This window comes from Castanea sativa, chromosome 11 (genome assembly GCF_040712315.1).
Source record: "Castanea sativa cultivar Marrone di Chiusa Pesio chromosome 11, ASM4071231v1".
Taxonomy (NCBI): Eukaryota; Viridiplantae; Streptophyta; class Magnoliopsida; order Fagales; family Fagaceae; genus Castanea; species Castanea sativa.
In genome coordinates, this window is record NC_134023.1 from 41,943,110 (window position 1) to 42,087,288 (window position 144,179).

Sequence of the window (144,179 nt, forward strand, 5' to 3'; positions counted from 1 at the left end):
TCGATTATGGTTTATGTACGTGCATTTAGTCCAAAGAATGAGAAATTATAAAATCGATTGGGAGGACTACTTTAGTGGTCCTCCCATCTGTGGGCGCAACGGGCTTCGGGGGAGTACACTTTGGCTGAGTGGATTGGGGCGGAGAAGGAAAATAGAGTTGCCACTTAGATTAGACCTAAGAACCATAAATATAGTACCTTTCATGAAAGGAATGATCTATTACCAGAGTACGTGTCCTAAGTTTAGGTATAGGGATGGGAAGGTGTTAGGCACCCAACCCCACCTAAATCGTGTGTTAGCTTCCACTCATTGTGTCTTACGTCTTAATCTCATTGAAGGCACATTCAACATTCATCAATCTAGACTCACACACACACTAATATACATCTAATCATACAACATAGTCAAGGGCAGAGCCAGAAATTTTCGTCTAGGGGGGCCAAGTTGTGGCACTAATATATATATCAAGACAACTTCCACACACATATATACAAACGCACGCTTTTTTATTATATATATATATATATATATACACACACACACACACACTTTTTTATTTGATAAGTTATATATATGCACACACCAAAAAAAACTTAGTTTTTTCAATCAAAATTATGTTTGATGACGATCTTTCATAAAATAAAATTCATTTTTACCATTTTCATAGTGAAATTCTTAAAAAGTTTCATTTTCAATACAAATTATCAAATTGTAAAAAAAAAATCTTTCAATTGAACTAATGAAATTTTCAAAATATCAAATGATCCAAAACTTGGAGGAATAAGTTAACCTCCAAAAAAATTTGAAGCTATCTTGCTTTAATCCATTATGTAACAACTAAAGAGACATTTTATGTGTAATTTTAGTGACAAAAATTTTTTTAATGAGTTAGTAACTTGCTAATCACCACATAACAGGTTAAGAAAGATAGATTTAAACATGTTTGGTGTCAAACTTTATCAAATATTTAACAAATATAAGAGCATATTTTACAATAAAAAATTAGAATTGCAAAAAATAATGTTATATCTCTATAACTATCAGACCAATTATCTTTTCAAGAGCATCATTGAATTAATTCAAATATTTGGAGGGGCCAACTTTAATTTGTGTATACTAGAAATTTCAAAAACATTAAAATAATTATATATATATATATATATTAACAAAAATCAAAATTTTGGGGGGCCATGGCCCCTCCACCCTATAACATAGCTCTGCCCCTAAACATGGTATTTTCACCCCCAAATCCTAACATACATCTATTATGCATCTCATCACATCTTAAACCCTAGCAAACATTTATCACACATCATCATATCATATGCAAGGCAGAAACATAGACATGGCAGCAATCAAACATGTTATAGGCATCTAAACATCAAGAACACATCATTCAACCAAGCATGTTCATACTCATCAACAAAAGGAAATGCATGTTCATATGAATGCATGACTTACCTTACTGCATCATAGCACCTATGCGTCAATGAATGGTCATATCATATGCATGTTCATGGAAAAACAACAAAATTGGAAGATAAAACCCTAATCTAGCATGTGAAGAACAATCAAAGCAAACAACATAGAAGCAAAGACTTAAAAGCATAAAATAAGACAAGGCAAAGGTATACTATATAAGTGAAACAAATAAGCAAAATCAAAAAGGTTCAGATTAGGGTTTCTGTGCATGAGTATGTGTGTGCATATATAGGGTCTGCGTGCACAACCTAATTGTATGCGTACGCATATTCCGAGTATGTGTGCACATGCAAAAAGCATGCATACACATACATGCCCTAAAACCCTAACCCAGAAACATAATGTAGATACCGTATTTTTTACGCCCTCGATTTGCGTGTCGAACCCCAAAAATTTCAAATATATTAACTTTCTTCCATGGGGCCGCAGAAACATCTAAATTAATGTGGTGTAACCCGCTCAAGCATTAGAGCACTCAAAATGCCATTCCAGGTCAAATTGACCAAAATGCCCCTAGTCTAACCGAAAGTCAAAGCCAGTCAAAATCATCTCAAAACAACATTTTTCATGTTTTTACATTCAACCCAAGCTGCTTGGTGATTTTCATCTACTTTGACCAAATTTGACTCGAGATTGACTCTTGAGGTCTTTAGAAACCCTAATTTTGATCTGACCATTAAAACAAGTTGAGACTAGAGTTATTGTAAAAATTATTGAATTCCTTTTCGAACGATTATTCATAGGTTAAAATCGGAGTTAAAACGGTTAAGATATCGTGAAAACCGTACAAATCGCATCAACTCGCTTCCCGTGGCCATAACTTTTGATCCGATTGTCAAAATTTCAATTTCTTTAGTGTTCTGGAAACTAGACATCCAGATCTTTCCAGGGACACCAAGATCAGCTTAATTACAGTTCGAGAAGGCGTCCAAATATGCATCCAAAACCAAACTAGGGAAGGAGCCGAGATTACTAATGTCAGCATTGGACCGAGCGGCCACTAAAGAAATAAATAAGAAAACAAATGAAAACATTCTACATATCCCTTGAATGTAGGGAATTTATATATATAAAGTCAAAGTTTAGAGAAAATTCAATTAAATTCTATAATTGAAGTCTAATTTTGTGTCATGTGTCCTAAATTATTTCTTAATTTTGTTGCCAAATGTGGGACCACATCATTGTCGATACCATATTTTGTTCAGCTTTAATTCACGTGTCAAAACAAAAACCAAAATGATCACAAAAAAAAAGGTGCAAAAATCATGAATTTCAAAGCCAAAAAGGGTAAGATTAAGTACAACATGTTTGAATGGTGAATCAAAAAGTCACGACATCTGAAAAATCCATTTTACAGCAAATATGACCAAAACCCTAATCGAGTATGGTCAAAAAGTTGACTTTTTTATCCGACCGTTGGATCTTGTTGAATTTTGGACCGTCTCATAGGGCATATTTTTCCCTTTAAAATGATAGTTTTATGGGCCAAAATCGGAGTTAAAACGGATGAAATATCACAAAAATACTGAAACCCTAAAAAAACTTTCACTATATTTTTTAGGAAAACTGGTAGTTTTTTACCTTACTTCGTGCAATAAACTATACCGATTGAAAGAAAATTGGAATGAGCGGGCTAGAACATCTTGATGAAGAAGGTCTTAGCTAATTTTCATCAAAAAAGGCTTGAAGATACCTGCTTTAGATTGGAAGTTATGAATTTTTCAAGAAAAAAAGATCCAGAATTTTCAGCTTTGCATCACCTTCCTTCTAAGCGCGATATCTCGACGATCGTAGCTCCAAAATAAACGAGGCCAGGACCATTAGAAACTTGACATCTATAGCTTTCTGTGCATTTAAAATTCAAAGAAAACGGAGCTCTAAAAGGCCCCCAAGTAGTAGTGCAAAGATCGGGATAGAAAACAAAAAAGACAATAAATGTTGATGACGTGGCAAAAAGAGGAGGCTAGCAATATAGCATTGGTATACTTTTTTGTTGCTTCATAGCATGTTTTATTGCTTTCCATAGTATATCTTTGCTTTATGTTGCTTCCTAGCATGTTTTATAGCTTTTTTAGCATGTCTCCTTACTTTTTAACATGTTTTATTACTTTGATGATGTTGGCCTAGACTTCTTGGGATAATATATGTCTAAATATTGTGTTTGTGCTTAAATCCACATGTTTACGTGCTTCCTGCCATGTTTATGCCTAGATCCATGTGTTTATGCACTTCTTGCCATGCTTATGCTTAGACCTATGTCCTTGTGTGCTCTGTGCCATATTCGTGTGTCTAGATCTACATGCCGGTAGCTATGCCATGTGCTTCTCTAGCCTTTTTTTCTCTTGATATATCTCTTTCTTGTGTTTTGGCTCTTTAGGTAGGGTGTAGATCTAGATCTTGTGGTCTAGGCTTACATCCATACACCTAGGCCTACATCAAAGGGTTTGGATCGTTTCTTTTATGCATATGTGCACTTGCTTGCTTCTATACTTTATATCCACGTTTGCCTGTTTAGATCTAGGCTTTGCCATGCTTTGTACCCTCCGTGAGTTTGTGCTTATTGGTCTTTGGGGCCACTTGCTCATGTGGTTGCATCCGTCCCTCTTATGGCTTGTTTGGATGTAACCGCTTGTGAGACACATCTTCTTGATGTTGGTGTGCTTAATACACACATTTTGTTGCTCCGTGCGATGTTATGCTTGCCTTGCTTGCTTTGTGCTACCCGTTTCGCTTTCTTTGCTTCTTTGCATTTTTGCACACTTGCCTAGTAATTAGCTAATCCTTTGACAAAACGTACTTTACTTGTAATTGGGTAGATCTAAGTTGGATTAAATTTATCAAGAAGTATGTTGTTCAAACATACCAAGTGGTACCATTAAAGACATGTAGGTTGATCCAAGAAACAAGTGAAGAAAAATTGTTTCATTAAGTCTCAACACAAGCTCGACAGATGCTGATATAGAAGATTAATGAAGAAGCTTAGCACAAGCTCAGCAAAGTGGGAAACCAAAGGGAATAACAAAGAAAGGACAAAATTGTATGGACAGTCCTCCCCAACGAAGAGACTGACCCACTCGAGACACTCTCCCTCTACAGACTCGAGTAAACAACCTAAGTGAAAAGCTATCAAAGGACAATCAACCCTAGCAGCAGAGTAATCTACCATGGAAGAATAGGAAAAGAAGCAGGAGCACAAAGAACTTACCAGGGAACACAGGATAGAGAAAGGAAGCTTGAAGGAGAGACAAACCCTATGATGGAAATTGAACAAGGAAAGAACGCAGAAGAAAGGAAACAAGAGGGAAAAATGCGAAATAGGTGGCCAAAACATGCGTGGGAAATCGAGAAGCGACCGCACGTCAAATGCATCCTGACCGTAACGTGGCACCTAACTACCCAAACATCAAATCGTCATAAATGCACAGTACATAAAATACGAAGCGTAAGAAGAATTTGTTCTTATCTCATCCAACATATGACAATGCGAAGAAGGGGGCAACTAATGAGTCAGAAATTTATGATCGTCACTAAGCTGAGATCGTCATTGACCCAGAGAAGACATTACGCATTTATTACACTCATTGATGACGAAACGTAATGGATAGAGCAACAGTCACAGAATGAGTTGTGAACTTTAGATAAAGATTTTGTAACGCACTAGCCGTTGAGCATAAATACAATGAATCATTGCCCATTAATGAGGCACACAACTATAAAAGAAAAGGTAACAGAAGTTAAAGGTACACACAAATACTCTAGGAAATCAGTCTCTACTCATTTTCTCTCTAGACTCTTTCTCCCTTACTGACTTAAACATCGAAGGCGATTTGGCTGACGCCACACCGGCGTGTTATTCTTCCACCTAGTTCATTTTGCAGGTTTACCTCCAACAAAAACGACCCCAATCACAGCTTCATCCATCTGCTACGACGAGGAGCTCAACTATTGATTTTTTGCATCATCAGTGTGCATAGTCAGCACGCATGTGGCTAATAAAATGATTTTAAAAAAAATTAATTGTCATTAAAAATGTCATGGCATAAATTTTTTTTTTTTTAAAAAAAGCCATGTCAAAACAATATAATAAAAAATTTGAAAGTTTGAATTTAAAAAAAAAATCCAACTTTTCTTAAACTTTCTTAGCAACCAAACGCAACCTAAAAATACAAAATCACAAACTCACACCTCGTTCACCAAACAACCGAAGAAGAAGAAGAAAATTTGACCCACTACCTCGTTCACCAAATCAGGAACCCACAACCCATTGAAAGTCTTATGCTAGAAACCCATTTTAATCAAGGTGAGAAATTTGATTTCAAGCAAGAGGAAGCCACATCATCCAAAAGAAAATCAATGTGGTTGTATTGTGGGAGGCTGGGGTGCTTAGTGTTTGATAATAATTGTCCTAAGTAAGAAGGTTGCAACGGGTTTACCATGGTTGATGTTTTAGATTTGGAGACTGTGATTGCAAGTTCATCCCTCAAGCACCTCCTTAGGTTGATTTGAGATGGTGGTATTATGGTGGTTGGTGGGGTTTATTTTGATTTGAATTTATTGTGATATGAATTATGATCTAGTAGGATCCTTTTATCTGTGATGGGTGATTGTTTTGTTTGAATTTTGTGTTCTTAGGTTGTGTTTGGTTGTTAAGAGAGTGCAAGAAAACTTGATTAAAAAAATAAAAAGAATTTACAATGTCAACTACTACCAAAATGTTGAGATTATTGACTATAACTTTAAAATATAGAGACTAAAATAGTTTAATCTTCTACCCAAAAACAAAAAGTTTAATCTCTTTTTTTTTTTTTCAATATTATTCTAATGAGTTATGTTGATATTATTTATTTATTTTAAATGAGTGGCATTCTTTAAAAAAAAATTTTGAAGTGGCAATTTTTTTTAATTTTTAATTTTTTTACAAAGAAGTAGCATTTTTTTTTATATTTATTTTTTTGATTGGAGAATTGGCATTTTTTTTAGTTGCGGTAAATTATAAAAGTAAAAAGCGTCACCCGAGTACTTTTTTTTTTTTTTTTGTTGAGAAACCACGTGTGTACTTTGAGATCTGAGAGGAGTTGAAACACAAAACAAGTTAACTTGTTCCGTCAGAAGTAAATTTGACCTTAGCTTTAATGTTAAAAAGTCTAAACCACCCCTATAGATTACAAAGTGAACAACTAAAAAAAGAACATAAATGTAATTTTACAACTTAAAGTGAAACAAACCCTAGGATTTTCCTGCCTATATATAACGTAATCCTCATCATAGCCAGCCGCATCTTCTGCCTCCCCAGTCCCCATCTTCATCAAACTTCTATAACAAAAACAAATAACAAAAAATTCCTTCTTCGGAAATTTCATCATGCTGGATTTTTTTTTTCTTCTTCTGTGGGTGGTCTTGGGAAAGGTATGAATTTTCGATATTTTAGATCAATTTGGGTTGAGTTAATCTAATTTGCTATTAAAGTTCTTTTCTTTTTCATTCTGATGAAATTTCATGAAGTAATACTATATTAATGGTTTTTTTTTCCTATAATTTTAGATCAATTTTCGATATTTAAATTATTCTTAAAAAAAAAATTTAATTATAAGAAGAATTTATGCAAAGACTCAAACCAAGATGAGAATGTTTTTACTCAAAACTGTTTTGATAATTCTGAAAAAAAATTCTATTTTACATTTGGATCTGTACTTTTCTCCATCTGTAAAGCTTTTATTTTTTATTTTATTGTTTTTATTTTATGTGTTCAGTTTATAGTCTTTTAATTTCTTTGAATTGAACAATTTTTTTTGATAACAAGTTCTTTTCTTTTTTTAATTCTGAATGAAATTTCATGAAATAATACTATATATTAGAAGAATTTATACAAAGATTGAAATCAAGATGAGAATGTTTTTACTCAAAACTGTTTTGATAATTCTGATAAAATTTTCTATTTTACATTTGGATCTGTATTTTTCTCCATCTCTAAAGCTTTTATTTTTTATTTTAGTGTTTTTATTTTATGTTTTGTGTTTATAGTCTTTTAATTTCTTTGAATTGAACTATTTTTTTGATAACTAGTTCTTTTCTTTTTTAATTCTGAATGAAATTTCATGAAATAATACTATATATTAGAAGAATTTATACAAAGACTCAAATCAAGATGAGAATGTTTTTACTCAAAACTGTTTTGGTAATTCTGATAAAATTTTCTAATTTACATTTGGATCTGTATTTTTCTCCATCTCTAAAGTTTTTTTTTAATTATAAAATTTATGTGTTCTGTTTATAGTCTTTTAATTTGTTTGAATTGAAATATATGCTTTTGATAATGTTCAATACAACATCTATCATTTCCTTCACCATCTGTAATCACTGGGTCTCAAGGAAAAGTCAAAGTCCTCTAAAGTTAAAATCTTTGCTATTGGCCGCTCTATCTCAACTTTTCTGATGGTTTTTAAATGATGAATCTATAGGTCTACTTGCTTCTTTTGTAACTTAGATCAGCCAAAGTTTCAGTCGGAAATCCCAAAGGTATTGACACAAAATCCAATCTTTATCTTCTTTTTACAAGAAATTTTTTTTTAAATAAAAAATTTATTTATATTTTGTAAATCAATAGAAACATTTTCATTGTTGATTTAGATGTTAAATTATCTTGATATTGCATACCACTTTATTAGCATACACTTTCACAACCCAAAAATTTGTGCAAAGAAAAACTATACTGGTTTTATATAGAGAGAAAGTGATAAGAATAATTGCATGCACCGATGCATTTTTTTTTCGCGTGTTTGAAAGTTACAGCAATCTGTATAATTACCGGAAAGAATAAGATAAAAATTATGATCATAGAATAACTTAGAAATAATATGCAAAACTCTCGAAATTTTTGTGAGTTCCACTTATTAAAATAAGAAATAAAAACATTTTCAATAGATAATGAGAAACGCAATTTGCATATTATAGCAAACAAATCATTATAGATAACCAATTAACGGACCATATGTATCAAATTTTTTTTTTTTTTTGTGTGTGTGTATATTTTGATTACACTCTTTTAATGTGATCAAAATATAATTAAAGAAAATGAAAAGAGACAGTGAGTTTCAGCCAATATTTAATTAAAGAATTTTTTAATTTTTTTTATTAGATATTAAATGACTTTGATCTATAACTTAAACATGTATTATGCAATTAAGAAAATAAAACACACAACATGTTAAATATTATGTCACAATATATAGGAAAAAAAATTAAAACTAAACCAAACCGATATTATTAATATGAAAAAAAAAAATTAAATAAAACTCACAAGAAAAAAAATATCAAATAAAACAAACACGACAAGATTGAAAAAATAAAATATGAAAAGCAAATAAACACAAATAATTAACATAAACAGAGTTAAACATAATCAAATAATATGTGGAAAAAATTAATAAATTTTTTTTTTGTCCAAATTTGGGTTTGGGGGTGCATATGCATATTTAATCATGTGTATGCATGTTCGAAAACATGCACACGAATACTTGAGTATGCATACACCTCCTCAACACAGAAATTGTAAAAATACATTTTATTGAATCATATGCATACTTGAATTTAAATTAAAGAGATTAACAAGATAAACACTAGGATGAATAAATAATTACATCATGGTTAAATTAACATGCATCAAATAAAACACACGTGAATAATCAAACTAACATCAAAACAAAGAATATGTTAATATAACATAAAAACTATATAAAGTCACAAATTATAAAGTCAGATTAACACAAACCAAAATATTTAAAAACAAATATGACAATTAGGATAACTATATCAAGAACTCGTGTGAATCATAGTAAGCAAATGAGGAATTCATGGGAAAAACATGCAAATTGCTTAAGATCATGAGTTTGAGGTTAATTTCTAACCAACCACTCAGTGCCTACAACACAGAGATTAGATTGAGAGAACAAAGGAGTTAATGAACACATTAGTTTAGGATAATCACAGCTCAAGAACAAAATGTTTTAAAAAAGGTTCCGATAACAATGTTAAAAACTAGTTTCTGCACTAGAAAACTACTAGAGAGGTTTTGAATACTTAGATCCCCTCCTCAATTGTTTTCCTCCCTGCGTGCCGCGGCCCTGCGCTCTGCCTCCCTGCGTGCCGCCTCCGCCTATGTCAGTTTAGTACATAAACTTAAGCATCAGTTTTTAAACAAACATTTTTTTACTCATGTATTTTCAAAAAATACAAACAATGTTATTAGAACAACATTACCAAATGAGCATTTAATTTTGCCAATCATAACTTTTAATTAACTGATTGGTTCATACCTGAAGCTTGTAAGCATTAGTATGCGCAGTGAACTCACTGAGTCCACTTGCCTCGATTTGCTTCTTGCAGGTAGTACAAGAGTAGGGGCATGTTGGCGCAGAACGGCGGCCCTTCTTGTTTGTCCTCAGCAGGACACCAGCTGCTCCTCTGTTGGCCATCCTGAACTTCAAACAAATATTTGAATTTTAGTAAACAATGTACAGAAATGCACTTGCAAACAAACTGGACCTGCTGTTCACATCTCCAATTGCAAACAAACTGGATCGGGTTTGACTCAATGGCAGAACATTTTTACCATGTGTGGTGATGTGTAATGGATTCGTAGAGTCCCCAACAATCATAAGGTTTATAGGCATGAATTACCAAACTAAGGCAGGGAGGGTGTCAAATCTCCTAATCTAAGGTGAGAAATATATGTCTGCAAGCCATAGGATATAGGTTTGGGTCCATGGAAGGTGTTTGGAACACCATGACATCCGTTTTGCAACATTCCCCTATTGATTTCACTTCTACTTCATTATACTACATTCGGTATCTAAGGTATGATGGGATCAACAGCCAAGAGGATCGTTCTCCTGCCATGTTTCATTTTTTTTGGATATTTGGGCGACCTTGGCAGAACCAAGGCACAAGGTCTTTGTAGATCTGATGGGGAATCTATTAATTCATTTGCTGCTGCATTGTCCTCATGTCTATGATCTATGGGCATTCCTATTTTGTCTAGTTGGGATTGATTGGGTTATGCCACACTCTGCTGACACCATACTGAAATCTTGGGAAGGTGCAAGGGTAGTTCAAAGATATGTGAGAGTTTGGAGGGCAGTTCCAGCATGTCTTATGTGGTGTATTTAGAAGGAGTAATCAACACACATTTGAGGAAAAGGAGATTTTTCTGCCTAATCTCAAGTTTCTCTTCTTGAAGACTCTTTGAACGGCAATCACATTCTCTTACCCTCTCTATGTACTCCTTAACGGAGTTTCTTGAGTCTTTATGCTACAGCCATTGATACAAAGGCTTTGATACTTTCTTTTTATGATTTTTTTTTTTATAAAAATATACTCTAATTTACACTTCATTAAATTAATCATTAAAGTCCGATCTACACAGAGTTAACACTCGAACCAAACAATAGTAAATTAATCACAAAATCATTAAATCACTAGATAATTAACAACCATCCATTTCATCTAATTACCGTATATATCACAAAATCCCCAAAATATTCTATTTTGCTTTTTCAAAATTAAAAATAGAAAGAAAAAATTTAATCATTTTGGGGATTACCTCTCACAGTAGGCGTTGAAGCGGTCGGCGAAAGATGAGCAGTAGGTTAGATGAACAGTGAGATTAATATAAGCTAGCGGTCGGCGAAAGATGAACAGTAGGTTAGATGAACAGTGAGATTAATATAAGCTAGGGTACGGGGGAGAGTTATTTACTAATATACCCCTAGCTTTCCAAAAAAAAAAAGAAATGTTGAGAACCTCAAAACACATTAAGCCGGTTTATTGAACCTAAAGTATAAATGTCTTTTTTGTTGTTAATAGTTTTAATTATGAGTTGTATTTTTATGCATGAATAGTTATTAACATTGTCAGAACAATGACCTATTTGATCAACCTTTCCTGATGGACTCCTCACTGTCATTGTTCATACTGAATCATAAGAATGAATTAGTGTTTTCAAAGACTACTGCTAGGGATACCATCTCCAATTCCAAGTTTTTAACAAAATGATGTGCTAGTTTATGTGTTAATAACCTCTGGCAATTAAATTTAAGAAAGAAAAAACATATCACATCACAATCAATTAAAAAGCAATATACCATCTACATAATAACATCTGAAACAAATCAAAAGAAGAACACAAATTTGGATGGAAAGTTTAGGTGACTAAAGTCTTGTTAGTGTTAATCCTACTTTGTTTAGTTGATTGGCTTTATTTTTTTTTTAAACACAATAATGAAAATTTTCAATATCATATGACCATATGACAATTAAATTATTAAATAACTAGGTTACCCTCTATGTAGCAGCATGTCACATTAAAAAGGGTTTCTCCAATGTCTTGGACACTATAGGCTTGCGACCTCCCAAGTGGGCAACAAGACCATTCTCATTGAAATACCTAAAGGCCCATTTAGACTTTGATTCGCTTGTAGCAACTGTTGTGGCCCAAAAATTAATGTACATTTTAGTATAAAAATCCACTTTTTTTAACAAAAAAATTCATGTATATTTTAGCATAATTTTTTTTTTTCTATTTTACATATATGCTTTTCAAAATACACAACATCAGCCTTGTGTGTGCAACGTAAGATAAATACTTTGAGGAGACTCCTTGAGTAATTAATATAAAATATTGAGACACACTTTAACCTAAAAGGCTTAAGTCCAATGGGAATGTGTTCAACTATGTTATATTATCCACTCATTCTCTTCATCATTATTTAATGTGGAACTTTACTAACACTTGTACACCCAACATTATCAAGGACATCCGTGCATCCACTAACCTCTCTATAGAAATGATGAAACTTGCTTTATTCACATTCCTATTAGACGCATACACTCATCTATAATAAGTCTAAAAAATGTATAAATGGTCTTCCTTGGTTTAATAATATAAACAATGGTCAAAGAATCAAGTTCGATTTCTAAGCAAGTAGTACCCATCTTTGAGAGCCCTTAGCTCAAGTTTGAAGGTTATTAGAAGTATTGGTTAAATAATTAAATTTACCATATCCCAAAAACTTAATCAATAATTTAACACGGTATCAGTGTATGACAATCGGTAATTTAACAAAGGCTTTGTCACACCATTGCTCATGAAGACACTTTTAATCACATAAAAAAGCCTAACCAAAAAAGAGTTTGAACCTAACCAAAATTTCTTAATTTCATTTTTTTTTATTTTATAATTTAATAATTACAATGGGATGGGGGATTTGAATAATAAGCATCTCTATTGAAAACACCAAAATGTATTAGTTAAGTTACAAGATTTTTAGCTTAATTTCAAAATAACACAATTTTGCTAACAATTTCATTATTTAACAATGTTTCCAAACTATTTAGAAAATTAGCATCTTGAGTTTTTTAGTCTTGAGTTCATTGTAGCAACTCGAGTCATAGAGACTCAAGGTCCATGTGCGCAGAGCTGAACTCAATTATTAAAGACTCGATTTCCCTAATAAACCAAGCAAACCAGAGAAGACAAAAACATAAAACAATGAAGAAATAAAAATAATGAAGCAAGTCAAGCAACAAACCAGAGAAGCAACGACGGCAGTGAAGGGCCAAAGAAATTGGCTTTGACTTAATATGGGTGTGGTTTCTGCCGCAGGTGTTTGTGGGTTTCTTCTTCTTCTTTTTCTTCTATTGTAAGTCTTTGTGGGTTTGTTTCTAGAGTTATTTTTTATTTGGGTCTGGTGGGTGTTTGTAAGTTTGTTCCGTATTCTTATTCTTATTCTTCTTTCCTTTCTCCTTCTTCTCCTTTTGCCGTGCATCTTTGTGCGTTTGTTCTTGGGTTTGTTTTTGATTGATTTGGGTATGATTGGTTTAGAGAATGAAGAACGAAGGAAAAAAAGTTGGGTCAAAGAACAAAAAAGAAACTCGAGTGTCTAAAACTCGAGTTCCACTATCGGCACATAGAACTCGAGTCTCTTAGGCTCAAGTTGCTACAATGAACTCAAATCTAATAGATTCAAGATGCTAGTTTGATAATATGTTTTGAAAACCTGCTAACTAATGAAGTTGCTCCTAAAATGTTGTTAGTTTCAAAAAAAAAATCCTTAATTTCTTATGTTAACCTCCAGCCAAAATCCCATATAACACAGCCTATATATTTCCTTTGTTAGCAAATAAATTCCAATCGAAATGCTCCCTATTTCTTCAACCTTTGTGGATAGCTAGATATGTATCAACCACAAATCAGGTCAAAGAAACTAATCGTATAGAAGAAATCTGCAGGAACCTATTTTGTTTATGTGATTTTGAAATAATATGTATAATGATGACACCCAATAGCTACCATGACCGGATCAAAAGAGAATCACCATTGGTAGCTACTAGCTACAGAGTTATATCTATGTAAAAACGATTTGAATTTATGGTATCATATGAAGCTCTTCATGTCCAATGTAGCCTAATCATTAAAAGCAAAACATATTTATAAAACGGAAACAAAGTTCCAAGGCAATATCTGTTTACATTCATAAAAAAAAAAAAAAAAGAGATGCAACATCTGTTTACATAAGGAGTACTGAACCACCAAGACAAACTTTTTTTTTTACCAAAAAAAAGCCTGCTATGATTCACGAAATTATAGCACCATCCATAATAAAGTTTTTCATGGACAGCTACCTCTCATCAGGCCTAAGAGGAGCATTTGCCAGATCCTGTATCTCCATCTTACTCTTGATCAAACATGACTTTCTAGTGTTAAAATCTACTTTGTCCAAGTCCTCTGCGATACCCATGTAACCATACAGAATATGTTCCTCCACCTTTTCTCCTTGGTTTCCTGCATCCCAGCTTTTGCTGCTTTTACCATTGTTGGATGTCATTCTCTCAAAATCTGCTCTACCGCGCTTATTTTCGTCAAAATACTTATGAAGCTTCTCTGCATCTCCTAGGCCAGTGAAAGTGCCCAAGAACTTTATGACCATAACACTTTTATCTGAGGGCCTCCCCAAGCACACTTTGATTCTTCCCCTTATAAAATCTTTCTCTGCCATAACAAGGCAAACCATTATAATGCAGTATATGGCATTGTATTTAATTGTCTAATTTTTTGCTCAATTTTCACTATTCACAGGCAAGCTGAATATTGTGACTCATTCAAATACTGCATATCATGAGCATAAGCCATTAAAACAAAATAAACTTTGTCCTTATTATGTTGTGGTGATCAAGATTAGAAGAAACTCCTAACAAGTATGGCTTTATGCCTACTCAAATTTAATTTTCAACCAATTGTGTTATACAGAACAGGTCATACGAAGTCACTTACCTCTAAGAAAAGCCTCAACCTCTTCGACTGTAACAACCTTCCATTTTTGCGGATTACTGTCTGACATAGAAATGTTGTGGATGACAATGAGAGGAGGCCAGAGTATCAAATCCTCTTTCTGAGCCAAGGCTTCTGCATTGGGCAAGACCTCAGGAGACCATGTTATTGTGTCTTGTGGGACAACAGTATTCCATCCTAACAAAACACATATTGCTTTGTGAAGACCCAAGTGCTGTGATCTCAGCCCAACCTTGTGAGACATGAAGGCATGTGTTACCAGGCGTTGAGTATCCAAGAACTCCTTTGAATGGCTGAAACAATGTGCATTGTTAATTATAACAGTTTCAAGAGAAACATGATTGAACAAATTAACTTCTGTCAATAAGTGGCATCCAATCTAATAATAGTAAAATAATACTCCAGTGGATCATTCAAACTACCTATTCCACATAGATTTCCAAAAATTATTATGAGCTTAAGAATATAATAGAAAATACACAATGCTACATATTAGACAATGAGGATAGGGCATATATCAAATGAAAACTGAATTCAATTACCATCTAATGAAACTTGAATCTTACACATTCATAACCACTAAAATTTAATCTTAACAATGATATAGATTCAGGCAGCTAGAAATCTTTCCCATACCCAACCAGCCCTTTATTAGCTTTCACTTACAGAAATTGATAGACCAGGGCTGAGGCAGGAGGGTGGCACAAAAAAGTTACTAAACCAATTCTTTAACACACTTGTAGATGACAATTAACAAATAATTCCACTACCAAGGGAGCTTGCACCTTAGCAAATCAATGATGTTAAGCAGAGATTCCCTTTAAAAGAAATAACAATCTACACTATATCATAGTCAATCATGAAACGCGTCTCTCAGACTCTCACAAAGTCAAGGTCTCATGTCTTATAATGGGACAAACAAACTTCAGACAGTTGGCAACTTCAGGTTGGACCATTTGTACCTGCTTACTTTAAGCTTATCCTCTCCAGTCTGCCAACAAGAAATTTGATCATCTTCCGTTTTTCCCATGGCATAATAATTGCTAATGTGAACATAATCTGACATCATATTCTTTTCATGGGTGCTTCAGATGAAAGATCACCAGTTAATATATAAAATCAATTAATTAAAATTCCATGAGCTTGTGTAGGCACCACATACAGAAAGAGCTTGGGTATGCCTTTGTCAACATATTTACTGATCCACAGACATGTAACATATTTAATTGAAATCCCTGCTTGGTAAGACATGTCATTGGATCTTGATGTTCAAAGTAATTTCTTGATAGTCTCCAAAGACTCATAAATTCCACCGATGCTAGAGAGCAGGCCATGATAATTTGAGGAGGTAGTCGGGCTTATATCCTAAAAGTTTAGAATAAAATAATTATTTGCGCAACCAGAAATATTGCACATGAAGCTACATCCATATATAGAGAGGCTTTTGGCCGTTCTTTCTCTACTGATGCATTCATTTTCTCCAGTAATTATCTTAAGAGGGAATTTGTAAAAGACTATGACTATTACATCCAAAACATCTGGTAAGTGATGCCAACCCCACTTAAACATACCCCCTCCCCCCACCCCACAAACCCAAAAAAAGAAAAAAAAAAAGAAAAAGAAAATTAAAAAAAAAGGGAGACAGAAAAATGCCCATTCTTTTTAGTTTAAAACAATATCTGAGACATTCATCATGTAAACCACAGTTTAACATCAAGGATGTAAACAAGGTCCATATTCCTAAAGAGATAGGGAAAAAGAGTCATAGAAGCGTTTATTGAATTGGAATTTCAACTCAATATGTATACAAAACATACATATGCCTATAGTGAAACCCAAACCAATATCCCACTCACTTGCAACCTCGTTGTCTTTACAACTATACCAAAATGGCTTTAGCATTACATACAAGTAGTAGTTACATATATACACATACAATGAGAGCGTACATGCAACCCACCCTCAAGATTGTCTTCACCAAAATGCTGAAATGGCTTTGACAATAAATACCGAATACTGCTACACTACACATATTCAATGAGACTTAAAGACTACAAATATGCCCACATATAATCAGACATAAACACCACAACCAATCCATCCACCCAATGTACTATAAAGGTTAACTCTGATCAGCAACCTATTTCCAAATATTAGACCTATTCCATAGTCCTTTACTCAATGAAACATCAAGGACAAAAAATAGACAGCAGAAATCATCTAATGATTTTCACCGTAATTGAACAACAAAAGGCACTTGAGCTAGACTTGTGAAGTCACTTCTAAGTAATGTTCACCAAAGGTTCATGCCCCAGTAAGTGGAATTGATGCCACTCAGTCATCCATCTCCTAACACTATGCATAAACCAGAATAATAAAACAATTTTTGTTTCTATAATTACAGGTAGCCAAGTTAGCATCCCAAGCAAATCCCAAAACTAGAAAAGTCTTGAAGGTTAGTGCATACTCACTTGACTGCATTGGCAAGAGTACTGGCAAACTCCTGAATCAAATTAAGAAAACAGGTGTTCCAGTTTTAGAAAGATAATAACGGAAAAGAGAACAGACCTTTTGCCACATACGATGCAGAAAAAACTACCAGCTTTTCCTTGCTCCTTGTATCTTCTTCGAACAGCTGGGTTTACATTCAACTTTTTACAGTACTTTAGGAAGGCTTCTTGTACCAGTTGCTTAAACTCCTCAGAGTCCTCAGATGGCTCAGATTCTAAGGGATTTACCCAATCTTCTGAAGGGTCACCATCATCTTCTTGCTCATCCTCATGATAATCATCATTTCTTTTCCAAACATTAGATTGCAGTTTCTGAAGACCACTTCTTCTATCAAAATGGTGCAAGTTATGTGAGCTCAGAAAACCAGTTCTTGGATGAGCCCTATATCGACCACTGCGTTTATACAATCCTACTGAATGCCTTTGTGTCTGTGACAAAGAATCTTGAGATGATACCCAATTATCAGATGCAAAATCTTGACGATATTCTAGCCTATCATATATCCTCTTAGGCTTTCTGTATTCATTACAGTCCAATCCCACACTATTGGATGAATACAAAGCACTCATATCTTCATCAATCCATTCTTCACCACCATCATATTGATCCTGAAGCCCTCTGGATGCATTCCATTTATTTGACATGATTTTCCTAGAATCATGCCCACTTAATTCTTCCTTGAAACTGAATTTTCTTTTAAGCATCCTATCTGATGGTTCGCTTAAGCCATGTTCATCCATTCTCTGCATCCTTACAGAATGTCTATGACCATCTAAATCATATTTAGAAACTGGAGGGCTTTGCAGCCTCTCCTTCAGAAATTTTGGACCTGCATTTTTTCCAAAACCAAAATCTGCTCTCATATGCAATGTTTGACGATCCTGTGATGCACCCAAACGTGAAGTTTCGTATTCTGGTGACAGTCTCCTTTCAAACTCAGCTTGACTACGTCTAGATCCCAAATATTCCCCACCTTGTTTTGATGCAATTGACATTCTGTTGGTATCAAGGTATTCTGAAACTGTCTGCTTGTGTAAAGTAGAATGGTCCAATAAAGTACCCTTTCGGGGATTTCGATAAGAATCCTCAGTGATATTATCAACTCTGTTTACAGCATGGTGCATTATATTAGGTCTTGGCAAATCTCTATGATCATAATCGCTTCGTGCATGATCATAGTCTAGTGGAACTTGTGGAGGCATCATTCTATACAAGTCATCAGATGGATATCCACGGTCATCATTTGCTATTCCATATAGTTTTGGATATGGATAATCTTCACACTCAGCCCTGGTGGGACTACATGCACCTCTCTGGTAATATGCCAGATTCCTTTGTCCAGCTTCAGGTTCTCCAGAAGAATCTATCAGTGGTCTTTCCTCATATGCATTAAAACCTAATGGATCTGCAAGTTTTCCACTGCTCCTTGAAAATTCACCTGAAGGAGGAGGCAGGTGCATGTCATCCCGATAAGAACCCAAAAACTCACTCCTCAGCATCCGTGAAGAGGAGCTTGACAAATCCGCTAGAGGAGATGTGCCTGCAAAACCTTTGGAATGAGATGCTGACACAATGGGATATGGCACATCCCTCGATTGAAACATGGGTTTCTCTCCATCTTTATAGGAGTCCATGATTGGTAATTTATCCATAGTTATAGTGTCCTGATATTGAGGTCTTTCATGCTCAAACCGGCGTATATCAATACTTCGAGATGAAGATGATAGGTGCCCATCAGTTTCTCGATAATCTGAGGTGGGACCAAGATCCTGAGTCAACCGATATGATCCATGTGCTATGCCATCTTCCATTGCCATTGATTTCTGAGCCAACATCCCGTGTCCACCACCAGCTGCCAATCTGCTTTCACTAAAGTCTCTCTCTTTACCGATTCTAGAACTGTTATGCTCATATACTAAAACATGTTTAGACTTCATGTTATCATCATCTACCTTAAAATCAGCACGATCACAAAACTCATATCCCCGCCTCAACTCCATAGGAGGCACAAAATTCCTATGCATAACAAGAGAATCATCATCAAACTGAGCCCTTTTCCTCACTTGCTCAAAAGGGGGTGACCTTGATCGTATCTGATCACCCCTACCCCCATTACTGCCACTCAAATGCCACTGATTATGATGATACTCCCTCCTTTCAATCGAACGACTCCTTTGACTCCTGCCCGCTACACGTCTAGACCCATCTAACCTATGAGGACTCATACTCCGCCGGGCACGTGGAGACCGATCCAACGCCACCCATCGTGGAGACCGGTCCACCGCATCACGGCGTGCACCATTATAAGGGTAGTCAGAACCCATTTCCAATCTGTGTTGACCACGTAGCTTTGAAGCTGGAGATAGTGTTATATATTCTTCACGCCTTCGTGATTGCATACTTAGCTATTACTAATCAAAATCACACTGCTAAGTAGCATAAAAGCTTTGATTTTTTTTTTTCTTTCTTTCTTTCTCTATGAATTCGAGATTTATACTATATTCAAAGCTTAAGATCAAATTCTATATGGAAAAAACACAAAACACCCAAATCCAGAAACACAGAGTGAAAAGTGTTTCAAGCACAGTAGGATTGTACCTGAAACCCTAACCCTAGAAAACTCTCACAAAAGACTGCAAACAGAGACGAAATTAAAGAAAACCCTTTTCTGGGTTTTGATTATCCATGTCAGAAAGAGTGAAAAATCAGAGAAATTTCAAACCTTGCAGTGAGATTCCATGGTGTCGATATTTTGTGTGCACCACTGAATTTGATGCTTCTGTTTCTTTCTCCAAATTCTTATATATATCAGAGAATTCAGAAAGTACTTTTGTAGTTTTTTTACTATTTTCAGAGGGAGAGAGTGTGTTTTTGTTTTAGGAAATTTGGTAAATTTTTGTGTTGAGATTGGAAGTATATATGAAGTTTCTAGGGAGAGACTAGAGAGGTTAAAGAAACGTGGAGAGAGAAGTTTCTCTCTTCAGTGGTTTAAGTAGTTGCTTACTTCTTTCTTTCATCATCTGCTTTCTTACTTTTTGCGTTGTGCGCACTAACGAATGAGTGAATGAGGCCCCCCCTTTTTTTAGCTATTTACGTGGGAATTTTTTGGGCTAGTGGGCTTGTGTGGGTGCATCTAGTGAGACTGATTCCATGCTGCAATAGGACTCTCAAATAGTTTTTGTTTTTCCTTTGCTTTGCATCTCAACCGTTGGTTACTTCTTTGACAAACTTACTTATCTTAAATGACAAATTACACCCCTAAAATTTTAGAGTGATTGAATTTTACAATCTAAAATTTTAAAATTTGGATTTTAGCTCCCTAACGTTAGGGGGTGTTTGGATTTACACTTTGACATTTTAGAATTTGAATTTTAGCTCCTATATTTTAGAGGTGTTTGGATTTTATCTCTTAAAGTTTGGGAGTATTTGGATATTACACTCTAAAGTTTCATAATTTTGGAGTGTAAAATCTAAACACTCACAAACTTTAAGGGATAAAATCCAAATTCCGAAATATTAGGATGTAAAATTCAAACACACCAAATTTCAGGAGGTAAAATGTAAATTTTGAAACTTGAGGGTGTAAAATCCAATCACCCCAAAACTTTTGGGTGCAATTTGCAATTTACCCTTTTTTTTTTAAAGTTATTCTAGGATTACAATCTTTACCATATCATTTTTCATCACTATTGTATGTGACAAATTATGATTGATTGCGTGTCATTTTTAATGAACTTAGAATTTTTTTTTTCTATCAATCACAATATGTGTACAATATTTTCACAATAAATTTGAGTGGCAGGTTGTTATTAGTTGTAATTAGTTGACAAAAAAGTAATTTCAATGATAAGTTCAAATTAGAACAAATTATCACTTAAGATTTGTTATGAAAACACTGTGAAATCTATATAATAATTGTAGCAAATGGTGTTAAAAATAGTGTGATTATTTTTTAACTAAAACACACTAATCGGTTGTCTTCATTATGACCATTTTCCTGTTATTTACGTTTCATAATTTTTATGTTAGCGCTTTATATTTGATTTTGTGTTCATATTTCTATTAGTAATCTAACTATTAGGTGTCATTCTTTTTTTTATTTTAAAGAAATATTAGGTCTAAATTTTCTGAAATACATGAATTTTATTATTGTTGTAGGCATAAAAGTATATCATGAACAGTCAAATTACTAAAGGAAATTGACCCAATATACAAATGAAATCAAACTTCAAGTGTTAAAATAAAAAAATAAAAAATTTAAAACTTAAAGGGCTATAATGAAAATAACACCCCATATCTTAAGAGTTAGTGTACTTTAGTCTTTTATTTTTTTTTTGGAGTTGAATCCTCCATGTTTAGTTAAATTGTTGATGATGTGGTAAAATTCAACAGGCTCATTCAAAAGGAAATAGATTAGATTTTAAATACTTCATGGTATAGTTATTGAAAAACTATAGAGGATTTAATCACCAAACATTTGGTTCAAGTGATACTTTAATGGTGATTAGTCTTTATTCATACGTTGTAAAAAAAAACCCTAATAAATTGATAATGTTCAACGTGAAAGACTATTATTTTCTAAAATTCTCAATTGAAAGTGATTTCATCCTTGCTTTCTTGGCAAAGAGTAAGGATTAAGCGAAGAATATTCTAAACCGTGTAAAGTTTGAAAATATGAAGAAATCATGACGTATCTAGGGGTTATTCATATAGTATTATTCTAGATTAAAAAATACGATATCTCCATGAAAAGAAGGTTGAAAAATACACCAAGAGTTTTATATAGCTGTTTTATTTTTATTTTTGAGAATAAAGAGTTTTATAATGAAATATTATATATATATATATATATATATATATACAAAAACAGTGTGGTAAAAGCAATTGGTATTTTTACAAAATAAGGGTTCAATAATATATTAAGTGTGCGTTTGCGTAGCGGCAGGTGTGCACGTTTTGCATTTTTTTCTGGGTCCCGTGTATTGTTCACGGACCAGCAAGTACAAAAAAACACAACAATAACTTTAAAACTGGATTCCACAGGCACTATTCATAGTTTAAAAATTATTTTGCTACAATGTTTTTAGCAATAAGTTTTCAGTTTTCAGCAATAAGTGGTATCCAAATAGACCCTAAAATACTTACAAGAGATAGTAGATATAAGGCTTTGAACAGGAATGGAAAAAGGTTACAAGCTTAGAAAGTAGTTGGAAACTATATGGAATTTGAAATTAAGAAAATTGAGTGGTGTCTTAACCTGAAAGGGACATCCCCCTTTATAGGCAAAATAAAATACTATTTAAACAGTAAATAGTAAACTATAAAATTGATTTTTTTACTATTCATTGTAGTTCAGCAAAATTGTCAGCATGTGCTGTCCAAAGGGAATCATCCCTCGTGGGAAACAGCCAAAGCAAAAGCCATATTCCTAACAAGGAATCAAAGTAGCTTCAGTAACTTTAGCATGAAATTAATGCAAATAAGTCGCTTTATATATAGACACACACACACAATATAACATATATATCATGAATAAAAAACAATGAAAAATGTACTTCAAGATATGGAAAAATTCACATAATTCCCTTTCTTTAGTCTTTTCAATTGTGTTATCGTATGGGTTTCAGTTAGCTCAACTGGTAAAATTTTTGATAATTAATAAGAAATTAGAGATTTAATTACCACTTAGATCAAAAACCGATTGATGTCTTAATATGATGATAAAAAACTATTATTAGGAGAGGATGTTGTAAGTTGAAATTAACTTTAAAAAAAAAAGTGTTATGATGGAGGCAGTTGAGGTCAATACATGAGAGTGAAAAATTCCCACTGCTCGTAATAAGAATCTATAATAAATAAATAAATAAAACCCTGCCAAAACTCATCATTATACTTTATAGTGAGAAAAATATCGCATAATTAAAGGCATTTCAATTTTCAATAGATCAAAGACAAAGAGATCAGTTAGGCCTTGTTTGGGAGGAGGGAATGGAACGGAAAGGAGTGGAAAAAATAATTTTAGAATATTCTATCATTCCCTTGTTTAGGAGTTTTAATGGAGAGAATGGAAAGTCCATTCCATTGTTTGGGAGTTTAAGTGAGAGGGAATAAAATGGGTAGGAGGGAACACTCATTCCTCTCTATTCCCTTAAAACCTCAAATTTTCATTCTCCCCGAAATTATGAGGAATGTGAAGGAATGAAATTAGATTTAATGAATTTTTTACTAAAACTCTCAAAATACCCCTATATATTCAACTCTTTATTTTAAAATAGGGGTCTAATAGTAATATTGTCATAAAATGATTCTATTCCATTCCCTCCATGTTACTCCCAAACAAGATTACTTACTTTCCATTCATTTGCATTCATTTCCATTCTTTTATTTTAAAACATTCAATCAAGGTTACTTAATTCCATTCCATTCCATTCTTTTCCAATCATTTCCCTTACTTAAATGCACTTCATTCCATGCCATTCGTTTCCATTCTCTTATGATAATTCTATTCCATTCCCTTATGAACTCCCAAACGAAGCCTTAGAGGGAAAGGACAAAGAATGACGGCAAGCTTTTACCTACTCGGAATGGTTTAGTCATCAATTTATCATTTTGTAAAATTGTTTTCAAAGTTGATTATTATCATTATTTTTTTAACTTATATAAGAAAATTGAGTAGCTTGAGTTTAGAGTTGAGAGAAATTGCAGCAAAAATTATTACTCAATTTGAAATCTATTAAGAAATAATTATTATGTTTTTTTTTAATTTATATTTTGTTAATGATTAGACATACGTTTTATTTATATGTATTCATTAATTTATTTCAAATATTTGTATAAATCATATATATATATATATATATATATATATATAATTCTCATTATTAAATGGTGCATTTTTTTTGTCCATGCTCTACCCCCAAAGTAAAAATTTTGTTTCCGTCTCTAATTTAATTTATTACTAACCTCGTCACACACGTTTTTGTTTTTGTTTTTTTTAATAGGAACATGGGGTAGTCTTGGTTGTGTACATGGGTAGTGGAAAGTTTTATAAAACATGGTAGTTTTTTTTAATCAATTGACGATTTTAGCCTCATTTTTATGTTTTAGGAATAATGATAATTTAACTAAATTATGGGTATTTTTGAAATAAAAAAGATAATAACTAACTTTCAAAATCCTCTTAATATATAGAGATTAAATCAAATTAATTCATGATTTTGATAAAAATTATAAAAAAAAGAATTAGAGTATCTATCTTTCGGGATTATTGTTGGCAGATAAAAAATGGAGTTGTTCTTTATCACAGCATGAAATATTTGGCACTAGAGAAGCTTGCTTAGAGCATCCACATTCATTTATTCTAATTCTATCCTATTTTACCATTCAAAAAGTTACTTTATCAATTATACAATACAATTTTACAATTTCTCAACATTCAATCTTCTATTTTACCATACTACACATTAAAATAATATAAAAATTTTTCCCAACTCTCTCAATTCTCTCTCTGATCTTCCCAATTCTCTCAATTCTCTCTCTGATCTCTGTATCTCTTCCCACCGTCCACCTTCTCTCAGTCACACCACCACACCGTCCACCTTCTCTCAGTCACACCACCACCGTCCACCATCCAACTTCTCTCAGTTACACAAAAATCATTCACAAACCAGAGAGAGAAAATCATTCACAAACTAGTTAAATTCACAAACCAAAAATCATCCAGAAATCACAAACCAAAAAACCCAAATCACAAACACAAACCAGAAATCACAAATCACAAATCCACACAACTCGCCGATCTCCACCGGTAAAAACCCAAATCACTCACCGATCTCCGATCCAAATCAAAACAAGAAACCCATGCTGCCGCTGCACCACCTGACCCATGCCCACATCAGTCACCGATCTCCGATGTCCGATCCAAATCAAAACAAGAAACCCATCACTCACCGATATGTTGATTTTGTCGGTTTGAAGAGAGAGGGTCATCCACACATGCAAGAATGTCGGTTTGAAGAGGGTCATCGGAGCACCGATGCCTCGTCAGTTGAGTGAATCGGTAAAGGGATCGGAGCACCGATGCCTCGTCGGAATCACTATCGGAGGTCATCGGCGAGAGAGAGGGTCATCGGCGAGAGAGGATCATCGGCGAGAGAGAGGGTCATCGGCGAGAGGGTCATCGGCGAGAGAGAGGGTATCGGAGAGAGTTTGGGTCTGGAGAGAGTAGAGAGCAAATGAGAAAGAGAGAAGGAAGAGAGAGAAAAAAAAGAGAAAGAATGAGAGAGGAGAGAGAAATTGCCGGGTAAATAAACGTGAAGGAGCATTAAAAAATTATTTATTTTTATCCCATTTAGCTACAGTACCATCTTACATTTACGATGGTACTGTAGCTATATGGCAAAAAAAATTTGGCTTTTCCAATTTGCCATTTTCATTGCTGAGCAGTATTTAAGTCTAAATGCCAAATACACCTTACATTTGCCATATACCACACTCACTGCTGATGCTCTTAGACAACTAGACAAGGTAATAAGAACAAAAAGGATCCATAAAAGCTGACAGCTAAAACAGCATCAGATCACCTTACTCTACATGCTGGCAGGCCGGCTGCATAATTGGTGAAATTAATGCAATCACTTAAGACCCGTAGATAAATAAAAAAAGACCCCACTTAAAATAAAAAAAATATATATAAAAATATTTATCTATATATTTTAATTAAAAAAATTTAAATACATTTATTAATCAATAAAATGTATTAAAAAGACTACATTGTATCCTAAAATGTAGAATACTGCACAAGAACAATGCACACAACTTAATAGTCTTGTCCACAAAACCCAACACATCACAAAGCCTAAGCTAAGTTGGCCCCACACAACCTCACACTTATTAATAAGTTATCACTTTTTTTTTTAATGCAAACTCTTATTTTATTAATTATTATAAATTATTACGTCAATTAATAATTTGATGTATATTATATTAACTCATTTGTATTATAATGATACTAATTTATTGAACCATGTAATAAATTAATTTTTATTTGAGCAGATTTAGACCTTAAAGTTTAAAAAAGAATCCACTTAAATTTTTTGCCTAAAGCCCCCAAAATTGTTGAGCCGCCCTTGGGCTAGTTTACACAAAAGTATACAAGTAAAGAAGATGTATATACATGAAAAGCAGGGCTGGACATGGCCGCCTAGAGGTTTCAACAAAGTGAATACTGATAATGGAGCTCTGTTTGAAGAAAAGAATATAGGCCTAGAGTAGGAGTAGTGTTCAGGGATGTGAATGATATAATGTTGCCGCGGCATTAAGCCAAAATGGAAGTTAATTTCGTGCAACATTATTGAGAGGCATTCAATTTGGAAGGGACATATCTAATCAATGAAGCAAAGGAAGCACTCAGAACTCAGAAGCCAGAACTTCCAAAAGTGGTATATTTCCTATGTGGGTAGAAACGGTAATAGTGACATAGTGTAGCACATTGTATGTTCAACATGTATAAAATATCAATGCATGGATGGAAGAAGTGCCAGACATTTTTTTTATTTATTTTATGTAAAGCTTGAAAATATAAACAAACAAGCCAAGAAAAGGAAGTACAACAGAACTCACAGATAAGACAAACGCAGGCACTAATTAATGCACTCAGACTGAACAATATCCTACACTACCATAGGAAGAACTCCTATCCACACCTGCGAGTCTTCACTTCGTCTTGCCAGATGAGCTACCTCATGAGCAGCTCTATTGTAATCCCATTTCACATGATTGACCGCATTTTTTTTTTAAATACCTATAAAAGTCAGATAATATTGTTAGTTAACAATATTTTTAAACTATTTAGGAAACTAGCAATTCGAGTCTGTTAGACTTGATTTCACTGTGTGCTAGCAACTTTGACGTGGAATAAAAGATCCACGTGGAACTCAAGTCTCTAAGACTCGAGTTCCTGTAGACCATCTTCCTCCTCCGTTTTTTTTTTCTCCATCTGCTGTCCCAAGACAGTTCTTCCTTCTTCTTCTTCTCTTTCCTCAAACATCCAAACCCTTTTCTCAAAATCTCAAATCCAAGAATCACGATCTTGAAATCGGAGCAAAAACCCAAACCCAAAATTCACGATCTTAGCACCGAAGTGCCATGGGTTTGACAATCTCGGCACCGAAGCGGCTTGGGTTTGTTGATTTTGGCACCAAAGGTCCGTTTTTTGTGTTTTCTGGTTTGGTTTGTCTCTTGGTTCATTTTCTGTTTTTTCTAGGTTGATGTTCTGGGTTATTTTCATTTTTGGTTGGTCTGTTTGTGTTTTCTGGGTTGCTGTTCTGTGCTGTTCTGGGTTTCTGCGTTGGTGATTTTTATTTTCTGGTTTCTGGTTGCTGCATTTTCTGCATTGGTGATTTCTGCGTTTTCTGCGTTGGTGATTTCTGCTGTTCTGGGTTGGTGATTTCTGCTGTTCTGGGTTTTCTGCGTTGGGTGTTCTGGGTTTTTTCTGGAGGGAACTCGAGTCTTAGAGACTCGAGTTCAACGTGGATTTTTTCAATCCACCTCAGCTACACACTCATGGAAATCAAGTCTGTAGGAGTCGATTTGCTATAGTGAAATTAAGTCTAAAAGATTCGAATCGTTAGTTTCCTAAGTAGTTTGAAAACGTTGCTAACTAAAAAAATTATTTGGCTTTTATAATTTTTTTAAAAAAAAAATCCTGATTGACCTTCCAACTAGTAAAAGAGCTCAGCAAGGCAAGGATGCCTTGAAACAGATGGCCAATACTACCTTCCATGAAATTTTCATTAATACTATTAACAATGGATATAGCATCAGATTCTACAATAATATGAGTGAGATTCATATCTCAGGCAAGCGGAATCCCAGATTCCACGGCAAGAGTTTCCACCTCTATAACTAAAAACTGACCTTGCAAGAATTTACCACAAGCTGCAATTATTGCACCACATGAATCACGAATAACAGCCCTAACACTAGAGTTTCGCCCATCCTCAGATGTTGTCCCATCAACGTTGATCTTGACAACCCCAGGTGGCGGAGGAGTCCACCTATTATTCTTCTCAGCTGGATTCATGTTCAAGGCCACCAAATCACCTTTATAATCTTGTAGAAAACTCCTTGCAAACCTCCAAATCCGATCCGGCATTTGGCACTTTGATTCAAAGGCAACTTGATTCCTATTGTACCAAACAGACCAAGCAACCCCAAAGAACACCTCCAAGTCATGATTAGTGCCATTCCTCAAAATATCCAAAGCTACTTCAGAGATGTCCACAAGTCCCTGTCAGATTTCCACACTACTTACTTCCCAATTATCCCAAACTCTTCTAGCCACTTCACAATTAATAATTGAGTGAAAAAGAGTCTTAGACTCAACACCACAACAAGGATACAAATCACAAACCCCAATACCTCTTTTTTGCAAGTTCACCATCGTTGGAAGGGCATCCACACAAGCCCTCCAAGCAAAATTTTTAATCTTTGATGGGATATGTAGGTGCCATAACTTCCTCCACAAAAGTTCCCTTGGGTCATTATAAGAGCGTTCTCCCTCCTCAGATGATTCCACTAAATTGAGTGCAACATAATACGCACTCTTGACAGAGAAAACACCCTTATTATTACCAACCCAAATGATCTTATCCTCCGAAAGATTATAGCTAATTAAGATATTAAGAATAGTCCTTGCTTCAAATGGCAAGAATAGAGACTTCACAAGGTCCACCTTCCATCTTCTAGAATCACAATCAATAAGAGTTGAGACCATGGGAAAATTATAGAAATTTTGAGGAGGAGAAACAACCTTATACGTTGTGGGATTGGGCAACCATTTATCATCCCAAATATGAATCAAACGTTCGTTGCCGACTCTCCATCGCGTTCCTCTCCTCACAACTTCGAGCCCTTGCACTATGCTTTTCCAAGCATAGGATGGGCTAGACCCCAAACTAGCTTTAAGAACATCACGATCGGGATAATACTTAGCTCTATATATTTGAGATACTAATGAGCTTGGGTTCACAAGGAGCCTCCAACCTTGCTTTGCAAGCATGGCTGGATTAAACGCTTGGAGATTTCTGAAACCCATACCACCTTTAAGCTTGGACTTGCATAAATTCCTCCAACTCACCCAAGCAACCTTAGACTCCTGACCCCGCTGACCCCACCAAAACCTCCTCATCATGCTTTCAATCTCATCACACAACCCTTTAGGAAGCTGAAAACAGCTTATAGTGTATGCAGGAATAGCTTATTGGGCCATCGCTTTGATCAAAATCTCTCTACCACTTATAGAAAGAATTTTTTCCTTCCACCCAGACAGTTTCCTTCCCACTCTTTCCTTGATATCCGCAAATACATCAATCTTTGATTTGCCAATGATTGACGGAAAAACCAAGATACTTACTATGTTGAGAATCCTGCATCGGCTCAAGAATATCCAAGGTCTCAACTTTCTTTTCCTCAAGGGTATTGGCACTAAAGAAACCAATGATTTGTCTGTATTGATTTTCTGACCTGAAGCAGCCTCATACAACCGAAGAATATCAATTAGATGCTGGCATTCCTGGCTACCGACCTTACAGAATAGCAAACTGTCATCCGCAAAAATGAGGTGTGATATCATAAGGCAGCCTCTACAAATTGATAGTCCACTCATAGCTTGACTTCTTACAGCCTTATTAATGAGCGAAGAGAAACTATCTGCATATAAAAGAAACAGATAAGATGACAGGGGATCCCCTTGACGGAGTCCCCTTGAAGGCAGAATATTACCATGAGCTACCCTATTTATAAGCACAAAATAGGAGACAGTTATTATGCATCTCATTATCAAGCCATCCACCTTTCGTGGAAGCCTAATTTTTTCATAACTTGCTTAATGAAGCCCCATTCCACCCTATCGTACCTTACTCATGTCCAATTTAATTGTCATATTACAATCCTTACCCACTTTCTTATGTTCTAGTTAATGCATCATCTCAAAAGCAATAAGAACATTATCTGTTATAAGTCTCCCAGTAATAAAAGCACTCTAATTTTCTGATATTATTTGAGGAAGGATCAATTTAAGACGATTAGCTAAGACCTTAGCAATAAGCTTATAAATAACATTGCTTAGGCTAATTGGTCTAAAATCCGTCATTCTAGAAGGATTGTTATTTTTCGGAACAAGAGTAATATAAGTTTTATTTATATCAACCATGGACATATCAGAATTTAAAACATTAAGAACCATATTCACAACATCATTACCCATAATATCCCAGAATTTTTGATAAAAGACAGTAGACATACCATCTGGACTGGGGGATTTGGTCGGGTGCATCTGTTTTAGGGCTGCTTCAACTTCTTCCTTTGTGAATTGCTTAATAAGATTTTGATTAATTTCAACAGACACCTTTGATTCCATAATGTCAATAACCGCCTGAATTCTGTCCGAATGAGATGTTGTATAAAGCTTCTCAAAATAAGACATAGCAACTTTAGCCACACCCAAAGAAGATTCTCTCCAGACTCCCAATTCACTTAAAAGTCTGGTGATTGTGTTTTTCTTTTTCCTCCCAGAAGCTTTAGAATGGAAGTATTTTGTGTTGCGATCTCCAAGACCCATCCATTGAACTTTTAATCTTTGTTTCCACATAGCTTCCTCACAATCCAGACACTCATTAATCTCCTTTTTGATCTTGTTTATCTCCCTGCCATTCCTTCCATTCTGATCCCTTAATACCAAATCATTTAAGACACTCCTCTTCTTTTGAATCTGCCTTGGAACATGGCCAAAAACTATTCTATTCCATTTTGAGAATTCATCCGCACACCTTTTGAGACCAGTCACTATGTCACCTGGGTTATCGGCTCTCACAATTCCAGTCCAAGCCTTCTTGATAATATCTCTACATTCTTCTCTTCTTGTCCACATTGCTTCAAACTGGAATCTCCTCTAGGGCTTTTTCAGGGCAAAGGAATCAGAAATTAATAGTGCTACATGATCGCTGGTTGATTCTACAAAGTGGTGCACTCTCATATCTTTATAGTGATTAATCCATTCTTGCGTAGCCAATGCTCTGTCTAACCGAAGACACCTCCTATGCACACCTTCTTGTATATTACACCAAGTGTATTCCGGACCATAATACCCAAGATCCTTAAAACTGCAACAATTAATTGCTTCCTTGAATTCTTCCATCTGCCTTTGAGATCTTCGAGCTCCCCCTAATTTTCTCTTATTGACGTGATTTCATTAAAGTCACCAAGACACAACCAGGGGAGATTAAAATTTCTACTAAGAGCCTTAAGTAAATCCTATGATTCTTTTCGCGGGTGAGCTTCAGGAATTTCATAAAACCCAGTAATTCGCCATTTGAATCTGAAACCCTCAGTAACAATGGCATCAATATGCCTATCTGAATAACTTTGAATATCCACAGTAATATCCTTCCTCCATAGTAGGGCTAAACCCCCACTTCTTCCCACACTTGGCACAATTAAGCCATTGATGAAGCCAACATTCCTTTTTCTCTTCTTCGTACTACTCTTCTTTAATTTCATTTCTGATAAGAACACAATCGCGCAACTCACGAACTGTCCAAGGGTTCCCAAGCCCTCGGCAGTTCCATCCTAAAGTCTTCAAAGCCCTCGGCAGTGCTGCCACGCAGCTACTGACGTTTTATCAAATCAATTTGGACTGTTGTTGTCAAGCTCCCCACACACATGTTTCTGATCCCTTTCTTCAGTTTCTGTAAGAGCCTCAATGTTTCCCAGTCTTTTTTTTCCACTCCGTGGGCCCTGGCTTATTATATCTTTCTCATGGACCACATTTTTCTCTCTAGCCATTTTCTTTATTCTTCCTTTACTCGTAGCCTTCTTTTCTGTTTTTGGGCTCAGGCCTTTAGCATATCTATTACTATCTACTTCCATTTTAAATTTTATTGGGCTGCTAACCTCAGAAGCTTCTTCACCCGACCCACACATACTAATATTAATTGCTGACATGGCAACTTCCTTCTCCTTGAACAACTCCTTAACCAAACTAGCTCCTATTTCGTTCATTTTGAACTGAGTTTCCAGTTTTTCCTTGTTAGAGAGTTAAAAAAACTGGGTAAGAAGCACCTAGGCTGCAAAAAGTCAACTCTGCGAAAAAGTCAACGGTCAACGGCTGGTCAACGGTCAACAGAAGTCAACGGTCAGCGGTCAACAGTCAACTGTCAGTCAACAATGACGTGGCGGATGGCGTCAGCAGCGCGCTGGAAGGTGACGACAGGGATGACGTGGCATGCTGACGTGACAGGATGACGTGGCAGCTGACGTGGCTAGGGCTGACATGGCAGGAGGGCGCGTGAGGGGGCGTGGAGGCTCTGATGACTATGAGGTTTTCACGAAAAGGTAGATCGGAGCAAGACGATCTTCGTGGTACCTTCGGAAAATTTTTCGGAGCAAAATTCACGGCGGTGCCGAAAAAGGCAGTGGTCTTTGCAGTGTTCGAACTCCCCAACGGCGGCTGCTACAGGTCCAGAACCTAAGGACGATGTCTGGAAGACTCGAAGGTTCAACGGCGAAAGGCTGTGGCAGTTGTTGTGACAACGGAAGCAATATTGAGAATGGAGTTACACCAATAAAGACAAGACTGCTAAGAAAAAGTCAGAGCAGTGGCTCTGATACCATGTTAGAAAGTCAGAGCAGTGGCTTTGATTTTGTTTCTATAAAAAAAAAAAAAAAAAAAAAAAAGTCAACGGTCAACGGCTGGTCAACGGTCAACAGAAGTCAACGGTCAGCGGTCAACAGTCAACTGTCAGTCAACAATGACGTGGCGGATGGCGTCAGCAGCGCGCTGGAAGGTGACGACAGGGATGACGTGGCATGCTGACGTGACAGGATGACGTGGCAGCTGACGTGGCTAGGGCTGACATGGCAGGAGGGCGCGTGAGGGGGCGTGGAGGCTCTGATGACTATGAGGTTTTCACGAAAAGGTAGATCGGAGCAAGACGATCTTCGTGGTACCTTCGGAAAATTTTTCGGAGCAAAATTCACGGCGGTGCCGAAAAAGGCAGTGGTCTTTGCAGTGTTCGAACTCCCCAACGGCGGCTGCTACAGGTCCAGAACCTAAGGACGATGTCTGGAAGACTCGAAGGTTCAACGGCGAAAGGCTGTGGCAGTTGTTGTGACAACGGAAGCAATATTGAGAATGGAGTTACACCAATAAAGACAAGACTGCTAAGAAAAAGTCAGAGCAGTGCCTTTCTCAAACTCAAGATGGAAACTTGATGAAATCTTGAGATTTGATTAGGTTGAAAAGATCCATAAAGTATAGAACACAATAACACAAGAGGATTACGTGGTTCAGCCTAACAGCCTACATCCACGGAGGAAACCCTAAAGGGCTACATCAATAATATATTAGAGTGTAGAACAAATCACGTATTCTGATGAATCATAACATGTGTATATATAGTAGACTAAACCCTAAACTAATAGACTTCTAGTACAAGTAGGAAACTTGGCTTGCACACAAAGTAGAATTAGGCTTGGGCTTATGCTAATGGGCTAATATATCTCTAACACCCCCTCTCAAACTCAAGATGGAAACTTGATGAAATCTTGAGATTTGATTAGGTTGAAAAGATCCCTTGAATGAAGTTTGGCTCTGTGACGGTGGCTTGAGAAAGGCAATGGTCTTGCAGTGTTGATGCGACTTCTAACGGTGACATGACTATACCGAAGAATTTTGACGGCGAGTGGAAAACCAAAGAAGATGAACGCGAGCGAAGAAACAGGGAAGACAAAGATTGCTCTTAATACACCGTAAGGACAGAAAACCATGGCCATAGGAAGGCAGCTCTGATACCATGTTAAATATTAATATTGATACACTATGTTGAATATGCTATTATTGATGCGGAAGCGAAAGCATAAAGTATAGAACACAATAACACAAGAGGATTACGTGGTTCAGCTAACACATTTTTACATCACGGAGGAAACCTAAGGGCTACATCGATAATATATTAGAGTGTAGAACAAATAACGTATTCTGATGAATCGTAACGTGTGTATATATAGTAGAAATGCGCTGGCCTAATAGACTTCTAGTACAAGTAGGAAACTTGGCTTGCACACAAAGTAGAATTAGGCTTGGGCTTATGCTAATGGGCTAATATATCTCTAACATTCCTCAATAGCACGTGAACTGAGTTTCCAGTTTTTCCTCAATAGCATGTGCTGTCACAGCAGACCCGTCCCATCTGTCAATGCTGTCTTGCTCAGAAGAGTTTGAATTTTTTGGACTTTGCTTCTGAACCCGAGGCTGTCATCACTGCCATCTCATGGTTACTGTTCCGGCTATCACATTTGTTCTCTTCCGTTTGAATTGATGCACCAAAAAACCCAGCTGCACCGTTTGACTCGGCACCTTCTCCATCATTCACCATAGAATCCGGTCTTCCATTCACCTTTGTTTTTCCTCTTTCCCCTTCATTTTTTACTAAACTACCAGCCCTAAGCCATTCTCCATATTGCCTTTCCTTCAAACCTTCTTGTTGACTCTTACAACAGTGTTTATCATCATGCCCAATTAAACCACATATATAACAAAAAGTAGGGAGACCTTCATACTTGAATGTGAGCCAGCAACGAACACCATCAGCATTTATGATGTTCCCTCCTCTGCGAAGAGGCTTATCAATGGGGATTTCAACCCTTATTCTCATAAACTTTGCTTGTTCAGCTTGAAGTGATCTTTTGTCCATCTTAATTACTTTGCCAATTTTTCCACCTATATCCTTCCCTGCTTCCTCAGACATGTATTCAAATGGCAAACCCCACACTTGAATCCAAAAAGGAGCATGGATAAAGGTGATGTTTGTTGCAGTTAGTCCCTTCCTCCACCGGCAAAGCAGAAGAAGATTATTTTCAAAATTCCATGGACCCCCTTTTTCAACCCATTCCAATTGACATTGAGAACCAAACTTAAACTGCAATATGTTGTTTCCAACCTCAACAATCCTCATATCAAAACCCATTTTCCACGCTGACTTTAGAGTAGTTTTGAGAGCTCTTTGATTCTGTTGACGGTCGGTGAGAAGCCGTCCAAAGAGACTTAAAGAACATTCTTCCAAGATCTTCGATTTTGTAGCATTCAGCAGTACAATATCCTCTTCTTCCTCTTTTGTGAGTTGTAGTTTTTGGAAACTGTTCACTACTTCTTGCTCCATAAAAACCTTTTTGATGGCTACTACCCAGCTAGAACCAAATGAGTAGGCCAAGAAAACCCTCACTGGAAGTACATAGGGAGAAAACACTCGTATCTGTCAAGAGAGAAAGGCTCCTACAAGGGAGAGAAAAGCAGTGCCAAACTTTCTTGAAAGGCTTACATTAAATGATGTAACACACATTAATAAATATAAAGCTCTGCTATGTCTTATATATATTATAAAAAAAGAGAGACCTTTATTTAAAGAGAGAGAGAGAGAGAGAGACCAACCTGGGCAATCCTGTTTATAATAATGCAGAATATAGATTATTCTCATTTTTGGGTTGTGCTTGCTTTTAATAATTAAACAATAATCGTCAATTTGGTTGAATAGGCTTGCAAATTAGACCCATATCTATTAACCCGCCCAAGAAAAGGATATATGAGTAATAAGAATGCCAATATGTTTTAGTTGAGCTCTTATCTAATTTTTACCAAATTCAACCGGATCATACCTAGACTAGAACCAATCCATTGCAAAGTTTATGTTATAAAATTTTATTTTTATTTTTTAAAGACTCATTTTCAATGCATGTTTATGTATTAAGATAGTTTTAAAAATTGTATATTATAGAAGAATATATTAATAATATTCTTGTCAACTTGACATGGAATTTTCAAATAGAAACATTTTCAGTATTGGATCTATTAATTATATTAAGTATTTTTTAGTAATTTCATCATAAATTTTCTTCATAATCATTTTATATTTATTTATTTTACATAGTATGTTATACACTTCAAAAAGCTCTATACATTTAGTTATTTTTATAAGTTTTTTATTTTTATTTTTTGTTGAGGAAAATAGTTACTCTATTATACACATTTTTTAAGGGGTGTTTGGTTCGTTGTGATGTTACATTACGCCGTAATATTACATTGTTGTAATCTTATCTTAATATAATCTCAAATCTCAGTACAAAAATACAACATCACATTGTTTAAAAAAATGATGAGATTAAAATGATGTGATATATTGTGTAATTTTAAATTGTGGTAATGTTAGAAAAAATAAAATAAACCAAAAACTTTAATGTCACATCATCGTAATGTGCATCACATTAAGGACACATCACAATAAACCAAACACTCTCTTAGCGTATGTGAAATTAAGGACCAGTGGACTTCTAAAATTTATCACCAAAAGATAATCCAAGTTTTAGTTTTGAGTGTTTCCTTAGTTCTTTTATTTGTATTGAAAGAAAAGATGAAAAAAAATATATTTTAAAAATTACGTTTAGGTTTCTTTTTATTCTATTATTTGTTTGCATGTGAAAAAAATCCAGATCATGACTTAACCAACCAATTGATGATTGGGTATGAGTAATAAGGATAACAACTCGTTTAGTTTCACCTGACTTAACCAACCAATTGATGATTGGGTATGAGTAATAAGAATAACAACTCGTTTAGTTTCATCTATTTTCTACTTGTACCCATTTTGATTAGTATCCAACCAGGTCACACCTGAATCTGTCAGATCTGACTCGTTAACCAAGTTTAAGTTGGATTATGGTGGTGCGGTGGAGTTTTAGGCCTTTAGGTTCTCGCATTAAGTCAATTAAGTCTAAAATTCACCTACATTAGACTATGCAAAATTATGTATAAATACATAACCTTATAAATTTACATTAGCACTATTTATTTTGCATTTCGTTTTTTTTAGGTATCCTAATAATGAAAGAAGCAAGTAGACGGTGGTTGTTGTATATAAGAAAGAGAAACAATTAAAAAATAAAAAATTTTGATATTTTAATTAAACATGGTATAAAACAAATAACTTAATGTTAAGTGTTTTGTGGAGAATATGTAAAATAGAAAAAGTAAAATTTTCTATTAAAATAAATTAAAATTTTTACACGAGCTGACGTGAATGCTCTAATTTGTGATGTGTATATAATAAAATATGTGGTTTGGACCGGTAGTTGTGAAATAAATGCGTTAATGCTTGGCCCCATAAGGAAGCCATGAACACAACTATACTGCCATGTCATGTGATTTCACATGGCAAACTTCCTCTTGCTTCAAGCAATCTTGCTTGGCAGCATCCCCATGTAGCTTACTTGTGAACTCAGTCTCTCAATTCAAATTTGACAGTCTAACTACCTAGGGTGAAGAAAAAGAAAAAAGAAGAGGATATATTAACTACAATTAATGGTAAAAGAGTACAAAGTATTAGCAGAAGAATCCTTAAGATTTTTAAGCTGTAACATGAGACTTCAAGAGTTGTAGCTCCAACTCTGAAGTGTCTAAATGTAATATGTAGCTTTGTGTAAAGGCAGCACGAAGATTTTGTTTTACATGTCTTGCTTTCATTGTTGTTAACCGAAAACAAGTCAAAAGTCTTAAAGCTTTCTTGGGAGACAACTGCTTCTTTTGCTTTCTTTGGAATGTTTTCAAAAGAAAGCAAGTCTCAAGCAAGAGAGACTTTGAGGGGGTTACATAAAGAATAGGTAGAGGTGGGTTTTGTGGGAGCAAAGAAGCCTGGTAACTAATGCAAAAAATGAAGAACATTGGGAGCAGTGGAAGACTGTCAACTGAGGAGAGTGAAGATGAGGATATCTCAAGGTTGGCCATATCTACATTCCAAGCTAAAGAGGAAGAGATTGAGAGGAGGAAGATGGCAGTGAAGGAGAAAGTTGAACTTCAGTTGGGACGTGCCGAAGAAGAAAGTAAGCGCTTGGCACAGATTTGGGATGTAAGTTTTTTTTTTTTTTTTTTTTAAAGGAACACTAAACTCTTTAAATTTTCTAACCATTACAGAGTTTTGAAGCTATGAAAAGGGAAAAAGAAACGTTATTTCATTGAACTTAAATTCTAAGTCTTAACTCTTGATCAAAATTGTTATTTATTTGCCTTTTATCACACAATCTACTAGGAGCTGGAAGTACTTTCAGATCCTTTGAGAAAAGAAGTGGCAGCTGTACGTAAGAAGATTGACATGGCTAACAGGGATCTAAAGCCGCTGGGGCAGAGCTGCCAGAAAAAAGTATTTGCTTCTATAATCATTAGTCTTCCTTTAAATCTCATCTTTATCGATTTGAATTGTTTCATGTTGCCTTTCTCTGAATATATCCTAGTTTACACATCGCATGTATCTTTCTTTTTTTTCTCTAGTGTTTTTGGTAAGTTTATATTATATAGTTTAATTATCACTATGAGTTTTGCATATTGATTGGTTGGCTATAGGAGAAAGAATATAAAGAAGCCCTGGAAGCTTTCCAAGAAAAGAACAAAGAAAAAACTCAGCTAATAGCCACATTAATGGAGGTCAGTTACAAACTTGACATTTTACAATGAAAATTACAACATTCTAAACGATGCTCCTCTTTTTATCCACAAAAAAAAAAAAAGATGCTCCTCTTGGATTTCTTCTTTACATTTTCAGAAGTTTTTCCCCCACCCCATTTTTCTAACCCATTTTTGTTTTTTTTTTTTTTTTTTTTTAAATTGTCTTGTTTGTGATCTTATTTCCAGTTGCTGACAGAGAGTGAGAAACTGAGGATGAAGAAACTTGAGGAGCTGAGCAAGAATGTAGAATCCATAAACTAAGATTTACAATACTAATGCGTGGTTTTGCTTGTGAGTCTGTACTAGATTAATTTCCAGAATAGTAGCTGTTGATCTACCTTAAAAAATTCTTGTACTACGAGAATTACATCATGCCATGCCTGAATAGGGTCTGATAAGCACTGAAACAGTCATGCAATAAAATAAAGTCATTATGCAGATTCACATTATTGTCACCTCGAAATGTTGCCCTATGCATGTTATGGTATTTTCAAACTAAGATTTCATATTCATCCAGGAGACGAGCAAACTTCAATGCATGTTATACTATACAAGGTTCTACACTTCATCTATAGCCCAAATGGTTTCTATTCGCACTTAGCATATCCTGTTACAAACTAATTTTTATGGAACAAGATTGAATGTATTCATCAATTTTACACTCTTTTTGAGTACCAAGGACTAAAACGTGTTATTAAAGAAACTTAAGTGGATGACTGACGGGCTAATGAGTGTTAATCCAAACTCAGACAGAATATTTAATACCTCTAATACCCTTTCCGTGTTGACAAATATAAGAAGTTTTACAACCATACGCCTTTCTGCAGCCAAATCTATGAGAAGTTAGGCTGACACAAAGAGTTCTACAATTCTCAAAATTGCCAATCTAAAAATACCAAAGCATCCTACTGATAAATCTGCACCTGAATAACTCTGATATGTCATGATATTGTAGCACTACTGACTACACCATTGTGTGAGTAAAGACAATTTTCATTAAAAAAAAAAAAAAAATTGAGGACAATTTAAGACAGTAGCAAATTACAAAGCATGTTGTACGGCACACTGAGACAGGCAAGATTTATAGGACTTTATAACGAGTAGGTATTACAAATTTGTATTCAAGCAACACACACACACACACAAAAAACCTGTTCATGAAAGGACAAATGATTTGAGGTAGTTCCAAGAAGAAGACTCTCCCAACATATTTCATGAGATAAGGAAATCTAGGACACCATTAGGCAATCTTAATTTATTTTCTTATAAAGGAAGACTCCCCATATATTAATTAATCAGAAAGAATCTGTTTGTACTCCGTGAGCAGCAATGGGAGATCATCCATACGTAACTGGAAATCATCAAAGAAGTTTGATCAATGAAAGAAGAGGAAAATATGGAAGTCAAGAATTTAAATCACACATTGCACTAAAGCATGAGTAAAAAAGGCAAACCATGAAGGATAATTTAGATGAAAGTTATATTCAATCAGTACATTAATTAGTCCAGCATGTAAACCATGTATAAATATTAAAATAAATTTGTTTCGTTAGTGAAACATTAATTCAGAGAGCAAGATCACTATATATAATGCGGATTCGCACTCGCAAAATAATTTGTGTATTAAGGATCATTTAGGTACTAAAATGCATGGTGGACAAATATTAAAAATTTTAAATGTAAAAAATAGAGCATGACTTAATGCCATCTAGATATCAAAATCACCCAAGGCCTATAAAAAATTTGTACAGCTGTCCATAACATCCAAATTGTTTTCTTGCTAGAGAATAGATGGGAGCATGTATATTCAATAAAGGGTGTCATATTTTTCTCCGCAATAACTAGCTTAGGCCTTTAGATTGCATAACAAAGATCCCCATGATGTTGGTATGCATCATAATGAGGGTCAGTTGAGGGAAATGGGTTCGTTAATTAAATACCTTGGGCATAAAATACCCAGACATGAGTACATCAGATCGAAGGTGTTCCTGGATCCCCATTCCAATCGGTCACTGAGTCCTATTGAGGGTGGAGATAAGATGAGGTGGTGTTTGGGGTCGAAGGGGGATATTGATATAAAATCCTTTTATGGTGCATTGAGGGGATCTAGCCCTATTACTTTTCCTTGGAAGGGTGTGAAGGCTCCATGTCGTGTCTTTTTTTGTTTGGACAGCTGCATGGGGGAAGGTTCTCATAACAAACCATTTGAGGAAAAGAGCTTCACTATTATGGATTGGTGTTGCCTTTGTAGATGTAATGGGGAGAGTGTGGATCATCTGCTTCTACATTGTGGTGAAGTATCTTAGTTATGGAGCTTTGCCTTTAGATCTTTTGGTGTTTATTGGATTCTACCTATGAGGGCTATCGACTTACTGGCTAGTTGGAGGAATTGGTTGGGGAAACATTCTTCAAATATTTGGAATTTGGACATTTTGTGATGTGGATTATTTGGAGGGAGAGAAATAATCGCATATTTGAAGATTTGGTGTTTTCTAGGGATAAGCTCTTATCTTTTTTTGTGACCACTTTGTTTGATTGGTCTCGTTAATGGGGATTTACTTCTTCAAAATCCATTACGCTGTTTTTAGATTCACTTTCTTCTTGTATATAAGTTGTTTTGTTTTCCTTTGTTGCTTGTACATATTTCCTTCGTTTACTTCATCTCTTTGATGGAGTAGATTCTTTTTAAAACAAATTTTTCTTACCTATCGAAAAGATATACTGGTTACCCTCTCTCTCTCTCTCTCCGCCAAATCATTTGTTTCTTATTTTGTAGAACTTCTCTCTAATGTCTCTCCTTTGATGGCTCTAAACTTGCTAAGCCAATCTCAAACCACTTGCAATTGGCTAGGGTCATCTGCATTCCTACTAAACACTGAATTGGAAATGATCTAAAAAGTTCCTCCACAAATCCAAATGATGTTAATGGGTCCAGGCATCTTAATACTAGAATGATGATTTAATTTGACAAACCAAACACACCACAGGGAGGGTCCACAACTATATCTGATTAAAAAGTAAAATGGAAAAGTATATTTGAGGCATATTCCTCCATTCCAAAGCAAGAATTATACATATAAATTTAAATTTTTTATGTTTTATTTGTTAGAAAGTCAAATATTGGCCATGAATAACCGAATAAAAATTAATACACTGAGCTCTTAATGACATGAATATCGTATCTTTACTTTCTATATGCATATTGATGGTGGGGAATGTCTGTATGGGCATTTGATGCTTTTTTTATTTCATCCAAAAAAAGTTACTTAAATAAAGCTTCTAATACCTACATGCATGGAAAATAAAGGTGTCAGCCCAAAGTCAGCTCAAAAAGAAAAAGGAAAAAAGAAAGACTTGGGTCGAAAAGCCTTGCATGGTTAATACCTGAGAGGCATTTTTAATATGATAAAACCGATAAGCATCTTTTCCAAGCAAACCAACTTCAGCAGAATGCAGATCAGATCCATCATTAGCCCTGTCACTGTTAACACCCAGAGAACCAAGAAAAGGATAACTTGAACTAAGTTCTGAAGTAGAAAAATCAACCAAATACAGGTGTGAAGCACTCAAATTGCATTGAAAACCCTAAAGGATATATCTGTAGAGATCATACAACAGTGAAGAGAAAAATATTGAAGGACATCTCTATGCAAAGTTAAATTGATATGCACCCAATTCAAAAACAAAAATGCAATTATTGTTGTTAATGTTATGGATAATAGTTGCATGCTGAGATGGCCAAGAAAAGTTTAGGAGTCCTTCATGTTAATGCCTCTAATATTATAATGCTTTTATGGCGATCACCCTGTTCTGAAATTTCTAGAACCATCCTTCATTTAGTCAGTGGGTAGTACAATGACTCAAAACACTAAATCAATCTACACCTTTGAACGTACAAGCTGTTGTCATCTTCCACAAAAAAAGGCACAGACGCTCTATTTCAAGTTATCACTTGCATAGCTAGAACATAATCTAGCATTGAGAGATGTCAGCTGCTATGATTTAAGTGAACATAAACAAGTGATGGCGCAAAACTTTTTTCTTACAATTGATGACGGGCTATCAAACGTTGGTAGTCACGAAGCAAGGGCCCAAACTCCTTAAGTGGTATAGACCTTGGTATAGCCTTCCTCCAGTGATCACGAAGTGCTTCAATTGCCTTTTTTACCACCCAAAAAAAAAAAATCAGTTAAAAAAAGCTAAGAGGTGAATAACAAAGTAAACCAAATTTTCTTCAATTTGTTAAACCTGCAAATTGCTAGATACTCTTTCTCCAGACAAACTTGATGCTAGTTCAAGGAATTCTTTATCTTCCAACTCATCTACAATTGGAAACCCAGGACTAGAGAGTGAAACTGAAATTTCTAATCTTCTTTGTAACTCTGAGACAGCAGATTGTTCCCTTTGGCTTCCCTGTCCAACATATGGAAAGATCATTCGCATGATTAAAATCTTAAGTTTAACTAGGTACAAGGTGGGCTGTAAAAATAATCATAACACATCAAAGGAATATTGAACTTAGAAGGATGAGTACAAAATTGATTTTGGTTCAAACTCGATTTTGGACCAAAAGCTTAAATGTTGTTTATGTAAAGGGAAATTTGTACTTAGAAGGATGAGTATAAACTCAATTTTGGTTCAAAATTTGTTTACATAACGGGAATTTATATTGAAACTTTTAAGAATATCCATACAAATGCTTAAAATTGTAATAATACCATGCTTTAAACTTCAACTACCATTTGGACTTTGGTTGATGCAGAAATTCCATAAATTTATAAAGTTTGTGTATGTTCAGAACCACGCTACCAGAATGCATCAATGACATAAGATGCACCAGACCAAGAATTCTCAAAACAATACATTTACCAAAAGGCCAATTTCCTTATATGTGCTCTCGTCTGTATAAGTTATGGAACAGGTCACTACAGATATTGGCATCTGGTGCATACCTCTACTTTGTTGCAATTTTTTTTTTTGGGGGTTACCAAAAAATTGAAATTTAACAAGTTAAACTATCTTTTTGTTACCATTTATTGCAAATTCATAGTTTAAAAGTTCAATATGAAATTGGAAAAAAGATTCAGTCTACTTGAAACAAATACAAGGTAAGGAGATTGCTTGAGCTCCTTGGTCAACAAGCTCAATTAAAAACGCTAGGTGTCATTAAAAGCAGCAGCAGTTATACCTCGAGTGCAGATTGGACATTATCATTTGCTATTGCAACATCCTTATTTTCAGGAATATCATTGGGTGGAGATGCAGTGAACCGCTTTGCAATAGGGTCCTCTACAAAACAAGCAGAGTTGACAAAAATTTATTCCACATAGAATCTGCAGAAGTAGAAGTTGATCCATTGGCTTAAATATAATCAAAACCTGTTTGACTTGGGGCCTGGTCATCATTAATTGAAAACCTAATTTCAATTTAATAATGTTACATGAAAACACAAAACTTGCCCTCCACACCATTCTTATAGAAAGGGGTGCCATTTGAGGTAGAGATCATTGACAAAAATACTTCTAGTTAAATTGTTACCATGGAAATATGCACCTAACCACATCATAAAGTGTGATATAATAAAATAAAATGGCATTGCATACAACATTATGCAATTCCTTGCAGAGTAGGAAGAAGATTACAGTGCCTGACCATCATAACTGAAAAACCTAACTTCAATTTTATAATCATATGTTGTATAATAAAAGTTGGGTCCTCCAAGCCGTGGTTAGGCAAGTGTCCATCTTCTCTATGCAACAAGTAACCACAATCTCCTTGCGCCAAGTGGCTGCCCTTTATTAAAGACTTGAATAAATTACATAATTCCCCTATAGTTCGTGGTTATTACAAATTATTCCCTAAATTCTAACTAGAATCATTAACTTTTTCTAAATTGTTACAATTCACACCTCTCAATTTGTCTCTATTAACTAAAAGTAACAGCTATTCATATAAGTTGTGACTAATACACCTTAACATAACCATTTCATGTGAAACTATAAGACCTCTAGTAGACTAAACAAAAATACTAAAATTGCGTAATAATTGGTCATTTAGTTATTGGTGCCTCTTTTTTCTTTTTCTTTTTTTGTCAAAGTTTATTTTTTATTTTTGATAATTCGATAGTTAACAAATGTGGGAGGTGGGAGGGGGGGGGGGTGTTGTGCTTAATCCTAGATGTCTTTGTTGAAAATTACAGAATGTGTCAATTAAACTGCAAGGCTCTTGGCCTATGGCCAAAGCTTCAAAACGTTAAAAAAATACTAAAAACATAATATTCAACTACCAATAGTTTATAGAAATCTAATATAAGTTTCAAAATTTATATTATTTTTATAATCTACTTTAATTTTTTGTTTTAATAATAAAAATTTGGGTTGTACACGTCGTGCTTGCATTATGTGACTCATTATAAGTATATTAAAATTATTAATATAGTTTGCTTTATGTGAAACTCTATTATTAATTTTTTTTAAATTAAAAAAAAAAACAAACAAACAAAGAAAAAAACTACTTTGATTAAAAACAAATTATCAAAAAGTTTCAATTTGTCGTGTAATTTAAAACCATTATTATATTATTTGATTTTAACTTTTTTTGATAGGTAAAAATATATGCATTCAAGAACACTACCTTATGCAAAAGACATAAGGCAGAGAGATAAGTATACAGGGAAGAGAAAGAGAAAAAAGAGAAAAGAGGAAAATAAACTAAGTACATAGGAGAGAACTAAGAAACATAGGGAGAGAATCACTAGAGGTGAGTCCCCAAGCCCTAGACCAATCAAACAGAGTGCCACTAAGAGAGGCCAAAAGTTGGTCGTCTGAGCTTTCCATGTCCTCGAACGTCCTCCTATTGCGTTCTCTCCAGAGACACCACATCAAGCATAAATGAGCTAAATTCCATTTGCTAGACGAATGCTTTCCAGGCCAATTCCACCAACTGAATAGAGTATCCGCAATCGATCTAGGCAAGACCCAGGAAAACCCAAAAGATCTAAAAACCAAACTCCACAGTCGAGAAGCCTTTCCACAATGTAATAACAAATGATCCGCCGTCTCCCCATTACTGCGGCACATGATACACCAATCGACAAAATCCAACCCTCTTCCCCTCAAATTATCCCCTGTAAGGATTCTATCCCAAACAACAGTCCACACAAAGAAAGAAACATGCCGAGGAGCCTTAACCTTCCAAACTCCTTTCCAAGGGAAGATAATAGGCGCGGAGCTTCTCAGCTTATTGTAAAACGAACGAATATCAAAGACCCCGTTCTTTGTCAACTTCCATCGCATACGATCTACATTTTCGGTGGGAGGAAGATTAGAACCCAATGTTCGGAGAAAATCATCCACTCCACCCATCTCCCAATCATTAGGTCTCCGAATAAAACGAACATTCCAGCTTCTCCGCTCCTCAATCCCCAACCGTTCAAGAGAAGAGGCCACCGATGCCTCTTTATTGGATGCAATCCCAAACACACTTGGAAAAGACAACTGAAGAGGAGACTCCCCACACCAATGGTCAGTCCAAAGCTTCACTCTATCCCCCACCCCTACCTCAAAGTAAGTATTCTTGCTAAAATCCTCTCATCCCATGCGGATACTTCTCCACAAGCCACACCCATGCGTCCCTCTACCTAGCTTGGACTTCCATCCCCCCCAATCTTCCCCAAACTTGAGGGCTATGACCCTTCTCCAAAGCCTTGTCTCCTCAATCCCAAACCTCCATAACCACTTCCCTAGTAAAGCTTTACTAAAGGTAGTTAATTTCCTTACCCCTAACCCACCATTTTTCAAAGGTGCACACACCTTGTCCCATCCCATTCTTTAGTTTGGATATGATTCTTAATTAAGCAGTGCATCATGAGATTGGTTAGAGATATTTACTTAATTAGACAGCCCTATCCCCTCCCCACCCCAGGAGCACTTGAACTCGGGTCCTAAAACCTCCCCCCCACCCAAGCCTTATGGCTTAGGGAAGTACCAACTCCCCAACATGCCAGTGCATCATACGTGCTAACAGTAGTGTTACATAAACCAAATAACTAGACATAACCAACATAAAAATCAATCACTTGCATAACATATTTTGGTAATTCAACAAAATCCCCTCTAGCTAATCATTATGATAGAAAATGAATGTAATCTAAAGAGGAAATGATATTACATACAACATTCTGTACATGACTCAATAAATAAAGTATTTCAAAGCAAATCGGTACCTTCTGGGACCAACCACCACAGATCACCAAAGGTTGATTTGCCATCAAACCCACCAATTAATAGATGACGTGAACCAATAGACGTCATAGAGTGGTATGCCCGAGCAGCAGGGGGCTCGTTGCCAGTCGGTAAGCGCTTCCATTGTGCAGACACTAATTGCCAAAAAGAAACACAATTTTTTCAATAAACAACTACATATGAAACAGTAATTTCTATTGCTTGTTTCACCCATGCTAGCAAAATTTCACTGATGAAATGCTGAAACTGGTTTTACAGGTGTTGCTGTTATTATTATTATTATCATTTCTTTATAGAAAAAAAGAAGTAAAAATCAACATGTGAAAGTTACAAGCATATCATATATCTGATACTATCCATCATAGTATCCACTTTTCAGTTCTGCTGGTAACAAAAGGACCATAAAAATACAGTCATACACCATGTTTCTTCATCAAAGAAGTCTGTAAGTTACACTTTGTGTGTTGCTTATTTCTAAAACAAGTTATGAGAAATCTTTGTTACAACATTGGGGCATTTCCATGAAACCAAACAATGCATGCATTATTGTCAGATAATCAAAACCATTTTTGGCTACAACACATTTGAACAGCCCCCACTAGGTATCTTGTGAGATGCATGTCCATGGAGAAACCATGTAGAAAAAGAGAAATGTTGCCACTAATGTCCTTTAATCTATAGTTCTGAAAATGACCTCTCTCACACTATTTTTTTTTTTTTTTAAATTTAAAAGGTGCAATGTAATTTCACATGTAAATGTCACACTTCGAAGAAAACTGTTTAAAAAATAAAAACAAACAACTTCATACGGAAAATAGTCAGAATATCTATAGCATAAACAATATAGAAGGTTCATTAACATCATGATAACACATCCAGCACATATCTGCTAGGAATCCAACCAGCAAAGTTGTTAAGCACTCACCCCGATCTAAAACAATGCTGTCATTGTAATAAATGTCATAACGACTCAACCAACCACCAGTCCCATGACCTCCAAATAACAACAGCTGCAAAGAAAAATTTTTAGCAGTAACATTTAAGGAACTATAAGGAAAAAAGTTTCAGTGTTGACAACACATGAACAGAAATCAAGAAGGAGAATATAAAGGCTGCTGAAGATGTCATTACATAGTGCCCTCCGGAGGTCACAGTATGACCACAGCGAGCAGAAGGAGCTTGACCTGGAAGCTTCAACTGGGTCCATCCAGGTGTTTCGTTCTCTTCCTTCCACAACAAAGAAATGACATAAATTCAACTTAGTTTACAAAAGAACTTCTAATAGAACTATTTTTATTATTCTCTAACACTCAAGAACTGACTGAGATATATCAATTCAAAAAAAGTATATGCAGGCAAGGATTTCTTATAAGTACTTATTAGAAGACAGAAATACACCTCATTGTCAAATAAACATGGACTTCTCCACAAATTAAATTCAGAGAACAGTTTTTAATAGTATTTATCAGAAACAAATTACATGATACATCCATTAATCTATAGAAGAGATTCATTCATTTTACGCATCTTTTGGCAGATGGCTTTGTACACTGAGATTCCAACCACTGCTTTCAACATATTTATTCTTCAAGAATATTTCCAAATTAGGGCCACATTGGATTTCTTGTGTGTATATATCACTCATCAGTGCTATCATGTTCCATGTAGCATTGGCAGGTAAAATCCATCACATAGATTGGGATCTATATCTACTACATGAATGGAAGTCTAACACCAGAACTATGTATGACATTACTTTTAGGAATTCATAATCTGCCATATCATTATGTAATTATAACTGCAATCCATTGCAATCATTCTATTCACAATAATGGATTGGTACCTTAGTCACAGTATCTTTTCAAGATAGGTAATCTTCCACATGTTTTGTAAAGGAACTAAGAATATAATGTTGATATACACTTGATCTGGAACTTGTGGAATAATATATTAAGAACAAAGAAATATGTAACCCAAATGAAATTATGAAATCAAGAAAAAGCGATTTGCCAAGCATAATGCAAAGCAAAGCTATATGATATATGCCACAACACCACTCACATCAATTTATTTGATGAAAATTTTAGAACAAGTTCAGATTACTAAAGAGGATTAGAAAAAAAGGGAAGGAAAAAAAAATAAGAAGAAAACAAAAGTAACTATTAACCTTCTTCAATAAGACCCTTCAAGCCCCATAAATCACCCATAATTGGCCCACCACCTCCTATTTAAGTCAAGAAAAAGCAGCCGTGTCAGTTACAAATATCTTAAATGAACACAAGCAAGTAAATAACCTACTATATAAGTATAGTTCTGACAGCAGCACCCAAAAAATTGAAATGTAATTAATTTAAACATTCTTTATAATAATTCACAGCATAGATGCATTTAGTAACAGAGACATGAGAAGTATCTGAAATGACAAAGTAGATAACAATGGTATCAAATGTACATCTCTCTGCACCCTCACAAAAAATGACAACTTTTGAATACAATTTTTTTTTTTTTTGATAGGTAAAGAAAGAAGCAAGAAACAAAGACAATACAAATTTTAATCAAGATGAAAACTTTAAATTCAATAATGACTCATCAATAAACATTGTTTCTAAGCAATTATAAAACCTAATCCCTATGTGAGCAGACAGAATGCAACTTCACCTCTGCCACCATAGACAAGCAACCTTTTCTCCACCATAGTAGCCGTGTGGCCACATCTAGGTGGTGGTAATGATCCAGATACCGACAGCTCCATCCATTCTAGTGATACTGTTTAACAGAGCAAATCACATACAATCTAATTTTAGCTTCCACCATTATAAAACATTCTCTCCTTAAATTTTTCAGGAAGAGAACATAAAATAAATCTGAAAAGACATAGAAAAGAGGTTACTTGTGTCCAAGACATACACATCTGATAACCACCTTTTACCATCCCAGCCACCATACCTGCACTCAATCACATCTTGCTTTATATAAAGTTGTGGAGAAAATCATTCCGCTTTTGTGTTTTTTGATAAGTCAAATACCTAAGATCTACACCAGTTATTTGATGAATAATGCTGCAGAGAGAAATATTGACACTCACATAACAATTTTCCGGTTCCCAATGGCTGAAGCTGCAGCAAAATCTCGTGGCGAAGGTAAGTCACCAAAACTGGTGAGCTCAGACCACTGCCATATATCTGGAATAGACATAACTTCCATAAATCCCCATAAGTCGTAAAACAAGCACTAGTATATGAATTTTGTGACACATCAATGGTTACTATGTTTTCCGGAAGCTGCTATATAAGATTCTTACCTGTATCTAGAACCCAAAAGTCACCCAACCTGAAAATCCATCCTCAGCATTAATAACAAGACTGAATTTAGAGCTACAAAGCACAAAACCCATGGACAGCAAACATAAAGTAGGGCATGTGCACAAACCTTTTGCTACCATAACGCCCACCAAAGATGAACATGTGACAATCAATTGCAACAGCAATGTGAAATGCCCGCGGGCTTGGACCTACCTGGTCCTCAGACCCACTTCCAGTGCACTCTGGCTGAAACCAAAGTTTGTTATCTGAAAATCAAAAACCAAGGATTGAGAATCTGGAATCACATTCAAACCACCCCCCCCCCCCCTTCTCCCAAAAAAAAAAGTCCAGGCAAAAAAGTCAAGCAGCCCTAAATTAATGTATGCTAGTGTATCCTCTGTCTCTTTCTCTGAAACACACATGCACACTCCCCAACTACAGTCACTATATTAACATATTGTAGCTAGGGTGAATAAAAATTCATGAAAGAGACCCACAGGCTCCAGGTTAAGTCTTCAATTTGGAACCATAACTAATTCTCTTCCGGGAACAATAATACCCTAGGGGCCAGGGTGCCCCAAAAGAGCAATACAATCAAGAAGCCCAAAATTTATGCATGTCTATATCCACTTTGTCTGTCTGAAATTCACATTAGGGCTAGTCAAGCCCACCCAAGCACAAGCTGCATGACCAATGCCGCCTGACCCAGACCAATCCACAGGCTTGTGGTTGACTTGGAGGGCCAGGGCAAGCAGGCATTAGGGGGTAGCTTTTAATTTCTTTGGCGTTTCAGGCATGTCTCGTGTGAGGTAATTGAAAACCTACGGACCCCAATCTGAGTGAAAATTTTATATATTTAAGATTGATGAACCCAATCCTTCTCTCTCTCTCTCTCTCTCTCTTTGTACTGACAAACATGTAGATGGTCTTCCTCTACTTTCCCCTTTTTTTTTATTGGTAAGTTTTCGCACACAACAAGTGGGATTTTGAATCCTGGCGCTTACCCTCCACCCTTTTTTATGCTCTACCAATTTGTTCTCAATTCTTACCCAATGTCTCCCTCTCTGATTCCTTACAACCCGAGATTCAACTGATAACCAACCATCCTATTAACACTTGTTCACAGGTGGTTACACTCATCTTGTCAGTCAAACAACAGGTGGAGGCATCCTTCACATGAAAGGATTCACTAGACTGGTGATTTGACAAAGCGCCCCCCCCCCCCCCCACACACTCTGAAATCCAAGCCCTAACAATCTGTGATCTCCCTTAACTCACATACACACCAAATAGAAAAAAGGGCAATCTTTACATTTGTCTGGCTTGGGTAATCCATTTAGGAGCATCATATGAGAGTTTTTTTTTTTATTGGTATGCACCCGGTGGGTCTTGAACCCACAATCTTATCCTCCACCTAGCACTTTAAAGGGGAGGAGGTGCCAATTGAGCTAAAGTTGCCTACTTCCCCCTCGCCGCCCCTTCCCCCCCCCCCCCCCCAACAAAAAAGTTTCCAAATTCTCTCTAGTTATAATGCTATCATTTAAGAGATTAAAAATCTCGTGACTTTTGGCCCCTCCATTTATTTATAAGTAAATTTTGGCTCCAAGAAGAGAGGAAACAAGTGATTCACACTAGTCCCTCTGCTTCATGTGGCATAGTCCCTAACTAATTGTGCTACCCCAGCCCCTCCAATCGAAAATTACAATTTTTTTAACATGTACAAGCATATTTTGGCAAAGCCCAAAGGACAAACCTATCATAACAAGTCTTCAACAAGTCTATTATTAATTTATAACTCGTATAGGCTTGTCATTACTAACATGACAAGTTTGTCACACTAGCTCTATAATAAAAGTGGGAAACAACAACAACCAAATTTCTCTCCTCGTGCTTTGCTTCTCATCATTGTCCATTACTCCACAGTTATACTAGTACTCAAATCCGGAAAATCATATTCAAAGTTGAGTTCCTTTCTTTTTTTAGTTTGGCTTCATTTTGCTGTACTATTTTTTTTTTTTTTTTTTGTTTATCTTCTTAAAAACACAACCTATGATCACCTATAAAATATAATTAAGAAAAGCAACAAAAAAAAAAAAAAAGTGAACAAAACAGTAATATTAGAAATACCCAGAAAGCTAAATCCAAAGAATTTGAAAGAATGATAAGGAAAACACAGATTAAGAACAAAGCCAAGATCAGAAAAAAGAAAAAAATAGTACCAACATCGTAGACCACGATATCGCAGAGAAACTTCTTGTCAACAAGTCCACCGAACACGACCACCTTCGATTTGCCGATGTTGACCGCGGTGTGACCACTGAGAATATCCCAAAAAAGTCAATCAAGAAGCAATCTTGGAAAACAAGACAAAAATGTCAAAAACAGAGAGAGAGAGAGAGAGAGAGAGAGAGAGAGAGAGAGAGAGAGAGAGAGAGAGAGTTTGTGTGAGTGCCTGCGAGGTTGGGGAGGAGTGCCACCGTAATCAGCAGAAGAAGCTCGAACCCAATAGTGCATTTTTTTTTTTGTCTTCACTCTCTCTGAGCGTGTGTCTGTGTGTGTTTCGATGGCTTTTTTGTGTGTCTTCACTGAATGGTCCAAAAGGTTTCAATGAAGAAGCAGTTATCAATCCAATTTTTTCACAAATTTGGGCTGAATGTGATCATCACACTCCTATACTCTATTGCACCAATTAAATTCAACAGTCGAGTTGTGAAAATAAATTATATTTCACAATTCAATTAATTTTATTTCATTTTTGGCTAATTTTTAATTTTTTTAGTTTAGTGTCATAATTTTTTTTATAAATATTTATATTCACTAACAAAAAAAAATTTCAAAATGTTTTTATAATTACTAACGTTTCAATTTTTTATAATTTAAAATAAAATAATAAAATATGATATTGAGGCCATATAAATGTATTGTAAAAAATTAAAAAAATTATAATATTTTGATGTTATCGTAATATTTTTACAATTATCAAGATATAAAATAATAAAAAATGTTAAGTTCATAATATTTTCACAATAAATTTTAGATGGCAAAAGCATAAATGCACTTTTAGTCTCTATATTTTGACTTTTTTTTTTTAAATTTTAGTCCTTACATTTTTATTTTATAACTTTTAGTCCATAAACCAATTAGCACGTGACATTTAAGTCATTATGGTCATCTAATTAATTAAAAATGCTGACATGGCTGACGGCACAGTAAAATAATAATTAAAAAATCTATTTTGGCATTAAAAATTACCACGTCAGCATCTAAATTAATTTTAATTAAATAAAAAATTAATTAAAATAAAAAATTACATATCTAAGAACATAAGAACGTAAGAACTTTTTTTCAATGTTCTTCTTAAATCGAAAAATAAATCCAGCAACAACACAACATCAAACTTAGAATCAAAGAGCAAACCCAGATTGAATATTAAAAACATCAAACCCAGCAACGACTTCAAACCCAAAATCAAAGAGCAAACTCAGCAATGACATTTTCCTTTATTTGAAATCCAAATAAAAAAAAACAAAATTTTTACTTTTTTTTTAATTTTAAAGTGAACACCAGATTTTCACTACAAACACCAAACACAACAAACACACTAGATAGCTCGTTCGATTTGGATTGGGAGATCAAGCCATCAACGGCGATTATCACTGTTATACTCGTTTGCTTCTTCTCTTTCTTGGACTTCTTCTCGATCTACCTCCGCAGGTGCGCTCAAGAGCATATGGCTGCCGCGACAACTACCCAAATCGATTCCTCTTCCTCAAGGGTCTCAAAATTGGCAAAAGCGCCCTCAAGTGCGCTGTTTGCTTAAGCGAGTTCAAGGACCACGAGATGCTCTGTTTGTTGCCCACGTGCAACCACATGTTCCACCCTGTCTGCATCGACACCTGGTTGAGGTCTCGAGTCACGTGCCCTGTTTGCAAAGCCAAACTCGCCTCAGAAACCAATCGACTCGTCGACAATTCGTCACATTCGAGTGAGTCGAGCAATGACCCAACTAAGGAAAACTCGAGTACCCAACTCAACTAACAGCAAAACCTTGTGGTTAATGTTGAGGAACTTGAAAGCAAAGATTTGCAATTGCAAGTGGACGAGACAGTGAATCGAACGAGTGGGAAGCTCCCTAGATCGCACTTGACGGGTCACTCACTAATTCAACCAGGTGATAACACGGAGAGATACACTCTACGATTGCCAGAGGAGGTAAGGATGCAAGTTCTTTTATTCTGGGTTTGGGTTTGGGTTTGCTCTTTGATTCTAGGTTTGATGTGGTTGCTGGGTTTATTTCTTGATTTAAGAAGAAGATTGAAGAACAAGTTCTTATGTTCTTAGATCTGTAATTTTTTGTTTTTAATTTTTTTTATTTAATTAAAATTAATTTAGATGTTGATGTAGCAATTTTTTAATGCCAAAATAGATTTTTTAATTATTATTTTACTGTGACGTTAGCATTTTCTGTTAGTTGGGTGAAGGTAAGGACTTAAACGTCACGCGTTAATTGGTTTATAGACTAAAAGTGGTAAAATGAAAATGTAGGGACTAAAATGGAAAAAAGTCAAAATGTAGGGACTAAAAGTGCATTTACACCAATGGCAAATTATTATTAGTAGATTAAAAGTAGTAGTCCTCTCTCTACTACTTTCTCTTTTATTTATAGCCTTTATTTTTATTTTTTTATTTTTTCTTTTTGGTTTTGATATCATTTTTTTTTGATTTAGGGATTGGATAGCATGTGGATAACTTAGAGGAAGCTCTCTATCCTCCCAATTTTTCCCAAATTTGTTCAATGGAGGTCACGTGAGAGAGGCTTGTTGCTATGAGATGAGAGTATGAGAGAAAAGCTGAAGAAAGAGAAGGAGAGATAGTCAGTGAAAAATTAAAAATAAAAATAAATTTATTAGGTAGTGTCTTAATCAAATTAGCACAATTTCTTACGTTATTTAGAGTCTGTTTGGTAATGTTGTTTGAACAACAGTTATTTTCACAACACTTTTTCACCTACACTTATTTCTACAACACTTAAACAACGTTACTAGAGCAACATCACCAAACTGGCCCTTAATTTACGATACTACCACTCAAAACTATTATTTAAAAACTGAAAACTACTCCTCAAGAGTTCTCTAAATATGTAACTCAAAATTCAGAAAATATGGCCCGTTTGGTAATGTTGTTTTAGTAACGTTATTTGAGTGTTGAGGAAATACGTGTAGGTGAAAAAGTATTGTGAAAATACATGTTATTTAAACACTCTACCAAACACCCTTAATTTGCTGTTTGTTCTAAAAAAATCTGAAAAATCATATTCAAAGCTGAGGTTTTGTTTTTGTTAATCATTGTATTATTTTCAGTGTGATTTTGTTATTGAGTTTGGCTTCATTTTTGCTGCAATAATTTTTGTGTTTTGTTTATCTTCTAATAAATAACCCAGATCACCTATAAGATATAATAAAGAAAAAAAGAGAATAAAACAGTAATATTGGAAATACCCAAAGAACCACTGCACACCTTTGGTGCGGTAGTCACTTCATAAGTAGAAGTGTTTGTGGAGTGTGGGGGGCAAGGGTCGGAGTTTAAGTCTTCAGGAGGGAGCTTCACACACACACACACACACATATATATATTTAGATTAAGCTAGAATAGAGTTTCTATCTTGTATAAAAAGAATTCCCAAAGAACTAAATCAAAAGAATTCGTTAGAATGATAAGGAAAGCACAGACTAGGAACAAAGCCAAGATCAAAAAATGAAAAGGAAAAAAGAAAAAAATAGTACCACTCATAGTTATTAAACTCAGAGCAACCTAGCCCATTGGTCATACCGGAAACTCGGTGACCTGACACCTAGACTGGTTTAGGAGTTTTAATAGACCATTTCTACATAAAACCCAGTCAAACCCAGCAACTTGGGCTTGTGAAATTTTTAATATTATATATATAGATCTACTTTATTGGCTTTTTAAAAAAAAATTATGGGTTATAATATGATAATTTAAAAAAGAGAAAACCTAACGAATAAAAAAAAAAATTGCACTTCTCCGTCTACCTACCTACCACCAAGAATCTCATTCTATCAAAAGATTACTATGTTATTGTGAAACCTTGATTTTGAATTATAATTGTTAGTTTAATTTAGGCATATGCCTATTTTTTTTAATTTACTTTATGTTATGATTTCTTAAACATATAAATATAAATATAAATATATATATATATATATGTTTTTTTTTATAAATTTTATTTGACCTTACAATTTGACCAGTAATCTACTAGTTGAACTGGTGTTTAAGTGACTTGACTCATTGACTAGGTTAATGTCTAGACCAAATTTAATAACCATGGTACCAATATCGTATAGACCATGATATCGCTAAGAAACTTCTTGTTGACAAGTCCATTGAACACAACCACCTTCATTTGTCGATGTTGATTGCGCACTACAAAAAAGGGCCTATAGTGGTGTTACAAAATCGTCATTATAGGTCTCAAAACTGCTGCAATAGGTCCAATTAGGCTATGACAATGCTCTATGTTGGCACTTTCAAGCATCAGCTTAGAAGTGACACAATAGTCACGGGTGGGGTATACTGGCACTTTTCAAACTGCCGGTATAGGACCCTGCGGTTTGGTGTCACTTATTAGTCTAAGGTTTCAATGAAGAAGCAACTATCTTTCACAAATTTATTTTGCAATTTGTTGTGTGATGGGTTAAGATAGTTTGATCTCAGTTAATTAATTCAATTACCTAAGTTGATTAATTAGGTCATATTAAATGCAAATCGTGGAGGCACCAACAAATCACCAAATAAACTAAATGTAGAGGAAATTAACTAGACACGGTAATTTGTTGACATGTGGGGAAAACTTTTCGCAAGGCAAAAACCTCATAAAGTGAATTTAAGGTCATCACTCCCAAGAATCCACTAATCAATAATCAAACGATTACAAGTATGAGGAATCTTACCACTACTCTGGCCTAACCAAAATACTAACCTACAGTTGAACCTTTGCTCCAATACTCAATTGGACTTGATCTTGTTGTAGTCTTCTTTCCTTTGTTGCACAAATCTCCAATCTGTGATTAATTCTTTTGCACGGATCCCAGTACATGACTAACTCTAGTAACTTGAATGATTGTTGTTGGATGCAAAGTTGTTCACTTCATAAATGATGAAGATCAGGAAGCACTTGGTTACAAAACCCTATGGCATACAAACGTAGTAGCTTCTTCTAGAGTCTTTGAGTTCTAAGTCACTGTATCTGTATGTGATGGCTTCTAAAATATGCCTTATATATGACTAGGATTGTGAGAAAAGAAACCCTAATTAAATAATATAGCACTGGTCGAATTTTAGATTTGGAAATTCTGAAATCGTAATTCTCGATAAATTGAGCTTGTCTCATATAACCTCAATAACTGTATCTGTTGAGCTTCTATTGAAACTTAATGAATTAGCTTTTCTTCACTTGTTTCTTGGATCAATCTTCATGAATTTAAAGATACCACTTGATATATTTGAGCAACATACTTCTTGATATATTAAACCCAACTTAGTGTTAGGATTAGTGTCCTTAAATCCAATTGTATAATGCTATGTTTATGTATGACATGATGTATGACTTAATATTATGATCGATAAAGTTGTTTTTATTATTATCGAAAATAATGGTAACATGAATATGAGACATTATCATATAGTCCATGAGATGCATAGTATGTGATTTATGTGAAAAGTTACAGAAGATATAAATTACAAGTTCTTTGTAAATTCAAAATTATAGTTCGTAGTCAGTAATGAAATTGGGTATTTCATCTGCGAAGACTATAATATATCAACAAAGATGATTTGTCTTGATCATGGAAGTGTAGACTTTTAGTTGATATGTTGATATGTTTTAAGAGTTAAGACATATTGAACTGGACTACTGTGAGATTTATTATTTTCCTAACGACTGTTAAATGAATAATAAATCTCACAACTTCTATTTACATGAATTCTTAATCCTGAGAGGATAATGGACCTGATCATGAAATATAGGTTGCTTTGATATATTATGAGTGAGATTTAAAGTAACGGTCAAAACCTCAATATGTTGAGCAGCCACATTCAATGTTGATAGAACATATATTCTCAAGATGGAATTCTTAATTTTTTAACGGAGATATAAAATATTCCCTGGAGATATAAAATATTCCCTTGAGATAAGTTTAATGAGTTTGGTTATTCAGAGTATTAGGCCTAACCACTTTAGTAAGGAGTTACTAAAGTATATATTTATGGAATTAGATTTCATAAATATAGGATGAATAATTTAAAGGATTAAACCAGGTACTCAAGAAATTAAAATGTAGTAATTTACAAAGTGACAGTCTACATTCATGACTTTGTATTACTGCGAATATTTTATGAAGAGGTTGCATGTATAATAAAATCTTGATTTATTAATAAGGCCTAGAGTGCAACTATATTTATATAGTGGTATTAAATATAATTAATGGTAATTTTAGACTTGTCAAGAGTTGACAGAAAAGCCCAAGGCCAATTGGAGTTAGTGTCTTATTGGTCCCTTTTGATCTCACTCCAAGCCACATACTAAAGCCAAATTGGAAAAGCCCAAAAGGCTAGCCCAATTAGATAATCACTTATAAGGAGAGAAACATACAGAATTTTAATGTGTGAAAAAGAGAGACATTATTGTGAAATGGTGTGTATGTGAGAGTGAGACACACTTTCATTCTCCCTTGAAAACTGATTGAGAGACCACATATCTTGAGCGTTAGTGGAATTTGAGTAAAGATTAAAAATGTTCTCAAGAACTTATGATCTTTGGTTTTGAAATTCACCGCACCAAGGTACACTCTCTTGTTTATATATTCTGAAATTTACATAGTGCATGTTATCAATTACGATTGAAGTAGATCCATTTATTTTCCGCTGCGTATGTTTTGTATGCGATACAAATATGTAATTTTCCATCATTTAGATCTACCCAATTATAAGTAAAGTGCGTTTTGTCAAAAAATTAGCCAATTACATAGAAAATATAACCCTAACACTGTGATTGAACTTTAAGGGTGATCATCACCCCTTTATTACACCAATTCAAATTTAACAGTCGAGTTGTGAAAATAAATAAAATGTACTAATATCCATCCTCAATTATGCTTTATGTGTACATGCATTTAGTCAAAAGAATGAGTAATTATTAGATCCAATAAAAGGACTACTTTAGTGGTCCTCCTAACCAATGAAACAATGCTACTTATGCAAATGTGTGACTTGACTTCCTAATCAGCATAAGAAAAAAAAAATCATTAGGTGATGTTACCCTTGCATAATTGGTAGTGTTTCATTGGTTAGAAGGACTAGGGAAGATCATTTTAGCAGTCCACCAATGCACCTAATAATTTCTCTCAAAAAACTTGTATTTGTATATGAACTTAATGGAAAAGAACAAGTGGATTTGAGGATTTCCATAACTTGAACAAAAATTAATAAATAAATAAAAAATAACTAGCCTCTGAGCATGTGCTCACACATGTGCTCAAAGGCTCTTCTATTTTTTTTTTAGTAAAGGTTAATAATTTAAATCCTTTATAATTTGAGATTACTACTGATGGGGATCAATTAAGTATAACCCATCCTTGATTGTTGTTCATGACTTGACCACGTCCAAAGAAAGCCATCCAAGAATGAGAATATGTATGAACAATGCCCGTCCATTAATAACAATGTGATCCAGTTTGAAAGTTCTCCACAGACGACTATATTCATAGACAACTAGATTCATGGAGAACCAAGTTAAACTTTGTAAATTCTACAAAAAATCCTTCAAAGGTTCCACATAAACAAAACATGACATGTTGCTCTTAATACATGGAGGGAATTTCTCATGCTTCGCTCCACATACCCATTTTCCCCATTAACCACCAACATCACCCACGATGGTGGTGGATCCAAACAAGTAGACCCACGTCTAGCTCTCTATAAAAGGAGCAAATCCCATTCACCCAAGATAAGTTCTAACCTTTCACTATTTTCTTTTCTTGTGTTCTAGAGAGAAAACTGACTTAACCGTCGGAGGATCCTTGGCTGGGTCACACTGGTTACATTTGACAGTTCTTTTTTTCTTTTCAAGATTTACAACCATTACCATAACCCGAAGTATTTTCAGCCTATTGATTTTCGTACATCATCAACTACATTTTCCAATCACAAAAAATCCTAGGGGTGTGATGAGTTTTAAGCATTTGTAGGAGAAATAAATTTTTCATCACACCCCTAGGTATTTTTGTTATTGAAAAATGTAATAATCTCAAATTATAATGGATTCAAATTCTTAACCTTTACTAAAAAAATAGAACAACCTCTTCACGAGCGTGTTCAGAGGTTAGTCTATTTTACTTTTTCTTTTTATAGAAAAAAAAAAACAATGTGGGGTTGTTTAATTTTTTTTTTAATAAAAAAAAATAAACGTAGAGTTACTTTGAAGAAGTGGGTTAGTGGAAGAGTGATCCTATTTTATAGGAAATATTTTAGATGAGAATTAGGGATACATTTTTACTATGTTAACTTATGGTATAGGGATATTTTTTAAACACAAAAAAAGATGTAGATTGTCAGGTTAAATTTATGGTGTTCGGTTAAATTTTTATTTTTTATTTTTCACTTCTCTCCTTATTTCTTCGTGTGTGCCATAAATGATTAGTTTGAAATAGGATAATTGTTATCGGACTCTTTACATGGGTAAATGATAATAGAGAATTTATTGCCTTCTACTTATCAAAAAAAAAAAAAAAAAGGAACAAAGGCCAAAAAATTTTGAGCATGGAGCAAAGCTTGTGTCAAAATCTAACCAACCAATTACATCTAATGAGCTATCTTGAAATAAAAATGACATAATTCATAAAGGGTGTACAATGATATAATTGACAAAAGGAACCAACTGAAGAAAGCTTTTTATTTTTCCCCCTTTAGAATCACCTATATCCTCTATTGAAACTGGGCTTCTTGAAAAAGTGAAGTTTCAAAAACTGCAGTATGAAAAAGCATTTTTTCAAAAAGTTGAGTGTTTGGTAAAATCTGTTAAAAAGTGTTTTTGTGCGCGTTTTGCAATTGGAGTTCTGAGCTTCTTTTTGCAAATGTGCGTTTTCTTCACAAATCCAAAACGCAACTTTTAACAAAAAGTTGCTTTTTGAACCTAACCAAACCGGCTTTTTGGGCTGGGCATTTCAAAACGCGCTTTTTGGGCTAGGAAAGTTGAAACAAACAGTCACATAATTGACAAAAGGAACCAACCGAAGAAAGCTTATTTATTTATTTCCTTTAGAATCACCTATATCCTCTGTTCTTCTCATAGACCTCAAATACTTCCAAGTCATTTGTTTCACTTTCACCCATATGAAGCGTGGCATCAAAACTCCAAATAAAAAACTAAGGTAATCACCTTAAATTCATTTAATTTAACAATAAAACCCCAAAAACTAATCATCCACCAAATACAATAATTCCCAATTATTTGAGCCAAAATTCCAAACTAAGAATAGTCCAAGAAGAAGCAGAATAAGATGAAGACATCAAATATAAGTCCTCTTGCGTCTTTATAGTGTACTTTGCTACAGTGGAGAATCCAACCTGAGCAGTCGTTTTGCACAACAAAAACTCTTCAACAACTATAGAGAGAGGTGGTGATGGGATTAAGGATCTGCGTAAGGTTCAATATATGAAAACTATTTGGCAACTGAACAGTTGCTATTCAAGTTGAAAATCAAAAAATTGAAAACGAAGCAAAAGGAGAGAGAACGAATAACTCATAACTGGATAATAAGAAGTGGGGGAGTTTGAATTTCCAGGACAGTTTTTAATTCAAAATTTTTGGTAGTTGTGGTTTGGGAGGAAAACATGGAGTTTGCAGATGCGTGTTATTGGGATGAAAGTGAAATAGAGGAATCAGTATTAGTGGGAGGTTTAAAACTTTGGGTTTTGTTTTCACGAATTTTTCCTTGTTAGTTGAAAATTTGTATAAGAGAGCAAGATGAGGATATTTTGGACATCCAAAAGTAGGAATCCAAAAAGAGTAAGGCCCTTAAATAGTAGTACAAATAAGAACACTCACAGGTAAACTAAGACAGGTCCCAAGTAGCATGCACCTCCATTACTTCATAGTTTAGATAGAAACTATGAAGACTCTAGTAGTGTATGTTTTCTTTTTTATTTCTTTTAAAAAACTGTTGTGTGGATCCAATGTGTTTTGGAAAAATAATTACACTTCTGATGTTTGGTTTATTGACTGACAACATTATTCTCTAGCTTTGCTATTTCTAACCTCGTACTATGCTTTTATATTTAATTTACCCCATGCTTAGATGAAAGAGTTGAGAGATAACTTTGAGTTCATTGGACTTTTTGATCTACGCTCATATTATAGGAAATTGAATAGGGAAAAAAAGAGAGGGTAAACTACATATTTAGTCCCTAGCCTTTACACCATATTTCAATTTGGTCCTTAATCTTTCAATTGTGTCAATTTGGTCCTTAACCTTTTAATGTCATGTCAATTTAGTCTTTGCCATTATATATTAGATGAAAATTGTTTACATAGCAAATAGCCAAAATAAAATTTTAGTTTATTATCACATCAACAGAAGCTAATTTTTTATTTTGACCATTAGACATGTCATTAATTTTCATCCAAAAGATAACTGTAAGGATTAAATTGACACGGTAAAGAAAGGTTAGGGACCAAATTGACACAATTAAAATGTTAGGGATCAGATTGAAATATGGTGTATAGGATAGGGACCAAATATGTAGTTTACCAAAAAAAAAACAATAGTCGAGAGACAACCTACATAAGAAATTACAGATTTTAAGTTGTTCCTATTAATTGAAACATAGAGGTGAATTAGTAGAGATCTATTAAGGGGCTCAAATAGATTTGAATGCTTATTTCTATGTAAAACACAAAAATCGCAAATTTTCATATCCTCATAATACTAAATAGTTTGTTTTCCTTTTTGTTCTTTTATACATATACACACACATGTATATTTATGTGTATATTTATGTTTTTATTCAAAATAAACGTACGCTACTTCAAACAGAAACTATGAAAAATCATATATTCACAAATTTGTTTAATTTTAATCACTAAATTATGTACCTATAATTGCAGTTAACATATCTAAATTAAATGGAACAACAAAACATACAATAAATAAGTCAAAATATTCGAAGAGGCATATAATCAAAATAACATTGAAAGTTAAGAATATGATATCAAATCTTTACCTTTTTGCTCCTTAGCTCTCAATGGAGACCACTTGATTGGTCCCCTAGTTAAATCTCTATAATAGCTTTGTGTATCAAACTCTAAAAGTGATATTGGGCAATTCAAAGAGACAAAGGTGATGAGGGATGGTGATGGGAATGGTATTTGGGATCTTGTGAGTGATAAGGTTTTTTATTTTATTTTATTTTTTATTTTATTATATATATATATATATATATAATTGATAGGCATGATCTTGTTATTCAAAAATGGCTCTCCATTCTTTCATGAATATATGTGTGAGGTTACGAGGACCCAAGAACCCGAAGACCCGAGGAAAGGATGGCCGACACGCGTTAAGCAAGATAAAGTAAGGGAGTAAGGGAAATTACCTGGGGATGCCCGAAGATGATGTGGCATGGGCACCGCTGACATAAGGGTTGCAAATATCCGAAGGTGGCAGGCTAATTTAGAGGATTGCATTAAATGCCCGGCAACAACCATGCTGGCCGCATTAATTGGAGGATACCAACTCAATCCGTTGCATTAATGAGGATATGACCTGAACAGTGCTGAACGCGAAGTTAGAGCTTTGCACCATTGCCGACAGACAGGTGTCAGAGGGACAAGCAAAGTATATTGTGAGGTGTAGGGCCACGATGAAAGGAACAAATGATATAAATAAGAGTCAGAACACTACGGATAAGGGGGTTTTTTTTTTTTTGTTGAACCCTCTCTACCAAATGTATTGTATGAGGACCTTTAGTGAATAAAGAAACAGCACAGTCTTTAAGTTGATTTTATGCGTTTTTGGTCCTTACAATTGGCGCCGTCTGTGGGAACAACAACAACGTATCAAGTTCCATCAAGAAGTGTATGGCGGAGGTGTATCTAGAAGGGGAAGAATCAGTAAGTTCACGAAGCAGGGACGTAGCTGTAAGTCTCCAGCGTGACAAAAGGATGGGACATACCTCAGGGGTGGTGAAGGCACATGATGGCGGTCAGGGGGCTGAGCAACGATCACTAACTGAGGGGCATATGTCTCGCGACGATGTATTGCAACAGATGCAATCTGAGATAGATTACTTACGCAAGTGCGTGGATAGTAGGAAGCGGAGACGTAAGAGTCATGCTAGTTCTTCTAGTGACAGTTCGGAAGCAAACCTTGGAGGAATTCATCCCCCAGTATTTGAGCCTACTCAAAGTGTGACCCGTGCCAGCGTGTCTTCGGGCGTTAGGGCAAAACAGCAGAAGGAGGCGAGGATGCCTAATACTGATGGGATATATCACGATGACGGGAGTGATGCAATGGGTAAAGCCTTGAAGCAGATTGCCAAATCCCCTTTTGTGGCTAGGATAAATAGGGCAAAGTTACCTCGTAGGTTTTCTCAGCCCATCTTTACTATGTATAACGGGAGGACTGACCCTGTAGAGCATGTTAGTCATTTTTGTCAGAAGATGGCCGTTTATTCGAATAATGAGGCATTGATGTGCAGAGTTTTTCCCTCCAGTTTGGGGCCCGTGGCTATGAGGTGGTTTGATGCTTTGGCAGAGGGTTCTCTGAGATCTTTTGAGGAATTGACTAGGGCATTTGGAGCAAGGTTCATAACTTGTACTAGGATTCCAAAACCTTTGGACTCTCTACTGTCTATGTCTATGAGGGAAGGCGAAACACTCAAAACCTATTCTGACCGATACTGGGAAACGTATAATGAAATTGATGGGGATGTGGAAAGTGTAGCCGTGAGAACTTTCAAGGTGGGTCTTCCCGCGGAGCATGGGTTAAGGAAGTCTTTGACAATGAAAGCCGCGATAGACATGCGACAGCTCATGGACCGGATAGATAAGTATAAACGGGTAGAAGAAGATCAGATGCAAAGCAAAGGAAAAATGAAAGGGTATCTGGAGAGGAAGGATCTTCGGGGAGGGGGGTTTCAGGGTATTCGGCCCAAACGAGACTTTACAAGCCATCCGAGGACCGCTGAGTCTCCTCTAGTTAACTCATTATTTAAGGAACCCGTGCATCACATACTGGAGAAAATTCGACATGAGCCATATTTTAGGCCACCAAACAAAATGAGTGGAGATGCATCCACGAGAAACCAAAACCTCCACTGCCATTACCACCAGGATAAGGGACACACCACGGAGAAGTGCCGGACACTTCGCGACCATTTGAATCAATTGATTAGGGCCGGGAAGATCAATCACTTATTGGCACAGCCGAATGGGAATCAGGAACAACTAGATACTCGAAAATATTGGGGCCAGGCCCCTCAACCATCTCTAGGCACTATTAACGTCATCTTGACCCAGCCGAGAGGGGACTTTGGGAAACCTTCTCGGGTCATGACCGTTCAAAACAAGTGTGGGAATGAGGACGGGGAAGAGAATCATCAAACAAACAAAAGAATGAGATCCTCGGTGACGCCTATTTTGGGCTTTTCTGATAAGGATAAAGAGGGAACGTTTCAACCCCACGATGATGCCTTGGTCGGGGGATATGATGTGAAACGAGTCTTGGTGGATGATGGAAGTGGTGCCGAGATTATGTACCCGGACCTATTCAATGGATTAAAGTTGAAAGAGGAGAACTTGGAAAAATACGACCATCCGTTGGTCGGTTTTGATGGAAACCAGGTGATCCCACGAGGAATGATTAGGCTGCCCGTGCAAGTGGAGGGTTCCGAAGTACAGGTAAACTTCATAGTTGTTATGGCATATTCTCCACACACGACCATTTTGGCTAGACCGTGGTTGCATGCAATGGAGGCAGTTTCATCTACCTTACATGTGATGGTGAAGTACCCTATACGAGGAAGCGTGGGAGTGTTACATGGCAGTCAAACGGTGGCCAGGCAATGTTTAATGTCTGCCACTATTCGTACAGGCCGAGGTTCATTGGAAGGAGAAGTTCCTGAGACATCATAGCAATTAAAGGAGGCTGCTCGGGAAGTCAGCCTAGTTGAGGATGAAGGATCTGCCGAGAAGCTAACCAAGGTAATGATTGGGGAAGATAAAGAGAAATATTTTCAAGTTGGATCCAAGCTGCCGATACAGGAAAGAGAAGAGTTGATTCAATTCTTGCGAGATAATATTGATGTTTTTGCATGGACGACTTATGATGTACCAGGAATCAATCCAGAAGTTATTTGCCACCATTTGAATGTTAACCCCCGTGCGACGCCTAGACAGCAGCCTCTTCGGCGAGCATCTCAAGAACACGCAGAGGCAGTTAAAGAGGAGGTTGGTAAGCTAAAGCAAGCTGGTGCGATCAAGGAGATCTTCTATCCCGAGTGGTTGGCCAATACTGTCGTGGTAAGAAAGAAGAATGGGAAATGGAGAGTCTGTATTGACTTTACAGATTTGAATAAGGCGTGTCCCAAGGATCCTTTCCCTATACCCAGAATTGATCAATTGGTGGATGCAACTGTGGGGCACCCCCGAATGAGCTTCTTGGATGCATTCCAAGGGTATCATCAAATCCCTTTGTCACTGAATGATCAGGAGAAGACGGCTTTTCGTGCCCCTAATGGTAACTACCATTACCGAGTGATGCCCTTTGGTCTAAAGAATGCAGGGTCCACTTATCAACGAATGGTGACTAGAATGTTTGATGCGCAATTGGGGCGTAATATGGAAGCTTACATCGATGACATGGTAATCAAAAGTAAGAAGACAGAAGACCATTTGACAGATTTACAAGAGACCTTCTCGGTGTTAAGAAAGTATAAATTACGCTTGAATGCATCAAAATGTTCCTTCGGGGTAGGCTCGGGAAAGTTTTTAGGATATATGATTACTCATCGGGGAATTGAAGTTAATCCTGATCAAATTAAGGCTGTCTTAGGTTTGCATCCCCCTCAGAACCCGAAAGAAGTGCAGAAGTTAGCTGGTATGATTGCAGCCTTGAACAGGTTCATTTCACGGTCTGCAGACAGGTGCCGCCCATTTTATCGCCTTTTGCACAGGTGGAAAGATTTCCAGTGGTCTAATGAATGCAACTTGGCTTTTGAGGATTTAAAGCAATACCTATCTAGACCACCGGTATTATCGACGCCCGAGAAGGAAGAAGTGTTATATGCTTATTTAGCCGTCACAAATCACTCCGTAAGTCTTGTCTTGATACGGAATGATGATGGGGTTCAGAAACCAATATATTATATCAGCAAGTCTTTGCAAGAAGTAGAACAGCGATATCTACTGCTGGAAAAAGCGCTTCTAGCCGTGGTGCATGCAACAAGGAAATTGCCTCATTACTTCCAAGCTCACACCGTGGTGATACTCACTCAATTGCCACTGCAAGCTATCATGAGGAAGTCGGATTATACGGGTCGTGTAGCAAAGTGGGGAACCAAGCTGGGAGCTTATGATATCAAGTATATGCCCCGGACAGCTATTAAAGGGCAAATCCTTGCCGACTTCGTGGCCGAGTTCACGGAAGGTCAGGCTAACCACGAAGTTGCCGTGATGACAATAATGTCCATTAGGATGGAAAGTGTTACTCCTTGGGAAGTCTACACGGATGGGGCGTCAAATCGAAAAGGAGCCAGAGTTGGAGTCGTGTTAATATCTCCCGAGAAACTAGTCATTGAAAAGTCATTAAGGTTGGGATTCCCAGCCACTAATAATGAAGCCGAGTACGAGGCTCTCCTAGTGGGCTCTCAAATGGTTAGACATTTGGGAGGAAAGGTAGTGAGGATATTCTGTGATTCCCGATTGGTGGTGGGGCAAGTTAATGGAGAGTTTGAAGCAAAAGATGAATGGATGAGAGGCTATCTTAAACGAGTCCAAGGGGTGTTGGGTTTGTTTGACAGTTTCAAGGTACAACAGGTCCCAAAGGGACATAACTCTCATGCTGATTCGTTAGCAATGTTAGCCACTTCACTGGGTTCGAAGTTACCGCGTATGGTTATGGTGGAGGATTTATTGTCCTCTAGCTTGACCAGCGTCTCGGCAATACGGGTTCACAGCGTTCATGTAGGCCCAAGCTGGATGGACCCAATTATAGCTTTCTTGCAGCACGGAATACTACCTGAAGATGGAACAATGGCCGAGAAGGTACGAAGAGGTGCTCCCCGTTACTGGTTATCAGAGGAGCAAAAACTCTACAGGTGTTCCTATGCAGGGCCGTACCTCCTTTGCGTACATCCTGAAGCTGTAGAACCTTTGCTGGAAGAATTGCATGAAGGTGTGTGTGGGAGCCACACTGGAGGAAGATCATTAGCTCATAGAGCCATGACCTAAGGGTATTGGTGGCCAAACATGCAGAGAGCCTCTCAAGATTATGCCAAGAAGTGTGATCAATGTCAAAGGTTTGCACCAAACATACATCAACCAGGAGGTAACTTAAATCCGTTGTCCAGCCCATGGCCCTTCGCTAAGTGGGGTTTAGATATCGTAGGACCTTTTCCTCGGGCAACGGGTAATAGGAGATGGCTCATCGTTGGCACAGATTACTTCACGAAATGGGTAGAGGCCGAGCCGTTAGCCAACATTAGGGATGTGGATGCAAAAAGATTCATCTGGAAAAATATCATAACTCGCTTCGGAGTCCCTCACACCTTGATATCTGATAATGGTCTTCAATTTGATAGCAAGGCTTTCCGGCGATACTACGCAGAAATGGGAATAAGAAATGGATATTCAACACCGTCTTATCCTCAAGGAAATGGACAGGCCGAAGCAACAAATAAAGTCATCTTGGCAGGTTTGAAGAAACGACTGGACGACGCTAAAGGAGGCTGGGTAGAGGAATTACCTCATGTATTATGGGCTTATCGCACTACACCCCGAAGATCGACAGGCGAGACTCCCTTTTCAGTGACGTATGGAATGGAAGCTATAATACCATTAGAGTCGGGTTTTCCCACCCTGAAGTCCGACCAGTATGACGAAGCGAGCAATCATGGTAGGATATATGATTGTTTGAATACAATTGAGGAAAGGAGAGAAATAGCCAGTGTGAAGATGGGCAACTATCAGCAGAAGCTCAAGCGGACATATGACAAGGGAGTTAGGACCAGGCCCTTGGTACCAGGAGATTTGGTACTGAGAAAAGTAGTGGGGGCAGCAAAGAATCCTGCTTGGGGAAAGTTGGGTCCTAATTGGGAGGGGCCATATAAGATTATTTCAATAGCAGGAGTAGGGGCTTATCGTTTAGAAGATCTAGATGGAAGGGTGGTTCCTCGCCCTTGGAATGTAAATAACTTGCGACGATATTATTATTAAGAAAAGAATCTCCTTTTGTGTGTGGCTGCTGGTTATTTCAATTATGTACCAATAAAAACACAAGTGTTAAACTGACCTTAGTTCTTGTTCGGCTCCTCGGGCCACAAGTCTAAGAGAAATTAATCACTTGCAAAAACACAAGTGTTAAACTGACCTTAGTTCTTGTTCGGCTCCTCGGGCCACAAGTCTAAGAGAAATTAATCACTTGCAAAAACACAAGTGTTAAACTGACCTTAGTTCTTGTTCGGCTCCTCGGGCCACAAGTCTAAGAGAAATTAATCACTTGCAAAAACACAAGTGTTAAACTGACCTTAGTTCTTGTTCGGCTCCTCGGGCCACAAGTCTAAGAGAAATTAATCACTTGCAAAAAAAACACAAGTGTTAAACTGACCTTAGTTCTTGTTCGGCTCCTCGGGCCACAAGTCTAAGAGAAATTAATCACTTGCAAAAAACACAAGTGTTAAACTGACCTTAGCTCTTGTTCGGCTCCTCGGACTACAAGTCTATGAAGAATTAAACGCTTGCGAAAACATAAGTGCTAAACTAACTTTTTGTTCTTTTTTGGTCTAAAGGATCTCAAGCGTTAGCATAAACAAATCATTAAGCCTCGTTTGCTCATTATCATATTGAATCTCATGCCTTCTCTTTCAAACGTCAAAAACGATTAAGTAGTGGAATTATGATGCCCAGGTTAAGTTTTTCGTGTTTCTTCAAATCACAAGTATGATGAACAATTTAAAGAAATATTATGATTTTTAAGGTAAGCTTCTGAATTCGTATAAAGTGACAGTCGGATGGTAGCACATTGTAATAAGACATGTATGTGAAACAAAAAGAGAAGAACTAAATATTAGTTTCTTAACAAATACTCGTTACAAAATTGGGGCAATCATGTAGCCCCTTACATCCGTAAAAAAAAAAAAAAAAAAAAAAAACAAACAACAACAACAACAAAAGAAGGAGACAACCATGATAAAATGACTAAGCGACAGGCTGCTTGTCCTTCCTTTTCTCTGGTTCTTTGTCTTTTTTCTTCTTTTTTGGCTCTTCCGCCACATCACCCTCAATTGCTTCTTCCACGGGCTGAACTGTGGGAGAAGGGCCCTTTGAGGCTGCTGCACCAGAAGGATCAAGAACAGGAATAGGCTCAGCTGTTTCACTTGGTGGCATAGGGGGAGCAGGAGCAAGCCGAAGTGCTGTGGGGTAGTAAACACTATCTGGGGCTCGAAGTTCAGCATCGGCAGCTACCCCAGCAGCGTCCAAGGCTTGACCCCATACCTCCAAACAAAACGCCCTAGCAACCCCTTTGAGTTGGGCAGTCAGGCTATCCGAAGCCTTTTTCATTCCCGCATCGTACGCAGCTTGTTCCGCTACAGCCTGCTCCTGCTCCTTGGCGGCCAGTTTCTCTTGCGCTTGCTTAAGCTCAACAACAGTTAGAGCGAGCCTACTTTGGGCTTGTTTTTGAGCCTCAAGAGCAAGGTTTGCTTGAGATTCGTAGCTTTTCAGGGCCGACTCAGCATTCTTGTGAGCCTTTTCTACTTCGGACAGGTGAGTGAGGGTCTCTTTCAAGTTCAACTCAGCTTCTTTTTGTGCCCTCACTGCCGCCTCGGCATTCTGATCAGCTTTTCGGGCAAGATCCAGTGAGTGATCTACCCATTCCTCAGCCATAAATGAAGCTTGGACCGCCTATGATGTATTCGAGTAAAAACAAAAGAGTTAGTTATAATAAAGAGTTAAACTCATGTATAAACTGTGCAAAGGCTTAAAAAATACATTGGCTAAGTCCTGCTTCAAAGACAAGAAAACCTCCCTCTTACGGAAGGATCGTAACTCTGCCATATCCTCTGGAAGGCATAGAGCCTTCTCTAGACACTCGGCCACCAGGCTCGAGCTTCCCTTCTTCGGGTCCCTCAGGTTCACGTCATCCATAACAGGGCTGCCCGAACTGAGAGTGAAGTTGGGTCGCCAGGCTGACGCCTTCTTTGTAGGCTCACTACTGGGGTCCTTAGACGAACCAGTAGGAGCAACTTTCTTGGAAAGGGCTTTCGCAGCCCTGGTATCTTTAACGGAAGGGTCGAGATTCTCCCCTTCTTCGATTTCTATCACATGCTTGCTACTTTGGCCCCTTTTCCGTTTCTTATCCGTCGCCTCCGAGGAAAGTGCACGGGTAGTAGCTGGAGTGATTGGACGAGGTGGGACCGGAACCGCCGGTGAAGAGTCGCCTGCGTGCGCCTGCAGCAAGGCCAACAAGTCGGGCTCCTTCTCTTGAAAACCCATTTCGCTGGTTGACGGATTGGAGCTGGAAGGAGCGTCTGGACGGTAGAACACCTCAAAATCCTTCTCGGTCACCTCGGGAGGATTTGGCTCGGGTGTATCAACTATTTCCTCGGCTACAAGATTAGTAGCCTGGTCCAAGGGGGGATAAAGTAACTGGGCCGCAAGAGGAGCTGGAAGCTGTGCGTCTTGAGTTCCTGCAGGAGGAGGTGCGAGCAGTAGGAATCCAGGGGCCGCAACGTCAATCCGAGCTAAACGTAGATCTCTTGCTCTGATTACGTTCTTCGGGCTTTGGAAACGTTTAGTGGATGGTGTGTACCCGAGGATAATGTGGGCTGCTCGGAGTTGTCCGTCCCGGTGTACAAATATCTCTGATCGAAGAATCCGGTTTAGATCAGCTCGATTTACAGCAGATAAATTCGGAGCAGTATGGAAATCATCTGCAATAAGGAATGAAATGGTTAGAATGAATAAGTCAAACAAAGAAGAACACATGAAAATTTTGGTCATTCCTAAATGCCAGGTCAGTCCTCGGGAACATTACCTGGCGTCCCTTCTCGGGTAGGGCAGTGTAAGCCGTCATGCTAGTTGCCCGAGACGACAAGGTAATCTTCGTCCATCCCTTTACTCGAATCGGGTAAACAAGAGATTAGCCTAACGGAAGGGAATCTACATTTCATGTAATATTTAGTCCTAACCCCTTTTTGGCAGTTGTACACCCAATTTACATCTTGCCATGTCAAATTGGTCCCCATCTTTCGGTTAAGCGCGTCTACGCATCCTAAAATTCTAAGGACGTTTGGGGAACATTGTGAGGGGGTGAGCCTATAGTTTATTAAAAAATCTCTGGTTACTCTACCCATAGGAATCTCCATGCCCCCCTCGATAAACGCAATCATGGGAATCAAGACGGACTCAAGGGGGCGAGGTGCGAGTGGAATCTCTTCTTCCTCACAATACGTTATGTTTACGTCATCAGGGATCCTATATCGGTTTTTAAAGGCAGCCTTTGCCTCATCCGTGTTTACTAGCTTAGCGTACCTACCCATTAAACCCCGCGGCAAGAAGGGAAAAGCAAGCAAAATAGAGAGAAACGAAAGGAAATGAACACACCTCTGAAGATCGCTTAAAGATGGTCCTCGGGAGCTCACTCTTCTTTCAATCCTTCAGAATGCCAAAATGAGCTACATCCAGCCAAACGGTTTGCTTTTATAGGGGGGGTAAAAGAAATAAAGGCGGTAACTTTCCCGCTCATAATTGAAAGCGGGATCTGAACCGTGCATTACCCATCCAACCGTAGAACGTGCGCGAAAAAAGAAACGCCAGACTCCATAAATGCTCCATCGTGGGATACGAGGCGCCAGACGCGGGTCATGGGGCAGTGAAAAGACGGCTATACGTGTGAAAACGAGGGGAATGTAAGAAGCGTGTGTAAGAGGTTAAAACTTAGTTATTAACTGATCGTTAATAACTCAAGTGTTAAAGGGGCTGTTGTGAGGTTACGAGGACCCAAGAACCCGAAGACCCGAGGAAAGGATGGCCGACACGCGTTAAGCAAGATAAAGTAAGGGAGTAAGGGAAATTACCTGGGGATGCCCGAAGATGATGTGGCATGGGCACCGCTGACATAAGGGTTGCAAATATCCGAAGGTGGCAGGCTAATTTAGAGGATTGCATTAAATGCCCGGCAACAACCATGCTGGCCGCATTAATTGGAGGATACCAACTCAATCCGTTGCATTAATGAGGATATGACCTGAACAGTGCTGAACGCGAAGTTAGAGCTTTGCACCATTGCCGACAGACAGGTGTCAGAGGGACAAGCAAAGTATATTGTGAGGTGTAGGGCCACGATGAAAGGAACAAATGATATAAATAAGAGTCAGAACACTATGGATAAGGGGGTTTTTTTTTTTGTTGTTGAACCCTCTCTACCAAATGTATTGTATGAGGACCTTTAGTGAATAAAGAAACAGCACAGTCTTTAAGTTGATTTTATGCGTTTTTGGTCCTTACAATATGCATCCTAGTCATTTTTATGATCTATCTCTTGTGACTTTACCATTATCTAATTGTTGTCATTATAATAGGGAATTCTTGAGGCAAATTCAAATCCATCTAATAATAGAATACTTGCTACTACTAAGAGGTACAATAAAAAGAGTGACCTGAATAATAGTTTAGGATATTACAAAAAATCAATGTAACTTTTTGAAAGTTTTCTTGGAAAGAGTTGAAGTTTAAGTAATTGTCAAGGATAACCACTCGAAGTCATTAGACGTTGAGAAAGAGATTCTAAGTATACAAGTGGATGAGGACTCTTAAGCGCTAAGATTTTTATCAAAACTATTTGCCAAACATGAAATTTTTAATCTTTCAAAGTTGAAGTTGCTATGAGCAAAGTTGATGTAAAGTTAACCAAGAATGTTAATGGGAAGGGCGGTGACCAGGAGATTGTTGATGAGTAGGCTGACAAAGACGAGTTGTCTCATTAGATATCCAATCTTAGATTGCTTTCTTTTTTTTTTTTATCTATTTCCTCACAATACTTAATAGTTACTTTTCATTTTTGTTCTTTTTATTTACATATTTGTTTATGTTTATGTTTATGTTTATATATATATATATATATATATATATATATATATATATATATATTTATATTTTTTTATTTTCCACAATTACATTCTTCTATTCACTCACACACACACACACACACAATGAGAACCATAGTTATAAACATAAGTATAGTGGTTTATTTATTCATGCACAAAAAAAAAATTGTTAACTTGGTTTATAGATATGAGAATCAACGAGCATTCAAGGATCCATTGCATGTTCCAGTTGGGCCTATTACGAGAGCAAGATCCAAGAAGATCAAAGAAGCACTTAATGGGCTGATTCAAGAGATTTGAGCTGATTCTAACCCAGGACATTCCAAGCTTGGTCCAAAGGAAGATAAAGACGTAATAAATTTAATCCAAGCTATTGAGGGCTAATCTGGCTTAATTGGGAGTGATTTATAGCGTTGATTAATGGCTGATTGACTTTCCAACTCTATATCAGTTAATAGAGATTTTTTCCTATTCTGGAGATGCTATTTCAGACCAAATCTACCTAAATTTAGGGCTTTTACTATTCAGAACGTTTTTTTAGCTATTTTCCTATTTTTGATCTGCTAATTTCAGACCAAATCAACTTTTATTTAGGGTTTAATATTTAGTACTTTTTTAAAAAATATTTTCTATTTTTCAGTCATGTCTTATAAATAGCATGCACTCATTGTAATAGAGGATGATGGAATAAAAATCAGAAAAGGTAAGGCTTTGCTCTTCTTTTGGTTCTTTAGGGACTGTGAACTTATCAGAGATTCTTCCTTGTAGCGTTCAAACTTTATACCTTCGGTTCGTGATTCAATTATAATCATTGGGTCGAGGTATGTTACTTATACTTTTGGTTCGTGTTTCACTTATAAACATTGGGTCAGGGTTCTATCAAAATCTGATTTTTAGCTTTCCTGGGCAAATATTCCAATATTATTTGTTGGGTCTCAAAGCGTGTCGATTGAGGTTCGCATAATTATGTTTATGTTTATATATATATATATATATATATATATTTCTTATTTTCCACAGTTACATTCTTCTATTCTCTTACACACACACACACAATGAGAACCATATTTATAAACATAAGTATAGCGGTTTCTTTATTCATGCACAAAAAAAAAAAAATTGTTAACTTGGTTTATAGATATGGATGAATTGAATTGAAACTAATCTTGTAATATAACAAATTAGCTTTCAATTAATTAACTAAATTTAGGATTTCAAATGTCAATGCTTATCTAAATACCTAAAATTTATGTTTAATTCACAACATTTCTTACGTCAAATGAAGAATTTATATCCTTTTATTTAAATGAGCATTGTATCCATTTCTTACGTATGCCTCCAATTCCTCTTTGTCACACAATCTTGTGATAATGCTTGCTTCAACCTTGGTTTAAACGAGGAGAAATTGTATAATTTTTTTGCCTTATAGTGGTCGAATCAATTTCAAAAACCACAAAACATAACTCTTATTAAAACAATCCATGCGTGTCGACCACTACCTGCAAAACATAATAGTTAAACCTGGGAGCTCCATGAATGCTTGAAATTTAAAGTTTCTAAATTCTATCTCTTTCGCCAATGCTAGGTTAGACCCCACATCTTGTTTGAAAACCAAACAATCATGACATAGACTATTTCTAGTCCAATACATTGGGGTTTGATTTGGATCCCTTGCATCAATTCAAACGGTGGAGCACACATTGATGGGAAGTAAACCTCTAACCTTACTTCACTCTCTGCATTGCTAATAGAAACAATACGTATTAGATCTCTTGGACATAAGATGCTCATAACATCATCTCTTACTCCTTTCAGTTTTCTTTGCAAACAAACGTTCAATAAGTATTGGAGCATTAATATTTGTCAACCCCATATAGTCTAAGACTAAAAGGAGTGAACATCATAGCCAAAGTTTTGTTACACTAAAAAAGGTGAAGCATTCTATGAAGGCCAAAAATGAAGAATGACATATTGTTTCCATAAACAGAGTTTACCATATATATTGTACTCCTTTTGGTACTATTTCAGGGTGGGTGTAAGGGATGAGAAGTATGCAAATGTTTAAAGTTGTAGCAACCATAAGTTCTATATAACAACCTTTGAATGGATTGAAAGAATCCACACCACGTAAGAAAATAATTAAATTGCACAACATAACTCTTGTAGCATGAATGAACCCATGTCAAAGCATTCACCATTAGTTAAGGCTTCAATAGTTGGAATGTAAGGATGGGTACTTCTTTTTTTGAGTTGGACACAAATTTATTTTTAAAACATATTTGCAATTTTGAAAACATATTGAGATGGTTATAAAACCAACACCATAGCCCATAGAATTGCCTCTATATTTAAATACTTTATTGTGGTAGATTGGCCAAAGCCCGCTATATACCCATTCTAAAGTGGCAGTTTTCAAGATTGCTGTAATATAATGCTTATAGCGGTGGTTTCTAAAACCACGGTTAAACAAAAATTCGGCAGAAACCTTTTTTTTAATGATTGGCTTCAGGAAGCTTAAAGCTACAAAGTTTAAGAAGAACAATGAGTTCTAGAGATTATTATATTTATCATAGAAGCACTAGCTTCTAGAAAAGATCGAGCCTAAGAATAAAATTCCTTAGCTTGGGATGACTACGAAAATAGTTGTCCAATCAAGGCAATGGCTTCTAGAGATCATTGGGTTTATTAGAAAAGCACTAGTCTTTAGAAGAGACCAAGCCTAAGATTAAAATTCCTAAGTCCAAGATGAGGAAGTAAATAGTCTAACAACACAATTGCTTCTATTGGTCATTGTGCTAATCAAAAAAGCACAAGCCTTTAGAAGAGACCGAGTTTAAAACTAAAATTTCTAAGCACGTACCAGATGGCGAGAGAAATCATGGCTTATCCAGAGAGATTACTATGGCTTTTAGAGATCATTGTGCTTATTATAATAGCAGTAGCCTCTAGAAGAGACTAATGGCCTGTTTGGATGTTTAAAAAAGGAGGGGGAGTAGAGTAGAGGGAAGAGGAGTAATTCAATTACCTTGTTTGTGAGTATTTTAAGGAAGGAGGGGAAGGGGTTTGAAAGGGTTTGAAGGGGTTTCAACTACCTCCAACCTCCTCATTTTTAATTCCCCCAAATTGGAGAGATTTGGAGGGAGAGTAGAGCACATAAAATTATTGATAAAGTAAATTACCTAATTTACCCTTATTATATTTATAAAATTACAATGTTAAAAACAAGGGGAATGGCTAACTACTCCCTTTCCCCTTACTAATTATAAAAACATCCAAACAAGGTGGAGGGTAATCATTCTCCTCTACTCTCCTCCCCACTACTCCCCTCCCCTCTACTCTCCTCTACTCTCCTCCCTCTCTAAACTCCCAAACAGGCCATAAGCTTGCGTAAAAATCTCCTAAGAGGGAGAATGTAATCCACTGGGTCTACAGCTTTTAGAGATTGTTGTTACAGGCCTTAGGAGATTGAACCTAAGTGTTCATTTGATTAGGGAGCTTTGGGGGAGGAAGGAAAAGGAGAAAGGAAAAACAAGGGAAAATTGGTGTTTGAGCTTTTGGTTAAGAGGGAGAAATAGGAGATTTTGGTGGAACTTAGGTATTTTCTCTTCTAACCTACCAAAATTAATCCCCCACATTTGAGACAAAAATTGTAGAGGGAAAGAGAGTTGATGTGAAACGACTTATCTACCCAATATTCCAGACAAACATATATATATATATGAAAAAAATTAAGAAAAAATTACACTTTACCACCCTAAACTATGCACTAGATTATACTTTGCACTCTAAACTATCTAATTGCACACTTTGCACCCTAAACTATCACACTTTGCACCCTAGTGTTATTTTTGATGTTATATTTAACAGAATCTTGGTGCATGTGACAATATCACATGCTTCTTGCTTAGGTAGAACAAAGTTAAAAGACTAAAACGCTCATCCTTAAAAGACTAAAACAAATTATGGATAGTTTTGTACCATAATTCTTGGGAAATTTTTTTCCCTCTCTTTTCCTATTAGCTGAATCTGTTTGAATTGTGCTCAATTCATGGAACACAATTCATAGAAAAAATTATATTTTTTCTTGATATAACTTATACAAGTCTGTTTGAGTTGTCTTTTTTGTGTCAAATTTAGATCAAGTTGAGATGGAAAACTATAATGGATATTGGTAGTCTCAGCAATCTTTAATGACCACGACAAAAGAGGGTACTTTTTTAAGAAGGCTGAAAGTGCTAATTGTTTTTGTTTTAATTTATTAGTCCCATATATGGCTGAAAAAAATTGGGTTTTGTTTTAATAGATTTTGAGGAAGGGTGTTATAGTCTTTTAACTTTGTTTCACCTAAACAAGAAGCATGTGATTGTAACATACACCAAGATTCTGTTAAATATAACAGCAAAAATAACACCGGGGTGCAAAGTGTGATAGTTTAGTGTGATAAGTGTGATAGTTTAGGGTGCAAAGTGTGCAGTTGGATAGTTTAGGGTGCAAAGTGTAATTCAGTACATAGTTTAAGGCGGTAAAGTGTAATTTCCCCAAAAATTAAATCTTTTATGTCATTTGATTTTTTCTTCTCCCATCCTTAAAATGAAGTTGTTTAATGAAATCTATTATAAATTAAATCATTAAAATAATAACAAATGATTGAAAAAGATAACAATTTTGTAAAAAAAATTCAAACTCAAACTTTTGCACACACTAGGGGCCATCAAATCCTTATGTTTTGGCTCAACATGTAACACCTTTACCAATCACTGTCTTTGTGAAAAACTTAAACCATGAGTTCGAGGTTAAGGCTGATCTGAAAATAGCCTAAATAAACTGCTTTGGGAACCTGAAAACACCAAACAAATAAAAAAATCAATCATTATCAGAACAATTAAACAACCAAAAAGAGGTATCAATTTCATTTAAATGAATAAACAACCTTTTGAAATTACAATAGATGAAGAAGAATAAGTCTAAATCAAAACCTTAATTCAAACAAAATCTAACTCAATCACCTAATTCAAAACCAGCTAATCAGAATACCAAAGCTAAATCCTATTATACCCCCAAATTTAAAATGAAATTTTACTTTTTAGGCCTCTGTATATTTGGATAAAGATTTAGTTTTTCAAACATTGAAAACTCATAGCTTGTCTAAAATTGTCTTATGGGTAACATCTAATATAACAAAATAGTAACTAACATTGACACCCAAAAATTTATAATACATTTAGAACCTTATTCAAAAGTTTTGAATTAAAATAACACAATATAAAGAGATTAGTAAACCAAAGTGCTCAGCTTCACTTCCACTAACAAATAAAGATAACAACACACATAAATATCTACATAGTTTCCAAAGGGTGGACTTGAAACAACTCACATAAATATCTGCATATTTATGTATTTCCAACTAAAATAATCCAGCATATTAACATAAATAACCTAGCCTTCAAAAAAGGTCAAGTCAGTGCACCCCATTTTGCATATAACCACATCCCGGTCAAGTAGCAATATCTAAGATATTAACCATCATTGTCATAAATATATGTTATAAAACAGATTCCGCATCAACTATTTAACACATCATGATGGCAAACTCATTTGACATTAGAACCATCTAATTTTTATTGGTATAGAAGATTCCTAATCGAAAGCTAAACACATGCAAGATACGGGTGTCTTGTACAGACCAAAACTGGGTTCTTGGAGTACCAAATACCATTTTTACGGATAAATTGATAAACTAAACATGGATCATCAAAACATTTCCCCCAAGAATCAATAACACAATTAAAAGACAATGGACTTACAACTATTTAATAAATACAACCATTAGTAAGTCAAAACCTAGCAAAGGCATTTACCTTTGAGATCTTACTTTATCATCTTTTTCTGCAATTAGAAGTGCATCTTAATTTATCTCACCCTAATGGAAGTATATTGGGTACTGTAGTTGTGCTTATGTACATCATTATATAAGGCAAACAAAACTGCACATATAGACATGGAAGGAGGTGCCATGGAGATGATGCCAAACATTGACCTATTATGCAAAAGCAAAATTTGTGAGATACATACTAGCAAAAATGATTTGGTAAAAAGTAACCTTGTGAAAGAGATATGTTCTAAAACTTTCCTCTACATATAAATTTTGAGTTTCCATTTTAAAGAAATACATTCAACTGTTTCTAATTTCAATTGACAACCCATGTACATAATTATTCTTGTAGGCCTTTTGTCGAACACCTAACAGATGTGGCCAAGAAATAGAACTTAGTTGATGTATAGGTGCTGAAACAGAGGAACTTAAAAAAATTTAGAATAATGTAATCTAGAAATAAAAAACTTATTGACAGAATATTGATATACCACCAATTTCAGGCTTCAGCTAGAAAATCCAATTTATGTTCAATACATACAACAAAAGAAGTGGGCATGAGGATAACCTTATTGCAACCCATGAACACCATTGTTAGTCTATTACCTCGCCTAGCAAATCTGTCTCAAAGAGCTCCTTGTCAGTTATCGCAATCTTCTTCAACACAAATTTCCACCTTAAATCGCCAGAACCTAAAAAAGGAAAAGAAAAGAAAAAAACCCCAATTTGCTTCAAAATTGAGATGGAAAAATAAATAACAAAAATTTCCACCTTAAATTGCTAGAACCTAAAGTCCAAAAATAAAAAATAAAAAAACTTTTTTAATCCCAGCAAACCAAAGGCCAACCATTCAGCCATAGCAACCCAAAACACCAAAGTAGATCACCCATAACCACAAACAAAATTCCATGAAAAATTGAAGTGGAGAAAAATCAGTATATTGGAAGTAATAACTTGGCAGGTAGGTTTTCAATTGAAGAGCAAATCAGAATTCTTAACTTGGGTTTGGACTTCATTTACAGAGGAGGCTGGCTTTAGTTGCAATTGACGGCTAAAACCCAACACACCTGAGGGTTAGGAAGTGAAATCCCTAAAATGACAGAAAAACCTAATTAAAGACGAAATCCCTAAATTTACAGAAAAACCTAATTAAAGACAATAGGAAAAGATATTATTCATAGATTAATTGAGAAATACCGAGAGAGAATGGTCGAATACGGAGAGGGGGTTTGCCTGACTTGTATCTGCAATTGGAGTGAATTAGTTCAAAGGCGTTTTGGACGACGGAGAAGGGGAAAGGAATCAAGTATTATTGGAGCTAATAGGGGTCTAGGTTTTGGATGATGGAGAAGGGGTTTGGCCGTGGGGTGTGTTTTGGACGATGTAGAAGATTTGACTATGGGGTGTGTTTTGAATGACGGAGAAGTGGAATAGGGAAGGGTTAGAATTTAGTTTTTTGTATTATTGGGTTTCATGTATTATCGGGTTTTAGAAAAAAAAAAAAAAATTGAATTTTTTTTTAAGTAATGCTGATGTGGAAAATTTTAGAGGGGTCAGAGGTTTTGATTTTATATATATACTAGTTGCTAACTCGTGCGATGCACGGGATAGTTTTTAAAAAACATATATATTTACTTTACTTAGAGAAATAATCACTTGAAACAAATAAGAATTCACCTCTACTTACTATGGCTCAAAACATACTACGTAAGTATAATTTTATTTGAAATGTAATCAAACATTAAAGGAAACTAAACAATTGTATATCAATTATTGCAAAATATCTAGATGAACAAAAAATATATAATAAATGAATGCTTAGGCAAATATATTCCTTACACTTTGTAAAAAAATATAAATTATGAAGTAAACAAAGAAAGCACCAGATTACCAATCAAAGTGAGTATTGGCTTTGCAATGCCCCAATTTATACTATCTCCCCTTTGCCCTACTCTTCCCATTTATTGGGCAACAATCTCTTCTTCTTCTTTTTTTCTATATCAATTAACACATGTCAGAACAAAGAAAAAACAACAAAATTGAACTTTATGTGATATCCCAAAACATTAATAGTGAAACTAAAACAAATCCAAATATTTTATTAATAGTGAAACTAAAACAAACACAAATATTTAATTAGATTGTAAAAAAGGGAAACTCAATACAGATCAAACCAAAAAAAAAAAATCCATCTTTGTTTCTTATAAAAGACCTTAAAACATAACAAAATTTTCCAACATACTCAAAATATGTCTTTACCTGCACATCACAGGGTCCAATTGTATCCTTGTGGCCTGCAGAATCTTGATGAGTAATGCCTCACTAAAATCCAAAAACCCCAATTTTAATTTCTTTACAATTAAACCTGATAATAATCAAGCAATTGAATAACTTTGTGACAAAGTGTACCTGTAACATGTATGTGACAGTCAAAAGACCTGTAAAACAGAATATATATCAGAATATACTAAAATTATCATACATAATGGGTCAAGATTAATGAACGCACATAATATCAAAAACAACCATGAGTGCAGAACCTCTATGTGGATGATCTAGAAATCCACCAAGAGGAATCACTGCAATCCATATCAATCAAAGAAAATTGAAATTTGAAAAAGATCAAAATGAAAAATTTTCATACATTAAAAATAGTCAAACATTAGAGGAATCCAAATTCTTCAAGTCAATCCTGAAAATCTAATACCCAGATGATAAAAACTCAAGAAAACAATATAACCATGAATCAAAATGGACACAAACCAAACTTTAAGGAATGAGAGGAGTGAGGCCTTACTGAAACACCAACCAAACTTTAAGGAGTGAGAGGACTATGGTTGGAGAGGGAGTTGAGGGCGACCTTGGAGGTAGAATGCTTGACATGTTCGGTGGAATCAGAAATTTCAAAGTGAATGGGAGCAAAAGAAATAGAACCAGAAAAGAGTCGGGGGTTTTTTTTTTCCTTCAAAGATATCGTGTCACTTGCATGGTATTCATATAACTCTAACATCGAATTCTGCAAAAGACAATTAAAATCTACCAAGATTTTTCTGTACAAATGTTTGGCTGCCCCAACCTTATCATGAGAAGAATTGGAACAGAGGAAAAAAAATGGGAAGAATTGGAGTTTGATTTTCAAATAAAACTCAGATTTCAATTATATATCAACAAATAATACACATTGCTTCTGTACTGTTTTGCAGAAAATAAACTGAACAATAAGGAGGAAAAAAAGGAGTGAAACGGAACAAACAATATGGAGAATCACCCTCACCATTGACTAACTTGAAAGCCCATCCTTCAAGACTTGTAGTGTCCAATCTTCTAAATCTTGGTTGCTTCAATAGATTTTCTTTTGAAACAGAGCGATGTGAGTATTGGGCTTGAGAGAGGAGATATTTTTATTCACAGAAAGGCGAGAGATAAAGAATGATGGTGGCTGTGGGTTGTGGAGAAAAAATTGATAGTGAAGATGGGCAAAGAATTGGTTTTGAGGGAGGAGAAATTTTTTTTTGGTGTTATTGGGTTATATGTATTATCGGCCTTAAGTGAAAAAAAAAAATTCAGAATTTTTGTTTTATTTATTTATATAATACTGATGTGAAAAATTGTGGTGCGAGCAGAAGTTTCAGTTTTCAACAAATTATGGTGCTAGCATAAGTTTCAGTTTTACAATATTGTTGATGTCTATTTTTCCGAATTAGCATAATAAAATTTCTCTTCCCCTACTTTGCTAGGGGTGGTTTCTTAAAAGAAAGAAAAAAAAAAAAAAAAAGAGGTAAGCATCTTTTAATCATCTCATTTTTAAAAAATGTTACTAATTCTAGTTACACATTTTTTTTTTAAATGGTGTTTTGAAAATACGATTTCAATTATAACGATGAAATTTTGAAATCGGGTTTTAAAAATAAGATTTCACAATTTAACTAACATAAAATTTTATGTCTCGTAGACATGTAACTATCATCACTCAAGATTCATAACAATTTCATACTTCCAAATAAACATTTGCCACATTATTAAAAAAATTATGTGAAATCCACCAAGAAATTACTTTCAATTGGATCACCGTTGTTCTTTTTTTTTTTTTTTTTTTGAACACCTAATTTGGTTCCATGCTAATAATAACTTGCTGTTAAGTTAGTAATTATCATCAATTCACCTGCGAAAAATGCATTTGTAGCACACAACCTACACCATTGGAAGAGTAGTTATTAAAATAATAATAATAATAAATATAGATGTATGGCAAAAAATTTCTTCAAAAATGACAGGTCAGCGTCAAATCTTCTTCTTTTCTTTTTTTTTTTTCTTTTTTTTGGAGAAAAAGGTCAGCATCTAATCTAAATGACATATATTCCCCCACCAAAAATACTATCTAGTAGCTAAAGAAGAACTTCAATGCTCATTGCTCAGAGAACGAGCTTCTCAGTGAACTTCAATGGCAACTCAACACAGCCAAAATCTTCTCTTTTAAAAAAAAAAAAAAAAAACTTTTCAATCAATCGTCCCCTTTTGGGTTCCTCCCTCTTAGTCTTTAGAGCACGCTCCGTCGCAGCTGGATTGTTAGTCTTTAAAGGTGAGATCTTCTGGGTTCCTCCCTATTCATTTACTGTTAATCCATATGGTTAATTTGTTGGTTATTATCTCTAACGCTTCTTTATATTTATAACTTTCGATTATTTCTGTAAAGTACTAAAATTTCCCTCCTTTTAAACCTTAAAATCAGGTCTTTTACTTTTATGGGTCTATAAGTTAATTTTTTTAAATAAAATTTGTCTCCAAAGAGCTATAAAAATGATTTTTTTTCTTTTTCTTTTTTCTTTTCAAGTGATGGTTATAGCTGAAAACAGCTTTAAAGGCTGATTTCACGGTTCATGCTTTATAAATCAACAACTATTCAGTATAATTTACCAAACACTTAAAACACCAAAGAGCTTTTCAGTTAATTCTAAACCTTTAGCTCTACTTCCTACAACAATGTTAAAGAGGCACTAAAATTTTGAAAGTGTGGGGAGCTCATTTGAACATGCTATTACTTTTATGGTTGTTTTGGCATTTCATAGCTTTTATATGTGGGGTAATCTACAGGCTAGCATGAGTGAGGGAAACAATATAATAAGTTGACATGCGTTAGAAACAAAATTGCAAACTAACGTCTCAAGTTTGAAAGACTTGAGTTTTAAAAATCAAAACCAAGTCTTTAAGACTCAATTTACGTCGGCCTAAATATAAAACGCAGACTTCACACTGCCTCTAACTAGTCCTCAGTCCTCAGTCCTCAGTGCTCACTGCCTCTCTGTACACTCACCCATAACACTCCTCACTGCCTCTAACACTCCTCACTCAGCCATAACACCCACACTTCTCACACCACATGAATTGGGTGTGTGATAGCTCTAGCTTTTGCACCATTGATGGCAGCACCCACATACACTATCACAATCTGCCCAAATGCAATCCTTTTACACATCAAGTGTGTTGACTCAGGCAAAGCAACTAAAAATGCATTGGTTGCCACTGCCAAAGCTGCTAGCTCATTGGTGAACCTGGCTGGCCCAATCACCCACAGGCATAGCATGGATGGAAGCAAAGCCTGAATGGTAGCAAACAAGGCATGCCAACAACCTCTTAGAGCATCACCTAGTGCCGCATCAGACTCAATTAGGATTGTTGTCACAAAAGAAAAAGCTGGATATCTTAGAAAGTGCTTGACAGAGGCTGGGCTGTACAGAGTGGTGCAGCCAACTATGGTGCATGCTAGTATGGTCCGTAACGCAGAGCCTAAGTGCACATGCCACACAGCTCCTGTTCGGCCTGTTCTTGGCTCTGTGCATGACATTTCAAGTGTTGTAGGGCTTTGTATGCAAGCTTAATTGCTCCAAGGAGCTGCAAAGGCAGAAGGGGTTTTCACTTTTGCATTTGCACACACGTTGTTCTCAAATGTATTTGTTTTAGGTAGCTCAAGAGATTAGAGTTCTACAGAAAATGAACGCATGAAACTATACTCAAGGCCAGCTAGAGTCAGGGGAAAAAAGGAAGAAGAAGAAAGAGAGGGTAAAAAGATATGTTTAGAATGAATCCAATAAAAGGGAACTCAATTTGTTTTGCTTTCTCATTTGTTAGACAGACTAAGTTTTGAGCATCACTGGACAAGTTATTGTTTGAAGCTTAACTTTGGATGCAGGCAAAAATGGGGGATTTTTTTTTTGGGGGGGGGGGGGGGGGGTGGTGGTCTACACTTAGTGTTATGGCTGCATTTCATGGTCATATTGCTAAGGGAGCTACAGAGTTGGTTTCAAACTTCTGCTGGATTACTTTTATATGCATGCTTTTATTCAATACATCTGAGATAATGGCACGGTCTGAGTGAGAACTTGTATCTGAGGATGAAATAACACATTTGGAAATATTAAAAGACGCATTGTTGAGGACAATTCATGACATTGATTTCAAATTTTCTCAGGCAAACAGAATCCGTTCACTTTTACTACTTCTAACTGGTTTTCTTCACATATTCATCTATACGTTCTGCTATATGCTTTCAGGAGGCTTTTTCAAAAGAGGATTTTCTCAGGATTCACAGCCACTGTGGCTCTTCTTATTGATGGGAGGATTTTAATTGCTAATGTTGGTGACTCAAAGGCCCTTGTTTTTTGCACAAAGAAAATTCAGTCTGGTCAAGGGTACTGGTTCTCTGATGAAGATGATGATGATGATGACGGGGAGGATAACAACAACACAAGAGAGGAAATTCACCAATAGTAAATGTAAAAAAATATCCACAATGCTTGATTCAATCCACAACAATTTGGTATAGCAAATTCACCAATACTATGCAATTTGATTCAAAAATGAGTGCTTAGTAAATTCTCAAACACAGCATGGTACTTGAATTCAAATCATGAAAACCACCTACTATTCTTTAGTCCCAAAAAAAAGCTGAAAAAAAAAATGCTATACTCTAGTTCATTCAAATCATGAAAACCACCTACTATTCTCTTAGTCCAAAAAAAAAAAAGCTGAAAAAAAATATGCTATACTCTAGTTCAGTCAAATCATGAAAACCACCTACCACTCCTTTCATTCATCCAATTGGGCCACAGCACTTGTTCCAGCTACATCCCTTTGACTATTTCCAGCCTTCAATGTCGCTAATATGTCAGATGCCCGCAAACTCTTGCAGTTGTGCCTAGCATTCCCAAAGACCAAAGCGGGTAAGAAGTAAATTAAAACATTAAAGAAAGTAGAATTTAAGAGGTAAGAAGTAAATTCAAACATTAAAGAAAGTAGAATTTAAGAGAATTAACACTAATGACTTACCCTCAAGAAAATGCTCAAAATAGGCGCTATAATGACTTCATGGTCACGGATAGATCTGATCTTGAGTTTCTCTATGCTATTCCTGATACCGTGCACAGTCGACATTAATATTGCATCAATTTTATAAACCTACAACAAACAAAAGATAATGATTAACAAACATTAATTAATTAGTTAAGAGCATCCACAGCAGTGGAGCTAAAAATTTAGCTTTTTAGCTCCACAAAAAGTTACTTTATCTATTTTACCTACTCACTTTACAAAACATGCTGCAGCAGTGGATCTATTTTAGCTTTCAACACAATAAAATAATATAAACATCACAATAAAATAATATATCTATTACAATAAAATAATATATCCAATACAATAAAATAATATATCCACTACAATAAACAACAATCACAACCACCCGCAACCGCAACTGCAACCACTGCCACTACCGCCGCCGCCACCGCAATTGCTACCACCGCCACTACCACTGTCGCCGCCGCCGCCGCAACAATCTTTATTTTTTCTTCTTCTTCTATTTATTCTCAAGAATTATATTTTTCAAAAAAAAATGTTACATCCACAATATTTTTTACAATACTTTCACGAGAATCATAACAAAATCTTATATGGAAAATTGTTACTAATTCTAATTTAATCCCGCCATTAAAATTATATTTTTACTCACCAATATTAGTTAATTACTTAAAAATTTATTGTGAAAATATTGTAAAAAATTTTTAAATTGAGATGTCTTATTCTTTGCTTTTCTTTCATCCGTTTCTTTTCTTTCTTTTTTTTTTTTTTTTTTCTCTTGCATTTTCTCCACCACACACGTAGATAGCACTCCATCCACTCCTTTTTTTTTCTCTTTACTTTCCCCTTTCTCCAAACCCACCCTCCCTCTTTCTTTCTGCCTCCTCCAGCTCTCTCGTTTTCTCCTCTCTTCTTCTTTTTTTTTTTTTTTTTTCATCTTCTACTTGATTCCATAAATTCTCTAGCTCTTATTGTGGTTTGGGTTCGTGTGTTTGGGTCCGTGTAGATCGGTAGTGGTGGTGGGTTTGCTCATCAATGGTTTTTTTTTTTTTCCTTCTATTTTTGAGATGGGTTTGGTGATTGATGGTAGTAGGTTGATGGTGTTGGTTTTGGTTTTGGTTGTGTTGACGGTGGTGTGGATTTAATGGGTTTTGGGGTTATTTTGGTTGTTGTTGGTGGTGGTTCATGGTGGATTTATGGGTTTAGTGGTGGTGGATTTATGGGTTTTTGTGTGTTGGAGGTGGTGGAGGTGTGTGTATGGTGGAGAGGTTGCTGATTTTTTTTTTTTTTTTTGTGATTGTTGGGGTGTGTGTGGTGGTGAGGTGGTGGAAGAGACAGTGTCGGCTTGGGTCAGTGACGTTGAGGCCGGCGGAGGTGCGGTGAGCTTCAGAGAAGGAGAGACTGAAATGGATGAGCTTTCCGGAGTGACTGAAGCGAGGAGGGACAGCGTGAAATGAAAGCCAGGGAGCAGGGAGTCTGATAAATGGTTTTTTAATGGAACCCGAATAAAATACTATTTTTTTTTTATAACTTTCAGCTACAGTGCTCATGTATTGATACATGAGCACTGTAGCGCAAAGCTAAAAAATTTTAGCTTTGCCTCCACTGCTGCGTATGAGATTTTGTGGTTTGAGTGAAGCTAAAATAGCAATATAGCTATTTAGCTCCACTGCTGTGAATGCTCTAACAAACAAAAGAAAAATTTAGACCGGTTCCTTGAATTCAAAGACAGAATAGTAATAAAGATGAACATACCTTCAGTCTCAAGTCATTAATATGTTCAGTGACTATCTCTGTAACATCATTATCTGTCTTTGCATCCATTAATTGGGTCTTTATGATTTTCAGCATCAACGCCTGATCATCCTTAACCTCCATCTCAGACAAGATTGACTTGTAAGTTTTAGCATTATAACCCGAGTTCTGTTCTCTTGCCAGATTTTCTTCATGACAGATGTTTCGTATATCAGTCCAAGCCTTTAAACTGTTGCCATACTCTCTCTTTTTATAATATCTTTCCTTTAAATCAGAACATTCTTGGGTGAATATCTCGCCAAGCCTTTTCTTTTGAAGTTCACGAACCATCTTGAAAACTGCCCAAGCGCGCAGTCGCATATCCATCACCGGAGAGTCCAAAAGCAGCTCTATTATATATGGTTCATCCAAAATTAGAGTTGAATCCTCCATCGTAATCTTGGAATCGGAATTGGAAGAAAGGTGAAATTCTGCAGAATACACGCTGGTCCTCATCTTCAACAGAAACGAATCTATGGCAGCCTCTATTCCCAAATCTTGTGCTTCATCCAAAAAGTCATCAACCTTTTCCAACTGATCAGTTTCTAACATCCTTAACAGAAGTATACTTTCTAACTGCTCAGTTGCCAACAATTTGGGCAAATTCGATAACCAATTATTCACCCCACTAAAATGGTCGTGGTTGATGTGGGCCAACCAAGATTCTTCATTATCGAACCTAACAGAGCAGAAAATGCATCCAAAGGAAATGATATTTCCTTCTTCCAAAAGATCGTTCAATACTTCTTGCACCAAATGATTGTTTTTGAAGTATTTTTCAATTGAAGAAATTGGAATCTTTGAAAACTTTTTCTTTTGATCTTCCTTCAATCTTTCCCAGTAGGTAGAAAATTGTGTCAGTGTGTTTGAATCATTCTTCACCCTTCTGCTCTTTCTTTCTTCTCCTTCTGGTCCCACTTCAGCATTGAGAAAATTGATCCAATTCTCTAAAAGCTTCAAACAAAAGTAACGCTTTTGATTTTCATACTTGACAAGTACAGAATCTGCCTTGGCGATGAACGAGTCGAATTCATCGTCAGTTTTCAGATAGAATGAAGGGGTTGTCATGGTGGTAAAGGAAACTGGTGGTGTTGGAGGGTACGTGTAAGGATTCTAAGACTTCTTGGAACTCAAGCAAGCCCACCCTTCTCAGAGAAGAAAAGAAAAAAAAAAAATTTGTTGGAAGCGGTTTTCTTTTTTTCCCTCTACAAAATGGAGTTGTGGCAAGAGAATAGAATATATGCTAAATCCACCCACTACCCGCTAGGCCCTACGCCCCTACCCCTAACTCCCTAGACCCTACGCCCCTACCCCTATCTCCCTAGGCCCTAACCGCCTACTCTCACCTAGATTATTATTATTATTATTTTTTTTTTTTCCTTTTTGGTAATAATCCCAAATTTGAAATCTACACAGAAAATTAACACTCTTATTCTTACATTTGATCCTTCAACCTTCAAGCTTACATCTTAAAATAAAGACCTATTCCCTAATTTAAGCCTCGACATTTTTAAACAAACCATTAAATGCCATTCATACATATGGGTGCAGAATTTGTAGTTTTGGAAGCCAACAATAATGTCCCATGCTTGGTCAAGGTGAATGAAACCTTACAAACACCATCAATCTCCACATTCCCTAGGCCCTACGCCCCTACCCCTAACTCCCTAGGCCCTAATCGCCTACTCTCTCCTAGATTAATGTTGTTATAAAAGCTAAACTACAATTTTTTTCCTTTAAGATTTTGTTAAAAAATAAAATAAATTTTTTTTTTATTTCCATCAAAATCAATATCACCCTGTTTCAATTTTGAGAATAATGTGATTTTCAAAAAACTGCTTTGCAAATAGAATGATTCATATATCTCCTAAAAAAAAAAAATGATTCATATAGATATATTATCAATTTACCTATAGGAAATCAAAGGGTTTTTTTTTTGAAGGCGAAATAAAAGGTTTTAAGTGAAGCATGATTAATAAAATTTTAGTAGAGTCGAATTTAATGGTAAAGTGGAGCAAGAGTGATATTGTGTCATTTTTAACAAGTGTAGAAGTCTTCTCATGACTAACTATTAATAATCTATATTTACTAGCCTGTGAGCACACATGAGCGTGTGCTTAAAGGCTCTTCTATTCTTTTGGTAAAAGTTAATAATTTGCATTCATTATAAATTAGGATTACTATATTTTTCAATCCAAAAAAAAAACCCAAGGGTGTGATGAGTGTTATGTGTGAAGAAAAATTAATAATTTTAAGAGAAATGATATGTTCACAACATTTTCAAAATATTTTTACAACAAATCATAAGTGACAGGTTGTTACGGGTTGTTATTGTTGGGGAAAAAAGTAATCTTAGTGTTAAATTCAAATTTTAACCAATATTAAATTTAAATTTTAACCATCTATAATTTGTTGTGAAAATGTTGCGAATGTAGCACCTTTCTAAATTTAACATTTGGTACAAACGCATAACATTCATCACACCTCTAGGTATTTTTGTAATTGAAAAATGTAGTAATCCTAATTTATAATAGATGCAAATTATTAACCTTTAACAAAAAAATAGAAGATAGTATTCCGTAATTATCACACGCTTCTTAGATGCTCTTCTATTTGTTTGGAAAAAAGTTAATAATTTGTATCAATTATAATTTGGGATTACTACATTTTACTATCTCAAAAAAAACCTAGGGACGTGATGAAGAATTATTTCACTTGCAAAAGCAACTTATATTGCATAGACATTTTTTTTTTTGGGTTACTTTTCATCTTTAAATGTTTTCTTAACAAATAAAATTAACCGGAGAAAAAGGAAGAAATAAAGAAAATGAAAAAAAAGGGAGAAAATTACCGTAAAATATGTGAATAATGTTTACCTTTGACTTTACAAATAATAATTGTAGGGGTATTGGGCCCAGTAATTTATGAAGGATGGCCCAACGAAGTCTTTTGGGCTGGAAACCCAAATCCGAAGACATCAAAATGATCGTGGAGTATCTAAATGTCCAAATACGTCCGAGGAGTAGATTTGTCCTCGGATTATTAGGCCGAGGACATAGGAAGAGAAGTTTAGGGCCCCCGGGTTATATTATAAAGAATCCTACGATTATGGGAATACACAGTACACGTGGAAGACAATAGAAAGAGCGGTGGAATGTCTAAAGTAAAAGCTGCTACCACCGTCCATACATTAAAAGCTCTGTAATTGATACGCTGACTGTATAGATGGAAGGATGGGACCTGAGCATGGAGCTTGGAACTTGGTCCCTAATCCCAGCGGGCTTTAGGGAAGAACGGATGGGACAAGTATCCGGAATGAGGATTGCAACCAAAAAGTGGAAGATGATGAAGAGAAGGAAAGGAGTATAAATAGAAGGGAAGACATATGAGAAAAGGGAGGACTTTTTGAGTAGAAGAGAGAGAGCCAATAGTGGAGGATAATCAACATTTGTATCCAACTCAAAGAAATACTATTATAAACTATCCTCGGATTTCTTCCGAGGAGGAATTCGTTGTCTTACTTTTGCAAACAACTCTTTAATATTGTCCCATTGGGCCTAAAGCCCATCCTTTCCCTGATTGTCTAAATCATCCTTGAAATCTAGATTACAAACCCATCCTCTACAAATTTATTGTAAAGAAAGGTCTTTCAAGCCCATCTCCCACCAGTCAGAGTTTGGGAATTTGAATTGTGTCCTTACAATTGGCGCCGTCTGTGGGAATTTAGTCTTTAAGGAAGTTTAGGACATCATGGTAGGATCAGGACCACAACGCAGCGCGGAGTCCGTGGGCTCCCAGCGTGAGGATCACTCCTTGCATCCTTTCGGAGAGAACCGAGAAGGAAGTGTACATACTACACACACCATCAGAAGTGCAAGTCATTCGCAAGGAGGAAGCAGAGTTCCTTATGAAAGAAATGCCAGGGCCATGCAGAAGGAGATTGACGGCCTAAAGAGGAGATTGCGTCACGAAAGGCGAAGGAGAACTCCTCCGGTCTGTGACCCCTCTTCGGAGGGATCCGAGGATGACAATTACGGGCAGAGATCCAGAACTCCCCCAGGTGAATATTTCTCTTCCGAAGAAGACAATCTGCATGGGAGGCGTGGCAGAGACTACCCCCCCAAGGGCTTAGGAAATGACGCAATGGGAAGAGCGTTACACCAAATCTCCAGGTCACCCTTCACGCGAAGATTGGAAGAAGGGAGGTTACCTCGGCGCTTCACACAACCGGCCTTCACTCTTTACAATGGTCGGACGGATCCTATGGAGCACGTAAGCCATTTCAGCCAGAGAATGGCAGTGCATTCCAGGAATGAAACTTTGTTATGCAAGATTTTTCCTTCTAGCCTGGGACCCGTGGCCATGAGATGGTTTGACGGCTTAAGGGCAGGCTCCATTGATTCTTTCAAAGAGCTTACTAGAGCATTTGGTTCTCGCTTTATCACGTGCAGTAGAGTTCCTCGTCCATTGGATTCTTTACTATCCATGGCCATGAGGGAAGGGGAAACCCTGAAAACGTATTCGGACAGGTATTGGGAAATGTTCAACGAAATTGACGGAGACTTTGATGATGTAGCAATAAGGACCTTCAAGGTCGGCCTACCAACAGAGCATGACTTGAGGAAGTCCTTAACAAAGAAACCTGTCAGAAGCGTACGTCGACTGATGGATCGCATCGACGAGTACAAAAGGGTTGAGGAAGATCAGCAGCAGGGAAAAGGCAAGGTGAAGGTTATCCCACAAGAAAGGAGGGATTTCAGGTCGGACAGATACAACAACAATAGGCCCGCGCGGGATTTTTCCAGGCAGGCTGGTCACATACCCCCACAAGTGGTCAACACCGTCTTCAGGGAGCCGGTGCAACAGCTGTTGGAGAAAATAAGGCATGAGCCTTTTTTCAAATGGCCAAATAAAATGGCAGGGGACCCTTTGAGACACAACCAAAATCTCCATTGCCACTATCACCAGGAGAGGGGTCATACCACCGAAGATTGTCGCACTTTGTGGAATCATTTGGAACAATTGGTTAAGAAAGGAAAGACAACAAGCAGTCACTGTTTCAGCTTAATCTTCAGAGGGCCTTTGGGGTCTTGAGGAGATGGAAGTTGAACCGAGGACTCAACGGCAATTCCTTTGCCTTTAGGATCATCTATCAAAGTTATTGGATTAGCTTGATCACCCAACTCATCCTTTGAAGATTCCTGAAGGTCACTTGAGGGCTGTACGTCTTCAAGTGCCTTTTCTTGTACTGAATCAACTTGTTTAGGAGCATCTTCAGGAAGAGTTGAGTCTTCAGCCAAATCACCCCCCTTATCCTCAGATGATCCCTGGGCAGCTTCTTGGACAGCTTTAGGAATGGTAGAAGCTCGAATTGCAGGAGGATAGTAGACACTCTGCTTTCCAAAGAGTGGAAGAGGCATCAACCCCATCTTGGGAAAGTGCCTCATTCCACACTTGGAGGCAGTAATGCCTACATACCTCGGGAACTTGAGCCTTGAAAGTTTCGGTGACCTCCTTCACTCCTATATCATAACCGTCTTGTTCGGCTTGGTCCCTTGAGATCTCGGCCTCTTCTTTTGCTTTCTCAGCCTTTTTCTTTTCCTCAAGGGCTTCCTCTTTGCCCTTGATGGCCTCCTCTTTGGCCATCTCAGACTCGTTCAGATCTTTCTTGAGATCCTCTACGAGCCTTCGTGCTGCTAAGAGGTTATCATCGGCTTGACGGAGCATTAGGCGCTAATCCTCGGCCTATTTAGTCGTTGTTTTCAGATCAGCCTCTAAGCCTGCCTTATCACTTTCTGCCTTAGCCAGCTTTGCTGTGACCTCCTGCAGTTTCTTCTTGTGAAGGTCCGAGATCTTTTGGGCGGTTTCACGCCTGGATTCCTCGGCCCTCAGAGATTTGTAGGAGTTGATGGCAATCTCTTCTGCCCTATGGGCAGATTGAACGGCCTACGAACGAAACATATAAAACTTAGACATATATATATATATATATATATATATATATATATATATATGTAATAAAAATAATAGCCAAGGTTTTAGAGGAAGAAACTTACCATTGCAAGCTCCTTCTTCAAAGTCATGAAAACGGTATGGTCCCTTTTCTTTCTAAGCTCAACCATATCCTCGGGGAGTAACAGCGCCTGCTCCAATGCATCTGCGACGCATGCAGCTGTCCCTTCATCGGAATTTCTAATGGACGCGTCCTGGGTGATGGCCTTATCATCCATGGACATGTCAAGAAGCCATATAGGGGCGCGCACGGCCACCTGTTGTTCGGTTCTTTTTTCCGACCTAGTTTGCATGGTGCGGGCCTGCTTTCCACCCTTTTCCACCTCGGGCTCCTTGGAAAGAGAGCCCTTTCCTGCCTCCACCACTTCCTTCCCTTTCGGCTGATCCCTTTTTCTTTTGAGATCAGCTATGTTGGTGGTTGAGTTTGGGAGGATGGGGGAGGAGGAGGAAGCCTAGTTTCAGGGCCTTTGTCAGCACCATTTTCTTGAGTCCGAGGGCGCACCTCTTTAGGAGGTTCTTGGACTCTAGGGCCCTTGTCAGCGCCCTCGAGGACATCTTTTAGGCTGGGCTTAATCTTACGCTGAATGCCCATGTTGTCAGGTTCTTGAGTAGTAGCCTTTGAGATTTGTGTAGAGGTGCCGAGGATGGGAGTTGAATCTTCAGGAGAGTAGGGTTGATTAAAAACCTCAAACTCGTCCTCGGAATCTGATACCTCAAGTATTTCTTCTTCTTCTTCCTTTACGGTAGGGTAGGAAGACGCAGCTTCACTGGAGGTTGATTGTGTGGAGAAAGGGACTGTGGGAATTCCAACTGGAACGAATTGTGGTGGTTGGATTGGTTGGGTGACCAAAGTGCCTTGAGGAATGGTAGTCCCCTCCGGTAGCAAGAAACCTTCAACGGCAACGCTAATCCGAGGAAGACGAGGATCGTGGGCTTTGATCACGCACTTCGGCGCCTGAAAGGCTTTGGATATCAGAGTGTAGCCGAGGATCAGATGAGCCGCTCGGAGTTGGCCGTCAGTATGCACAAAAACCTCAGCTTGTAGGATCCTATCCAACCGTCCGAAATCAACAAGATTAGGATGACGATCCGCGGCGTGTGGATCTGTAGAGTTATCCAAGTAAAAGAGGGTAAGAACAAGTAAAAAGACAAAGGATAATATTATGTAAAAGAAACTTCACCTGGAGTCCCTTCCCTTGTCGGGCAGGGGAGGCCGTCGTGCCAATTTCCTGATACGATCAGGAAGTCGTTTTTTAGGCCCTTATTTGATTCAGGCAGGCATTGAATTAGCCTAACTTCTGGGTATCTAGATTTTAGGTAATATTCGTCTTTTTTGCTTAGGTAATGGAGGTTATAAACCCAGTTCACGTCGTGGTGAGTGAGCCCGAGGTTCATCTTCTCATTTAAGGCATCTATAGAACCTAAGATCCTAAAGACATTTGGGGCGCACTGGGTGGGAGCTAATCTAAAAGCCCTAAAATAATCCCTAGTCACGGTTCCCATGGGGATTTTCATTCCCCCTTTGATGAACGCAATCATCGGGATTACAACTTCCCCCGTTTTTCTTTTTGTATAATATTCATCCTCGTTACAGTACCTAATAGATACATCCGAGGGGATTTTGTACTTAACCTTAAACTGCTCTATCTTTTCGTTTGAATCCACTAGGGACGCAAATCTACCCATCTTTGAAAAAAAGGGGTGTGAAGTAAACTAACAAAGAACTACGCCGAGGATGAAAGATACAGAGAAAAAGAAAAGATGGGAAGGAAAAGAAACAAAAAGCTGATAAGGAGGGAAAAGAGTATTGAAGAACTTACTTTTGAAAAAGAAGAAAGCACGGTCACCTCGGACAGGGTACTTGATAGAAAGAGAAAGTATGAGAAGATGGAAAGTGGGGCAGGTACGTTATGAGGTTACTGTAGTGTGAAGAATTTTGAAGAAAGTTAGTATTTATATATCAAAAGGTGTTTTGAAGCGGGCGAATTCCCGCCTCAACACAGGAATCACTCTCGACCGTTGGATATGTGTCACATCATTGAAACGTGGGAGACATAGAGGCGCCAACAATTAATTCGGGGGCGTTTCGCATACCGAAGCATCGGGAACACGCGATGGGTAATTCAGAAATTATTTCCGTCAGCAATATTGCCAAGATTCTGCAGGGTAAAAAGGTCTTTTAAGTCGAGATTCTATTTTTCTCCCGAGGTGAAAAAATAAAGAATCTCGAGGGGCTATTGTAGGGGTATTGGGCCCAGTAATTTATGAAGGATGGCCCAACGAAGTCTTTTGGGCTGGAAACCCAAATCCGAAGACATCAAAATGATCGTGGAGTATCTAAATGTCCAAATACGTCCGAGGAGTAGATTTGTCCTCGGATTATTAGGCCGAGGACATAGGAAGAGAAGTTTAGGGCTCCCGGGTTATATTATAAAGAATCCTACGATTATGGGAATACACAGTACACGTGGAAGACAATAGAAAGAGCGGTGGAATGTCTAAAGTAAAAGCTGCTACCACCGTCCATACATTAAAAGCTCTGTAATTGATACGCTGACTGTATAGATGGAAGGATGGGACCTGAGCATGGAGCTTGGAACTTGGTCCCTAATCCCAGCGGGCTTTAGGGAAGAACGGATGGGACAAGTATCCGGAATGAGGATTGCAACCAAAAAGTGGAAGATGATGAAGAGAAGGAAAGGAGTATAAATAGAAGGGAAGACATATGAGAAAAGTGAGGACTTTTTGAGTAGAAGAGAGAGAGCCAATAGTGGAGGATAATCAACATTTGTATCCAACTCAAAGAAATACTATTATAAACTATCCTCGGATTTCTTCCGAGGAGGAATTCGTTGTCTTACTTTTGCAAACAACTCTTTAATATTGTCCCATTGGGCCTAAAGCCCATCCTTTCCCTGATTGTCTAAACCATCCTTGAAATCTAGATTACAAACCCATCCTCTACAAATTTATTGTAAAGAAAGGCCTTTCAAGCCCATCTCCCACCAGTCAGAGTTTGGGAATTTGAATTGTGTCCTTACAATAATAAATTAGATTAATCAAAGTATTATACTATCTACAAAGAAAAAAAAAAACAAAAAAGATGATTGGCTCTTGTAAATTCCAAATACTTATTAAACTTGCATGCTTTCAAAATAGAAATCCAAATGTTTCAAAGGTTCTACACATTCATTTTGTCACATTTCTAACCCATGGCACTAACAAAAAAATAAAGTACCAAAAAATATAGAATTTCATAAAGGTAATCGATCACAAAAATAATACATATAGAATTTCATAGACTTGAAAGAGTGTGTTATCCTTTGAAGCAGTGCATATAGATTGAAACAAAGACTCATATTTTTAACCCCAACCAACATTTCTCGTGGTTTGTAACAACTGTATAACTACCATCTGCCATTTGTCCATATTTCTCGATAAGTTGGTTCGGCTAAAAATGCAATTCTACAAAAAAAGATTTAATGGTTTATAGGATATTAGCACTATGATTTAAGTCGGTGTTTTAGATACAATCTGATTGTAAGCACATAAAGTAAGCATAAAGTATGCTTAGAACAAACAATCATCAATATTCAATAGAAATCTACCAAGAAAGCCACTAAAAATATGATTCTTTTTTTGACGGAGTAACTAAAATATAATATAGATTCTGCTAATGAAAAAATACTTGTAAGCCTTAAAATATCATTTGCTGGAGGAGGAATATCAAGACATATAAAATAATTCCACGACTTACAAATGAGATTCAACTCAAGATGCTTTCTGCAATTTCTATAACACCTATAACAACTATTATTTTGTCTATTGTTTATATTTTTCATCTTATTTTCCTTTCTTTGACTTTACTTTTTTATTTTTATTTTTAGAAAGTTCTTTGACTCTACTTTATATCTCTTCTTTACATCTTATGATTTGGCAATTTCGAACTTTATTAATAATCAAAGACATGAAATTTGTGACACTGTAATAAAATCATATAACCAATTGCAGCACAAAATAAAACCGGCAATGTCATCTTCATCTAACACATATATTAGGTAACTTTAATACAATGCTTTATTATGTTAATAATGAAAATCTATACAGTGCTAACAAAAGAATTATAAAAAAGATAAAGATAAAGATAAATTAGAAGAAAGAAAACCTGAAAGAGAAAAGACTTGAAGCAACTTAGAGATAAATTGCTCAATTACATGCTCTTTCTAAGGATAACGCCATCATTGACCTATATCACAGCCAGAGTAAGTCTCTCTCCCACCCTCTAATTTCATAGTGATTATAAAATTAAGAAGACAATTACAATATATGAAGTACATTCTTAATTACGTGAAAACAAAAGGAAAATATAAAATAAACTGATACAAACCCGAAGGAAAAAGAAGCCAATAATTTGAAATATTATTAACCATGGCCAATGTAGATAATGAGCTCTTTAGATAAGCCCACCCTTCTCAGAGAAGAAAAGAAAAAAAATTTGTTGGAAGCGGTTTTCTTTTTTTCCCTCTACAAAATTGAGTTGTGGCAAAAGAATAGAATATATGCTAAATATCCACCCACTACCCGCTAGGCCCTACGCCCCTACCCCTAACTCCCTAGACCCTGACCGCCTACTCTCACCTAGATTTTTTTTTTTTTTTTTTGGGGTAATAATCCCAAATTTGAAATCTACACAGAAAATTAACACTCTTATTCTTACATTTTATCCTTCAAGTTTCAAGCTTACATCTTAAAATAAAGACCTATTCCCTAATGTAAGCCTTGACATTTTTAAACAAACCATTAAATGCCATTCATACATATGGGTGCAGAATTTGTAGTTTTGGAAGCCAACAATAATGTCCCATGCTTGGTCAAGGTGAATGAAACCTTACAAACACCATCAATCTCCACATTCCCTAGGCCCTACGCCCCTACCCCTAACTCCCTAGGCCCTAATCGCCTACTCTCTCCTAGATTAATGTTGTTATAAAAGCTAAACTACAATTTTTTTCCTTTAAGTTTTTGTTAAAAAATAAAATAATTTTTTTTATTTATTTCCATCAAAATCAATATCACCCTGTTTTTGAGAATAATGTGATTTTCAAAAGAACTGCTTTGCAAATAGAATGATTCAACATGCTATATATATATATATATATATATATATTATCAATTTACCTATCGGAAATCAATGGGTATTTTTTGAAGGCGAAATCAAAGGGTTTAAGTGAAGCACGATTAATAAAATTTTAGCAATTTTATTAATCATTAAAAAAATTTTAAAATTTTAGTAGATTATAAAAAAAAAAAAAAATTAGTATAGTCGAATTTAATGGTAAAGTGGAGCAAGAGTGATATTGTGTCATTTTTAACAAGTGTAGAAGTCTTCTCATAACTAACTATTAATAATCTAGATTTACTAGCCTGTGAGCACACGTGAGTGCGTGCTCAAAGGCTCCTCTATTTTTATGGCAAAAGTTAATAATTTGCATCAATTATAAATTAGGATTACTACATTTTTCAATCCCAAAAAACACCTAGGGTGTGATGAGTGTTATGCGTGAAGAAAGATTAATAATTTTAAGAGAAATGACATCTCCACAACATTTTTACAACAGATCCTAAGTGACAGGTTGTTATTGTTGGAGCAAAAAAGTAATCTTAGTGTTAGATTCAAATTTTAACCAATAACAACCAACTATCTATGATTCTTTTTCTTCATATTTTTAGGTTTTGTGTTATAATTTTTTTATTTATCCCAATTTGTTTAAACATTTGTATATTAATATTATGTGTAGCATTAATTGACAAATATGTAGACTTTAAATTGCAATAAATGAAAAAGTATAACACCTAGAAAAAAAAAAGATTATCACATGTCCTATGAGGCTAATATATAGGATCCGTTTGGATAGAGCTAATTGCTGAAAAATAAAAATACTGTAGCAAAATAAATTTTAAATGTGTGAATAGTGCTGTGGGACCCATTTTTAATAAAAAAATTCTGAAAAGTGAAGTTTGTGGGTCCTGTGAACAAAACACGGGACCCACAGATGAGTTGAAAAGTCAACAAAATGCGGCTATTATTCATGAACAGTATCATGAATAGTAACATTTGTCCCCCCTAACGCGTGCAGTAGCAGAAGAAGAAGAAAAAAAAAAAAAACAGAAAACGCAAAACACTCAAAACGCAGCCATTATAATCCGTATCCAAACGGATACATAGTAATATTAAGAGAAAAGTAATGAAAGACTTAGGGGTGTGATGAGATGTAGACGTGGAAAAAAAGGCTAGTCAGGTCGGATTTGGGTAAAAAAATTGTCCATTTTAAGCATGTTGTAAATAGGTCGAGTCAATCGAGTTGCAGGTCAGGTCGACCAGTATTTTTCACATTATTTCTTTTTCTTTTTGTGAAAAACATGTACTTACCATTTGATAAGTCATGTAGCAAATTACTTAGTGAGCATTTGATTCATCGCAATGTGATGTTGATGTGATGCACACTACTAATGTCACACTAATTTGGTTCATTTGAATTTTTTTAAAATTACAATATATATCACATCACATTCTTAAATTTGTGTAATCTTACATTACTTATTGGTGGGAATATAATAATTTATGGAATTGACAAAATTGCCCACACTAATAAATTTTATTTTACTCATGAAAATGACTAAAATACAAAAAAAAAAAACCTCTAAAATGAAAAAAATATTTTTGGAACCATCAAAATGACTAAAATGCACTACCAATGTCCAAAATACCTCCAAAACCTTTAAAATAACCAAAATACCTTTGGAATCGCCAAATTAACCAAAATGCCCCCAAAATCTCCAAAAATGACCAAACCCCTCTCTCCCCTCCCCCCCCCCCCCCCCAAAAAAACCAAATTGACCAAAATACCCTTAAACCTCAAAAATGACCAAAACAACCTTAAAACCTCTTAAATAACCAAAAAACTCCAAAAACCTCTAAAATGAGCAAAAATACATTGAAACTTCTAAAATAACCTAAAACCTCTAAAATAACCAAAATACTCCTGAAAAAAATAGAATGACCATAATACCCCTAAACCTAAAAAGTTACTTAAATAATCTCAAAAGTTTTTAAAATGACCAAAATACCTCGAAGAATAATGAAAAACTTAGGAGTGGGATGAGATATAGACATTGCAATACATGCAGGTTGGATTGAGTTCCGGTGAAAAAAATGGTCATTTTAAGCAAGTTGTAAACACATCTCAACCGATTCAGGCAATAATGAATACAAGTTGAATTGCTCTTATAAAATTTATTTAGAGAAATGAGCCAAAAACCTCACGTTTTTGTCCTAATAAACACATTTCAATACGGATTAGAACTTTTAACTTGTTCTCAACTTGTTTTGTCCTCAAGTGTTTTCGTGATTTAAAAGGCCGCTCATTTGTTTATCCCTTCATTTCATTTCATTTTTGCTAATGTAATGGCAGTTTCAAAGTTAACAACACCTGCACATCCTTCATCAACCAGAACAATATGATTAAAATTAAAACTGAACACAGTGATTAGGAATCTTAATCTTGTAATTAAATAATTAAAAAAAAACATGGCCACTTTTCATAGTGGAGTGGAATGTGTGAGAAAATCCAATAGTTTTCAAATTTGAAGTTTGATGAAAATAAAAAAGACGTCCTCCAATCAATGCTATGGTTCGTACACGAGTTAATAGAATTTCTCTCTCTCTCTCTCTCTCTCTCTCTCTCTCTCTCTCTCTCTCTCTCTCTCTCTCTCTCTCTCTAAGTAAGTGGAATTTATTTAGTTTTTTTCACAGTTTGGGCATGGAACCCACTTATTCATAATGTCAAAATAACCAACAACCTATAGAGTTATAAAATAAACGTAAAAATACACTTTTGATCCATACATTTTAGGCCGATTCTTGATTTAGTTTTTAAATTCATTTTGCTCTTAAATTAGTTCCCAATTTAAAAAAATCGATTCTATTTTGGTTCCTGCTGTCAACCCAATAACAGAAAAATGAGACGTGACAAATGGAGTGTATTGTTGACATGTTATATGCTAACATGGCTAATAAAATAATAATAAAATATTTTATTTGACATTTTTTAAATGCCACATTAGCATTTTCTGTATTAAAAAAAGCCAAGTTAGTATTTTCTAAACTAAAAAAAAAAAAAAAAATTATTTTTCAATTTAGATTTAATTCAAAAAATAAAATAAATAAAAAATTATTTTTCAGTTTTAAAGATTGAGGAAAAAATTTAAAGAAAATTTCTTAAATATTCTTGAACTTTCTTGGCAAACAAACACATCACAAAATTTAAATATATCAATTTTTGGACACAAAATTAAAATAAAAAAAAACATTTGAAAACCCCCCACAAACCTAAAACAAAATCCAAACTCACATATAGGGGTGTCCAAACAAAACGGGGACCCGACCCACTCGCAAAAACAGTCCGATCCGGTTCAAGAATCGGCCGACCCGATGTCGGTGACGGGTCAGCGGTGAGTCTCTACCCTATGAACCCGATTTTTAGGCTGAGAAACCGATTTTTAATCGACTAGACCATATCTGTGAGGAATGTCACCGATTTTCTGTCCAATCTTTGATCTGTCGAGAAAACAAGAACACATCTGACTGAAAAATCATCAAAACTTATTTGATCTTTGAGATATGCCGAGATCTAAATGAGATCCGGCCAAATCTCGCCGAGATTGGCCTGATCTCTTTGAGATTCGCCGAGATCTCGTCAAGTTCCGGTTAGGTCTTGCCAAATCTAGTGGCTTTTGGCAAAATTCGGCAGATTTTCTCACAACCCAAAACCGACCGAGGACCAATCTGTACCCGATGAAAATCCGACCACCCGAACCGACTCCATTCACCGGTCGGCGGTGGGTCTAGGCATGAGAAACTTGAAGTGATTGGGTCGGTTCCAAGTTAGGCACAAACCTGACTCGGACCGACTCGTGGACAGCCCTACTCACAAATGATTCATAACTCTCTCAAGCTCTCTCTTTCTTTCTCTCTCTCTCTCTCTCTCTCTCTCTCCAAAAGCAAGCTTAGATCTCTCTCTCTAACTCACCCTCTCTCTTTTTCTCTCTTACTATTGGCGTTGGTGGTGGTGGGTTGTTTTTCTCTTAAACCCGACTCTCTTTCTGGATTGTTTGATAAGCGGTGTGGTGGTGGGTTTGATTGTTTGATTGGTGGAGGTGGTGGTTGGATTTTTCTGTGTTTTCGTGAGGGTTGGTCATTCATTGGTTTTGTGTTTATGTTTGTTTCATAAGAGATTTTTGGGTTTGGGTGGAAAGAAAATTTCTAAGTTTGGGTTTGAATTTCTGAGTTTGGGTGAAAATTTATGGGTTTGATCAATGGAGGCGGCGGCTGAGCTTGTGTTTATATTTTTTTTTGGGTTAAATGTGAGTTATTTTAGTGTTTGGTTTGAAAGAAAATCTTTACTTTTTGGGGGAAAATGTTGATGATTGTTCAAGGAAAATTTATGAGGTTGATTGGGCTTGTTGTTATTGTGAACCGAATTGACTGGGTTTGTGTGTGTATGTTTGTTTCATAAGAAAATTTTTAGTTTTGGGTGGAAAGAAAATGTTGTGATGAAAATTTTAGGCATTGACTTTTTAGATGTGAATTTAACAGTGTTTGGTTTGAAAGAAATTTTCTTGGAAAGATGTCGAGTGCCCAGATATTTTTTGTGCTCTTAAGTTCTTGCGATCTGGGTTTATATTTTTGTGTATTCATGTTCAAATATGAATCTATGTATTTCTATGTATTTTTATGTTTTTTTTTTTTAATTTTGTTAAAATTGATAATTTAAAAAAAAAAAATCAAATGCTGACATGGCATGCTGATGTGGTTTATTTTATTTTATTTTATTTTATTAGCCATGTCAGCATATAACATGCCAATAGTGCACTCCGTTTGCCACGTCTGATTTTTCTGTTACTTGGTTGATGTCACGGACCAAAATAGAATCGATTTTCTGAAATCAAAGACTGACCTAGAAGCAAAATCAATTTAGGGACCAAATCAAGAATCAGCCGCAAATGTAAAAATCAAAAGTGCATTTTCACCTAAAATAAAACTATCACTTTTAAAGTTTAAACTCAAACCTCAGTGGGATCGAAGACTTTGGGTCGAGTCCGTCTAAGATTGGCAATGATTGGATCAAACCAGTCCAACTCACCAGCAACTCAGCATACTCAGCATACGTTGGTCCCAAGTAAACTCCTCAAAGTCACAAACATGAAACTGCCAGGTACCATTATATTAATACTTTTCCAATTGAGAAATGCAGAATTTGAGACCAAAAATACCCACCATGTATTCATTTTGCATCCAAAATTTACAACTTGCTACCATATTTTTCAAAGATACATAATTTTGCCATTGTGTAAAAAAAAAGTTAATATGTTGTAGTGTAAAAAAAAAAAAAGTATTATTTTAATGTAGTGTTTTGCAAAATGAAAAATGTGATGTAGAGCATATTGGAAGATTGATACATAAAATAAATAAAAACTAAAAAAAAGGAGCCTTTTGATGATGCAAACTTTTTTTTTTTTTTGGCATAAGCTGATGAAAGTTCTCTAACTAGTAATTATTGATTGGCATGAAGGAAAGTATTTTTGAATTGCTTAGATTATGAGTCACACAACAATGCATACTTGTTTTTGTTATCCTCATTGATCGACATCATCACATCAATTTATATACATGGTTTTTTAATTTCTATGGATAACTTTTTTTGTCAGATGAAAAAATCTTAGCTTAGGCTTGTTACATTATTATTGACCAAAACTAAATCACATTATTCACATCAACATTCAACTGTTAACTGCAAAAGTTAAACCAAATTATTTAGGAATCTTAATATTTTCACCTGAGAGGGTTACACTACACATTTGTTTTATTATACCTCATTTGAAAAGTACATTCAAAAAACTTTTTTTTTTAGGAAGAACATAAAAAAAAATTTGGAAATGCTTTTTCGTATGAATAAATAATCATATTATATGAAATGAGAGATGGGAGGAGAATATTCTTCTGAATTCTACACTGGGTCCCTCTAGTGCTACATAAATTGGCACAACAAATGCCACAACTTGCCTATAGGCAAAGTTGTGGCATTTGTTGTAGAAGATTTATTCTTCTACACTAGGCAAAAGACATACTGAAATACAGATGGAGAATATCATAAAACCTGTCAGAAGAGAATCTCTCTTTATATATATATATATTAATTTATTTTTCACAAAAACTTACAAAGAGAGAACCTGTACAAAAGGTGTTAGTTGGAGGCTAGCACGAGAAGAGTGATTTTAGATAGTGAACATTCGTAGGTGAAAAACCTTCGGCCTATTTTAACATAAAAAATTGCCCTTTTACATGTTTTTTTTACTAAATCTCTGTTAAAAATTAGTTACATTAAATTATATATTACAAAAGTTTTTATTATTTTAATATGAATATATCATCAAAGTTATTTCAATAAAATATTCATTCTTCATTTACATAACCACTTTTTTAAAACACCCATATTACTCTCCCTCATACACACCAACTAAAAAGTTAAATTGAGAAATTAATAAAATATGTTTTTATATATGAATAGTAGTGCTTTAATTTACACTGGAACAGTAGTGTTTCAACATGCTGCTAATATATATATATATATATATATATATATATATATATATATATATTATCAATTTACCTATCGGAAATCAAAGGGTTTAAGTGAAGCATGATTAATAAAATTTTAGTAGAGTCGAATTTAATGGTGTAATTCTAACAAGTGTAGAAGTCTTCTCATAACTAACTATTAATAATCTAGATTTACTAGCCTGTGAGCACACGTGAGCATAAGCTTAAAGGCTCTTCTATTTTTTTTAGTAAAAGTTAATAATTTGCAACGATTATAAATTAGGATTACTACATTTTTCAATCCCGAAAAAAACCTAGGGGTGTGATGAGTGTTAAAAGCCCTATTTGTTTTGAATATGCAAGTACCCAAACCTTTGGAAACGAAAAAAAAAAAAATGTGAGTTTTCAACAATCATTTCACTCTTAGAGAAAAAAAAAAATAGTAACGCCAAGATAAACCCCATCAAAAAAGGTATTATAATCTCGTCCATTTTGCTATACAGATTTAGTTTTTTCATGAAGCAGACATAAAATGGTGTTATGGCTTATAAAATCACACGTCATTCTTTATCAAGTTTTTTAATTTTTAATTTTACAAGACACTGTAGATTCATGAAAAATTAAATCATCATTGCAAAATGCATCCTCCCCATTTCAAGCCAAATGGAGAAAATCTTGATCCAGAGTTAGAGTACTTAAATATCAATATATATAAGGAGAGACCTTGCCAAGTGGCGCTCTCTTTGAGGATTCTCTTGCAATAAAAGATATGAACTTTTTTTTTTTCTTTGGTTTATCGTTTCAAGACTATTCATCTATCTCTCACCAAAATAATTACTCTTTGTTTACTAAATAAACACCAATTGAAAGATAATGACTTTATTTTCTTAGGTACATCGTTTCAAGACTATGTTTTTTTTTTTTTTCTCTTTATGTTTTCACCTCTTGCACTTCTACTCCTTTATATACCCCTGCCCATCAATAGTCTTTTATATCTTCCTAACTCAAATGCACATATGAGATTCTCCAAACTAGAAAATGATGTAAATGACTTGCAGTTTTGATGAGAAGGTCAGAGGTCATTGTGGGTTTTGTGAGGGTTGTGATTGGATATGGGTCTTTCATTGTTTGAGAATTTTGGTGTTGGAGCTTTTGTATTGGGTTTACGATGATGTGTAACTAGATTTTTGCCAACAAGCTGAAGCCACGAAGAACCTTTTGTGGGTTTTTAGACTTTTGATTTGATATATATATATATATATATATATATATATATATATATATATATATATATATGTTACTGTATACTATTCTGTCAACTTTCAACCCTTATTTCAGTTTTTTTACTTATTCTCTATGTTAGTCTCTTTGTATTTTTTTACTTTTACTTTGATACGAATGTATTGTATTGCACAAGCATAAATGAAATAATTTTTTTCCTTATTAGTGTGAGCTATTAGAATTGTATTTAAAATTATGAATGAGGTTTATAATTTAATGTATTTGAGAAAATTTGTTTATAGTTAACATGAAGTTATTTTATATGAATTAAAGAAGTCGTATGAAATCTTTTAGATTTTTTTTTCTTTTTGCAATTTTTCTAATACTATATATATATATATATATATATATATATATATATATATATATATATTGCTGAATTTTCTTGTACTATATTTGAACACTTGGGAGCTTGCTTCACAAATCTGTTAAACACTAAAAATATTTTAAATATGAACTTTGAGGATAATTGCACAGATATTCCAACAAAGCTAATTAAAGAAAAAGGCATACCATTAGTTTGGAAAGTAAGTATTTTCATTATACCTTATTATGCATACTGTAACTGCAATTTAGTTCCAGTTTTTTTATATATTATTTGTGGGGGGTAAAAGGACCCGAGTAGGTATTTGGGCCTTTGGGCTCTGACAAGAAGGGCCAATCCGTTCTTGATTAAAAGCCTGTTAGTACTGTAAATCGGCCCATACGCCGAAGGTCTGAGGATACATCCGAGAATGAATTTCTCCTCAGATAGACTTAGGAGAACTCGGAGATTCACTATAAAGATCAAGGCAGAGTTCCAGAAAGACTGTTGGTTAAAAGGGGGATCTCTATACCCTCTAGATGCACCGGTGTTAGAAAAATATCTTAGAAAAAGGCTGTCACCTCCACATTAAAGACCTGCACCTACCTCCCTGGCCGCATTAATGGGGAAGCGACCCCTGAACAGTGGAACTGAATCTTCTGGCTACTATTTAAAACACTTGAAGAAGGTGGTGTCAGGAGAGGAGGGGAAGATTTGTGCAACACGTGGATAAAGCACCAAGAGAAAAAGTATTTAAAGAGGGGGGAGGCCAAAGAAAGAGGGATTGGTCGGTTATCAGAAAAGGAATTAAGAATTGTAACTTTCAAGGGAGAAAGAGAAATAATACAGAAATTGTCCTCGGCTTATGTCCGAGGAGGCTCCTTTGCAATAATCATTTACTATTTGCCAGTATTTTTACACCTTAGCCTGTTCATTAAGTTTCCAGTACCCCTAACTAGATTTCAAATCCACACTCTATAAATTTCATTGTTTAAGGCACATTGGGCTTAAGCTCATAGTTGTCTTTGGGTCCAGGTGCAATTGTGCACTTACATTATTTTTAATATTAAACTTATAATATAGTATGGTCTCTAGGAATGCCTAAGAACTATACAATTTCAATCTCATATATTAATATTAGTAAACAAGAGCCAATCAATAATTTGAAACTACTTCTAGAATAAAAAAAAATTATAGATATGAATTAACAAAAGGGAGCTTTAAAGCATTCAACAATAGTTTGGGAAAACATAAATACCATATACAGAAAAATGAATATTATATATGGATCTTAAAATAAAAACATAAAAATTATTTCCAAATGAAATTACAAAGTGTCCGCGCATCGCACGGGACATTAACTAGTTTCCTATAAATATAATACAATAAAACAATCATAAGTGAAACACAACGAATTGAAAATAAATGACCAATTAAAAGCAAAATAGGTTTCTTATAATACAATGAACCAAATTAAGAAAAAAAAAAGAGTCTTTTATTAGTTTTTCCTCTTCAGTTCAAGACTCAATGAGGCCAAACAGTATAGTATAACATGAAGTACATGGTAAAATACTAGAATCAACCTACTTAGGTAACTAATTAAACCCATTCTTCATCCAAAAAAGTCTTTCAATTAAAAAAAAAAATTTACTGAATTATATTTTATTCATGAATAAAAATATCAACAAGGAGTTTTTTTTTTTTTTTTTTTAAATTATAAATTATCGAACACAATTATCACTCAACTGAATCCAAACTCAACCATAGACAAATCAGAACTTTCTATATTCATCTGCATGACTAAAATATGAACAAAATCATTTTTTTAATAAGTAAAAATATGAACAAAATCATATCAAAACTATAAACCTATTTATATATAAGTTACTTCCATTATATAAATAAACAGAACTTAAACAGTGAAAAGTTGTACACCTGTTTGAGTTCAGAATGAGAAAGCTTTGACATAGCTGTAATGGTGATATTCTCCGAATAATGGCTGTTAATAAGAAAGGAAACACACATCTATGTATAACATTTAACCTTCACTTTCGTAAGGGATTCATGATCAATATCAATACTGTTCTCATCAACAATGTGATCTACCATCTTCACAGAAATATCGTCATGAGACTTGACAATTTTCAATTAATAACCACAAAAAATATAAGGCATTGTAGGAGATCTTGGGGTTGGTGGTCCTCAGTGATGGCACATGCATGTCCACTATTCAATAACTTAGACAAGCTCAAGATTTAAAAACTCTGTGTGGACAACCTTAACAGTTTACTTTAAGAAAGACATGCTGATAAAGTGCATCAGCAAATTGAATATGTGACCTAGAAGTAAAATTGACACGTGAAGTTATGGCACTAAAATCATTGTGACTTATAATACTAGTAAGTTATCCATGCAATGCATGGATAATATACAATGTTTTATGTAAAATGGTTTTGTAGAATATTGTATAAGTATTATAACATAATTGTTATAGAACTTTATTAATAATGAGTTCATCATAAAAAGAATAAATTACAAATTGTACACACTTATCCATTATGATTATTCAATTGAAGTAATGAGAAAAAAAAAGCTTTGGATAAATATTATAGAATAAAAGTTGATATAGAATGTGTTTTTCTCTTTTGTCTTAATTCTAAAATAAAATACACATTTCAAACACCCACAGTTAATCACATCATTTACAAAATCCATAAATCCACAATGTTCAACCTTGACATAAAAACCATAATTGTTGTTGTCACTCAATTTAAAATGCAAACTCCCCTTCCTTGGTTGTAGCCAACTCATATGTGTTAGAATTCGATGAGACAACAATGTTAGAGTTAGGTAGGTGTCGTCAAAAGAATAAAGGCAGATGAAATCATTTTTGGTCTGTGTATTTGACATGGGATGGCATAAGGGCTATGAGTAGAAGTGCAAGAGGTGAAAATGATGAATTAAAATGCAAAGAGTTTTGTGTGTATGTGTGAGAGATGAAAACTCTTGAAACATTGAATCAATAGATTCAAAGAATATTTATTTTTTGAATTAGAAATGTCTTGAAACATTGAATCAAATGAAACAAAGAGTTAGTATTTTGATGGGGTATGATAAAATATAACTCCAATATCGTCCATGGAGGTGTCCAGGACAAGACCAGGAAAGCAAAGGTTGTAGGAACCTCGTTCATAAAAAGCTCATCCATGCAGGAAGATGCTTGGACGAGCTTCACATGGTCAAGTTTGACAAAACCGCACTGTCTCGTCCAAGGGAGCCATCAACCTCGTCCTAAAGAAGGTCGTCCATAGAGGAACGACCTTCCTTGGAAGTGAGGTACGCTTGACAGGAGGACCCCTGGACAAGCCCTCGACACTTAGGAAAATTCTTGAGTGTGTACTACAACTCCTTATTACACGCATAATTTTCAGTGACCGTTATGTAAGAAAAATATAACTCCTAAACAGTTATGGAAGGTATCCCTAAACCCTCATACCTCCTTAAATCCAGGGGAGGTTACAAGTCTAATAATTGTTTCTAGGACATTGTATAAACGCTCATTCAGACCAGACAAAGATACGTTTTTGACATTTCCTAAAAAGTTGGAACTCCAAAATTTGAGAGAAAAAACTAACTTTGGCATCAGAGGGTTCTTGACCGGCGACCCTAGTCACCTTTGATCGCTTTTCTTTCTTTTTCAGGCCATCAAGACAGCCAATAGCTCTTTCTAATCTGAAACATCCAGCCTACTGATTTTCTTCGCATCATCAGTTGGCGCCATCTATGGGAATAACAGTGTTCTTTTAGCTCGATTTTTTGTTTTCAGTGATTCGCCTTTCCTAGACAAAAGGCTGAATGGTTCGGAAAAAATCAAGGGCTATCAGCCCAGGCCACCAGGAGAGTAGGGATAGTTCTAGTAATCCCCACTAGGACTGTCAATCAACGCCTGTCATGCAACCGCCTTCCGTTCAACATATATAGTCCATGGCTGCCGCCTTTCGCTAATAATTATATATATATATATATATATATATATATATATATATATATATATATATTATCAATTTACCTATCGGAAATCAAAGGGTTTTTTTTTTTAAGGCGAAATCAAAGGGTTTAAGTGAAGCATGATTAATAAAATTTTAGTAGAGTCGAATTTAATGGTAAAGTGGAGCCAGGGGCGGAACTGTGTTGAAGCTTGGGGGGCCATGGCCCCCCCAAAATTTTGAAAAATTTTAAATTATGTACATATATATATATATATAATTATTTTAGTATTTTCAAAGTTTAGTCTATAAAAATAAGAGTTGGCTCCCGCAAATATTTGAATTCATCCAATAATGCTCTTAAAAAAAGTAATTGGTCTAATAGTTATAGAGATATAACTTTATTTTTCAGAATTCTATTTTTTATGGTAAAATGTGCTCTTACATCTGTTAAATATTTAATAAAATTTGGCATCAAACATGTTTGAATTTATCTTTTTTAACCCGTTATGTGGTGATTAATAAGTCATTGACTCATTAAAAAAATCTTGTCACTAAAACTACACATGAAATGTGTCTTTAGTTGACACATAATAGGTTAGAACAAAATAGCTTTAAATATGTTTGGAGCCTAACTTATTTTAATGTGTTTTGTCGCATGTTTTTGAAATTTTCATTAGTTCAATTGAAAGATTTTTTTATTTTAGTATAAAATTTGATAATTTGTATTTAAAATGAAACTTTTTAAGAATTTCACTATGAAAATGGAAAAAATGAATTTTATTTTATAAAGATTGTCATCAAACATAACTTTGATTGAAAATACTAAGTTCTTTTTTTTTTTTTTGGGTGAGTGTATATATATAACTTATCAAATAATAAAGTGTGTATATATGTGTGTATATATAATAAAAAAACGTGTGTGTGTGTGTATATATATATATATATATATATATATATATATATATGTATGTATATGAGGGTTGTCTTGATAAATATATTAGTGCCGCAACTTGGCCCTCCCAAACAAAAATTTCTGGCTCCGCCCCTAAGTGGAGCAAGAGTGATATTGTGTCATTTTTAACAAATGTAGAAGTCTTCTCATAACTAACTATTAATAATTTTGATTTACTAGCCTACGAGCACGCATGAGCGCGTGCTTAAAGGCTCCTCTATTCTTTTGGTAAAAGTTAATAATTTGTATTCATTATAAATTAGGATTACTATATTTTTCAATCCCAAAAAAAGCATAGGGGTGTGATGAGTGTTATGCGTGAAGAAAGATTAATAATTTTAAGAGAAATGATATGTTCACAACATTTTCAAAATATTTTTACAACAAATCCTAAGTGACAGGTTGTTATTGTTGGGACAAAAATAGTAATCTTAGAGTTAAATTCAAATTTTAACCAATAACAACTAACCATCTATAATTTGTTATGAAAATGTTGTGAACGTAGCACTTTTCTAATTTTAATATTTGGTACAAATACATAACATTCATCATACCTCTAGGTATTTTTGTGATTGGAAAATGTAGTAATCCTAATATTATAATGAATGCAAATTATTAACCTTTAACAAAAAAATCGAAGATAGTATTTCGTAATTATCACACGCTTCTTAGATGCTGTTCTATTTTTTTGGGAAAAAGTTAATAATTTTCATCAATTATAATTTGGCATTACTACATTTTACTATCTCAAAAAAACCTAGAGACATGATGAAGAATTATTTCACCTGCAAAAGCAATTTATATTGCATAGACATTTTTTTTTTGGTTACTTTTCATCTTCAAATGTTTCCTTAACAAATAAAATTAACCGGATAAAAGAAAGAAATAATGATAATGAAAAAAAAGGAGAAAATTACCGTAAAATATGTGAATAATGTTTACCTTTGACTTTACAAATAATAATAAATTAGATTAATCAAAGTATTATACTATCTACAAAGAAAAAAAAAAAACCAAAAAAGATGGCTGGCTCTTGTAAATTCCAAATACTTATTAAACTTGCATGCTTTCAATATAGAAATCCAAATGTTTCAAAGGTTCTACACATTCATTTTGTCACATTTTTAACCCATGGCACTAACAAAAAGATAAAGTACCAAAAAACATAGAATTTCATAAAGGAAATCGATCACAAAAATAATACATATAGAATTTCATAAACTTGAAAGAGTGTGTTATCCTTTGAAGCAGTGCATATAGGTTGAAACAAAGACTCATATTTTTAACCCCAACCAACATTTCTCGTGGTTTGTAACAACTATATAACTACCATCTGCCATTTGTCCATATTTCTCGATAAGTTGGTTCGGCTAAAAATGCAATTCTACAAAAAAAGATTTAATGGTTTATAGGATATTAGTACTATGATTTAAGTCCTTGGTGTTTTAGATACAATCTGATTGTAAATACATAAAGTAAGCATAAAGTATGCTTAGAACAAACAATTATCAATATTCAATAGAAATCTACCAAGAATGCCACTAAAAATATGAATTTTTTTTTTTTACGGAGTAACTAAAATATAATATAGATTCTGCTAATGAAAAAATACTTTTAATCCTTAAAATATCATTTGCTAGAGGAGGAATATCAAGACATAAAATACTTCCATGACTTACAAATGAGATTCAACTCAAGATGCTTTCTGCAATTTCTATAACACCTATAACAACTATTATTTTATCTATTGTTTATATTTTTCATCTTATTTTCCTTTCTTTGACTTTACTTTTTTTATTTTGAGAAAATTCTTTGACTCTACTTTATATCTCTTCTTTTCATCTTATGATTTGGCAATTTCTAACTTTATTAATAATCAAAGACATGAAATTTGTGACATTGGAATAAAATCATATAACCAATTGTAGCACAAAATAAAACTGGCAATGTCATCTTCATCTAACACATATATTAGGTATTAACATATATTAGATAACTTTAATACAATGCTTTATTATGTTAATAATGAAAATCTATACGGTGCTAACAAAAGAATTATAAAAAAGATAAAGATAAAGATAAATTAGAAGAAAGAAAACCTGAAAGAGAAAAGAGTTGAAGCAACTTAGAGATAAGTTGCTCAATTACATGCTCTTTCTAAGGATAACACCATCATTGACCTATATCACAGCCAGAGTAAGTCTTTCTCTCCACCCTCTAATTTCATAGTGATTATAAAATTAAGAAGACAATTACAATATATGAAGTACATTCTTAATTACATGAAAACAAAAGGAAAATATAAAATAAACTGATACAAACCCGAAGGAGAAAGAAGCGAAGCCAATGATTTGAAATATTATTAACCATGGCCAATGTAGATAATGAGCTCTTTAGATAGTCAGGTATAGGGAGAATTATACACATCCCAAACAAAAAAAAAAAAAAAAAACTCGATATTTGTTAGAGAGTTGGAGATGGGAAGTAATTTGATAACATCATAACTGCTTAATAATTGCTTAATGATAATGGGGACATTTAAAATTGTTGGGTAGAAGTTTGGAGTTGTGTGTGACTAAATTTTGGGTGTACAAATTTTTTTTTTTTTTTTTTTTTTTTTTACAATAACGGCAAATGTGTTTTTTTTTTTTAATTAGTACAGGAAATGTGTGTTTGTTTTAATTTTAATTTATTTTTGTTATAAATGGATAAAGAAATTTGAAAACTGAATGTTCAAAAAGTGTGTAAAACACCTATGAATGTTTAGACCCCCAATTTACGAATTACCAACACAAGCTTATTATCAAACAATGCACGTGCGGAATATGAAAATAAGCTAAATCAAAATTGGTAAAACAATCTAAACTAAAATTAATCACAACCACAACAGCAATTAAAAGGTAAAGATTAAGGGAAGAGAGATGCAAACATAAAGACAACACAATGATATGTTATCGAAGAGGAAACCGAAGTCCTCAGTGTAAAACCTCTCCGCCACCATCCAAGCGGTCAATAATCCACTAGAGAATGAAGTTGGGATACATGAACAGCAGAAGACCCTCCAAGCCTAATCTACCCAGTGTACCTAAGCCTTCCAAGCTTCTTGCTCCAACGAGGTTACACCGAACCTTTGTCTTCTCTAGCTTACCAGATTCCACTATAGCCCATAGCATCAACCAATATCAATTGGTCCCTTTCTAATTGCTTCCCAAGTACCAAATAACCTTCTCATAGATATGGGTATGGTGAGAAAATGATTTGGCTAAATGTACCTCTCAAGAATGTAACAATGGAGAGGGTGAGAGTAGAGGAATTTGGAGAATTAAAGGATGAAAATTGTAGATGAGTCAATCTTATTTTTCTCTAGGGTTTTTCTCTCAAAACTTTCTCTAGAAGCTCTCTACAATACGTAGGTATAAGGGATATTTATACTAGTGTGTATTTGGAATGCGAAAGGTCAATTTTTCCTAAACAGAGTAGTTTGGTGACTTGACCTCGCGACTTGACTAAGTCACGAGTCTGAGTCGCGAGCTAACTGTCTGGCCAGACTGGAAGTTTTGTCTTGTGCTCCAGCTGGTGTGACTCTTCAGCTCCTTTGCATGCTTCACACATGTGCCTCCTTTGGTGACTTGCCAGCCGTGAGCTAGTCGTGAGGCCTTGTGTGAGTGCATACTCTTGAGCTTTTCTTCACACTCTCTCATACACTACCCTTACATGATTCACACTTAAATACAGGGTTTCTAAATGCTGAATTCAAGAAAATTGGCACGGAATAAAGCCAACAAAATAATTGAATAAATTCAACCTTGCAATCTCCCCCTTTGGCTATTCCGTGACAAAACCCTAAAACAAACTTTAGACTTAACATGTGAGTTGGGAACAGCTGAGCAAAACTCACTCAAACCTAACTCTAAAATCTGTGAAGCTCTTGAACCATACGGACAAGTAATTCCTGAAAACAACAACACAATGCGATCATTGTAGGCAGAAAACTTGAAATGCATATGGAGCAAGCACAATGTGATCAAGCAAAATAGATAAAGGCAATAAAGCATGGCTTGACCAAAAAAAAATCACTATAAATAGTGACCACAAAGATCATTCTCATAAGGAATGAACATCCAGACATGTAAGCAAATAAGCTTAATGCAAAGTATCATTTGCATGTCCAACACTTAACCGATACAACAACACAAGATAATTGCATCAAGGATATAAAATCCAACAAGGGCACAAGAGCGATGTACTTAAAGAAATGCATAACATTAACAACAAGTACTAAGCTACAAAGCATGGGTACAAATCACAAGAACTAAATAAGAACTGAAGTATGTAAATCAAAGTACCCAAAAGCACAATAAATATCCAAAAGATATATAAGCTATAAACAGTAAGACAAAAGTATGTGTGTATGTATCCTTTTGAGCTCACACAACTCCCCCTTTCAATATGCACACTTCCCATTTTTGTGTTGCTCTCCCCTTTACTGTAGGCTATCATCCAAAACTATGCAATGAATAAATGAACAAAGAGTTTGCTCTCCCCCTTTTTGGCACGAATAGCTAGAGGTTGTCCTTGAGCTTTTGTTGAATAGCATCCAATTGTGTCTCAGGTTGTTAGACGCATTTGAACTTGGTTGTTGGTGATAACCCTTTCAATTCCGGAAATACGTTTGTACACACCCTCTATCAAGGTGCTCAACCTGTTCACTTGAGAGCTAGAAGATATAGGCTAAGATTTTGAGGTCTGCAACTCAGAAGTGTGAGGAGATGTAGTCCCGATATGCACAGGTGTTGTGGGGCCATGACCGGATGGAGTGGCAAGAGTGAAAGATTCACTCTTCGGTACTTTAGAGGAGTGACTCTTACTTGCTTGAAGAGATATCATGGATAATGGTTGAAGATGTGCTAGTATTTTTCCATCAGTTGGTAGACGTGCAGCTTCAAGAACCATGATCTTCATTATTAGACTACAAAAAGGTAGGCATGTTCTTGCTGCTATTCGAGCTGTTGTTTTCCCTATTAATTGGAAGATGTAGGCAGAGATGTCAATTTGAACTCCGATGATGAGATCACATAGAAATTTCGCTCTTCCAAGGTTGATGAATGCAGTATTCGAAAGTGGATAGAGGTTGAAGAACATGATCAATTTGAGAGTTGTCAGATCAGGTGCAAACTTTGTTATTCCAATGGACGCGCCTTTGGATGAAATCTCAATCTGGCCCAAGAATTTGAAGAATATCTTGTACCTTAGGAAGTTTATCATCATATGGAGTGAGGTTTACATTTTTCAGTCTATTAATTCGAAGAACCTTTGCAATGTAGTCTGGATTGAAGTTGAACTCCTTTCCTTGTACCCAACATTGTAACTCAACGCTGGTGTATTTAGCATGTGAGTAAAACTCCTTAACCAATTCATCGATTGGGTCTTCGAAGTTCCCAAATAGATCAGCCTAGTCTTTTGCTTCAAAGATTCTAAGAATGAATGTTGTTCTCAAGGTATCAAATTTTACAACCCATTCCACAACAGTAGGAGCACCTTCAAAAATGCTTGAGAAAGTCTGTGAATCGAGAGGAGTTTTGTATCTCTCACTATTTGAAACTTGAGATGAACGTTGAGTCTGTTTTGCAGGGGATGATATAACATCGATTACAAGTTCTTTACCTCAAGAGGAACGATGAGACATCTGCAAAATAACATACACACAGCAGAGAACCAAGTGCAAATCCACAAGACAAAAACATAAACTTGATTAGATCCATCTTAGTCCATGAAATAAGCACCCATTGAAAAAAATAAACTTATTACTCAAACATGGTCAATGAATCAAGTATTTAGTATTTAAGCATGTATGTGAGCATGAGCAACAGTGGTGCATGTGGTGTGCAAATGTGATGATTGTGCAGACACTGCAAGGCACAAAGTATTCTATGAAATCCACAAAACCATAAGTAACTGTCCTTAAAACAATTTACTATAAAAGTGACATGCACAACACAACATAAACTTGATACACTACTCAAAAATGAGACAAGAACATGAACACATGTATATCAAGCATCATATTATCAAAAACAACAAAACCCATTCAATCAAACTCAATTAAAATTACCCAAACCATATTCGAAACATAATTTTTCTAAACTCATCAAAAACCCAAAAATTAAGAAATTAAAAGGCATAAACATGAAATACTCTTAGAAAAATGAAACACCCATACCTTTTCTTGAAGCTTGAAGTTTGGAGATGATGAAATGTTGGATTTTTTAGAGAAACACGGTGAGTTTATGAGAAGAAGACAATGAACAGTCACAATGTACAAGGGAAAAATTGAACATTTTTTGAAAATTGCCCTAAAAATAACCTTCAGAGTGCAAAACACACGATTTTCGCGACTGGATTGAGTCGCGAACAAGTCGCCAAAGTGAGCCGCCAAAAACCATTGTGACAAAATTTTGAAAAATTGTCTAAGTGTTTTTTTGCTTCTAGAAGTTCCACCCGCGAGAAAGTCACGATAGGAGTCACCAAACTGTCTGAGTAAACTCATGGCTGGAGCTTTCACTCGCGAACAAGTCGCCAGACTAAGTCACGAGAATATTAAAAACCCAGTTTTTGAAAAAATATTCTAAGTCTTTTTCGTGACTAGGGCCATGACCTGCTAGAGAGTCACCAAACCTTTTGAGTAAGTTCGCGACTGGGGCATGCGACTGGCTTGACTTGCGAGGCAAGTCGCCAAAATAGGGCTGCACATTTTTTGAAAATTTTGACATTTTTCAAACCAAAATACTTTCCAAAAACAATTAAAACACTCAAAAATCTTTTTGTGTTTGATCAACATATAATTGAGCATGTGCAACACATTTAATCAAGTACAATCACACAAATGAATAAGGCATTCATTGAACATAGACAAGTGTGATGTGTGTGGGTACCAAAAATGAGATAGTCCTTAGACTAATGCAAAGCTTCAATGATCAATTCAACCAAGGCATACATAATTATAACTAGGAAGAGTGACCTATCTCAATTATAGAAATATGCATATATGACCTCCCACAAAACTTGATAACATTATTTTGAAGCTTTTCATTTAGCTCCATTTACATCATAACATTTGATCTTTTTCAATCAATACATATCATTTATAGATCGATGCCTGAAATTTTTGATATTTCAAATTAATGAGCAAGCCTTTGGCTTTTTGGGCATCATACATTTTTCACAAAAGTTGCTTTCCCTTTTTCCTAGTCTAATACTAATATGTGTGAAGGCTTTTGCAGCTCATTATCTCTTTTCATTTTGAGATTTACATTTGTTAACCTTGTTAAACAAAAAAATAAAAGTGTGGGAAAATATATAGGCACAAGTCTATGCAAGTTTCAAGATCAACAAAACCATTGACTAATCATTTATGACAAGTTCGAAGATCTATTTACAATAGTCACATTGATGTCAAGATTTCTTCCACAATGATATGAGTGCATAGAGAACAAGCTATGCTCTTAAATGCACAAAACCATTAGTATAAAGGTACAAGGTGAAATATGCTTGTGACAAAACACAACAATGCTGATCAAACTTTTTGGATTTTCTACTTTTTATGTGTTTTTGGATTTTTGACATAAAAGCAAGAAAAGATTGATCAAAAAAATGTAAAAACATTCAAAGTGAAAAGCAAACAAAACAGAATTTTCAATACATGTTGGAATGATAACAAAAAGTGCACAACCAAACAAAGTCACAAAACATAGGAAGTATTAATGCATGGACATATTGTAATGCTTATGCATTAGTACCCTTCTTCACCCACATGACACTTGTGTTTGGGGTGATATCCCTAGAGGATTGGGTACCATCGTTCTGAATTTCGAACCTTCTGGTGAAGCTTGTCAAACATGTGGTGAAAGCATCAATCATCTTCATCACATCCCTCATTCCGAGATTACTTTCTTGACCTTTAGGTTGCTTAGCAGTCCAATTTCCTTTGCCATGTCTTGGTCCTCTCGACCTTTGAGCACTTGAATTCTTCAACGTTTGGAGCTTATGACAATTTGGTCTGGTATGTCCTAAAATTCCACAGTGATGGCAGAAATGTTGAGTTCTAGGACCTCTTTATGACTTTGGGTGAGATCTCCCTTTACCCTTAGGTTTGACCACTAATTTATTAGAGGGCTTAGACAAAAACCTTTGGTCAGTCACATTCCACTTCTTTTCCGACTTCACTTTCTCAACAACTGATGTTTCTACCACTTGTTCCTTAGCTTTCACAAACTTCATTTCCTTGGATATATTAGCAGCCGAATTGCTCTCTCCAATGTATCCCAATCTGCTTTTGTCAGAGAAAGGTTTTTGATGAGCAAGCATTTCATCAAGCTTCTTGGAGGAGACACGCTCTACTTTAGCATTGGCTTGAACCACCTCAAGTTCAAGAAATTTTATCTTTCAGTAAGCTTCGGTCAGCTCTCCATTTAGCATCTCAACTTCACACTTAGTCTCCTTGTATCGGACTAAAAAACTCTTGTAGCCTTGCTCCACTCTTTTCATTTTCTTAATGGCTGTGTTAGCCACTTTAGCATATTCACCTGTCTTCTCAAAGAGGGAGTTTTAGGTCTCTTGCAGTCCCTCTGCTCTGTCATCTTCCTTATCATCAAATTCTTTCGCTATTCCCACCGACTCCAATTTAGTGTGCTCACCAAACCCTTTCACCAACACACTTAAATCATCCAAAGATTCCACATGAGCAATGGTCATGAATGCAAAGAAGTTTCCCTCTCCTTCACAGCTTTCATCTGAATCTGAATCAGAGGAGTCAGAAACACTAAGAGTGGTCACATACACCTTGCCCTTCCCTCTCAAATAATTGGGACACTCTTTCTTGACATGTCCATGTCCATTGCATTCGAAGCATGTGATTCCTTGAGAGGATTGAGACTCCTTCCCATCTTTCCTCTTGAAGTCCTTTTTCTCCTTTCCAAAACTTGGGAATTTTCACTTCTTAGCAAATTTTCCATTCTTCTTGAACTTCAAGAACTTTCAGAAATTCTTTACAAGATATGCCACATCTTTCTCGACCTCATCCTCATCCGATGAGTCGTGAGTTTCCACCCTCTCATTGATTGTCTTTAGAGTGAGGGATTTGCTATTCTTTTATGATGGCAATGAAAACGCATAAGTTTGAAGTGAGCCAACTAATTCTTGAATTTTGATATCATCAAGGTCCTTGCTCTTTTCAATAGCTGTAACCTTTGCACAAAAGCTCTCCAGCAATGATCGAAGGATTTTCCTCACTATCTTTGAGTCCTCTGTCTTTTCGCCCAAGTTGAACTTGCCGATAATTACCTCATTCATTTTGCCATAGAATAAGTCGAATGACTCGTTGTCACTCATTTTCAGCTCTTCAAATCGAGTGGTTAGCATCTGCAATTTAGCGTCCTTGACTTTCTTTGTTCCTTCATAGGTGGTCTCCAATAATTGTCATGCCTCCTTGGCAATTGTTACGTGAGAAATCCTGTGAAACTCATCTAGAGAAACACCATAAAAGATAGCATTCAGTGCCTTGCTATTTGCATTGGCTGCCGCAAGTGCCGCTTTATCCCATGTGGATTTAGCGGCCTCCAGCCTAGTCCATCCTATATCTACAGCATCCCAAACAGTCTCATCAATTGAACATAAGAATGCCCTCATGAGAACTTTCCAAAAAGCATAGCTGCTTCCATCAAAATATGGTGGAGCATTGAGAGATTGAGATCGATTTATCTCAAACGAGGTCAAGGATCGCACTTAGGTAATTAAACCATAGCAAGTGCACCTGCTTTGATACCAATTGAATGTTCAAAAAGTGCGTAAAACACCTATGAACATTTAGACCCCCAATTTACAAATTACCAACACAAGCTTATTATGAAACAATATATGTGCGGAATATGAAAATAAGCTAAATCAGAATTGGTAAAACAATCTAAACTAAAATTAATCACAACCACAGTAGCAATTAAAAGGTAAAGATTAAGGGAAGAGAGATGCAAATACAAAGACAACACAACAATGTGTTATCGAAGAGGAAACCGAAGTCCTTAGGGTAAAACCTCTCCGCCGCCCTCCAAGCAGTCAATAATCCACTAGAGAATGAAGTTGGGCTACATAAACAGCAGAAGGCCCTCTAAGCCTAATCTACCCAGTGTACCTAAACCCTCCAAGCTTCTTGCTCTAACGAGGCTACGTTGAACCTTTGTCTTCTCTAGCTTACGGGATTCCGCTATAGCCTATAGCATCAACGAATATCAATTGGTCCCTTCCTAATTGCTTCCCAAGCACCAAGTAACCTTCTCATAGATATGGGTATGGTGAGAAAATGATTTGGCTAAATGTACCTCTCAAGGATGCAACAATGGAGAGGGTGAGAGTAGAGGAATTTGGAGAAACAAAAGATGAAGATTGTGGATGAGTCAATCTTATTTTTCTCTAGGGTTGCTCTCTCAAAATTCTCTTTGGAAGCTCTCTACAATACGTGGGTATAAAGGGTATTTATACTGGTGTGTGTTTGGAATGCAAAAGGCCAGTTTTTCCCAAACAGAGTGGTCTGGCGACTTGACCTCGCAACTTGACTGAGTCGCGAGTCTGAGTCACGAGCTAACTACCTGGCCAGACTGGAAGTTTTTTCCTGCAGTGCTCCAGCTGGCGTGACTCTTCAGCTCCTCTGCATGCTTCACACATGTGCCTCCTTTTTTTTTTAAGGCGAAATTAAAGGGTTTGAGTGAAGCATGATTAATAAAATTTTAGTAGAGTCTAATTTAATGATAAAGTGGAGCAAGAGTGATATTGTGGATTTATAAATAACTAACTATTAATAATCTAGATTTACAAATAAAATTAACCTTTACAACATGCCCTATTTTGGACCAGATTTTTTTGGTTCCAAAATACCCCTATTTTCCTAGGTTTAAGTAGAGACAAAACTAAAGGATAATTTGGTAAAACTACAACTTTAACTCTTCCAAATACATTGCCTATAAAATAGGACCACTCTTTCTTAGTCTTCGAATTCAATCTAAACTTCAAATGTTTTTCTATTTTACAATTTCAAACAAACAAAAAAATCCTAAATTTTAGGACTTTAGAATCCTATGCTATGATAGACCACTAACTAGCATAGTTTTTCAATTTTTTTTAATAAAAAAAACACACGTTTTAGGTATTTCCACCCCCCCCCCTAAAAGTTAGCCTAATAGTATTTATTTGTTAAGGAATTGCCTATTAGTGTTTAGACTCAATTATCTCCATGATTTTATAATGTTTTTTTTGATAACCAGGATTTTATAAATTTATTTTTAAAGAAAAGAAGAAGAAGAAAAATCCACGTTTTGGGTTTTTTCTCCTAAAAGTTAGCCTATTATTTAGAAGCAGTTTTCTCTATGACTTTATAATTTGAGAAATGATATGTCCACAACATTTTCACAATATTTTTACAACAAATCTTAAGTGGCAGGTTGTTACTGGTTGTTATTGTTGGGGTAAAAAAGTAATCTTAGTGCTAGGTTCAAATTTAAACCAATAACAACTAACCACCTGTGATTTGTTGTGAAAATGTTGTAAAAATGTTGTGGACATAGCATCTCTCTTATAATTTTATCTTTAAAGATAACTTCTCCTAGGTATCATTTTTCTTTTTCAAAATTGGCATATAATTGCTTACAGAATCCTTATGAACGGTTGGCATTTTTTTCCTTCGCATTTTATTTTGTATTTTCCAACTATATTCTAACACAATTAATTCTTTATTTTCTTTATAGCAATGAGATGGTGAAGTTGAAGTAAATGCAAAGGAATTTAAGAACCAGAAAATTCCTTGAGAGAATCCTCATATGAATAGTTGGTATTTTTTTCCCTTCTTGTTTTACGATGTTGAATTATGTTTCACGTTTTGATATGATATTTACTAACACAGAAAATTATTATCCTCTAAAGTCTTAACCTTAGAGGCTACGATTCTAAAGAAAACTTTTCACCCTAGAAGAACAAAAACACCATTTTCTTCTGGGTCCAACGACAGGAAATTCCAAAGAAACTGATATATGCCAATTTTGCCGAGCCTTCATTTATGAGTCTTATAATTTCCCACATTTTCTTTGGTTCCTAGCACAAATTTTATATTTACACATCACAGTGCCAATGTTCTAATTTGTTATTGGTGAGGAAATTGTAGAAAATAACCTTTATGTGAGTTCTTTTTTTTTTTTTTTAATTTATTTTTCTTTTGAATCTCTTTATAGCTAGATTCTCTACAACCAAATAGGGCCAAAAAAAAAAAAAAAAATTTGGTGCAAAACTTTTGATCCAATTGATTTTTATCTTTTTTTTTTGGTGGGGGGGGGGGGTGCTGTATCCATTTATTCATTGAAAGTCTCAAAAATGGATCGGTTTTGTTTAGTCATATGCTCTAAAAACTATTCCTTAATTCTGGAAAAAAAAAATAGCCAAAAAAAGAAGGGTGCTACCACACATAATAAAAAAATGGTGCTCTCACTAAAATAAAGATTGTGGGGGTAAAATGGTCAAAAACACAGATTTGGGCCTTGGGCCTGATTCGGGGGTATGAGCCTATCCGAGTGAAGGAAAAATTCTGGTTTTGTATCTCATACAAAACACATAGCGGAAGCAACAAACAAGGATCTATTTCATTCATGATTGATAACGTGCACAATGTAAATTTCAGAATTTAAGAACAAGATAGCGTACCTTGGTGTGGAGAAATTCAAAACAAAGATTAGAAGCACTTGGGAACACTTTTAATCTTCACTCCAATTCCACTTAACGCCCAAGATGTGTGGTCTCTCAATCAGTTTTTCAAAGGGAGAATGAAAGTGTGTCTCATACTCTCTCACACACCGTTTCTTATTTTTCTCTTCTAAATGTTTCTCCCTTTATAACTAACTGATTATCTAATTGGAAAGTCCCATCTAATTGGGCTGGCCTATTGGGCCTTTCCAATTGGGCTTTAGTGTGTGGCTTAGAGTGGGACCAAAAAGGGACTAATAAGACACTAGCTCCAATGGGCCTTGGGCTTTTCCGTCAACTCTTGACAAGTCCAAAGTTACCGTTAATTATATTTAATACCACTATATAAATATAATTGCACTCTAAGCCTTATTAATAAATTATATCCCAAGACTTTATTATACATGCAACCCCTTCATAAAATATTCGTAGTAATACAAAGTCATGAATGTAGACTGTCACTTTGTAAATTACTACATCTTATCCTTGAGTACCCGGTTTAATTCTTTAAAGTTATTCATTATATATTTATGAAATCCAATTTCATAAATATATACTTTAGCAATTTCTTACTAAAGTGGTTAGGCCTAACTCTCTGAATAACTGAACCTATTAAACTTATCTTAAGGGAATATTTTATATCTCCATCAAGAGACTATGAATTCCATCTTGAGAATATATGTTCCATCAACACTAAATGTGGCTGCCAAACATACTGAGGTTTTGACCGTCACTTTAGATTTCACTCCTAATACATCAAAGCAACCTACATCTCATGATCAGGTCCATTATTCTCTTAGGATTAAGAGTTCATGCAAATAGAAGTCGTGAGATTTATTATTTATTTGACAGTCGTTAGGAGAATAATAAATCTCATAACGGTCCTGTTCAATATGTCTTAACTCTTAAAACATATCAACATATCAACTAGAAGTCTCCACTTCCATGATTAAGACAAATCATCTTAGTTGATACGTTATAGTCTTCGCAGATGAAATGCCCAATTTCATCACTGACTACAAACTATAAATTCTGAGTTTACAAAGAACTTATGATTTACATCTTCTGTGACTTTTCACATAAATCACATACAATGCATCTCATGGATTATATGATAATGTCTCATATTCATGTTACCATTATTTTAGATAATAATAAAATAACTTTATCAATCACAATATTAAGTCATACATCATGTCATACATAATGTCATACATAATATCGTACATAGCATCATACAATAGGATTTAAGGGCACTAATCTTAACACCGAGAAGATCCTATGAGGCCCACAAGTTTGCTCTTGCTGGAAGGGGAGATGAGGCTGTCCGAGAAGAAGCATCTTCTCGGCTGAGTTTAGTAAGGATTGCATGACACGTCGTGATGTTTGGGGAGAGACTTTTGGAAGGTTTTTTGGGTAAAGACATGTTTCACACAATTATAGGAAGGAAGAACATATAAGAAGTATCAAGGGAAAAGGCTGCTATCACCGCATTAAAGACCTTGCACCTACCTCCCTAGCCGCATTAATGGAGAAATGACCTCTGAATAGTAATGTTCAGCCTTCCAGTTATTATGTAAAGACTTCTAGGGGGCAGTGGATGGGACAAGTATCTAAATGTGTGATTCGTGTTACACGTGGAAGATGAAGGGAATAAGAAGATTGATATAAAAGGAAGAGAAAGACATTATAGAAGGGGGATAGGAGAGAAGGAGGAAGAGAACACTATACACATCAATTCCAATTGTAATCTTCTGTTTGAGGAAATACCATCAATATAAGTGGTCCTCGGCTTGTGTCCGAGGAGAGTTTTTGTCATTTTTGTTCACTGATTGTGTAGTTAGTAGTGATCTTGCCCAATTATTTGTTTTCCAAGATCCATAAAACCTAGGTTTCAAGCCCACACTCTACAAATTTTATTGTATAAGGCTCTTTGGGCCTTACCCCACCACTTGGTTAGGTCCGGGTACAAATTGTGCACCTACGATTGGTGCCGTCTATGGAAGATCTTGTGTTTATGGAATTGGAACATCATGGTAGGCTCAGGACCGCATCATGCTGAGTCTCTAGGGTCCCAGCGAAAGGATCATTTTCAACATCTTGAACGTGAAAGGGATCGAGAGGGTAACATACATACGGTGCGCACCGGAGGGAGTCATTCCCATGGTGGGAGCAGAGTCCCCCATGAGGATGACACGAAGTCCATGTAGAAGGAGATTGATCACCTTAAGAAGAAGTTACATCGTGCGAGACGGAGGCAGACATCACCTCCTTCTGATCCTTCTTCTGAGGGCTCCCAAGGCAGCAGCTACAGGCCAAGGTCTAGAACTCCTTCTAGTGAAACTTTCTCATATGAGAAAGACGATCTTCTAGGTCATAGGAGTAAGAAGTCTTCCTCTAGGGGCTTGGGAAACGATGCCATGAGTAGGGTGTTGCACCAGATTTCCAAGTCACCTTTCACACGCAGGATCGTAAAGGGAAAGCTTCCACGACGCTTTTCTCAGCCCATGTTCACCATATATAATGGCAAGACAGACCCAGTGGAGCACGTGAGTCATTTCAATCAGAGGATGGCAGTACACTCTGAGAATGAAGCCTTGATGTGCAAAGTTTTCCCCTTTAACTTGGGTCCTGTTGCTATGAGGTGGTTTAATGGCCTCAAGGCAGGTTCTATTGATTCTTTCATGGAGCTCACTAGGGCATTTGGGTCTTGGTTCATTACATGCAGCAGAGTGCCTCGGCCTTTAGACTTGCTATTGTCCATGACTATGAGGGAGGGAGAGACCTTGAAAACGTATTCTGATAGATATTGGGAGATGTTCAATGAAATCGATGGTGACTTTGATGAGGTGGCCATTAACACTTTTAAGGTGGGCCTTCCAACGGAGCATGACTTGAGGAAATCTCTGACCAAGAAGCATGTACAGAGTGTACATAGGCTTATGGATCGTATTGATGAGTACAAATGGGTTGAGGAAGATCAGCAGCAAGGAAAAGGGAAGCCGAAGGTTATCCCTCAGGAAAGGAGGGATTTCAGGTCGGATAGATACAATAACAATAGGCCGAGGAGAGATTTCCCTGGACAGTCTAGTTTAGCCACCCCTTAGGCAATCAACACCGTATTCTGAGAACCGGTGCATCAGTTGCTAGAAAAGGTCCGAAAAGAGCCATACTTGAAGTGGCCCAGTAAGATGGCTGGAGATCCTACGAAATGAAATCAAAATCTCATTTGCCAATATCATCAGGACGTAGGTCATACTACCGAGAACTGCTGGACACTTTGGAACCATTTGGAGTAGTTGGTTAGTGAAGGAAAATTGAAGCAATATTTGTATCAACCTAATGGATAAGGAAGCCATTTAGGTTCAGCCAGTCAAAGGAATAACTCATCCCGGCCACCCTTGGGAACAATTAATGTCATCTTCGCTGCTCCTAGAAGGATTGGCTCATGTCTGACCAAGGTGATGTCAGTGTCACGTATTCTCGCCAAGGAGTCTAGCTCAAAGTCGAAGAGGACTAAAGGGAACATTTGTCCTATTTTGGGCTTCTCAGATGAAGATAAAATTGGGACCATTCAACCTCATGATGATGCTCTAGTGATTACACTGAGGATAGGGGGCTATGATGTGAAGAGAGTAATGGTTAATCAGGGTAGTGGTGCTGATATTATGTACCCTGACTTGTTTAAATGGCTTAATTTGAAACTCAAAGATCTTACTCCCTATGATTCACCGTTGATAAGTTTTGAAGGAAAAGCTATCATACCAAAGGGACAAATTTGCTTGCCTGTACAGTTAGGTTCGGAAATAGTTGATGTGGATTTCATTGTGGTTGACACTTATTCCCCGTACACGGCCATCGTAGCAAGGCCTTAGCTGCATGCTCTGGGTGTTGTATCTTTAACTCTTCATGTCAAGGTGAAATTCCCTTCAGGGGAACTGATCGAAGAAATTCTCGAAAGTCAATCAGTAGCAAGGTAGTGTATATCGGCCGCAATACTACATCAAGCTGAACCAGGACCCTCGGTCTTAGCTACGGAGGATTTATAGCAATTAACATCTCTAGATGCGCCCAACGCGGTGACAGCAGAGGAAGCAACATGTGAAGAATTAGAGAAGTTTCTTATAGGTAATGACCCTAAAAAGTTCTTTCAGGTTGGTACTCGGTTGCAACATCAGGAGAAGATGGAGTTGGTTATGTTTTTGAAAAACAATGTAGATGTATTTTCCTGGGATCCCTATGAGGCTTCTAGGGTTGATCCAAGCTTCATTTTTCGTCATTTGAACGTCAATCCTACCGTTGTCCCGAGAAGCAACCACCTCGGCGTTCTTCTAAAGAACATGCCGAGGCTGTCAAGGAAGAAGTGCTCAAGCTCAAGAGGGCAGGGGCAATTAAAGAAGTTTTTTATTCGGAATGATTGGCACACACAGTAATGGTGAAGAAGAAGAATAGGAAGTGGAGAGTGTGTGTGGACTTCACAGACTTGAACAAGGCTTGTCCTAAGGATTCATTTCCAATGACACACAATGATCAGCTAGTGAATGCTACAGTTGGGCATCCTTGGATGAGTTTTTTAGATGCCTTTCAAGGCTATCACCAATACCTTTGGCCTTGGATGATCAGGAGAAGATAGCCTTCATTACTCCTACGGGAAATTACCACTATAAAGTGATGCCATTTGGTTTGAAAAATGCAGGGGCTACTTATCAAAGAATGATGACCAGGATGTTCAAGTCGCAGCTTGGGAAGACTATTGAGGTATATGTGGATGATATGGTGGTGAAAAGCAAGATGGTATCTATGCATGTAAAAGATTTAGATGACACATTTCAAATGCTCTGGAAGTACAAATTGCACCTCAATGCCTTTAAATGCTCTTTTGGTGTAGGCTCTGGTAAATTCCTAGGCTACATGGTGACTCACAGAGGAATAGAAGTAAATCTGACACAAGTTAAGGAAATCAACAACTTACAACCTCTTCAGAATCCAAAGGAAGTTCAAAAGCTAACAGGAATGACTGCTGCTCTCAACAGGTTTATTTCTCGATCTGCTGATAGATGTAGACCTTTCTTTTAGTTGCTAAATAAGTGGAAGGGATTCGAATGGACCAAGGAGTGTGCTTTAGCTTTCCAACAACTTAAAGAGTATCTTTCTCGACCACCTATCATCTCTAGGCCAGAGGTCAATGAAGTCCCGTTTGCATATAGAGCTATGGTCACTCATGTTGTCAGTTTGGTTTTGATACAGGACGATGGTGGTATTCAAAGACCAGTTTACTATGTGAGCAAGTCTCTGCATGAAGCTGAGGTACGTTACCTACCATTAGAGAAAGCGATTCTGGCTGTAGTGCATGCTATGTGTAAGCTTCCTCACTATTTCCAATCCCACACCATTGTTATTTTAACTCAGCTCCCTCTTAAGTTGGTGTTGCGAAGTGCTGATTACTCAGGGAGAATAGCAAAATGGGAAACTATCCTAGGGGCTTTCGATGTTAGGTATATGCCTCGCACCTTTGTGAAGGGGCAGGTCCTAGTCGATTTGGTGGCAGAATTCACTGAACCCTCAATAGAAGAAAGTGCAAAGGAGTTGCACATAGAGGAAAAATCAGTTGGCGTGATCAGGCGCAAGGAGGTCCCTGTTTGGAAAGTGTATGTTGATGGGGCCTTGAACTAGAGAGGGTCAGGTGTCAGACTGGTTCTCGTGTCTCCGGAGGGGCTTACATTTGAGAAGTCTCTGAGATTGGGATTCTTGGCCACTAACAATGAGGCGGAATATGAGGCTTTGCTGGTCGGGATGAGCATGGTTCAGAAAATGGAGGGAAAGTCAGTCCGAATATTCTCGGATTCTCAATTAGTTGAAGGCCAAGTGCTGGGAACATTGGAGGCTAGAGATCCAATAATGCAAGAGTACTTGACTAGGGTTAGACACCTACAGTCAAAATTTGATTCTTTTGTCTTGTCACATATATGTAGGAGTGGAAATACGCATGCTAATTCGTTAGCCACGCTTGCAACATCCTCGGCTCAAGGTTTGCCTAGGGTCATCCTCGTGGAAAACTTGTTAAAACTTGTTCGGACGTCTGTTGATTTTGTCCATATTCACCAAGTTAGGTTTGGACCTAGTTAGATTAACCCTATTGTATCTTTTCTTAAAAACGATATTCTGCCTGAGGAGAGATTTGAGGCAAAAAAAATTCATAGAAAGGTACCTCGATTCTGGTTGTCTGAGAATCGGAAGTTGTATAAACGTTCCTTTTCTAGGCCATATTTGTTGTGCATACACCTTGAAGCAACAGAGTCACTTCTGGAGGAGCTGCATGAAGGGATTTGTGGAATTCATATGGGAGGAAGATCTTTAGCTCATAGAGCTCTAACCCAGGGGTATTGATGGCCCAACATGCAAAGAGAGGCCCAAGATTATGCGAAAAAGTGCGATCAATGCTAGAGATTTGTTCCTAACATCCATCAGCCCGGTGGTGTACTTAATCCTTTGTCTAGTCCTTGGCCGTTCGCTCAGTGGGGCTTCGACATAGTAGGGTCTTTCCCAAAGACTGTGGGAAATAAAAGGTGGTTGCTCGTAGGGACAGATTACTTTACAAAGTGGGTTGAAGCTAAGCCTTTGTTAAACATCAGAGACGTGGATGTGAAAAAATCTGTTTGGAAAAATATTGTTACTAGATTTGGAATACCTCATACTCTTATTTTAGAAAATGGCTTGCAGTTTGATAGTAAGGCCTTCCGAAAGTACTGTTGTGACCTAAGCATCACGAATAGATACTCCACTCTCACTTATCCACAAGGGAATGGGCAAGTCGAGGAAATCAATAAAGTTATCGTAAGTGGACTCAAGAAGAGGTTTGAAGATGCAAAGGGAAGATGGGTGGAAGAATTGCCACATGTTTTATGGACATATCGCATCACTTCTCGTAGATCCACAGGAGAGACGCCCTTCTCTATGACTTATGGAGCCGAGGCGGTAATCCCTTTGGAAACTGGGTTTCCAACGTTGAGAACAAGTTCTTTCAGCCCAAACAATAACGATGATTTACTAGAGAAAATCCTAGACCTAGTTGAGGAACGTCGAGAGACCACCATGGTTCAGTTAGCTTATTATCAACATAAACTCAAATGAGGGTACGCCACTCATGTGAAGTAAGGTCACTTACGCCTGGAGACTTGGTCTTGAGGAAAGTCATGAGTACCTCCAAGAATCCAGCATGGGGAAAGCTAGCACCTACTTGGGAAGGCTCATATCATATCATTGCTGTAGCAGGCATAGGGGCATATCGTCTAGCAGATTTAGATGAAAAAGTTGTACAACGTCCTTAGAATGTAAATAACCTACAAAGGTACTATTATTAATGAAAGGCATTTCTGCCACTTTTGTTTTATCATTATTGTGTACCATTTCAATTCATTATTTCCTAATTATCAAACAGAAACTTGGTCATGCATGCTCCTCGGACCACATACCTCGTGGAAATTGATATATTATTAAATGTTAAACAGAACCTTAGTTATGTCGAGTCCTCGAATCTTCTACTTTGGGGATATTAACATTTCAATTCATTATTTCCTAAATATCAAACAAAAACTTAGTCATGCATGGCTCCTCGGACCACATACCTCATGGAAATTGATATATTATTAAATGCTAAACAGAACCTTAGTTATGTCAGGTCCTCAGATCTTCTACTTTGGGGAAATTAACATTTCAATTCATTATTTCCTAAATATCAAGCAGAAACTTGGTCATGCATGGTTCCTCAAACCACATACCTTGTGGAAATTGATATATTATTAAATGTTAAATAGAACATTAGTTACGTCGGGTCTTCAGATCTTCTACTTTGGGGAAATTAACATTTCAATTCATTATTTACTAAGTATCAAACAGAAACTTGGTCATGCATGGCTCCTCGAACCACATACCTCGTGGAAATTGATATATTATGAAATGTTAAACAGAACCTTAGTTATGTCGAGTCCTCAGATCTTCTACTTTGGGGATATTAACATTTCAATTCATTATTTTCTAAATATCAAACAAAAACTTGGTCATGCATGGCTCCTCGCACCACATACCTCATGGAAATTGATATATTATTAAATGTTAAATAGAACCTTAATTATGTCAGGTCCTCAGATCTTCTACTTTGGGGAAATTAACATTTCAATTCATTATTTCCTAAATATCAAATAGAAACTTGGTCATGCATGGTTCCTTAGACCACATACCTCGTGGAAATGGATATATTATTAAATGTTAAACAGAACCTTAGTTACGTCAGGTCTTCGAATCTTCTACTTTGGGAAAATTAACATTTCAATTCATTATTTCCTAAGTATCAAACAGAAACTTGGTCATGCATGGCTCCTCGGACCACATACCTCATGGAAATTGATATATTATTAAATGTTAAACAAAACCTTAATTACGTCGAGTCTTTGAATCTTCTACTTTGGGGAAATTAACATTTCAATTCATTATTTCTTAAGTATCAAATAGAAACTTGGTCATGTATGGATCCTCGGACCACATACCTCGTGGAAATTGATATATTACTAAGTTTGGTCCTCTGGCCATCTACTTGGGAAAATTTGGATATGCTCGGGTCTTTGGGCAATCTACCATGGTAAGTTTAAAGGTGTGCTTTGTGCCTAAATTAAACATCGAGTCAAGTCTTAAACTGCATTTCTCTTACTTTAAAGTTCAGATATGTTTATACATATTTAACTGTATAACATTGCACTTCAAATATTACAGTTTCAAATACATAACTTATTTGCTGATGATTAAAGTTGATAAAGTAAGCATAGTTTTATGTTGGATTACTGGTATTGATTGAGACATAGTAAAGGTTTCCCTATATGTTGGAATGTCAAGTCAATTATCCTATGCAAGTAATTTACATTAAGGTAAAGAGATTAATGTTTCAATAAAGGAAATTGGCAATAAATAAAGAGCAATCTTTTGAGTTTGTCATTGATGTTGTTAGTGAGTACATTGAAAATAACATTCTAAGCTTAAAGGATCACAATAAAACCAAAAAAGAGCTAAATAAAGGAAAATTCCTAAAATGGCCTAGGCTTGGAGTTTTGGTGAAGGGTCTTGCTTGGACTTCTGGGTAGCCTCTTTCATTTTGTCCTCCTCCTGTTTCTGCTTAGGCTCAGCTTCCGACGAGGTTTGGACTTGTTTGCCTTTATCCTTCACCTTTGGTGGAGAAGTATTGAGTTCAGTATGCTCGCCTTAATGCTTCTCGGCTTTGTCACTTTGTTCCCTCTCTTTATCAGAACCAGGAAGTTCTTTAGGAGGTGGGATAGGTGCCTGGATAGTGGATGACTGTGTCAAAGGCACTGTCTCGGAGGTAGTTGAAGTAAGAGGAAGGTCCTCAATCACTCGGATATCTTGTGGAATCCAAATGTTCTCAGACTTCCTCAACTGAGAAGTGCTTGGGACTCCTGCCATGTTTAGGGCTTCTGCCCAAACTTGTTGACAGTACTCCCTACACAATTCTGCCAGCTCCTCGGTCAGACAAATTTTCGTTGCCTCGACCCCTTCATTGTAAGAAGCCTTCTTGGCAGCCTCCATGGTTCCTTGAGAGTACAAGCCTCTTCCTTTGCTTGAGCAAGCTCCTTTGTTAGGTCTGAGTTTTCTTGCTGAGCTTTGGATAGGTCCTCGTCTTTTTGGCGCAGGAATTTGCGCTGCCCCTCCACTTGAGCCTTGGTAGTTTTGAGCTCGGCCTCGCACTGTTTTTTTTTTCTCTCTTTTCGTCTGCCAATTTCTTGGTCAGATCCTCGTTCTCTACCATGGCACGGCCCAAAGCCTTCTCGGTCTCGACTCTAACCTAGAGTTTGGCTATAGCCTTTTTTCGAGAGTCCTCCACCCATTTCTCTACAACAAAGACCTCTTGAATGGCCTGCGTTGAAATGTTGAACAAACGCATTATAGTTGAAACAAACATCAAAACACCTATGAAAGACTTTACACAGAAAGATAATGAAACTAGTGAGATAGAAGTAGTTGGAGGACACTCACCAAAGCTAAGTCCCTTTTTAGGGAGAGGAAGAGGTGTGGCTGAGTCATCTTGTCTAAAGCCTCCATGTCCTTCGGTAGGAGAATAGGCAGCTCCAGAGCGTTAGCCAGGTGGTGGGCATGTCCTTGCTAGAACGCCCTGATGCTGGACTGGCAGGGAATGGGAGCCCTATCTAGTTCCAGCACAGGAGACCAATTGCCCTGCGTACGGCGCACCTCGGCCAACTCATGGCTTTCCCCACTCTCTACAGAAAGGGCGCGTGTTCTACCCTTGGCAATGTTTTGTTGTTGTTGTTGTTTCTTAAGTTTCTTCTGTTTCACCATTTCTGCCTCTTTGGCCTCGTTTTTTCTTTTATTTTTAGGGTCAGGGGTGTGAGACTTAGGATTGGAAAGAGGAGGAGGTAGTGGCAGCTTGAGAAGGTCCCAACTGTGTCCTTTTTGGGAGTTTGTGTGCCCCTCCTGGCCATCAGCGATTTTAAGCTAGACATCTTGTCCTCCTCGGAACTGGTATCCCTGTGCTACTATTAAGCCTTTTACACCAGAAGCCTCTGCAGGCTCGTGTTCTTCGTCCGAGAGGACAACGAAGTGATTCTCTTGAGGTTTTTTAGCTTCCTCGAGGTGGAACTGATCAATTTCCTCTTCGAGCGAGTGTTGCGAGGATGTTGGTTCTTCTCGGATGGTTGATGCTTGCGAGTGTACCAAAATAGGGACTGCAAGGATGGGGCGTGTGTATAAGATAATGGAAGGGTTGTCTGGTAGTTTGTATTTATCGAAGAAGCCCGGTCTCGAAATTTTTATCCTTCTGCGCCTCTGGTCACCCACAGTGATCGCGTCGCCGATATCTTGAAAATCTTCTAATAAGGGGTCGTATCCTAGTATGAGATGGGCTGCCCTCACTTGCAGGTCTTCGCTTACAAACACCTCGGATTAAAGAATGCGATTGAGGTTAGCGATGCTACAAAGGCTAAGACGGGGCCATACGTGTTGTTTGTCTGCAAAAATATCCGAGATGATAGGCACGGTTAGATCAACGGTAAATGCCAAATAAAGAAGTAATCACATACAGTGTAATCAAAAATGGTAAAGTTAATAGAATCAAGTCACAAGTTAGGGAATCTAAATCCTATGGAGTCACACCTGGGGTTCCCGATTCGACTAGGCAATGAGGACCATCGTGCCACATTCCAGAAGCAATCAGGTAATCATCCCTCATACCTTTGTTGGATTTAGGAAGACAGGATATGAGCCTAACAACACTTGACCTAGATTTGAGATAGTATCCTACGTCTTTAAGCTTGTGGCACTCATACATATAAATGGCGTCGTGCCATGTGAGGTTCAGACCTATTTGCTCATTCAGAGCATCAACACAGCCTAGGACTCTAAATACGTTGGGTGTACATTGGTCTAGGCATAACCTATGGTTGTAGAGGTATTCACTGGTTACATTTTTCATAGGAAGTGTCATCCCGCCCTCTAAAAAGGCTATGATGGGAATGGCCACTTCTCCTTCTTCCCTATCGTTAACTATGGCTTCTATCGGGCAATATCTTAGACCTATGTTTTGAGGAATACGGTATTTAGCCCGAAAGCCCTCCATACTAGCATTGGTATCTACTAGACACTTGAATCTACCCAATTGGAAGGGGTAAGAATGAAGACTTGGGGTGAGGTAGGATATAAAAAAGAAGGCCCAAGGAGAAGGGCCGAAGAGAAATGAATTTAAAAGATTGAGAACTTATGGGAAATAGGTTGACGATTCTTCGCGAGCTTCTTGAGTGGAGAGAGAATAGAGACTTTTGAGATTTGATCGATTTTTGAAATGAGAGGTTGAATTTCGGTTTCCTAGGTGTTTTAGTGAGTGGGAGGCGGCATTGAATTAGAAGTATCCCGCCTAAATTTGAGAAGAAATTCGGACCGTCAGATGCGCATCTCACCGTTGAACGTGGGGAACAAGGTGTAACTTACAGTCATTAATGCGGGTGTTACGGGTTTCGAAGCGTCAGAAGTGGTTCAAAAGTAGCGAAGTGACCCTTGCACGTGCGATGGTTCGCAAAGCACATGGAGATTGTGGTGTTGGTTCAAAACTCCAATTTTCTTCTTGGATTGGGAAGAGAAATGAAGTTTTGAGGGGTTATTGTGGGGGTAAAATGGTCAAAAACATAAATTTGGGCCTTGGGCCTGATTCGGGGGTATAAGCTTGTCCGAGAAGATCCTTTGAGACCCACAAGTTTGCTCTTGCTGGAAGGGGAGATGAGGCTATTCGAGGAGAAGCATCTTCTCGGCTAAGTTCAGTAAGGATTGCATGACACGTCGTGATGTTTGGGGAGAGACTTTTGGAAGGTTTATTGGGTAAAGACATGTTTCACATAGTTATAGGAAGGAAGAACATATAAGAAATATCAAGGGAAAATGCTGCTACCATCGCATTAAAGACCCTGCACCTACCTCCCTGGCCACATTAATGGGGCAATGACCTCTAAACAGTAATGTTCAGTCTTCCAGCTATTATTTAAAGGCTTCCAGGGGGCAGTGGATGGGACAAGTATCTAAATTTGTGATTTGTGTTACACATAGAAGATGAAGGGAATAAGAAGAATGATATAAAAGGAAGAGAAAGGCATTATAAAAGGGGGATGGGAGGGAAGGAGGAAGAGAACATTGCACACATGAATTCCAATTGTAATCTTCTGTTTGAGGAAATACCATCAATATAAGTGGTCCTCAGCTTGTGTCCAAGCAGAGTTTCTGTCTTTTTTGTTCACTGATTGTGTAGTTAGTAGTGATCTTGCCCAACTATTTGTCGTCTAATATCCATAAAACCTAGGTTTCAAGCCCACACTCTACAAATTTTATTGTATAAGGCTCTTTGGGCCTGACTCCACCACTTGGTTGGGTCCGGGTACAAATTGTGCACCTACAATAATTTTCCCATGTTTGGCTTCAAAATCCTAATGAGTTTTGGTAAGTTTTTTTTAAACCTTTTTTATTTTCACTTCTTTAACTGTTTTATTAGTTTCATGCAGCATTAGAAATTTAGTATTCACCAAATTTGATGATTTTAGTTTTATAATTAGCGGATGAGTTTGTTGAAAGATGGCTCTTTAGCTTGCACCATCAACAAGAATGAAAAAAGAAAGTGGAAAAATACTTAACAATATCTGGAAATGAGGATTGATAAATGTAGTAGTAGCGTGTAAATGAGAAACAAGTTTTGGATCATGGCATATTGATAGTGTGAACTTTTTAAATGTAACTTTAGCAAATTTTACTACTTTTGAGTTTTGGGTCCTCTATTACAGAAGGTTTGGCTTCAAAATATGCGTCCTATAGTAGGAGATGGTGTATACATATGTATTGAAAGTTTAAAATATTATGACAGAATTTATGATATTCTACTTTGAAAAAAAAATACACATTTGTTGTTTTAAAAATTTCCTCATAAATATTTTTACAATGTTTTGTAATGGTTCTTTTCAAGGTTTTGAAAATCCCAAAAATAATGGATGAATAGATTGATTGGCTACCTTGAAAGTATGGTGCAATTTGAACCCAACTAGCATATGTGATGCTCATGATTTTCATTTTTTTTTTGGTGATATTCACGATAATGTACAAATCAGGAACAAGGTGAAAGGTTTGGATTAATCCCAACTTAATTTTATTTTTAAGTTATTATAATTTGTTCAATGATATCATTCATATTTATACTAGCCTCTGAGCACGCGGTCACTCGCATGCTCAGAGACTTCTATTTTTTGATAAAGATTAATAATTTTCATTCATTATAAATTGAGATTACTACATTTTTCAATCACAAAAATACTTAGGAGTGTGATGAGTGTTATGCATGGAGAAAGGTTAATAATTTTAATATTTGGTACAAATGCATAACACTCATCACACCTCTAGGTATTTTTGTGATTGAAAAATGTAGTAATTCCAATTTTATAATTGATGCAAATTATTAACCTTTATAAACATAGAAGAGCCTCTAAGCATGTACGTGAGTGCGTGCTCAAAGGCTAGTTTATAATTAATCACTGTCAAACTTTGGGTCATAACTAACTAACTCTCACTTTTAATTTTAAACTCAACCCTTGGTGGGATCTATGACTTGGGTGAAGAGTGGAAACTCAAACAAGTCCAACTCTTGCTTTGCCGAGTTACTAGCAACTTAGCATACGTCTCCCCCAAGTAAACTACTCAACTCCGTAATCGCCCTAATTATTATGGATAGATAGAGAGAGAAACTTCTTCTCATCTCACACCCAATAAATAATCACAAATAACCAACCATAATAATTACAACCCATCCAAAAAAAAAACCTAACCTCATTACAAGCACTTTACCCCTACTATGACTCTTTTTCTTCATATTTTTAGGTTTAGTTTTATAATTTTTTTATTTATCTCAATTTGAGGTTTAAACGTTTGTTTATTAATATTATGCGTAATATTAATTGAAAAATATGTAGACCTTAAATTATAATAAATGAAAAAGTATAACACCTAAAAAAAATTATCACATGTGCTGTGAGGCTAATATACGATAATATTAAGAGAAAAGTAATTTAAGACTTAGGGGTGTAATGAGATGTAGACGTGGCAAAACTGGCAAGTTAGGTCAGATTTGGGTAAAAAAATTGTTCATTTTAAGCATGTTGTAAACAGGTCGGGTTGATCGGGTTGCAGGTCAGGTTGACCAGTATTTTTTTTTTTTTTCTTTTTGTAAAAAACATGTATTTACCATTTGATAAGTCATGTAGCAAATTACTTAGTGAGCATTTGATTTGTCATAATGTGATGTTGATGTGATGCACACTACTAATGTCACACTAATTAATGTGTTTGCTTCATTTGAATTTTTTTAAGATTACAATATATATCACATCACATTCTTAAATTTGTGTAATCTTACATTACTTATTAGCGGGGATATAATAATTTATGAAATTGACAAAATTGCCCACATTAATAAATTTTATTTTACTCATGAAATTAATTAAAATACTCAAGAAAAACCTCTAAAATGAACAAAATACTCTTGCAACCACCAAAATGACTAAAATGCACTACCAATGTCTAAAATACCCCAAAAACCTTTAAAATGATCAAAATACCATTGAAATCGCCAAATTAACCAAAATGCCCCCAAAACCTCCAAAAATGACCACAATGCTCTCAAAACCTTAAAAATGACCAAACCCATCTCTCCCCTCCCCCCAAAAAAATGACCAAAATACCCTTAAACCTCAAATATGAGGAAAACAATCTTGAAACCACTTAAATAACCAAAATACTCCGAAAACCTCTAAAATGAGCAAAAATACATTGAAACTTCTAGAATAACGAAAATGACCTAAAACCTCTAAAATGACCAAAATACTCTTGATAAAACTAGAATGACCAAAATGCCCCTAAACCTATAAAATTACTAAAACAATCTCAAAACTTTTTAAAATAACCAAAATACCTCGAAGAGTAATGAAAAGCCTAGGAGTGGGATGAGATGTAGACATGGCAACACATGCCGGTCGGATTGGGTTCGGGTAAAAAAAAAAAAGGTCATTTTAAGCAAATTGTAAACACATTTCAACCTATTCAGTCAATAATATATACAAGCTGAATTGCTCTTATAAAATTTATTTAAAGAAATGAGCCAAAAACCTCACCTTTTTGGCCTAATAAACACATTTCAATATGGATTAGAACTATTAACTTGTTCTCAACTTGTTTTGTCCTCGAGTGTTTTCGTGATTTAAAAGGCCGCTCAATCGTTTCATTTCATTTTTGCTAATGTAATGGCAGTTTCAAAGTTAACAACACCTGCACATCCTTCATCAACCAGAACCATATGATTAAAATTAAAACTGAGCAAAGTGATTAGAAATGTTAATCTCGTAATTAAATAATTAAAAAAAATCATGGCCACTTTTCATAGTGGAGTGGAATGTGTGAGAAAATCCAATAGTTTTCAAATTTGAAGTTTTATGAAAATAAAAAAGACATCCTCCAATTAATGCTTTGGGTAGTACACGTGTGAATCGGTTTTTTTTATTTATTTTTTACATTTTGGGCATGTAACCCACGCATTCATAATGCCAAAATAACCAACAACCTATAGAGTCATAAAATAAAACTAGCTCTCACTTTTAAAGTTTAAACTCAAACCTCCGTGGGATCGAAGACTTTGGGTCGAGTCCCTCCAAGATTGGCAATGATTGGATCAAACCAGTCCAACTCACCATCAACTCAGCATACGTTGATCCCAAGTAAACTCAAACTCACAAACATGAAACAGCCAGGTACGATAATATTAATACTTTTCCAATTGAGAAATGCAGAATTTGAGGCCTAAAATACCCACCATGTATTCATTTTGCATCCAAAATTTACAACTTGCTACCATATTTTTCAAAGATACATAATTTTGCCATTGTGTAAAAAAAATAAATATTTTTTATTTATTTTTATAAGCTGATGAAAGTGCTGTAACTAGTAATTGTTGATCGGCATGAAGGAAAGTATTTTTGAATTGGTTAGATTATGAGTCATACAACAATGCATATTGTGAGAGACCTCGCCGAAAGCACCTCTCAAAAAAGAGAGATTTTTGGAGTGTTTTTTCAAGACTCCTCTATTTTTGGGTAAGTGATGTAGAGTCGCCACTTATTTTTTTATACAGAAAAATAAGAAAAAATAAATACAAAATACATGACTGAATTGTACCATTCTCATTGATTGAATAAAAAATAAATGTTTGAAAAAAATTGAAAATTACATGGCTTTGGGTCCTAGTTACAAACTACCAAATAATTACATGGTTTTTTGTCCTAGTTACATTCTTCCCAAAATTAAATAAAGACAAGGCATTGATCTACCTATCCAAAAGAACTAGATTCGGGAGCTAGGTTACGAAATAGGAAGGCGTTAAGTACCCATTCCGCCCAGACAGAGCCTGGTCTTCTAAACTCTTGTGACCAATATATCATTTATGCATGCTATGAATGGCATGTTGTATATACACATGAAAAACTAAATCACATAAGTTTATTTATGAATGTATCATCTTCTTTATTTTAAAAAAATTAGATCTGTTTTAGTGATAAAAAAAATTGATTTTGGTTTGTCAAAAATGCCAGATTTTTTTTGCAATAATAAGAAAAAAAAAAGGTTTTTGGAGAGAAAATTCAGATCTGTTTTGGTGATTAAGAAAAATTTTGATTTTTAGTTTAGAAAAATCAGTTCTATTTTTACAAAATAAAAAAATGGCTTTACCTTGGTAAAGATCAAATCTGTTTTGTGATGATTAAAAAAAATGGTTT

The 144,179-nt window shown here is 35.9% G+C and overlaps 6 protein-coding genes, 1 long non-coding RNA gene and 1 pseudogene across 8 annotated transcripts; 5 read left to right on the forward strand and 3 right to left on the reverse strand.

The window, feature by feature from the left end:
• The first annotated feature begins 6,741 nt into the window (after positions 1 to 6,741).
• On the forward strand, positions 6,742 to 10,839 carry LOC142618023 (uncharacterized). The gene is made up of 3 exons (XR_012841137.1): positions 6,742 to 6,888; positions 7,941 to 7,998; positions 9,865 to 10,839. It is a non-coding gene; the product is annotated as an uncharacterized LOC142618023 (long non-coding RNA).
• Positions 10,840 to 13,949: 3,110 nt separating this feature from the next.
• Positions 13,950 to 20,054, reverse strand: LOC142615847 (uncharacterized). The gene is made up of 3 exons (XM_075788710.1): positions 17,396 to 20,054; positions 14,810 to 15,120; positions 13,950 to 14,527 (listed from the first exon to the last, which is right to left on the reverse strand). Exons 1-3 carry the CDS (start codon positions 19,735 to 19,737, stop codon positions 14,157 to 14,159), a joined length of 3,024 nt encoding a protein of 1,007 aa, XP_075644825.1. The 5' UTR covers positions 19,738 to 20,054; the 3' UTR covers positions 13,950 to 14,156.
• A 17,705-nt stretch (positions 20,055 to 37,759) lies between these two features.
• Positions 37,760 to 39,340, forward strand: LOC142617185 (uncharacterized). Its single transcript, XM_075789921.1, has 4 exons — positions 37,760 to 38,292; positions 38,473 to 38,583; positions 38,784 to 38,864; positions 39,072 to 39,340. The coding sequence occupies exons 1-4, from the start codon at positions 38,089 to 38,091 to the stop codon at positions 39,144 to 39,146; spliced, it is 471 nt and encodes a 156-aa protein (XP_075646036.1). The 5' UTR covers positions 37,760 to 38,088; the 3' UTR covers positions 39,147 to 39,340.
• A 614-nt stretch (positions 39,341 to 39,954) lies between these two features.
• LOC142617184 (protein GLUTELIN PRECURSOR ACCUMULATION 3) lies at positions 39,955 to 53,096 on the reverse strand. Its single transcript, XM_075789920.1, has 16 exons — positions 52,883 to 53,096; positions 52,650 to 52,747; positions 50,558 to 50,696; positions 50,430 to 50,458; positions 50,214 to 50,310; positions 50,019 to 50,074; positions 49,787 to 49,894; positions 49,296 to 49,352; positions 48,260 to 48,351; positions 48,054 to 48,138; positions 47,110 to 47,262; positions 44,074 to 44,174; positions 43,134 to 43,298; positions 42,932 to 43,044; positions 42,270 to 42,366; positions 39,955 to 40,236 (listed from the first exon to the last, which is right to left on the reverse strand). The coding sequence occupies exons 1-16, from the start codon at positions 52,942 to 52,944 to the stop codon at positions 40,177 to 40,179; spliced, it is 1,512 nt and encodes a 503-aa protein (XP_075646035.1). The 5' UTR covers positions 52,945 to 53,096; the 3' UTR covers positions 39,955 to 40,176.
• LOC142616529 (E3 ubiquitin-protein ligase ATL6-like) lies at positions 52,994 to 54,771 on the forward strand (annotated as a pseudogene).
• A 10,756-nt stretch (positions 54,772 to 65,527) lies between these two features.
• Positions 65,528 to 66,640, forward strand: LOC142616530 (uncharacterized). Its single transcript, XM_075789364.1, has one exon. It carries the CDS (start codon positions 65,528 to 65,530, stop codon positions 66,638 to 66,640), a length of 1,113 nt encoding a protein of 370 aa, XP_075645479.1.
• A 12,905-nt stretch (positions 66,641 to 79,545) lies between these two features.
• LOC142614723 (uncharacterized) lies at positions 79,546 to 90,568 on the reverse strand. Of its 2 annotated transcripts, XM_075787273.1 has the most exons (7): positions 89,807 to 90,568; positions 88,025 to 88,153; positions 87,777 to 87,893; positions 83,111 to 83,139; positions 82,961 to 83,023; positions 81,270 to 81,393; positions 79,546 to 79,666 (listed from the first exon to the last, which is right to left on the reverse strand). In XM_075787273.1, the coding sequence occupies exons 1-3, from the start codon at positions 90,395 to 90,397 to the stop codon at positions 87,864 to 87,866; spliced, it is 750 nt and encodes a 249-aa protein (XP_075643388.1). In that variant the 5' UTR covers positions 90,398 to 90,568; the 3' UTR covers positions 79,546 to 79,666; positions 81,270 to 81,393; positions 82,961 to 83,023; positions 83,111 to 83,139; positions 87,777 to 87,863. The 2 variants fall into 2 exon arrangements, with proteins under 2 accessions (XP_075643388.1, XP_075643387.1); XM_075787272.1 differs by lacking the exons at positions 79,546 to 79,666; positions 81,270 to 81,393 and adding an exon at positions 82,637 to 82,696.
• A 41,039-nt stretch (positions 90,569 to 131,607) lies between these two features.
• On the forward strand, positions 131,608 to 133,947 carry LOC142616532 (uncharacterized). The gene is made up of 4 exons (XM_075789365.1): positions 131,608 to 131,849; positions 131,991 to 132,447; positions 132,490 to 132,735; positions 133,537 to 133,947. Exons 1-4 carry the CDS (start codon positions 131,608 to 131,610, stop codon positions 133,945 to 133,947), a joined length of 1,356 nt encoding a protein of 451 aa, XP_075645480.1.
• Positions 133,948 to 144,179: the final 10,232 nt, after the last annotated feature.

What these genes read in the sequence shown, in the direction of transcription:
- LOC142615847 (XM_075788710.1), bottom strand. Translation starts at nt 19,737, where the DNA reads ATGCAATCACGAAGGCGTGAAGAATATATAACACTATCTCCAGCTTCA. An exon ending in TGCATCGTATGTGGCAAAAG is followed by an intron (nt 15,121 to 17,395) that starts GTCTGTTCTCTT and finishes ACATTGTTTCAG; the next exon opens with CCATTCAAAGGAGTTCTTGG. An exon ending in GGTTGAGGCTTTTCTTAGAG is followed by an intron (nt 14,528 to 14,809) that starts GTAAGTGACTTC and finishes TTGTTATGGCAG; the next exon opens with AGAAAGATTTTATAAGGGGA.
- LOC142617185 (XM_075789921.1), top strand. Translation starts at nt 38,089, where the DNA reads ATGCAAAAAATGAAGAACATTGGGAGCAGTGGAAGACTGTCAACTGAG. An exon ending in GCTTGGCACAGATTTGGGAT is followed by an intron (nt 38,293 to 38,472) that starts GTAAGTTTTTTT and finishes ACAATCTACTAG; the next exon opens with GAGCTGGAAGTACTTTCAGA. An exon ending in TAATAGCCACATTAATGGAG is followed by an intron (nt 38,865 to 39,071) that starts GTCAGTTACAAA and finishes TCTTATTTCCAG; the next exon opens with TTGCTGACAGAGAGTGAGAA.
- LOC142617184 (XM_075789920.1), bottom strand. Translation starts at nt 52,944, where the DNA reads ATGCACTATTGGGTTCGAGCTTCTTCTGCTGATTACGGTGGCACTCCT. An exon ending in TGTGTATGTCTTGGACACAA is followed by an intron (nt 49,895 to 50,018) that starts GTAACCTCTTTT and finishes TCTGTTAAACAG; the next exon opens with TATCACTAGAATGGATGGAG. An exon ending in CAGCATTGTTTTAGATCGGG is followed by an intron (nt 47,263 to 48,053) that starts GTGAGTGCTTAA and finishes TTTGGCAATTAG; the next exon opens with TGTCTGCACAATGGAAGCGC.
- LOC142616530 (XM_075789364.1), top strand. Translation starts at nt 65,528, where the DNA reads ATGCGACAGCTCATGGACCGGATAGATAAGTATAAACGGGTAGAAGAA.
- LOC142614723 (XM_075787273.1), bottom strand. Translation starts at nt 90,397, where the DNA reads ATGTTAGAAACTGATCAGTTGGAAAAGGTTGATGACTTTTTGGATGAA. An exon ending in TTAATGACTTGAGACTGAAG is followed by an intron (nt 88,154 to 89,806) that starts GTATGTTCATCT and finishes TGTTTGTTGTAG; the next exon opens with GTTTATAAAATTGATGCAAT. An exon ending in TTTTGAGCATTTTCTTGAGG is followed by an intron (nt 87,894 to 88,024) that starts GTAAGTCATTAG and finishes TGGGAATGCTAG; the next exon opens with GCACAACTGCAAGAGTTTGC.
- LOC142616532 (XM_075789365.1), top strand. Translation starts at nt 131,608, where the DNA reads ATGGTATCTATGCATGTAAAAGATTTAGATGACACATTTCAAATGCTC. An exon ending in GCGTGATCAGGCGCAAGGAG is followed by an intron (nt 132,448 to 132,489) that starts GTCCCTGTTTGG and finishes GCCTTGAACTAG; the next exon opens with AGAGGGTCAGGTGTCAGACT. An exon ending in TGCAAGAGTACTTGACTAGG is followed by an intron (nt 132,736 to 133,536) that starts GTTAGACACCTA and finishes AATGGCTTGCAG; the next exon opens with TTTGATAGTAAGGCCTTCCG.